General features: G+C 41.0%; 1 protein-coding gene across 1 annotated transcript; it reads right to left on the reverse strand.

The window, feature by feature from the left end:
• Positions 1–362: 362 nt before the first annotated feature.
• On the reverse strand, positions 363–67,879 carry LOC126263713 (uncharacterized). The gene is made up of 5 exons (XM_049960857.1): positions 67,872–67,879; positions 56,390–56,733; positions 14,692–14,759; positions 7,502–7,712; positions 363–2,864 (listed from the first exon to the last, which is right to left on the reverse strand). Exons 2-5 carry the CDS (start codon positions 56,708–56,710, stop codon positions 2,175–2,177), a joined length of 1,290 nt encoding a protein of 429 aa, XP_049816814.1. The 5' UTR covers positions 56,711–56,733; positions 67,872–67,879; the 3' UTR covers positions 363–2,174.
• Between the last annotated feature and the right edge of the window lie 76,300 nt (positions 67,880–144,179).

A 144,179-nucleotide genomic window follows, 5' to 3' on the forward strand; every position in this document is an offset into this window, starting at 1 on the left:
CCAGCCCCCTCACCACTAATTTCCTTCGTCCTCACTATCTCTCTCTTAGCTTCAACCAAACATGTCTTTCAGGCACAGATCTTCCTTTCCTGCTCCTTTGTTAACATATTCTTGCAAAATATTTTGCCCTTCTAAGAGAAGGCTTCACTGACCTCTCAAGTGTTCTCTTTACCACCCCCCCCCCCCCCCAATTTGAAATGATTTGCTATAAGTCTCACAATACATCCCACTACTTACCTCCTGCAGCATATCTCACAAGTTCCGGTCATTGTCAAATAAAATATCTACAGCAAATAAAAAAAGGTTTAAATCAGTGAAAATAAAAGAATATTCTGAGATGTATTATGTTTATTTCACCACAAAAGAATGTAACCTTCAATGTAAAAGTACAAGTTCAGTAATGTCAGAGTTACGTATGTAAACAAAATGTTAAAGTCACACCTAAGGAAACATTTAAAACACAAGATATTTTCTAAATATAATGCAGAAAAGCCGAATCTTCACTTGTGTGACAAGAAAAAAATATGCTAGTGTGGTCATTCACAGTAAAAGGTATATATAAAAATACACACAGACATGCACAGTTTGTTGCAAGTGAGCTCATTATGTAAATGAAAGTCAGACCTAGATATCAGACTATCAAAAATTCGCTCTACATATACACTTTCAATACAAAAACCACTAAATATAGGTACTGCAAAAGGTATTCAATATGTGAAACAGAGAAGAAAAGAACAAACATACAATCAAAACTTCTGTTTTGAAAAGCATTAAAACACACTTGTCACTCGGCCATCATCCTGTCAAATATGACAGTCTGATGGACAACTGTTGTTTGATGTCAAGCTTTTACTGAGTCATATTTGTGTATGAAATGATTTGCTGCATAGGGGATGCAAGAGTATAAGCTTATGAAGGAAAGACCTCAAATTTATAATAACAGAAGCATGTATGCATACAGATTTGTATGGATAATTTTATATTATCTTGGGTGTATTGTTTTATGTACATATTTGTACATCCCATTTCCCTTGTAATTACTTCACTTAAAATTTACATGTTCGTTTGGAAAATATCCATACAGTATTTATTGCTTATAGATGGATTGACAAATAATTTAAAAATATTAAAATAATGACAGCTAAAATTTGCTCAATAGAGATGTAAATGTAAAATTTTCATTTACAGCTTTGAATCATCTTATTCTCATATTTCTTCACATTATTATGAAATGCAATGTATGTAGAATTGGTTTCTACCTTATATAACAAAGTGCAGACAGCCTACAAATAACTGAATGATACAGCCATGTCATGCTACTCTTTTACAAAATGAGTCACTGCTTACTGCATGAGACCTCTGTTGTTTTGTGAATTAAGAATGTTGGGCTGTTACAGGAATAACTTCACACACATATTATGGAATTAAACTAATAACCATACAGCCAAAATTCTGAAATTATCAATGTGATTTATCATTTCAATGTAATGATGAGCCACCAGGTTAACATCAGAGTCAGTTAATGGTACTGTGTAATTGAGTCCTATGTACTTAGATGACAACAAAGGAACAATGTTACATCAAACTTATACTCTGTTGCCCTTCAGTCATGTCTCCCCCTCTCCTCCCTTCCCCCCACTTTTCATAAATATCATTCTGCTATCTCATTTGCTAAATGAATAACAACTATGTGCGCCACCAGATCCAAAAATTTTCAGAGCCATTTTAACATTTGATGTGTTCATTGACTAAACACATTTGTTGCATCTTTGAAGCTAAGATAACAGTTTTGATGTCTTGAGAATGTGACAAGTATTTTACTTGATAACTGCGACCCATATATGTTGCAATTTATTTACAATCTGTTTGGACTGAGGACAATTTTAAAGAATTTTTATTCATAAATAAAACAATATACTCCTGTGAAATTTGTCTATAAATTTCACTAATAACTACATGGTTCCATTTGACATCTGCTGACAATAGTGTAGGCGAACAATCACAACACACTGGGTGTAAACATAGTGAGCCTTGTTGATACATGGTACTGAATGATAAAGTCAGAAAAAATTATTTTCTTCTCCATGAGTTGTACTGCTGTCCAGGGCTCTGCTTTTGAAAACAGTAATCTGAAATTTTGAAAATTTAAAGGCTGAAACAGATTTCCTTGTGTATTAAATATGTCCATTTTCTATGGCATATTTTACGTTATCTGCTAGCCGCTTGATTGTTTGCTTATTTGTTAATGGAGGAAATTTCCAAATTTCATGCTGTGGAATAAATTCTTCTCCTTCCATTAAATTCAGTTTTGGCTTATCACGGTCATCCATTGTGCTCACTGCAACAGCATCCAGTGACATAATGAATCCAACACCAGAGAATTGTTTTACCTCAGCTTCAAATATCTTGTATGGGTAAACAACTTGTGGATCAGATCCCAGATCTTGAATCATGTCAGACAGGCTTTGGTGATAAGTTTTAAGCAGATCTGAAATATTTGACTCCCTAAATTCCTTGGATGTGCTTGAATACAGAAAGAATGAGAGATCACATACTGGATTTGCCAAGCGTGACATCTGAAAATCAATTAGACGAGTATCTTTTATGTGTTGCTCATCAGAACCATCATAAAGGAATAAAAAATTTGGACCCCATGTATCTCCATTCAGAATAACAGAGTGAGGCTTGTCAGGCTTAACAAAATCGATGGCTTTATTGTAAACTGCACTTTCACAGAATTCTCTCATCTTTTGTTCATATACACTGTCAGGATATTCTAAGGAAACTGCCTGCATAGAATAATTCAGTATATTTTTCATCATTCCTCGATACCATTCTCGCAGTGCTTCACTGTACCATACTTCCTGTAATAAAGGATTGCTATTAGGTAGTGCTAACTTACTAATATAACATTTAAGACTAATGACAAAGATAACATGACAGATATCAAAATATAAAATTTGCCCCAAGGATGGTCCCTGAGATAAAGTTTGTGTGACAAATTAAATGCAAATTGTGTTCAAATGTAGACCATACTGTGTAATGGGTATACGGATTAATATTTTAGGTTGGCTTCATAAATCAGGACCTGAGTCCCTATTCACACATCAAATAAATATACAAAAATGTTACAGTGCGCTGAAGATTCGTGAGCTCTTCTCAGGAGCACATACTTGTGTAAGATCTTGCACTCTCTTGGAGAAGAAGTTTGTTTGCATTTTTGTGATGTCAGAAATGTCGAATCATTTCTTCAGTTTTCTGAGGGTAGCACAATACACTTCAGAGTTGATGGTTTCACTATGAGGGAGGACATCAAACAGAATAACCCCCTTCAGAGTTTAAAATCTTGAACATGGTAGCAGTGTGGAAATCATACAGCTAACCAGCTGCATGCCAGAAGTTTATTCAAACCTTTACCAAAGTTTTGACAGATATAAACCTGTATTCCTCTGAAGAACTACAAGTAGTAACACCTAAAAATAGGATAGATTATGATCAGTACATGGAAGACATATGTGTATCAAGAAGAGACACAAAAATTACATACAGTGGAAATATAAAATTAACTTTCATGTTGTATGAGAGAAGAAACAAAGCCATAAGACTTAGTCAGCAGTAAAATGATTTGTACAAATGGTGTGGCATAGTCATAAGGCTTAGTCAATGGTAAAATGATCCATGTAAAATCTAAGGCAGACACGCACCATACACACAAACAGACTACTAACACGCCAGAAGGGACAAGCCTGCAGGAAACTTACAACCAGGTGGCACTCATATAAGAAGCAGTGCCAACAACAAAAGACAGCTGACATGTTAACAAAATTGCATTAAAATAACATTAAAGAGAGTAGTAACACAACAAAAATTATGTAACAGTATATAAATCTAAGCAAAAGTTGAACAAGGCTATGATGCACATTAAAACAGGACAGTGACAGATTGCATCTTTGAGAAAAATAACACCACGAAACAGCATGGAGAACCTGATTCAGGTGCTGTGTTTATTTAAGAACAAGCCAAAAGCCATTGAAAACGTTTCTGTTTTTAAGCTATAACTAATCATTACAAATAACGTCCCTATAATTGAAATTGTCCTTAAAAATGTGAAATTACTCCAGCACATCCAATCTGAAACCCTTGTTTTCTCTCCCAGTTTAATAGGGGAGAGTAGACATTGAATGAGATGCTTGGCATAAATAAAGCCATGAACTTGCTGTGTCCTTTACCCAATAAATGTTATTTGAATCTAGTTGTGACTGATCTTCCTGTCTGCCCTGTGTAGAAATACGGACAATCATTAGACCTTATTTTATTGATGGCAGTATGCGGGAAGGGTTTATCATTATGCTTTAAGGAACGATTTAAATTTTTTTCCCAGACCATTATTAGTTGAAAACAAAACTTTACAGCCATATTTATTAGTAAGAAGGCAGCTTATCTTATACAAAATATTTCCCTGAAAAGGCATGGAAAAGAAATTCACATTCTTTTTACCTTCTTTTTCCAGTTTGTAATCTCCTAGAATATAACAAATTTTTAGTGTTTTTATGATCCAAAATTTGGCTACTAATGATGGTTTGTAGCCTTTATTATTGACTATAGTTTTAATGAAATTTAAGTCTTCCCAAAAATTTTCCAGGTAACATTATTCCAGTTCATTTGGCTCACCAAAAGCACACAAGTTAGCATTTTTCCATTCTAATATTCATCATGCTTTGGTTACTCAATTACCCTGAGAAAATTTTTGGGAAGAGATAAATTTGCTTAAAAGTAGCCAGTAATAATGGTTACGAATCATCATTAGTAGAACCAATTTTGGACAGTAAAACCACTAAAAATGTTCCACTCTAGGAGATCAAAAACTGGAAAATGAATGTGAAGAGGAAGGGAATTTCCTTTCCATGCCATTTCTAGGAATTATTTCATATAACCTAAGCTGCCTTCTTGCTAAGAAATATGGCTGTAAAGTTACCTTTTCAACTAACAGCAATCTCGGAAAAAATTTAATTCATGCCTTAAAGTGTAATGATGAACCATTTTCTCATTTGGCCCCTATAAAATAAGGCATAATGATTGTCCCTGTTTCTATATAGGGCAGACAAGAATATCAGTCAAAGTTAGACTTGAGGGAATATGGAATAGTTGTAGGTAAACAACTAGAATTCTCTCAGATACAGATTTATTCACACTTAGCTTCTACACAGATACAAGTCCGGAGGCTAACTGCCGTTAGCGTCCAACATCCTGCCCAAAGCCTCCTCCTCAAAGATAGCACACTTACACACAGAACACATATCGATACTTATGGCGCTCTACGCCACATAGACACCCCTCTCCCCCCCCCCCCCCCCACGCACAGTATTGAGTACGTCCCTGTCAATGGGGGTGAGAAGTTAGGAAGGTAACGCACAGTTCTTCTGCATCAGGCGGAAGCGGTCGACTGGTAGGAGACTGGGGGGTGAAACCCGGTACGTCGACGGTGAAGTCAGCAAGCGACGCCGGCGGCTGAAGACGATGTCCCATCCTGGAGTGGAGGTGTAGCACTTCGTCAGCCGGCAGGCGGAGAATCACCTTGCCAGAAGGCCTAACAAAGGCATGCAAATTGCCACATGCAGCACTTCTGCTCAATTTAAAGCTGCGCACCACACAAGATTCTGCACTTAGAGGTGTAGAGCGCCATAGACTCAAATAAAATTTATTGGATAAAGGAAGCAGTTATGTTCATGACTCCACTTATGCCAAACATATAGTTGTCGATTTGTGTGTATGATGTGCATCTGCCTTACATTTTACACAGATCATTTTACTGTTGACTATGCCTTACAGATTCATTTCTCTTTCCGCATAATGTGCAACATGTACACTTATCTTATATTTCCACTGTACATAATTTTTTATGATTCTTTTTGCTGCACACATGACTTCCATGTACTGGTTGTAATATAATCTATTTCTAGGTGTTACTACTTGTAGTTCTTCTAAGGAAGACAGGTTTATACCTGTAGTTAAAGGTTTGAATAAAATTTTGGCATCCAACTGATTGACTGTATGATTCCCATTGTATCCCTTCAGGGTCCCAGAAGACCATCGCCATGACTTTAGCAGCTGAGAGTGCTGCTTTGAACTTGTTCTTCCGATGAGAGATAGTGTGGTGCCACTTGATGGATTGGTGTTTTGCACCTCAAATTCCAACATTTCAGGAGTCACAGCTGCATGTGGCTGGCTGACGTGTGGGAGATTGGACAGGTTTGTGTGACTTCGTTGCAACTATGACAGATGTCTCGTCCAACAACTCACCACGCTCTTGTTCCCCACCAGGTTTTCATGGACATTCTGCAAGTGCCTATTATTATTTGCAATGCTCTGGTTTTCTGCCAAAAGAAACTCAATGTCACCTCTAAGAAACTCAATGTCACCTCTCTGCTAAGGATGCATCTCTACTATAGATGGCAATTTGAAGGATACATACAGCAATGCCACCTATTGGAAATATGTGAAACAATAGAAAGTAAAGCAGGAATATTCCACAATGTTCCACAACAGATTCCACATTTTTTCAACCAAAACTGGCCAAGAAATAAGAGTTGCAATACTTATTGAATGCCTCTTAACATCACCAGAATTTGGAGAGTGGCCTTCTTTAGCTACAATGTTGATTCATTTGTCTTTTTCAGCAACCATTCTCAAGAAGATGGGTGATAATAAAATTACACTGACAACAACATGCAACTGAGATGTGTTTGCTGGGCAAACCATCAAAGGATATACCTATCTGCATGAGGCACCTGTAGACTTGAAACAAGCACATAAAAGTTATACTAACTCTTTAACTTCTGGAACAGACTCAGCTAAAAATAACTATCTGATGCGTAAGAATGTGGGTTACTATGAAGACAAAAGAAAAATTGTGTGATAAATAATAATTGTACAAGCTTTCAAAGTTGTACTTGATGTATATTTATAAAATTTGCATTGTATAATCTCTGTAGGAAGTGCAATGTGTATCTGATTTTTATAAGAAAAGAAATCTTGTAAATGTGCTGAATCTAAGCAACATAAAGAAAGAGTGAATACCCATTTCCTTTTTATCATTTGACTCAGTACTACTTTTATACAGTGCAACTTAGCTTTTTTCTCCCTTTAAGCAAAGCTTCCATCTTCCACTGGAAAATCTATAATTTGGAACTTATGTCAAAAGGAATATAACAATGCTGATGTGTAGTTGCTACTACCAGTGGTGTCTCCTGACACAGCTTCCTGACCACACCCAGTGAAGTGGTATCATTGAAAGGCGCGTGTGTGTGTGTGTGTGTGTGTGTGTGTGTGTGTGTGTGTGTTTAGTTCTGATGACATTCTTTGTTTATAAGCTAACGAGTTTTTCAGTCTTTTCATTTGAGAGTGTCCTCTACTCAGTGCCACCTCCACTTGATGAGTGTTGTCTGTCCTCTTTATGTATTAATTCAGATGTACGATACTAGTGTTCTAAGGTATACGTTACCTGCAAATTGCCTGCAGCAGCTCTGAATTCTTCCAGTTCCTGGTCTTTCATAGCAAATGAAAGACCATGGAACCTAGCTATGCATTTTAGAACTTCTGCACAATGTGCAAAGTTATATGTTTGTTGTCCTTTGGCTGCCTGGAAACCAAGCACACTCAAGTCTTCCAAAATAATGAAGTCATGGTCACCATCTGTAAATGCTTTAAAGCATCTGTGAAATTGGAATATGGTATCAGAGAAGTCAGAAAGTAATTTTAAGGCATTAAACCCATGAGCAATTGAATCAGATTTAACTGATGTGTTGGAGAGCACTCTTACCACCAGACAAATAGAATAGTTCAAGGTATCATGCAACTGGAATTTTAGTGAGACAATCAAATGCAATATGGGAAGGACCCATGATAGAGAGTGCATATGATCGGCACCACTCAATTGTAACTAAGCAACTTAGTTCACGATGATCTCTCCACGTCTAAAGTAATGCAGACACTGCGCTATTCATGTGAAATCTTTTCAAGAGTGTGTCGTAATTTGCAAAAAATTGCTGCTGCCTGAGTCAGCTCTCATGAGCAATAATGTGTTATTGACAGAGAATGGCCATTGACTGTCAAGCACGGTACCCATACATAGACATGCTACAGAAGAGCATATGATTTGCTGATTCACTGCTGGACAACACAAAGTGTACCTTAGTGTACAAGTGTGCACATCACAGAACTAAGTGGTTAGCATAAATCTAGGAATACAGACTCTGGATGCTTGAAGAATGGGAAAAGGGTGCTCTGACTCATGATCCATGGTACGAGCCAACAGCAGTGACACCCATAATTACAATACTCAAGCCAAAAGTGACTATCATAGGATACGAACTAACAAGAAAGCTAAAAACCACAGTCCATATGTAACTGGGAGACAATTCTATTATGAGTTGCCAAAAAATATAAAGCAACTCCAAGGCAATCTTTTCAAGGGCAAGTTGAAAAATTTGTTAATAGAAAGATGTTTATACTCACTAAAAGAATTCTGAGCTGCAGTACTGTTAGTTTATTCTTTTACATACTGCAGTATATTAGTGGTGGTATTGTTATAATTGGCTAATTGATGTATATAATCATTATATGTATGGAGTGATATATAATGTGCTAATGTGTTTATAACATTATTGCATGGATTGATATACAATGTGCTACTTGATGTATATATCCATTCTTGGACTGACATGATATTGATTTAATTGTACAAAAAATGACGATGTCCAAGACTGTAAAGTTAACATGGACAAATAAACATTATTATTATATGAATGTTAAAAACAATGTGACAGGAAGCGTTACCTTGCCAACAGGGAACCATTCAAGCAAATGGAGGTATTCCCCTGTGGGAGGTGTTTACCACAAGATGAAATGGGGCCTCTTATACAGCTGCCACCATGTCTCAGTAGCAAATAATACCGGAATGTACTGCTGTATTATGTGCATTCATTTGTTCAGCCACAGCACTTGTAACTTCATACAGACAATGCACCATCCCATTTATCATCTTCTGTGTCAGAATGGTTAGAGGAATACTCTAAAAGCATGAGGATGCTTGTGTGCTCCCTCCTCCAGGTCGTCCGCAGCTCGTGGTCGTGCGATAGCGTTCTCGCTTCCCGTGCCCGGGTTCGATTCCCGGTGGGGTCAGGGATTTTCTCTGCCTCGTGATGACTGGGTGTTGTGTGATGTCCTTAGGTTAGTCAGGTTTAAGTAGTTCTAAGTTCTAGGGGACTGATGACCATAGCTGTGAAGTCCCATAGTGCTCAGAGCCTCCTCCAGGTCATCTGACATCACTCTTATCAAGCACATCTGTGACATGAGTGAAAGGTGTTTGTCTCGGCTCCAGCCTCATTGCACCTCAAAGCTCTTGATTTGTGGATAGCAGTTGAAGTAGGCATATATTAAGATGGCTTTCCCTCTCTTGTGGAGTTCATGCCATAGTGTCTCACCAGTGTCATCTGGATGAGAGGGTTAACAGTTAACACTAATAGGTAGGTTTGTGTACTTCAACTGCTCATGAGTGTGTATTACAACAGAAAAATAAATTTTAAAATTTGTTTTCTTATAATATTTTATTAGGTTTTAAGATACTACGTGTACAACTCTGGCAGTTCTTTAGATGACAAAACTTCCACTAAAGATAATGATACGTCTGTAAATTATGCTTTCAAAGTTACAGTCATACTTGCATTTGTAACATACCAGAAAGGAATAACACCATTTGATATAATTCTTTTCTTTAGATAACTTTTTTCTTTTCTGTATTATACTGGTAGTACATTTACCATATATCTGGTAAAGTATCAAAATTCATAGCTAGATGAAATTTCAGTATAATTCATTAGTTTATTGGAGTTCTGCTAATGCCAAATGTATAATTAGTTTTTCAGCAATGTCTTTTTGTAACAGAAATCTGTAGTTTGCTATGTCACTGCCATTAATTTCAAGAATGTGCTCCTTATAAAGCAATTTGTATTTACAGACTGCACTAAATATTCAAACACTTGTCTACAAAGTATAGCAACTAGAAAATAGGTCCAGAAATTGGAACTTACTAGCTATATGGTTAAGATCTCTATGCCAGAGTCAATGCCTAGTAATACTGTAGTTCTAGCAACATCTCCATGAGATAATCCATAATCATCTATTTTTATGTTAATATCTCAGTGTAAAAATTCGTGTTTTGGATTCATATGATTTTGATGTCAGAGTTACTAATATCTGTAGATCTGAATGTTATAGTGAAACAGCGGAAAATCCAGGATGGAAAAATGACAAATCTTCATAAAAACTGATAACAATAAATAGTTCACAGTGTGAGTCACATTGACATGAAGAAGTTATGTGGATGACTACAGCTGGACTATTCAAATAAGTTCATAAAATATTTACACTGACTGACTGTTACATTCAATATTATGAGAAGGAAAGTAGCTACTCACCATATAGCGGAGATGATGAGTCGCAGATAGGCACAACAAAAAGACTCTCACAATTATATCTTTCATCCATTATGGCCTTCGTCAACAATAGACATATATATGCACATGCCTGCACACTCTTGCAAACGTGGCTCACACACACGACTGCAGTCTCAGGCAACCGAAACTACACTCAGTTTTGGTTGCCTAAGACTGCAGTCATGTATGTGAGTTGCATTTGCGTGAGTGTGTGTGCATGTGTGTATGTATGTCTACTGTTGACAAAGGCCTTAATGGCCAAAAGCCATAATTGTGAGAGTCTTTTTGTTGTGCCTATCTGTGACTCAGCATCTCCACTATATGGTGAATAGCTACTTTCCTTCTCATAATATATATTATTTGAACAGTCCAGCTGTAGCCATCCACATAACTTCTTCAAATCATGTGACTCACACTGCAAACTATTTATTTTTATCAGTTTTATGAAGATTTGTCATTTGTATAAACACAAGTGACGACTATCCAAGGAAATGTGTACTAAAGGAATTACTGCGAAAGCAAAGAGAGCTTCACTCCGAGTTTAAACGCAGCCAAAACCTCTCAGACAAACAGAAGCTAAACGGTGTCAAAGTTAGCGTAAGGAGGGCTATGCGTGAAGCGTTCAGTGAATTCGAAAGTAAAATTCTATGTACCGACTTGATGGAAAATCTTAGGAAGTTCTGGTCTTACGTTAAATCAGTAAGTGGCTCGAAACAGCATATCCAGACACTCCAGGATGATGATGGCATTGAAACAGAGGATGACACACGTAAAGCTGAAATACTAAACACCTTTTTCCAAAGCTGTTTCACAGAGGAAGACCGCACTGCAGTTCCTTCTCTAAATCCTCGCACAAACGAAAAAATGGCTGACATCGAAATGAGTGTCCAAGGAATAGAAAAGCAACTGGAATCACTCAACAGAGGAAAGTCCACTGGACCTGACGGGATACCAATTTGATTCTACACAGAGTACGCGAAAGAACATGCCCCCCCTCCTAACAGCCGTGTACCGCAAGTCTCTAGAGGAACGGAAGGTTCCAAATGATTGGAAAAGAGCACAGGTAGTCCCAGTCTTCAAGAAGGGTTGTCGAGCAGATGCGCAAAACTATAGACCTATATCTCTGATGTCGATCTGTTGTAGAATTTTAGAACATGTTTTTTGCTCGAGTATCATGTCATTTTTGGAAACCCAGAATATACTCTGTAGGAATCAACATGGATTCCGGAAACAGCGATCGTGTGAGACCCAACTCGCTTTATTTGTTCATGAGACCCAGAAAATATTAGATACAGGCTCCCAGGTAGATGCTATTTTCCTTGACTTCCGGAAGGCCTTCGATAGAGTTCCGCACTGTCGCCTGATAAACAAAGTAAGATCCTACGGAATATCAGACCAACTGTGTGGCTGGATTGAAGAATTTTTAGCAAACAGAACACAGCATGTTGTTATCAATGGAGAGACGTCTACAGACATTAAAGTAACCTCTGACGTGCCACAGGGGAGTGTTATGGGACCATTGCTTTTCACAATATATATAAACAACCTAGTAGATAGTGTCGGAAGTTCCATGCGGCTTTTCACGGATGATGCTGTAGTATACAGAGAAGTTGCAGCATTAGAAAATTGTAGCGAAATGCAGGAAGATCTGCAGCAGATAGGCACTTGGTACAGGGAGTGGCAACTGACCCTTAACATAGACAAATGTAATGTATTGCAAATACATAGAAAGAAGGATCCTTTATTGTATGATTATATGATAGCGGAACAGACACTGGTAGCAGTTACTTCTGTAAAATATCTGGGAGTATGCGTGCAGAACGATTTGAAGTGGAATGATCATATAAAATTAATTGTTGGTAAGGCGGGTACCAGGTTGAGATTCATTGGGAGAGTCCTTAGAAAATGTAGCCCATCAACAAAGGAGGTGGCTTACAAAACACTCGTTCGACCTATACTTGAGTATTGCTCATCAGTGTGGGATCCGTACCAGATCGGGTTGACGGAGGAGATAGAGAAGATCCAAAGAAGAGCAGCGCATTTAATCACAGGGTTATTTGGTAACCGTGATAGCGTTATGGAGATATTTAGCAAACTCAAGTGGCAGACTCTGCAAGAGAGGCGCTCTGCATCACAGTGTAGCTTGCTGTCCAGGTTTCGAAAGGGTGCGTTTCTGGATGAGGTGTCGAATATATTGCTTCCCCCTACTTATACCTCCCAAGGAGATCACGAATGTAAAATTAGAGAGATTCGAGCGTGCACGGAGGCTTTCAGACAGTCGTTCTTCCCGCGAACCATACGCGACTGGAACAGAAAAGGGAGGTAATGACAGTGGCACGTAAAGTGCACTCCGCCACACACCATTGTGTTGCTTGCGGAGTATAAATGTAGATGTAGATGTACCATGGTTTAGAGTTCAAGTGTAGTTGATAAACTGGTTTATGTGAACTACAAAAACAGTTGATAGAATAAGCTGATCATCATCAATATGTGTTTTGACTACTAAATGTGAAGTAATCTGAAGTTTAAATCAGTTTAAACCAGTTTTAGAGAATGAGACAGTGAAATGTCAGTGTTATCAAAGAACAGCAGCAATATAAATGGGCCAGTAACTTCACACATTGAGAGGTGATCTGAAACGTCAGGCTTTCAGAACCAAAGGTTCTAAGGAACATTAGATACAAAAAAAATCCGTTTTGGTGAATATATACTGGAAAAGGTTCATTATCGAAAATCAAAGTCCAGAGATGTGTAAATTGTGCCTAAGAAACAGATAAAGCATGAAAAGAGTTTGGTAAATGAACTTGGGTTTCCTATTTAAAGTGCAAAAATTAGTTGCACACAACCATTTGGATGTTATGCTGGACACGAGCACTCATAACTTTCTTTTGGGAAACTCCAGTCATAGAAAGCATTGTGTGGTCTACTAAGAAGGGAGGTAGTGATATGTGTGCCACTTTTTCACACGATTTCTCTTCATGAACTCATCAGCCATCTTAGATAAGATGAAACATTGCACCAATATTTTCCAGAGGAGTTATTTAGTGAATATTTCCATCATTTTCGAAGAAATAGATCACAATGTCCTTTACTATTTGTATTTGCCACTTGACTTCAGGATTGTACCAATAAACACAAATTTTGTTACCACAGAGACTCTCAAAAGAGAAATGGGTCCCTACTAATTCTGTTATATCCCTTTTATTTACTTGCATAAGTAGAAATAGTACATAGCAGTTTAGTCATAGTTAACTGTTAATACAGCATAGAGGAATACTTTCTCATACCTAATTTTTTTAAAATTAATTTATACAAGAGATATTCGGAAAGTAAGGTCTGATTGCCACAAAATGGAAACCACTGTGAAAATCAAAACTATTCTATTTACAACAGTTAGCTACAACCTCCAGCTGCTTATCTACATAGTTGCAACTCCAACTTAGACATTTGTTACAGTGTAATACCAACTTTGCAATACACTCGTCATACATGGCACCCATAAGTGCTTTCTGTCAGGTCTCTATGCTGGTTTACAGCATGTTTATTGTGCCAAGATGTTGTCTTGAACTGCTGGTTCATGTTAGCAGAGATGAAACTCAGGGGGAGCCACTTATGGGCTATATTGTGGGTGATAAAACACTTCCCTCATGGCCAACCCACATTCCCACCTACATACAGTCCCTGTCCATTTCCTCCTTGCTCACTATTCTGAGATTCCTGCAGGAGGTTGGACATACTTGCGCATCTGCTGTGAAGAAGGTGGATACAATGTCCATCTAGATAAATCAATTATATGAATGTGCCTGAAAGAAATGCATTACAGTTATTTTATGTGGGCTGCATAGCTTCAGGTGGAATTTCTCATCAGGCCCTTGTACTTGTCAGGAGACACTATTTTCTAATCATTTTTATGAGCTTACTGTGCACTGAAAAAAAAAAAAAAAAACATGTCACACGATTGATGGGCATACCAGAGACACTGCCCGACAAATCTGTGCAAAGCTTCATATGATTTTCACTGTGGTTTTCATTTTGGGACCAATTGTAACTTACTTTCTGAACAGCCTCGATATTTTGGCTCATTTCACACACCCCAACATCCTCATTCCTGATGGGACACATGGAACTCAGTCGTTGAATGGTTTTCCTTGACAATGTTCACTCCTGTTCACTAAAAATCAAGTGTCTTGAAACTAACCTTGGAATTTGTGTAAAGGGATTTTTTGGCTTTTTCTTCTTCTGGAATGCCATCAACTTCTCAAGTACCTGAAAAGTAAGATGAAAGATACTGAGAGTGTTGCTGCAGATCAAGAGAAATTATATTTGTATGGTCTTATTTTCAAAAGCTTCAACCTTATATATCTGCAAACTGTATAACATAGTTACAAGGGTGTATGATGATTCATAACTAAAACTGAACATACGAGAGTACTGAGAAGCACCAGCTTTTTCTCACTTAATATTTCTCTTTCCTGATCTAACTGGTTCAATTTCTTTCTTTTTCACCTACCCGTGGTCTAGGGGTAGCGTCTTTGATTCATAATCAAAACGTCTTCGGTCCTGGGTTCGATCCCCGCCACTGCCTAAATTTTGATAAATAATCAGCATTGGCGGCCGAAGACTTCCGGAATAAGAAGTCAGCCTCATTCTGCCAACGGCCTTGTCAAAGAGGGCGGAGGAGCGGACAGAGGTTCAGGGCACTCTCTTGTCCTAGGGGTGGGAAATTGCCCCTAAAGGTGGAAGAATCAGCAATGATCAATGACATGAGGATGCAGAAGGCAATGGAAACCACTGCATTAAAGACATGTAATGTGTATCCACAGGACATGTGGCCTGTAATTGAAGAAGTGTCATGATCTCTCCATTGGCAAAAGATTCCGGAGTAGTCCCCCATTCGGATCTCCGGGAGGGGACTGCCAAGGGGGAGGTTTGTTGTTGTTGTTGTTGTTGTTGTGGTCTTCAGTCCTGAGACTGGTTTGATGCAGCTCTCCATGCTACTCTATCCTGTGCAAGCTTCTTCATCTCCCAGTACCTACTGCAACCTACATCCTTCTGAATCTGCTTAGTGTACTCATCTCTTGGTCTCCCTCTACGATTTTTACCCTCCACACTGCCCTCCAATGCTAAATTTGTGATCCCTTGATGCCTCAAAACATGTCCTACCAACCGATCCCTTCTTCTAGTCAAGTTGTGCCACAAACTTCTCTTCTCCCCAATCCTATTCAATACCTCCTCATTAGTTATGTGATCTACCCACCTTATCTTCAGCATTCTTCTGTAGCACCACATTTCGAAAGCTTCTATTCGCTTCTTGTCCAAACTAGTTATCGCCCATGTTTCACTTCCATACATGGCTACACTCCATACAAATACTTTCAGAAACGCCTTCCTGACACTTAAATATATACTTGATGTTAACAAATTTCTCTTCTTCAGAAATGATTTCCTTGCCATTGCCAGTCTACATTTCATATCCTCTCTACTTCGACCATCATCAGTTATTTTACTCCCTAAATAGCAAAACTCCTTCACTACTTTAAGTGTCTCATTTCCTAATCTAATCCCCTCAGCATCACCCGATTTAATTTGACTACATTCCATTATCCTCGTTTTGCTTTTGTTGATGTTCATCTTATATCCTCCTTTCAAGACACTGTCCATTCCGTTCAACTGCTCTTCCAAGTCCTTTGCTGTCCCTGACAGAATACAATGTCATCGGCGAACCTCAAAGTTTTTATTTCTTCTCCATGGATTTTAATACCTACTCTGAATTTTTCTTTTGTTCCCTTTACTGCTTGCTCAATATACAGATTGAATAACATCGGGGAGAGACTACAACCCTGTCTCACTCCTTTCCCAACCACTGCTTCCCTTTCAGGCCCCTCGACTCTTATAACTGCCATCTGGTTTCTGTACAAATTGTAAATAGCCTTTCGCTCCCTGTATTTTACCCCTGTCAACTTCAGAATTTGAAAGAGAGTATTCCAGATAACGTTGTCAAAAGCTTTCTCTAAGTCTACAAATGCTAGAAACGTAGGTTTGCCTTTCCTTAATCTTTCTTCTAAGATAAGTCGTAAGGTCAGTATTGCCTCACGTGTTCCAGTATTTCTACGGAATCCAAACTGATCTTCTCCGAGGTCGGCTTCTACTAGTTTTTCCATTCGTCTGTAAAGAATTCGTGTTAGTATTTTGCAGCTGTGGCTTATTAAACTGATAGTTCGGTAATTTTCACATCTGTCAACACCTGCTTCCTTTGGGTTTGGAATTATTATATTCTTCTTGAAGTCTGAGGGTATTTCGCCTGTTTCATACATCGTGTTCACCAGATGGTAGAGTTTTGTCAGGACTGGCTCTCCCAAGGCCATCAGTAGTTGTAATGGAATGTTGTCTACTCCTGGGGCCTTGTTTCGACTCAGGTCTTTCAGTGCTCTGTCAAACTTCTCACGCAGTATCATATCTCCCATTTCATCTTCATCTACGTCGTCTTCCACTTCCATAATATTGTCCTCAAGTACGTCGCCCTTGTATAGACCATCTGTATACTCCTTCCACCTTTCTGCTTTCCCTTCTTTGCTTAGAACTGGGTTTCCACTAAAGCTCTTGATATTCATGCAAGTAGTTCTCCTTTCTCCAAAGGTCTCTTTAATTTTCATGTACGCAGTATCTATCTTACCCCTAGTGAGATAAGCCTCTACATCCTTACATTTGTCCTCTAGCCATCCCTGCTTAGCCATTTTGCACTTCCTGTCGATCTCATTTTTGAGACATTTGTATTCCTTTTTGCCTGCTTCATTTACTGCATTTTTATATTTTCTCCTTTCATCAATTAAATTCAGTATTTCTTCTGTTGCCCAAGGATTTCTACTAGCCCTCATCTTTTTACCTACTAGGTCCTCTGCTGCCTTCACTACTTCATCTCTCAAAGCTACCCTTTCTTCTTCTACTGTATTTCTTTCCCCCATTCCTGTCAATTGTTCCCTTATGCTCTCCCTGAAACTCTGTATAACCTCTGGTTCTTTCAGTTTATCCAGGTCCCATCTCCTTAAATTCCCACCTTTTTGCAGTTTCTTCAGTTTCAATCTGCAGTTCATAACCAATAGATTGTGGTCAGAATCCACATCTGCCCCTGGAAATGTCTTACAATTTAAAACCTGGTTCCTAAATCTCTGTCTTACCATTATATAATCTATCTGATACCTTTTAGTATCTCCGGGATTCTTCCAGGTATACAACCTTCTTTTATGATTCTTGAACCAAGTGTTAGCTATGATTAAGTTATGCTCTGTGCAAAATTCTACAAGGCGGCTTCCTCTTTCATTTCTTCCCTCCAATCCATATGCACCTACTATGTTTCCTTCTCTCCCTTTTCCTACTGACGAATTCCAGTCACCCATGACTATTAAATTTTCGTCTCCCTTCACTACCTGAATAATTTCTTTTATCTCGTCATACATTTCATCAATTTCTTCATCATCTGCAGAGCTTGTTGGCATATAAACTTGTACTACTGTAGTAGGCATGGGCTTTGTGTCTATCTTGGCCACAATAATGCGTTCACTATGCTGTTTGTAGTAGCTAACCCGCACTCCTATTTTTTTTATTCATTATTAAACCTACTCCTGCATTACCCCTATTTGACTTTGTATTTATAACCCTGTTATCACCTGACCAAAAGTCTTGTTCCTCCTGCCACCGAACTTCACTAATTCCCACTATATCTAACTTTAACCTATCCATTTCCCTTTTTAAATTTTCTAACCTACCTGCCCGATTAAGGGATCTGACATTCCACGCTCCGATCCGTAGAACGCCAGTTTTCTTTCTCCTGATAACGACGTCCTCTTGAGTAGTCCCCGCCCGGAGATCCGAATGGGGGACTATTTTACCTCTGGAATATTTTACCCAAGAGGACGCCATCATCATTTAATCATACAGTAAAGCTGCATGTCCTCGGGAAAAATTACGGCTGTAGTTTCCCCTTGCTTTCAGCCGTTCGCAGTACCAGCACAGCAAGGCCGTTTTGGTTAATGTTACAAGGCCAGATCAGTCAATCATCCAGACTGTTGACCCTGCAACTACTGAAAAGGCTGCTGCCCCTCTTCAGGAACCACATGTTTGTCTGGCCTCTCAACAGATACCCCTCCGTTGTGGTTGCACCTACGGTACGGCCATCTGTATCGCTGAGGCACGCAAGCCTCCCCACCAACGGCATGGTCCATGATTCATGGAGGTAGTTGGGTGCATAGGTCCTGAGAAATCAGTACCCAGAACAACCACCTCTGGTTCATGGGGGGGTTACCATGAGAAAAAGATTGAATAATCAATGAAAGGATAACGTTCTACAAGTCGGGGCGTGGAATGTCAGAAGCTAGAACGTGGTAGGGAAACTAGAAAATCTGAAAAGGGAAATGCAAAGGCTCAATCTAGATATAGTGGGGGTCAGTGAAGTGAAGTGGAAGGAAGACAAGGATTTCTGGTCAGATGAGTATCGGGTAATGTCAACAGCAGCAGAAAATGGTATAACAGGTGTAGGATTTGTTACGAATAGGAAGGTAGGGCAGAGGGTGTGTTACTGTGAACAGTTCAGTGACCGGGTTGTTCTAATCAGAATCGACAGCAGACCAACACCGACAACGATAGTTCAGGTATACATGCCGACGTCGCAAGCTGAAGATGAAGAGATAGAGAAAGTATATGAGGATATTGAAAGGGTAATGCAGTATGTAAAGGGGGACGAAAATCTAATAGTCATGGGCGGCTGGAATGCAGTTGTAGGGGAAGGAGTAGAAGAAAAGGTTACAGGAGAATATGGGATTGGGACAAGGAATGAAAGAGGAGAAAGACTAATTTAGTTCTGCAACAAGTTTCAGCTAGTAATAGCGAATCCCCTGTTGAAGAATCACAAGAGGAGGAGGTATACTTGGAAAAGGCCGGGAGATACGGGAAGATTTCAATTAGATTACATCATGGTCAGACAGAGATTCCGAAATCAGATACTGGACTGTAAGGTGTACCCAGGAGCAGATATAGACTCAGATCACAATACAGTAGTGATGAAGAGTAGGCTGAAGTTTAAGACATTAGTCAGGAAGAATCAATACGCAAAGAAGTGGGATATGGAAGTACTAAGGAATGACGAGATACGTTTGAAGTTCTCTAACGCTATTGATACAGCAGTAAGGTATAGCGCAGTAGGCAGTACAGTTGAAGAGGAATGGACATCTCTAAAAAGGGCCATCACAGAAGTTGGGAAGGAAAACATAGGTACAAAGAAGGTAGCTGCGAAGAAACCATGGGTAACAGAAGAAATACTTCAGTTGATTGATGAAAGGAGGAAGTACAAACATGTTCTGGGAAAATCAGGAATACAGAAATACAGGTCGCTGAGGAATGAAATAAATAGGAAGTGCAGAGAAGCTAAGACGAAATGGCTGCAGGAAAAATGTGAAGACATCGAAAAGGATATGATTGTCGGAAGGACAGACTCAGCATAGAGGAAAATCAAAACAACCTTTGGTGACATTAAAAGCAACGGTGGTAACATTAAGAGTGCAACGAGAATTCCACTGTTAAATGCAGAGGAGAGAGCAGATAGGTGGAAAGAATACATTGAAAGCCTCTATGAGGGTGAAGATTTGTCTGATGTGATAGAAGAAGAAACAGGGGTCGATTTAGAAGAGATAGGGGATCCAGTATTAGACTCGGAATTTAAAAGAGCTTTGGGGGACTTACGGTCAAATAAGGCAGAAGGGATAGATAACATTCCATCAGAATTTCTAAAATCTTTGGGGGAAGTGGCAACAAAATGACTATTCACCTTGGTGTGTAGAATATATGAGTCTGGTGACATACCATCTGACATTCGGAAAAGCATCATCCACACAATTCCGAAGACGGCAAGAGCTGACAAGTGCGATAATTATCGCACAATCAGCTTAACAGCTCATGCATCGAAGCTGCTTACAAGAATAATATACAGAAGAATGGAAAAGAAAATTGAGAATGCGCTAGGTGACGATCAGTTTGGCTGTAGGAAAAGTAAAGGGACGAGAGAGGCAATTCTGACGTTACGGCTAATAATGGAAGCAAGGCTAAAGAAAAATTGAGACACTTTCATGGGATTTGTCGACCTGGAAAAAGCGTTCGACAATATAAAATGGTGCAAGCTGTTCGAGATTCTGAAAAAAGTAGCGGTAAGCTGTAGGGAGAGACGGGTCATATACAATATGTACAACAACCAAGAGGGAATAATAAGAGTGGACGATCAAGAACGAAGTGCTCGTATTAAGAAGGGTGTAAGACAAGGCTGTAGCCTTTCGCCCCTACTCTTCAATCTGTACATCGAGGAAGCAATGATGGAAATAAAACAAAGGTTCAGGAGTGGAATTAAAATACAAGGTGAAAGGATATCAATGATACGATTCACTGATGACATTGCTATCCTGAGTGAAAGTGAAGAAGAATTAAATGATCTGCTGAATGGAATAAAACAGTCTAATGAGTACACAGTATGGTTTGAGAGTAAATCGGAGAAAGACGAAGGTAATGAGAAGTAGTAGAAATGAGAACAGCGAGAAACTTAACATCAGGATTGATGGTCACGAGGTCAATGAAGTTAAGGAATTCTGCTACCTAGGCAGTAAAATAACCAATGACGGACGGAGCAAGGAGGACATCAAAAGCAGACTCGCTATGGCAAAAAAGGCATTTCTGGCCAAGAGAAGTCTACTAATATCAAATACCAGCCTTAATTTGAGGAAGAAATTTCTGAGGATGTACGTCTGGAGTACAGCATTGTATGGTAGTGAAACATGGACTGTGGGAAAACCGGAACAGAAGAGAATCGAAGCATTTGAGATGTGGTGCTATAGACGAATGTTGAAAATTAGGTGGACTGATAAGGTGAGGAATGAGGAGGTTCTATGCAGAATCGGAGAGGAAAGGAATATGTGGAAAACACTGATAAGGAGAAGGGACAGGATGATAGGACATCTGCTAAGACATGAGGGAATGACTTCCATGGTACTAGAGGGAGCTGTAGAGGGCAAAAACTGTAGAGGAAGACAGAGATTGGAATACGTCAAGCAAATAATTGAGGACGTAGGTTGCAAGTGCTACTCTGAGATGAAGAGGTTAGCACAGGAAAGGAATTCGTGGCGGGCCACATCAAACCAGTCAGTAGACTGTCATTTTTCTCCCACCTTCAGAAAAGGAATCTCTAGATGTGAAAGCCAGATTTTTAGTAAATGTGAGGATCATGTTATATTTTCTATGCAACTTGACTGGCAGAAGTATATTACTTTACTTCTCATTACTCATAATACCTGTTAAAATATCATTTGGTAAGAGCAAGAAATAATAGAAATTATTCTTTTAACAATATTTTGTACAACCAAAAAGCCACAGAAAATAGTGTGTAGTATGGCATGCATATGTGGGAGATACAACTGTTCTTCCCAAGTAACATAGTCATACATATTTCACTTGCCTGTGAATAATCAAAAGCTCATGGGACAGGGGGAGAAGTAGAGAAGGGGAAAGGACTACCGTATGTAGGTGCACTGGTGGGACAGAATCATCATCATCATTTAAGACTGATTATGCCTTTCAGCATTCAGTCTGGAGCATAGTCCCCCTTATAAAATTCCTCCATGATCCCCTATTCAGTGCTAGCATTGGTGCCTCATCTGATGTTAAGCCTATTACTTCAAAATCATTCTTAACCGAATCCAGGTACCTTCTCCTTGGTCTGCCCAAACTCCTCCTACCCTCTACTGCTGAACCCATGAGTCTCTTGGGTAACCTTGCTTCTCCCATGCATGTAAAATGACCCCAACATGTAAACCAGTTCGCCCTGACTGCTACATTATAGAGTTCATTCCCAGTTTTTCTTTGATTTCCTCATTGTGGACACCCTCCTGCCATTGTTCCCATCTACTAGTACCTGCAATCATCCTAGCTACTTTCATATCCGTGACCTCAACCTTGTTGATAAGGTAACCTGAATCCACCCAGGGACAGAAGGCATGTTTAATACTGGAGTGGGAGTAGTGGGAGTAGAGACGGAGATAGGGACGTGGAGGACAGGGACTAGCGAAAGATGAGGCCAGCGGGATTATGGAGATGAAGGATATGTTGTAAGGAGAATTCCCACATGTACAATTCAGAAAAGCTGGTGTCAGTGGGAAGAATCTATGTGGCTGAGGCAGTGAAGCATTAAAGAGAAGCACATCATGCTGGGTGTCATGTTCAGCAACTAAGTGGTCCACCTGTCTGCTGGTCATTGTTTGGCAATAGCCTTTCAAGTGGACAGACAGTTTGTTAGTTGTTATGTCCATAAAAAACTGCAGCTTAGTGGTTGCAGTCAAGTTTGTAGATCACATGGCTGGTTCCACAAGTGAAACTGTGACAGGACTGAAGTAGATGGTAGTGGAAGGATGTATGGGGCATGTCTCGCATCAAGGTCGGTTGCAGGTATATGAGCCATGAGGCAAGGAGCTGAGGATAGGGGTGGAGTGGGGATGGACAAGAATATTGCATAGATTGTTGGAATATCAGTGTGGGAGATGTTGCGAGGACAGTGAGTAGTATATTTATCATTTCAGGACACAATGTGAGATAGTTGTAACCCTGATGAAGACTGTTCCCATTGCTTTATTTTAAATATTACAAGTTTTTGTGATTACTCTCCTAAAATTAGTTCACAATTTGTTTTGTAGTTGGTGACTGAAATTCATAAGTTTGGAAATTCTGTTGAATGCAGGGTTTATAGAAGACATTTTAAAAGAATTGCTTCAGTTCACTTTTTCTAGCTGGCCAAATTATTCCATTAATTATTACATCTTTCAGTAGCTTGCTTCACTTCCTGTCAAAGTTCATACATTCAAGTACTGGCTGTTTGCAGTTGATTGCCTCCAGTGCATGTGTACATGACGTCATTGGTCATTCTGAATTGATAATAATAAGCATTCAGTTTTCCATATCCCAATGCTGTGAAGTTAGGAGAGAGAGGTAATTTAATCACCAGTCATTGGTACACTGTTAGAAAATATTCTTTTGTAATGATTACTGTTGTAGTCTGCAGTCATTCTTTCTCTCTTTCTTCAGGAATTGATTTTCATAACATTTGAACTACAGACCTATATCATTGACGTTGGTTTGTAGTAGGGTTTTGGAGCATATACTGTATTCAAACATTATGAATCACCTCGAAGGGAATGATCTATTGATACGTAATCAGCATGGTTTCAGAAAAAATTGTTCTTGTGCAACGCAGCTAGCTCTTTATTCGCACGAAGTAATAGCCACTATCAACAGGGGATCTCAAGTTGATTCCATATTTCTAGATTTCCGGAAAGCTTTTGACACCGTTCCTCACAAGCGACTTCTATGGGGTATCGTCTCAGTTGTGCGACTGGATTCATGATTTCCTGTCAGGAAGGTCGCAGTTCATAGTAATAGACGGCAAATCATCGAGTAAAACTGAAGTGATATCAGGTGTTCCCCAGGGAAGCACCCTGGGACCTCTGCTGTTCCTGATCTATATAAATGACCTGGGTGACAATCTGAGCAGTTCTCTTAGGTTGTTCGTAGATGATGCTGTAATTTACCGTCTAGTAAGGTCATCCGAAGACCAGTATCAGTTGCAAAGCGATTTAGAAAAGATTGCTGTATGGTGTGGCAGGTGGCAGTTGACGCTAAGTAACGAAAAGTGTGAGGTGATCCACATGAGTTCCAAAAGAAATCCGTTGGAATTCGATTACTCAATAAATAGTACAATTCTCAAGGCTGTCAATTCAACTAAGTACCTGGGAGTTAAAAATTACGAACAACTTCAGTTGGAAAGACCACATAGATAATATTGTGGGGAGGCGAGCCAAAGGTTGTGTTTCATTGGCAGGACACTTAGAAGATGCAACAAGTCCACTAAAGAGACAGCTTACACTACACTCGTTCGTCCTCTGTTAGAATATTGCTGCGCGGTGTGGAATCCTTACCAGGTGGGATTGACGGAGGACATCGAAAGGGTGCAAAAAAGGGCAGCTCGTTTTGTATTATCACGTAATAGGGGAGAGAGTGTGGCAGATATGATACGCGAATTGGGATGGAAGTCATTACAGCAAAGACATTTTTTTCACGGCGAGATCTATTTACAAAATTTCAGTCACCAACTTTCTCTTCCGAATTCAAAAATATTTTGTTGAGCCCAACCTACGTAGGTAGGAATGATCATCAAAATAAAATAAGAGAAATCAGAGCTCGAACAGAAAGGTTTAGGTGTTCGTTTTTCCCTCGCGCTGTTCGGGAGTGGAATGGTACAGAGATAGTAAGATTGTGGTTCGATGAACCCTCTGCCAAGCACTTAAATGTGAATTGCAGAGTAGTCATGTAGATATAGATTTGAAAGTTTTAGAACATAACTATAGCTAACTTCCTCTCGTCCATCTTTGTTCAGCTTGTCTACAAATTCATTTCTACAGATATTGTTTTTTATAAAGTACGCTGGCTATTTTTATGAAAATTACTATTCCTGTGCCTGCTCATTCTGTAGTTCTATACTCATCAGTGAATGCTTCTCTCATACATTGCCTCATTACTACTTTATTGGATAATGACAATATCAGTCAGATGAGGCCAGTTTTTATAATGAACGTCATAGTCTAAAGTTTAATTACTATTTCCAGCTTACATTGCATTGTACTGATTCAGTATTTCCTAATTTTAACATAAGCAAACAACAGTAACAGAAGAAATTGTTGCACACTACTTAAGGGAATGATACGTAATTAGTTCATCATGCGAAGTATTATAAAACCTGGCACGCCTGTAAAAGGAGCTATTAAAATATGGCAAATTGATTAAGAATTTCTAAGTGAATGATACATCAATAATTACTGGAGGCTCAAATGACACTGATAAGCAATTGAAACAGTTTCAAAGGAACAAGACAGATTCTCTGTAATGCATACTGAAACTGGCATGAACATAATAATTCATGCAGTACCTGTTAGACATGACACCCAAGGCCAGACTAGAAAAATAAAGACTGTGTATTACTTCATGATAGGAAAAAATCAATATTACTAGAAATGTGAATTTTGATCATCTAAACAGGCAAGGAAAGATGCACAACTGAAATAGGCTTGTCTCTTTCATACTTCTGATGAAAGTAAAAATGCCAACAACAGTACCAGTAATAAAATACACAAATGGACAAATAAGTGACTATCCTGAAATGAAAGGAACAAACTGATAACAATGGACTACTATGTGAGCAGAAACATGCATAAGGGAAGAAACAGCAACATGCCTGGCAAGCTGAATTTTAAACCTAAAAATACAGTAACAAGGCAGTTATTAAAAGATAGATTGGTAAAAAAGGTCACTAATAAAGTGCCACAACAAAGTAAGAGTACAGGTCTACAAATAACAATGGAAGGGTGAGGGAACAAGAACAAGAAAGAAAAAGCAAATACCCTCCTGGAAATTGAAATAAGAACACCGTGAATTCATTGTCCCAGGAAGGGGAAACTTTATTGACACATTCCTGGGGTCAGATACATCACATGATCACACTGACAGAACCACAGGCACATAGACACAGGCAACAGAGCATGCACAATGTCGGCACTAGTACAGTGTATATCCACCTTTCGCAGCAATGCAGGCTGCTATTCTCCCATGGAGACGATCGTAGAGATGCTGGATGTAGTCCTGTGGAATGGCTTGCCATGCCATTTCCACCTGGCGCCTCAGTTGGACCAGCGTTCGTGCTGGACGTGCAGACCGCGTGAGACGACGCTTCATCCAGTCCCAAACATGCTCAATGGGGGACAGATCCGGAGATCTTGCTGGCCAGGGTAGTTGACTTACACCTTCTAGAGCACGTTGGGTGGCACGGGATACATGCGGACGTGCATTGTCCTGTTGGAACAGCACGTTCCCTTGCCGGTCTAGGAATGGTAGAACGATGGGTTCGATGACGGTTTGGATGTACCGTGCACTATTCAGTGTCCCCTCGACGATCACCAGTGGTGTACGGCCAGTGTAGGAGATCGCTCCCCACACCATGATGCCGGGTGTTGGCCCTGTGTGCCTCGGTCGTATGCAGTCCTGATTGTGGCGCTCACCTGCACGGCGCCAAACACGCATACGACCATCATTGGCACTAAGGCAGAAGCGACTCTCATCGCTGAAGACGACACGTCTCCATTCGTCCCTCCATTCACGCCTGTCGCGACACCACTGGAGGCGGGCTGCACGATGTTGGGGCGTGAGCGGAAGACGGCCTAACGGTGTGCGGGACCGTAGCCCAGCTTCATGGAGACGGTTGCGAATGGTCCTCGCCGATACCCCAGGAGCAACAGTGTCCCTAATTTGCTGGGAAGTGGCGGTGCGGTCCCCTACGGCACTGCGTAGGATCCTACGGTCTTGGCGTGCATCCGTGCGTCGCTGCGGTCCGATCCCAGGTCGACGGGCACGTGCACCTTCCGCCGACCACTGGCGACAACATCGATGTACTGTGGAGACCTCACGCCCCACGTGTTGAGCAATTCGGCGGTACGTCCACCCGGCCTCCCGCATGCCCACTATACGCCCTCACTCAAAGTCCGTCAACTGCACATACGGTTCACGTCCACGTTGTCGCGGCATGCTACCAGTGATAAAGACTGCGATGGAGCTCCGTATGCCACGGCAAACTGGCTGACACTGACGGCGGCGGTGCACAAATGCTGCGCAGCTAGCGCCATTCGACGGCCAACACCGCGGTTCCTGGTGTGTCCGCTGTGCCGTGCATGTGATCATTGCTTGTACAGCCCTCTCACAGTGTCCGGAGCAAGTATGGTGGGTCTGACACACGGGTGTCAATGTGTTCTTTTTTCCATTTCCAGGAGTGTATAAACAAACTGAATTTAAAATAATAGTATGCTATGCTGCAAATGTGACACAAAACTACTAAGATGTGAGTGGGCCCAATCTAAAAGTTTATCACCATAATGTACAATCCCTGCATAATAAGACCGATGAAACTAATATACTGCTAACACATGAGCTACATGATATCCCAGTAACATGCAATTCTGAGCCCTAGTGTAAACCTAAATTAATTTGACATACAAAAATAACAAACAGGATGGTGTAGTGAATTACACAAAGGAAAATCTACATTTTACTGCCATACCCAACTGAACTTGAAAGAATGCCAAAAAGAACTATGAGACTGCAGCTATAAAAATTACTAAGTAGAACTTGACAGTATAATTACAGTACAGAAGGTTCTGGCAGAATGTAAATACCTTAGGAGTAAAGTGCTCCCCCCCCCCCCCTCCTGTGTACCTTCATTGTGCTGGTTCCATGGAATTGCAATTTGGCAGGTGGACTGTGGTGCGGGATTGTGTTGGATGGTGTCAGTGGAGGGAGAAAGAGGTGGGAAGCAGGAGAAGGGATTGGGGACATGTAGCTAGAGGCTCAGAGGAAGGCAGAGGATGTCACCTCCTGAACGTTGACCTCCACTTCTCTGATGGCTCGATTCATAATCCTGTTCGTATTGGCCCACTAACCACCAATACTACCTGGATTCTGACAGCTGTTACCCCTTGTAAACCAAGAAAAGTGCTCCCGCACAGCCCAGCCACCAGTTGACAGCATATCTGCAGTGATGAGAATTCCCTTGCTCAGTATGCTGAAGGTCTCACGAAGACATCACAGACAGACACTATCCTGCGTCACAACCTCAAATACCCCTAATCCTCCCATCTCCTCCAAGAATCATCTGCAAAGGAGCACTCCCCTCTTCAGGCAATACCATTCTGGGGTGGAGCAACAGAATCACGTACTTCTCCAGAGTTTTGATTTTCTATCATCATGTCTGGAACCGAGGAACATCCTACCCACAATTCTACCAACCCCTCCTAAAGTGGTACTTCATTGCCCTCCCAACCTGTACATCATCCTGGTCCATCCCTATGCCATTCCCACACCCACCTCCTTGCAACAGGGCCATATCCCTGTGGAAGACCTTCATGCATGTCCTGCTTAGTTCACTTATCCAGCACATCCCACTCCAGACCCATCAAAGGCTTATCCTATCCCATCAGAGGCAGGGCCAGCAGTGAAAGCAGCCACATCAGTTATCAGCTCTGCTGCAATTTCTGCACAGTACTTTATGAGAGCATGAGCACCAACCTGCTGTCCACCAGAATGAATGGCTATCCCCTGCTGTGGCCAAGAACAGTGTCAACTATGTGGCACAATCATGACAACATGCTGCTGAGCACAACATGCTTCAGCTCAATGGCTGCTTTACAACCTGTGCCATGTAGATCTTTCCCTCCAGCACCACCTCTTCTGAACTTTCCATTGTTTGATTTTGTCCATCATTTTTCTTCAATCCCACAACTCTGTGATGATTTCCTTTGTTGCTATTCTCTACAGCATTAATCTTCTCAGTGCTTTTTCTTTGTCTTCTTTCCTGTTTTTTTTTTTTCACCACTTTTCAAACTGCACACACTTCCAGTTCCTTATATTCTTGATAATCCAGCCTGGAATTCTTTATAGTGTTGATATTCTTATGCATTTGAGAGTTATTGCTGCAACACATTTTTTGTTCCTCTAATCCTCCTAACCTAAATCTCTGCTAAACCAGCATTTCCATTCTCTCTACCTAATAGTTCCCCTCCTCTCTACTGCCGACTCCTCCGAATACACCCCTACATGTCATCCACATACCACACCACACAAACTCCAGTGTCCGTGTTAAATCTGTTTATTTGCCACTCTCCCCAAATAGAATCTTTCAATCCAGTTCACCAACCAAATTGTAATCCTGGCATTGTGTGTCTAACTGGCATAATGTTGGTGTACAGGTGTGTGTGTGTGTGTGTGTGTGTGTTTGTGTGTGTGTGCGCACAAAATCCATTTGAACTAAAACAACACCACTCACGAAGAAGCAGAAGCACTGAGTCCTTGATAGGCGCACACAAAATAAACAAAACTTGCTAGCTTCTGGATTAATCCTTTCTTGAACTCAAATAACACATGGTGAGAAGAAGGAGAAAGAGGGAAGAGGCAGGGAGAGGGAAAGGCCATGGGTGGCTAGTAGTTTGGAGGCAGCCAGTTTGCCAGCTAGGAATGTGGGAGGGAGAGGTGGCAGGTAAACATGTTAGGCACCTGATGCACAGTTGTTAGAGCCTTGCAGAGTGGTGCACACTGATGGTGACATGGGAGTGGGGTGATATGACAGAAGAATGGGAAACTGTTGGGTGGACAGTGGGGAGACAGTAGGCTACTGGGCATTGAGGCCAGGATGGTTGGGGGAGCAAAGGGTGTGTTGCAAGGATAACTCCCATCTGCATAGTTCAGAGAAGATTGTGGTGAAGGGAAGAATGTTGATGGCCAGATAGTGAAGCAGCCATTGAGGTTGAGTATGTTATGCTCAGTTAAATGTTGTGTCGCTGGGTGGTCAACTTTGTTCTTGGCAACAGTTTGGTGGTGGCCATTCATCCTGATGGACAGGTGGTGTGTAGTCATATCAACATTAAAAGTTGTCCAGTGTTTGCAGCAGAGTTGGTATATGACTTGGCTGCTTTCACAGATGGCCCAGCCTCTGGAGGGGTAGAATAATCCTGTGACACCTCTCCAGGGGACACCACCTTGACGAAGCACTATCTCCTGAGGGTGGAGATGCTTGCGTATCCCTGTGAAGCTGAGGGCTATGCCAAAGGCAGAGGACCTACTGCCTCAGCTGATGGATCAGATTAAGAGTGTCCCACTACGTCCCATCTTCCCTATCCACTCCTACTCCTTACTCAATTCTCTGTCCCAAGCCAAGGTGTGATGCGATCCATGTTGAGGGTGCGTGTCACATGGGAGGATGTGTCACAAACAGAGCCTCAGGGATACTGGGCGACCTCCCTGAATAAGTAGCCTTACACGGTGCAGGGTATTCGTGGTGTGGACCGTGTAGATCCCCAAATCTTGTGGGATCAATATGGACACGACTTAAGAAAATAAATTAAAACAAGCTGAGGGGCAAACTGAGACCTCAGACACCCAAACATCGGGGTCAGGACTGATGGAAGGCATTCCCACTAATGAATCAGGGTATAGACCTGAGCCAGAAGTGGGTACTGTAACCGAGAAGTTGCACCAGATCAAGATTAAAGCCTTGTCGGGGGTCCAGAGGAGGAAACTACTTTGGGAACAGAGAAAATGGGAAGGAAAGAAAGGCTTCCTAAAGACAAGTGGAGGGAATTAAAGGGGCTTGAACCCTAAGAAAAAACTGTCTCAGGTTGAAGGGGATACACAGACCCCCACAATGAAGAAGATAGGCAACAAGAGGATAGGGGAGGAATCTGACTTCTTCCTCCATGGATAAGTGAGCCCAGAAAAAATCAAGGCAAGAAATAGGGAAACACACCTATAGTACTGCAGTCTTGGATTTTAAGAAGGCAGTTATCCAGGAAGGCTATCCAATGGTAGCCATCACCTCACAGCAAGAGGAACTCGTACAATGGCCCTCTTTGAAAAGACTGGGAGGGGGACACTGGTCCAGGACCCAACTTCAGGAGGGTCTATCTAGATCGTGGTGCCCTCATTTTTGTCTGTGAGGGGGTGCACATGATGGAATGGCTTAAGGACAAGGTGACCATGATATCCCTGTGGGAAGATGCAAAGCTGCTGGTCAAGATGACAGTGGAGCTTCTTAAGAGCACAAAGGTATCAATATGGGTACCAGAGATCCTTAAGGATGTCTCCCCTAAGACTCTGTTCGAGAAAATAGGGGCCCAGAACCCAAAAGTCTCAACAGAAGCTGGAGAGTGATCAACCAGAAGGTCGTACCGGAAGGATGAACCCTGGTGGTGGAGGTCGGAGAGAAGTCCCTGAAGGCAATGCAAGAGCAAGGCCTGAAATTGTTTTTAGGGTTCTCGCAGGTCACTCTCAGGGTTATCAAAGACCTCAAAGGCAATGATGGTAGCAAGACAGAGACTGGAGGTGCTGCAGATTAATCTTCAGCACAGTAAAGGGGCCTCTGCTGCCCTGAGCCACTGCCTGGGGAGGCAGGATGTGGACGTGACCCTTATACAAGAACCCTACTTATATAAAGAGAGTGTAAACGGCTTCAGTGGCACTGGAGGTGAGCTGATTTATGCTAGAAATCTAAGGAACTCCAGAACATGCATCTATGTAAGAAATGGAGTTTCTTTGATGGAAATGATGGATTTCTGCTCCAGGGACTTAGTGACCATTAGAATGTAACAATGTGAGGAAGGTATCATGAGGGAAATTGTTTTGGCCTCAGCATACGTTCCTTATGAAGAGACCTCTCCTCCTCTTCTTCCTCGTTTGGAGGTGAGGAGACTGGTACAAGCTTGCCATTGGCAAGGTGACCACCTGTTGATGGGATGTGATGCCAATGTCCACAACCTAGTATGGGGCAGCAAGGACACCAACACACCTTCTTGAATTTCTTTTAGCTAACAACTTGTAGGTCCTGAATAGGGGCAATGAACCTACATTCAGGAATAGCACAAGGAAAGAAGTAATTGACATAACCTTTGGTTCCATGATGATGATGGTCAGCTATGTCAAACAATGGCATGTGGCATTAGAACCACCCTCATTGGGCCACATGTATATTAAATTCAAGGTTGAAACGGGAATCAGACAGACCATGACCTATAGGAATCCCAGGAAAACAGACTGGGAGACATATAGGAGCAACCTTGAGTTAGGCTTATTGGAAATTAAAACCTCGATAATGAATCCAGTAGAGTTTGAGGAAGTAGCAGAGGCTGTTACCTGTGCCATAGTGACCTCATATCAGGACAGCTGCACAATCACCAAGAAGTGCACAAATAGGCATGTGCCTTGGTAGAATAATAACTTGGAAAAGCAAAGAAAACATGTATGAAGACTGTTTAACCTTACAAGATGTAAAGGACAATTGGCAAAATATCATGAGGCCCTTGTCAACTGCAACCTTGCAATCAGACAAGCAAAGGAGGCGTCCTGGAAGGCATTCTGTGAGGAGGTGGACAGCATGTCTGCTCAAGCCACACTTTACGGAATCCTCACTAGAGTACCAACCAATCCTGGAGGTACATTGAGGAAGAAGGATGGGGAATATACAAAGACAGCACATGAGATGCTGGAATTGCTCCTCAAAACTCACTTTCCTCAATATGCTCTGCTGGACAACACAGACCAGAATGAGATCCTGGAGAGACAATGGTTCTCAGCCACTCGAAGAGAGGACTGGGATTCGGCCAAGGAGTGTGTGGACTTCATTAAATTCAATGGATGGTGGGAACATTCCAACTGTTCAAGTCACCTGGCCCAGATGGAATCTTTCCAGCTCTCCTGCAACAGGCCGGAGAGAATCTCATAAGAGTCTTACGCAGGTTATTCAGGGTTAGCCTGGCTGTAGGAATCATTCCCAATGCTTGGAGGGCAGTGAAGGTTGTCTTCATTCCAAAGCCAGGGAGAATCGGTCACACCAAGGCCAAGGATATGAGAACAATCAGTCTGTTCTCCTTCATTCTCAAAACATTGGAAAAACTGGTTAATGTATATGTTGGGGGCAGGCGGCTAATTAGGGCCACCCTACATTCAGACCAACACACATATCAACCAGGTAAGTCATGTGAGACAGCTCTCCATCAACTTGTTGGGAGGGTGGAGAAAGTACTTCATTTCCAAGAAATAGCCCTCTGCATCTTCCTGGATACAGAGGGGGCCTTCAGTAACACGACCTTCGATTCCAAGGTAAGGGCAGCAGAGGTGCATGACCTATGGACCACTACGAGGTGTGGCTAGAAAAAAACCGGACTAGTACTGGTGAAACAATAAAACGAATGCAATAAGGCTGAAAGTCGCGTGGCCTGTCACGTGACTCTCGCTCCGCCTACTGCTCGAGTTTCATCTGCCTCCTGCACTCAGTCTGCCCGTGGCGTCTGTTTTAAGTAGTTGACGTTTTGTCTGTGCGTCGGAAAATGTTGAGTGTACAGAAAGAACAGCGTGTTAACATCAAATTTTGTTTCAAACTAGGAAAATCTGCAAGTGAAACGTTTGTAATGTTACAAGTGTACGGCGATGATTGTTTATCGCGAACACAAGTGTTTGAGTGGTTTAAACGATTTAAAGATGGCCGCGAAGACACCAGTGATGACACTCGCACTGGCAGACCATTGTCAGCAAAAACTGATGCAAACATTGAAAAAACCGGTAAACTTGTTCGACAAGATCGCCGTTTAACAATCAGAGCAGTGTCTGAGTTAACAGGAGTTGACAAGGAAAGTGTTAGGCAGATTCTTCATGAAAGTTTCAACATGAACAAAGTGTGTTCAAAAATGGTTCCAAAGTGTCTCACAATTGAACAGAAGGAACGCCGAAGAATGATTTGTTCTGACATCCTGGAAAACATTGAAAGTGATCCCACCTTTTTACAAAATGTTATTACTTGCGATGAATCGTGATTTTTTACTTACGATCCCGAAACTAAATGCCAATCGATGCATTGGAAAACTCCTGGTTCTCCACGACAAAAAAAAGCACGAATGTCAAAATCCAAATTCAAGGCAATGATGATTGTTTTTTTTTGACATGAAAGGGATTGTGCACATTTATTGGGTACCAGAGGGACAAACAGTGAATCAGCATTACTACATTAGCGTCCTGGCTACCCTACGTGAGCGAGTACGGAGAAAATGGAACGATTTGTGGAGAAAAAAAGTCATGGATCCTTCACCAAGACAATGCCCCAGCTCACAGTGCGTTGTCAGTGAAGACGTTTTTGGCAAAACACAACATTCCCATCTTAGATCATCCATCCTACTCACCTGATTTGGCTCCCTGTGACTTTTTTCTTTTCCCTAAAGTCAAGTCAGCTTTGATAAGGAACTAGATTTGAGACTGTTGAAGCAGTAAAAGAAAAAGCGACGGAAGTAATGTATGGACTTACCGAAAATGATCTGCAGCATTGCTATGAACAGTGGAAAATTCGTATGGAGCGGTGTAGAGACCGAGGAGGAGAGTACATTGACGGAGATAACATGAAATTGTAAATAATTGTAAATAAATGTTTTTTCCAGCATCAGTCCGGTTTTTTTCTAGCCACACCTCGTATATGTAGGTGGACCAGGGCCATTCTTAGTGGAAGGAAGGTAGAGGCTACAATGATGAATCAAAAGATGCTAACTAATGCCGCTAGAGGTTGCCCACAAGGAGGAGTTCTGTCCCCTTTATTGTGGAATCTAGTGGTGAACAAATTAATGAGGAACTGAATTCCAGACAATGCTTCTGCCAAGGACTGTGTCATAGTAATACTTGACAAATTTACTGACACAGTTAGAAATATGGCAGAAGGAGGATTGGACACTGTGCAAGACTGGTGCATTAAACAGGATCTAAGGGTTAATCCTAAGAAGACTGTTGTGGTGCCATTTATGAAGAGGCATATCCAACACTCAAGTTGGAATCTAAAGCTCTTCGATGAAACTCTACCAGTGAAGAGGATAGTGAAGTATCTAGAGGTAGCCTTAGATGAGAAACTAACAAGGACCCTTCACATTAAGAGCATCTGCTCCATGGTGAAAAGTACTCTAGCGAGTACCAGAAGGGTTTGTGGTAAAAACTGGGGCCTAAGCCCGAGAGGTATGCACTGGATATACACCACGGTGGTTAGACCTAGGATCTCCTACAGGGCCGTAGTGTGGTGGAAGAAGGTAGAACAGCAAATTGTAGCTAAGGAGCTTGCTAAGGTGCAGAGACTGGCCTGCTTAGCCATAACAGGAGGAATTAGCAGCACACCAACTGCTGGAATGGGAGTCATGCTGAACATGCCTCCACTCAGGGGGTGCTGCTCCACTACACCTTTGGTCAAGATGGAGGCAGCAGCTGGGGTATACAGACTTAAACCTGGTAAAAACTGGATCTCATCGGAATATCCAGAATCACACAGTAAGATAGTGAGTGAAGTAAATACAGGAATGTCTGGAGAAATGCCGGCCGACTATATAATAACTCCCAACTGCTTCAACAAGCCTTAAAATATAATAACTGGAAGCAGGGAGCAATGGGAATTCATGCTCAGTTATCAAGATCCCCTTATAACCACTCAAATCACCTAACACTTTCACTAGTCCATTTTCTGCACCATTTCCTGTTTCCCCAACACCGTCTCTACCCTAACAGACACTTGCTCCATCTATCTGCACCAGTTCAGAAAAGTATCCCTTTCCCTTTATTTGACTATAACCCAGACCCACATCCTGTTCATTAAATGCTGCCCAAGACTAGAATTCCTTCCCCCCTCCACCAATAGCCTAACCATAAAAATCTCCTTCTTTGGATCCCACACTCCTTTCATAACAACCATCAACTTTTTAGATTTTGCCAGTTCCTGCCCTTCACAAATGTGGTACTGTAGAAATAATTTTCCATGGTACAGGCACTCCAGCACCACCTCTGCTCCCTCCGCAAGATATTGTTAGTGTGCAGTCCTTACCACATACACCACATCTCCAAAACTGAAACCCTTGCACTCCAAAACCTGGAGGAGCATCCTAGACATCACCTCCCTAAATAATTGTCCAACTTGTTGACAACCTACTGCTGCCTTGGGGCACTGCTATCCATCAACACCCAGCCTACTCACAGTGAACCCCCTTGTCATCCACTCATAGCATCCAGACCTTGCCTAGATAACCTTTTCAATTTACCATATGCTCCTAAAACTCTCTCTCAATGCTCCACAAAATTCAGAATCCAAGCAAACCCAAAAAACTGTTGTTAACCTTTACACCAAAACCCTGAGTCCCTAGAAGCTTCAGTTCTATCCAAAGGAATCACTTTCAGCTTCACACCCAAGTTTAATCATGTTGGACCTGTCAAAGACCTAGTCTCCTTCGCCCAATCCCAACAGGGGAAACACTGCTTTGCCACCAGCCCTTCCAATCAAAGTCTGCCTAATCCCAACACTGAACCTTGTCTCTCCCAGTTCACATCACAGTCCAATTTCACCCTCCCCTGCCCCCCCCCCCCCCCACCTTTCCCATCCACCCGCCCCTTGTCATCTTCCACGAATTCCTTACCTCCAACTTGACATCACCATCCTTCCCTGGGACCATTCCTAAGGACACTAAACTTTTAGCAAAAGAAAGGACAGCCATACACATGCTAAAAACATATTCTGACATAATCACCCTCCCTCCAGACAAGTCTCCACCACTGTCATGAAGAGTCACAGTGGCTATTGACAGAAGGCCTGCCAGCTGTATACGTCCTCCACCTACAAGCTCTGCCATAGTGATCCCATCCCAGAACTATAACATAATCCCCAGTAATTCTTGAGAACATTTCTCATGGAGAAATTGTTTATGTTCACTTTCAAGTCCATCTCCATCCTCACCCTGATGTCACCCCATACACCCATCTTCTCCATCCCCCAAAATCGAGAAACCTAACAATCTTGGACGATCCGTTATAGCTGGTTATTGTACTCTGGCTGAAAGAATTCCCACCCTTGTTGACCAACATCTCCAAGCAACTGCCCAAAACCTAACCCCACACATCAAAGATACTTACCAATTTCTTCATAGACGCTGCACCTCCTGGATACCTACTAATCAATGTTGATGTCACCTTCCTTTACGGAACATCCCTTATACCCATGACCTACTAGCTACTATTGAACACTACCTCTCCTGACGTCATTCAGTCTCCAGAACCACCATCACAAAATCACTGTCTTTTTTCCTTTGCTACACCTCATCCTCCTCAATCCAGTGTACCACCTTCCTGGACATCACCCTCCACCTTTCTGATAGTGCCACCCACGTCGCTGTCCACATTAAATCCACTAACCACCAACAGTACCTGGATCTTGACGGCTTCCATCCCTTCTGCAGCACAAAGTCCCTCCCATACAACCTAGGTATCTCTGGATGACATATCTGTAGTGATGAGAACTCTGTTGCCCAGTATCCTGAAAGTCTGATGAAGGCCTTCACATTATACCAGAATTTTCCTGCAACATGAATACCCAATCTAATAAATGTAAAATAAGCACATGTAGTAGGTCAATGTACAGGAGCACAGCCACATAGGATGAAGTAACAAAAGGGTCCAAAAGCTCCAACTCTGCAGTCACTGATGGTGTCCCTCCCGCATTCTTAAAGAAGGGTGCTGTAAGCCTAGGTGTACTACTTACACACTTAGTGCTTGCTCTCTTCAAGAAGGTATGTTCGCTGATGTACTGAAAGTACCTTATCTAATTACAATATATAAAAGAGGTGGAAGAGATATTGTAAATAACTACAGGCCTATCACAATGCCCTCTTGTATTAAAATATATATATATATTAAAGAAAGTTATGTATGACAAACTTATGGAATTTGTAAATAAAAACAAAATCCTAAGTAATGAACAACATGCATTCAGAAATAAGAGGTTAATAATAACTGCCATTTATTAGTGAATTTATTGTATACCAAGCCTAACAGGCACAACAGCAATCAACAGGACTATTTATTGACATATCCAAAACTTTTAACATGGTGGAACATACTATTCTGCTGTCAAAGGTTGGAAAGTATGGTATTGAAGTTCAATGCAGCAGCTGGATAAGTTCCTTCTTGAGCAATAATAAACTAGCAGTGAGCTTCAAGCACACTAATGCCAACCTTAAACTATTTATGAACATTTATCAGAACACAGTCTAATTAAAAATGATGTACTTCAAGGGTCAGTAATGGGATCACTTCTGTCCCTTTTGTGCATTAATTATCCAAGCTTAAATCTGAATGCTCATAGAATGATCATATTTGCAGATGACACCATAATTCTATCAAAAGAGGGAAGTAAGGAAGAATTACAGCAATCAGTTAACACTGTCACAAAACAACATAGTAACTGGGCATAGGGTAATAAACTTTTAATAAATAGTAAGAGACTATTACATTAAACGTTCACAATTCTCTGAACAAGGACATGTACATCCCACTTCTATCATTGATAAACTGGTTGGTAACAGTACAGAAGCCAAATTGTTAGAATTATTGTGACATAGCAATCTGAAATGGAATAAGCATATACACTATCTTATAATGCTTAATTGAGCAAGACCTGTTACCCTCTCTGCTCATAAAAATCCTGCTGTAGTGAGAAAACAGTAAAGAGTGCATTATATGCCTTGTATTTTCACCTTGAATAGAGGGTCACATTTTGGAGAAAATCTAAAGCAACTATCAGCACATTCAAACTGCAAAAATGGGCTATTACAATCATGACTGAACACAAAGTTACAGACATACAGAAAGGACTGTTTAAGATCTCTGGCATCCCTCCTTTAACATCTCTACATTACATAATAAATGAAATAATTATGGATAAATAAATAACTCAATCTGTGATACTCATGATAACTTTACCACACAAAACAAAAACTTACATATGATAAAAACCAACAAATTCCTGTGCCAAAATGGTACTTACCACATGGGAGTCAAATTTTACAACAAACTTACTGAAAACATAACAGCAAATACTGCAGTTAAAATCTGTGGGAAATCTTTAAAGTCATTTTTATAGCATCACCACTTTTACTCTGTTGAAAAATAATTAAATTTATGAAGTATATCTAAAAACAAAGATGATGTGACTTACCAAACGAAAGCGCTGGCAGGTCGATAGACACACAAACAAACACAAACATACACACAAAATTCAAGCTTTCGCAACAAACTGTTGCCTCATCAGGAAAGAGGGAAGGAGAGGGAAAGACGAAAGGATGTGGGTTTTAAGGGAGAGGGTAAGGAGTCATTCCAATCCTGGGAGCGGAAAGACTTACCTTGGGGGAAAAAAGGACGGGTATACACTCGCACACACACACATATCCATCCACACATATACAGACACAAGCAGACATATTTAAAGACAAAGAGTTTGGGCAGAGATGTCAGTCGAGGCGGAAGTGCAGAGGCAAAGATGTTGATGAATGACAGGTGAGGTATGAGTGACGGCAACTTGAAATTAGCGGAGATTGAGGCCTGGTGTGTAACGGGAAGAGAGGATATATTGAAGAGCAAGTTCCCATCTCCGGAGTTCGGATAGGTTGGTGTTGGTGGGAAGTATCCAGATAACCCGGACGGTGTAACACTGTGCCAAGATGTGCTGGCCATGCACCAAGGCATGTTTAGCCACAGGGTGATCCTCATTACCAACAAACACTGTCTGCCTGTGTCCATTCATGCGAATGGACAGTTTGTTGCTGGTCATTCCCACATAGAATGCATCACAGTGTAGGCAGGTCAGTTGGTAAATCACGTGAGTGCTTTCACACGTGGCTCTGCCTTTGATTGTGTACACCTTCCGGGTTACAGGACTGGAGTAGGTGGTGGTGGGATGGTGCATGGGACAGGTTTTACACCGGAGGCAGTTACAAGGATAGGAGCCAAAGGGTAGGGAAGGTGGTTTGGGGATTTCATAGGGATGAACTAACAGGTTACGAAGGTTAGGTGGACGGCGGAAAGACACTCTTGGTGGAGTGGGGAGGATTTCATGAAGGATGGATCTCATTTCAGGGCAAGATTTGAGGAAGTCGTATCCCTGCTGGAGAGCCACAGTCAGAGTCTGGTCCAGTCCCGGAAAGTATCCTGTCACAAGTGGGGCACTTTTGTGGTTGTGGAAGGTTCTGGGTTTAAGGGGATGAGGAAGTGGCTCTGGTTATTTGCTTCTGTACCAGGTCGGGAGGGTAGTTACGAGATGCGAAAGCTGTTGTCAGGTTGTTGGTGTAATGGTTCAGGGATTCCGGACTGGAGCAGATTTGTTTGCCACGAAGACCTAGGCTGTAGGGAAGGGACCGTTTGATGTGGAATGGGTGGCAGCTGTCATAATGCAGGTACTGTTGCTTGTTGGTGGGTTTGATGTGGATGGACGTGTGAAGCTGGCCATTGGACAGATGGAGGTCAATGTCAAGGAAAGTGGCGTGGGATTTGGAGTAGGACCAGGTGAATCTGATGGAACCAAAGGAGTTGAGGTTGGAGAGGAAATTCTGGAGTTCTTCTTCACTGTGAGTCCAGATCATGAAGATGTCATCAATAAATCTGTACCAAACTTTGGGTTGGCAGGCCTGGGTAACCAAGAAGGCTTCCTCTAGGCGACCCATGAATAGGTTGGCGTACGAGGGGGCCATCCTGGTACCCATGGCTGTTCCCTTTAATTGTTGGTATGTCTGGCCTTCAAAAGTGAAGAAGTTGTGGGTCAGGATGAAGCTGGCTAAGGTAATGAGGAAAGAGGTTTTAGGTAGGGTGGCAGGTGATCGGCGTGAAAGGAAATGCTCCATCACAGCGAGGCCCTGGACGTGCGGAATATTTGTGTATAAGGAAGTGGCATCAATGGTTACAAGGATGGTTTCCGAGGGTAACAGATTGGGTAAGGATTCCAGGCGTTCGAGAAAGTGGTTGGTATCTTGTGTCTATCGACCTGCCAGCGCTTTCGTTTGGTAAGTCGCATCATCTTTGTTTTTAGATATATTTTTCCCACGTGGAATGTTTCCCTCTATTATATTAATATCATAAATTTATGAAGTACATGATATGTATGAGAGTATTATTTGTAATTTTAGATATGTATGCATGGAAATTAATTTCATTTCTATACATATACATTGGCTTGCCCAATGTCTTATGCATAAGCTCCTTTTGTAGGCACAAAAAAAAAAGACTATAAAATTGGTGTTACACCCAGTAGAACACACAGTGCCTCATTTGATACTGTTTTGTAACCTCTGCTAATCTTGATGTTAATTAATCATTCTTCTTGTTTACAGTTATGGCAGTTGTACTTTCTCATTAGATAATTAATACACACTGGAGATGCATTTAATAAGCTGGGCAATATGGCTCCTCCATAGATAATTCTTGGAACCTGAGAGCAATCTCCTCAGTTATGTTTGTTTTGACAACAAGTGTTTCAGTTCTGCATGTTGGTTCTTGACATGATGGATGTGGCTGTTAAAGCTGATCTTATCCTCAATAATTATCTCAAGATATTTTAGTTGGTCAATTTGCTCCAATTCTTTATTGTTCAATAAGATGTTTACTTTTGCTTTATCCCTTTTACTCCTAATTTCTGCTCAGTGAAACAAATTTTGTTATTATTGGCTTATTCTTTTTTCCTTTTTTTTGCATTTGAAACACTTTCTGCTGCTTCCTTTCATTAGTGTAGTGGTAGCACCTGATGTTACAATGGAAACTGTGTAGTTGACACATTACCATCAACTGTCATGGTGCCACTACTCAAATAGTGCTGGTAATCAGGAGCACTCTCCAATAGGACCACACCACAGTCTGCCATATAAACTGGCCCAGGTTGTGACTGAGTCAGTTGTGATGTTGAATGCAAGGCATATGTGCTACTGGTTTGACTTGGGTGCTGTTATCACGCCCTCTGTTTACCATGGGTGGAAATTTGATATGGTGTGCACTGGGCTTTGCTTTGAAATAGACTTAAGTTAGCTTGTATTGTTTCTGAGGAGCCCCCTGTATATATCCCTGCTGGTAAATAAACTGGGGCCAATCCCACTATATCATGTGTAACTTGAATTTACAAATCCTGATATTTCCAAATCTTCAGTAAATGTGATCGTTTGTCTTTATGTTGTGTAATTTATGTTTAGGGGCTGTATAATATGTTCATGATCTTAGCTGACAACAGGAACTTTGGTTACTTTCATCTCAATCTTGACAATGCTGACAGACAAAAAAAAAAAAAAAAAAAAAAAAAAAAATTCAGTTTTTGTGTGAAAGTAGCTTTTAACTAAAATGTACAACAAAATTTCTGCAGAGTAGAATACTTTACTAGGTCATCAACTAGCATCAAAGGCTCCTTATGCATCCAGAATACACACTGCCCATGCACCAGACTATCATCAACAAATTTATTTGCCTCTGTCTAGCAAACCCATACTGGCTGTTCTATAATAGCTTCACTGAGGAATGAAAGTACATTAACTTGAAGTTTTTTCAGCACTTTTGCCTTTGTATACAGGGCACTTGGGCGATATCGTACTGTTCTTCTTTCCTGGATCTACTACTGATATTATTTTGATTTATTCCAGTGTTTCGGAAAATATTCATGTTTTAAGCAAGTGTTGTAACTTTCTGTGACATACTTTGGGAGAAAATTGAATGCTTGAAGAGTGTTTTTCCGTTTATTTGTTGTCACCAAAGCTCCTATTAGGATTTATTCTTTTTAGTATTTCAAGAATTTCTTGTTCCATAAATTGTCTGTGTTTATTTGTTTCTGTCACTCTCTGTGTCCTTCATTCTACTTGTTTGTGGTGATGTTTCATCTGTTTCTTCAACTATTGGTACAAAATAATCTTATGTGTGATTGTGTAGGTGTAGTGTTATCTGGTTTCTTCAGAGTTGTTGCCATAGTTGTAACCCCAATTTTTCTTTATGCTAGACAATAGGCTAGTTTTCAAAGGATAATTTTTGGCGTTAGGATACAATATTCATCCCACAACTAATTTTGCGTTATGTATAGCTTTTCAATGAGGTATAGTGTTTTTTGGTGTGCCATAAGTTCCTCGTCCTTTTTATTCTTTGAAAAAGTTACTTCAATGCATTATCCTTTCATTAAATCTCCAATATAGATTTAATTTGTTTTGTGTGTGCCACTCAGAAATAGAGTTGGTTTTGGAAGTTTTACTGCAGTGTAAGATTGTTTATTTATTTATTTTCTACTTCTGTTTCTCTTTCAACTACCTGTCTATTTACCTTGCATTCATTGAGATATTCATGCCGGCCGGAGTGGCCGAGCGGTTCTAGGCGCTTCAGTCTGGAACCGCGCGACCGCTACGGTCACAGGTTCGAATCCTGCCTCGGGCATGGATGTGTGTGATGTCCTTAGGTAAGTTAGGTTTAAGTAGTTCTTAGTTCTAGTGGACTGATGACCTCAGCTGTTAAGTCAGATAGTGCTCAGAGCCATAGAGCCATTGAGATATATGTTTTCATATACAGGTATTTTCAGGCAAGCTAATCTACTGTATATCCAAATTCACTGTGCATTTGGGTGACTGTGTGGTTGTGTGTACTTTTGCTAAAAAAGGAGATAGTGCTCGAACATTAGCATGAATGCCGTTTTCTGTTACATGTTTCTGTGGTCCTTCAGAGAAAATGAGACAAAAAGTCATGAAAATTTATAGATCTATCAGTCTCTTTTGCACAATATTTACAGTAGTCATCACAAATTCATAAAAATTAAGACTAGAATCTCACCAGGAAAAGGAACATGCTGGCTTCAAAATTGAATGTAAGACAATTGGCCATTTTTGAGGTGTGAACAAAATTATAAAATAACACAGTGATTATGAATGACCACCCACACCTTACCACTTTGACCACCAAACCAATCATCGTTGATCCTGCAGACTTTACCCTTCTCCAGCAAGAAGTGGGAACACATAATGCATCCAGGAACATTGTTGAACATGGTCATTATGGTGGTCTATGTGTTATGTTGTGGGAAGCATAATGTTGCATGGCCATACTGTCTTTCAAGATATGCATTCAGCCCTGACTTTATTTTTATGGATGTTAATGCACAACCACAATGAAAAGCACTGGTACTGGAGCTCTTACAACATAATGATATTCACTAAGTGACTTCAGTGTTATTAGTGGGAGGTCTTCAAGATGGTGGCTAGTGTTGATATACATAGTGTTCATGCGAAAAAAAAGTGAAAATTACAGTGATAAAAACAGCGTGTGTGCAAATTGTAGTGATGAAATCAGAAAGTTAAATGATTGTGTAAGCAGTCTGCAACTAACCATTAATATCCTGATGAGCAAACTAAAAAAACTTACATCTAAAAAGTGTGAACCAACAGCAAACTTGCCTCACAGTAACATTGAAATTCCAGGAAAAGTGAAAAACAAAGTGCCACATTCTCAACGAAGCTTATTAAATGAAGCTAATATTGTGTTCACAAGCAGATTCAGTGTGCAATCAAATGTGCAAGATAAGAAACATTGGGCAAGTGATAAAATTCATTTGCGAGCTGAATGTGAAACACAAATACGTGGAGTGATACATCCGAAAGAATGATTAATAATTCATTTACTGTTATGAAAGAAAAAGAGTCTGAGAGACCTGAACACTTGTGTGACTTAAATATCAATTGTTTCTCCAGTGCTGATACTAAATGTTTTGGCTATAATGCTGGTGACCCATCTAAGCATGCAAAGAAACCTGAACAAAAAAAGTAGTTATGGCAGGTAGGCATGGTCATGAATTTGCTCACATTCTGAATGGTCAGTCCAGTGTACAAACAATCACTTACATAAAACCAGGTGCTTCTATGTCAGAAGTTCGCAAGCATGTGCGATCCACAGACATTGCTGACTTATCCTCTGAAGACTTTGTTGTGCTATTTGGTGGGTCAAATGGCGTGTACATAAATGAAACTCACAAAGCAAAACAAGAACTAAAAAGGTACTTAGGACAGTTGATACAAACAAATGTTTTAGTGCTGAACACCCCATATTGGTATAACTTACCGTCTTGGTCATGCATAAATAAAGAAATAATCAATGCCAGCCAACAAATTTCATTCCTTTGCAGACATTTCAGAAATGTACAACTTGTAAATGTTAACAATATTGGGTGCAAATTCCACACATTATGTGGATTGCACATTAACAACATGGGGAAAAAACTGCTTGTTGAAAAAAATTAAAGAAATTATCAACAAGAGGCATCAAACACTCAAAAGTAAAATCATTCTGGATAGCCCCCCTCAATATTCAAAGGAAACAACACCAGCAAGATCTCTGTCACCAACATCAACAACAAAAGAAGAAACAAGGTGCCTCCAATATTCAGTCACAGTTACAACAATGAATGCAGTAACAGCTACACTAATTGTAGACCCAGCACTAACACCAGCAGTAATATCATCAACTGGAGCAGCTGAACAACTAACAGGGGAGCCAGGTACAGAAGAAAATTCTGCAGCAGATGATAATAGAAGAATAAGTGCAGTAGGTAAAAGAAAAGCAGTACTTCCAGTACACCTGAATGATTTTTTACTGACAAGATAAAGGTAAGTGATCAGTTAAATATGCCAAAGTATAAAAAATCTTTTAATTTCATGCTGATTCATCAAAATGTCCAATCATTGCAAAACAAATTAAGTGAACTTGAAATTTTATTTACTGATGAGTTAAAAAACATTTCTGTAATGTGTATAACTGAACACTGGCTGCCTAAAGATGCAATGTCAGTCACAAAACTAGCAGACTTCAATCTTTCATCATCATTTTCTAGAATTACACCTAGTCATGGAGGGTAACATATATTTGTTAAAACTGGTATTGATTATTGTAACATAAAACCCATTGAACTGTTAGCTAAAGAGAAAGTTTTTGAAGTATCTGCAGTCAAACTCTCTGCATTGAAATTAATAATCATCTGTGTATATAGGAGCCTTGATGGGAACTTAAATGATTTCTGTCATCAACTAGAAGCAGCTTTAAATACTATAAAAAATTTCAACAAAACAGTGATCATACGTGGAGATTTTAATATTGATTTTCAAGAAATCTCAAAAGACCAGGAAAGCTTAACTGGAAACATATAACATATAATCCACCACAGATTCTCCTTCAAGGGTTACTCAAACAACAAGCTCAACAATTGATCAGATATTAATAAACACAAACGTATATCACAAATTCGGTGCCAGAAATCTTAATACTAGCTTAAGTGATCACTATGCACAGTTTATTGTTTTACACCATCCAAGAGAAACAAATGAGAAAGAGGAACTCATGAAAGAAACACGAAAATTCAGTAATAAAGAAACAAATGTTTTTATACAGAGACTAAGTGAAGGAACCTGGTATGAAGTGTATACTTGTGAAAATACCAACAAAAAGTCTGAAAAATTCATGGAAATCTTCATATCATACTTTGAAGCTGCATTTACACTATAAAAAAAAAGTCAACTTAACTTCAGAAAGAGCAAATGGATTACAACAGGTATTAGAACCTCTTGTGCAGAGAAGGGAAAAATACACAATATAGCAAAGACACAGAACATACCTTGTGAATTTCATTTATACTTGAAGAATTACAAGAGGATCCTCAAAAATGTTGTAAGGAAAGCTAAAACAATGGCAAATGAGAGATACATTGGAAATTCAAAAAACAAATCTAAAGCTATAGGGGAAGTTATAAAAATCAAACAGCAAGTGAAACCAAACAATATAAAAACATAAACTTATGAAGGGCAAATGATTTCTTGCCTAACAAAAATTGCAGATCCTTCAACAAATATTTTGCAAACATAAATGAACAGTTGGTGAGTGCACTGGAAGAACACAGCAAAATATCACCTCCATCATTAAATAGAATGAGAAATGTGTCTGCATCATTGTTCCTTTCACCACAAATACTTAAGAAATTTTATCAGTTATAAAAACCTTGAAAAAAGGGTACTCATGTGGAATTTGCAGAATACCAGATGCAATTATTTAAAACTGCTGTTGTGCCTTAGCTGATCCTTTGACACTCTTGTGCAACAGCTTAGTGGCATCAGAAACCTTCCCTTCATGCTTAAAACAAGCAGATCTGAAACTGCTGCTCAAAAAAGGAAATCCAGAAGATGTTTCAAATTATAGACCAATAGCCCTACAGCCTGTATTTTCAAAAATTTTAGAAAAAAATGTTTATAAGAGATTGTCTGATTTCCTAAATAAACATAAAATTCTCTCTCCCTCAAAGCATAGTTTTACGAAAGGCTATTCAACTGAGAGTGAAATATCTGAATATCTTAACGAAATCTATGCTAAACTGGATACGAGGGAGTTTGTGACTCGCATATGTCTTGAGTTATCCAAAGCTTTCGACATCATTGACCATAATGCCCTACTACAGAAGCTTAACCAATTAGGAATTAGAGGTATATCCAATGAGTGGCTCAAGACATACCTATGTGGTCGCTAACAGGTGGTTGAAGTGAAATATACTTACCATAACAAAATCAATTACTGCTATTCAGGATGTGAAAATGTGAAATACGGTGCCCCTCAAGGATCAGTATTAGGACCCATTCTGTTTCTCCTCTATGTCAATGATCTTATGTACAACAGATATTGCCAAACTACCCTTCAGTTTGAAGACAATACAAGCTTTCTTATTAGTGGGAAAATAGAAGAAAAACTAAAAGACTCTCTGCTATCCAAACAATGAACCATGTAGAACAATGGTTCAGCTATAACAAGCTCATTATAAACAATGAAAAGACAGTAGCACTGAACTTCTACAATCTAAAAGGAAGGTACGACACAAACATACAAATAATACTGAGGGACAGAGTTCTTGAAAGTGTTGACAGCACAAAATTTCTGGAACACTGCCTCAGAACAACACAAAATGGGAGGTACACATTGAATATTTGCAAAGAAAACTGAGCAAAACCTACTACATATACGGGTCTTAAAAAGATGTTGTAGCAAAGCCAGCCTGTTAAATGTACACTACTCCTATGTGCATTCTGTAATTAAATATGGCATAATCCTCTGGAGCAATGCAACAATAAATATTAAACTTTTCAGGATGTGAAAGAGAATATAAAGAATTATTGAAAGGTTAACAATAGGAAATTATGCAGACCCATATTTAAAAAAAATGTCAGTTCTTCCTCTTCCTTGCATTTATATCTATGAAACGTCAGTTTTCATAAAACAATATATTCATAGAAACCCAGATATCTTATTGAAAATGAAGATAAACATAGATACAATACAAGAAAAAAATCTGATCTTAATATCAAACAGGTGAGAACATCATTGTGCCAAAAAGGCACTCTACATATTGGGATAAAAATTTACAATAATCTGCCAAACCATATTAAATCAATAAGTAAACTCAGTAGTATTAAGGCTGAACTAAAGGCATATTTAACTGATCATTGCCCTTACAATCTGACAGAGTACCTAGAGACCAAACAACAAAAATAAATATGCATTAAGAATATTCTACTTTGTATGTTGTCTCTAATGTTTGTTGTATATACGATTCTTTGCTAAATTATTTAAATATCTAGTCCTTAGGAATGAAACATGAACTGTACTTTATCTTGTAAAGACTTAACCATGTCCAATATCCTTGTATATATTCTATACATGTAGGATTAGAAGGACTAAATAAATAAATAAATAAATAAATAGATTATTGTCTTTGAATAAAAGTGTCAGTTTTGTTTGTCCCATTGCATATTTCTTTCGGTTACTTCATGTACTATACTGAAGCTGTCCATTCTTTGTTTCATCAAGCTATGTTAATTTGCAGTGAAACATCATGTGAAAGTTATTTTCATCCTTAAGTTTTGCCCCCTGTGTGTTATTGTCAGTAGCCCTAGGGGAAATTTTCATTTCCTTAATCCAAGAAAACGAAGGATGTGAGTTAATGGGTTATACCTGAACTGCTTTCATTTGCTGACAATATTTTACTATTTGCCTCTAGTACAGATAAATTTCAACAACTAAATGAAGAACTTAATACAGTCAGTGTGAAAGTAGGCCAGAAAATCAAATATAATAAGATTAAAATACTATACAATCAACGAGTTTTAGAGACATCAATGGTGATTGTGCATTTATTGGTGTAAAGAGAATGATAATATCTAGTGTGGTTACAATAGAACCTGACAACAGATATTTCAGAAAGTTAGTTTGAAAGCAAGGACAGCTCCATCACAGATTTAAGTGAAACAGAAGTCTAGCTACAAATAAAAGCTGAACTAAGCCAAAATGAACACAAGGAGAGCAACGCAAGAGGCGTTCAATGAATCTGATAGCAACATTTTGCCTACTGATCTGGTTAAAAAAATCCCAAGAAATTCTGGTCTTATGTAAAGTCAGTGGACCAAAAGCATCTGTTTATTAATTACTTGAATACAATGTATTAATGTTTTACAATAATATTTATTAGTTTGTTAAGGACTCAGACCTAAGAACTGAAAGCCGCTTCATTATGAACTAATAAATATTACTGTGGAACATTAATATGTTGTATTCAAGTTATCAATAATTTTATGTTACTCCATGAGACAATGGAATATTCCATAAATAATATCTATTTAGTTTGTTCAATGACCATAAAGGCACCAAACCAGAAAATGACAAAGAGAATTCAGTATTCAGGAACTGTTTCACTGTGGCAGATCTCAACAGAGTTCTACTTTTCAATCACTGCATGGACGCCAGAATGGCAGATATCAAGATACATGATCATCATAGAACAGAAAATCAACTAAAATCACTCATTAGAGGAAAGGCATCTGAACCAGATGAGATACCTCTGAGATTTTACAGATTTTATGCCAAAGAACATGCTTCCCTTGTAGCAGTACATTATCGTAGGTCACTGGAAGAACAAAGCATTCAGACATCTGGAAAAAAAGTACAGGTCACTTCTGTTTTCAAGAACAGTAATCAAACTCACGAACATAATTATAGGCCAGTATCACTGACGTCTGTCTGTTGTAGAATTATGGAATGTGTTCTATGTTCATGCATTATGACATTTCTGAAAAATGAAAATCTGCTGTATAAAAAGGAACGTGGATTGATTTCTTCAAGGTGTTGGAAACAGTTCCACACTGTTATTCAGTGATAATTATGCAGGCATACTGATATCAGACCACATACTTTCTATGATACAGACATCAAAATGTTATTCTTAATGGGACAAAACTGACTGAAGAAAAGGTATTTACCGGAATACTCCAAGGGAGAGATGTAGGGCCATTACTGTTTACAGTATTCAGTTTATTCACCATTGACCACTTACAGTGGAATAGGTCTGAACAGTAAATATACAATTAACAATAACTTTACAGTAAAGTTTTTACAATTTAATTCCTTTTCTTTTAGGAATATTCTTATATACTAATGTCAATGCTTATTTCAAAATATTCTGTTATCTTATAAAATGGGTGTTTGAGAAGCCAGTCATAAACCTTACGTTTGAAAATAATATTGGTCAGTGACCGAGCAGATGCTGGAAGTTTATTGAAGAGTTTTAAACTCATTATTTTGTGTGAGTTTGCAGTCTTTGTGAGTCTGTGTCTTGGTATGTCAAAGTCCAGTTTGCCTCTGGTGTTGTGGGGATGTATGTTCTCTCTGGTCTCGAACTCATTTAAGTTGCTTTTGACATAAAGCAGTGCTGTGTAGATGTATAGATTCACCGCAGTTAATATCATGTGCTTGATAAAGAGGGGACGGCAGTGTTCCTTGGGCTTAGCTTTGCTTATTATTCTGATTACTTTTTTTTTGAATTTTCAGAATTTCACTGACAAAGCAAGAATGTCCCCATAACAATATGCCGTAGGAAATGTGTGACTGAAAGAGGCCAAAATATACCACCTTTAGATACTCATCAGTGACTACATCTGTCAGTCTCCAGATGAGATAACACACTCTTGCTATTCTCTTGCAGATATGGCTAATGTGTTCCTCCCAGTTTAATTTTGAGTCAATGTGGAATCCTAACAATTTTATTGATTTGCTTTCAACAGCTGTAGTTAAACCCAGTATTAGTTCTTGTGTTTTATCAGGATTACACAGGAGTTCATTAGAAGAAAACCAATCCATTACTAGTTCTAGTTTTTCCTGTGTTGCCTGATGAAGTTCTGTTGTGTCATGGTGTGTATTGAGCAACGTTGTATCATCTGCATAACACACAACTGAATTTGCTCCTACATGGTAAGGTAAGTCATTAATTGCAATGATAAACAGAAAAGGACCTAGGACCGAGCCCTGAGGCACTCCAGTCTGAACTTCCTTCAGTGAGGAGCATCTATTTTTAATTGATACATACTGTCTCCTGTTACTTAAGTATGATTCGATTACATCCAAAGATGGTTTGTGTATGCCATAAAATTCCAGTTTTGCAAGTAGGGTGTTAGATGGTATGCAGTCGAAGGCTTTGCTAAGATCGCACAGTACGACTGATACTAGATCCTTATTTTCGAATGCAGTTAACACCTGGTTAACAACTTCAGTGACAGCAGTAGTGGTGTTTTTACCATGCTGATATGCAAACTGTCTGTTGGAGAGGAGATCATGCTTATCAAAATAGTTATTTAGTTGACTGTACATTACATATTCAAAAACTTTAGAGAAAATTGGAACAATAGAAACTGATCGATAGTTTTGGGGCAGATGCTTATCTCCCTTTTTAAAGGCTGGTATTACTTTAGCAGTTTTGAGTGCATCTGGGAAAACTCCAGATTCTAAACACATATTAAAAATCAAAGAAAGAGGTTGACAGATAAGGTGTATTATTTTTTTCATTACATAGAAAACCAATAACAGTCCATACTTTTGGAGTTGGTGAACCTTGCCACAGCTTTTACAATATCCTCTGGGGTGACAACATTCCAGTGGAAAGTATACATACTATGGGGCACGGCACCAAGATGATCTAGTGCACAAGTGCCATTTTGCTTGATTTTGTTTTTCAGCTCACTCACTGAGGTTAGGAAGTAATTATTTACTTCTTCTGGGACCAGCATTGCATCTTGTGTATGGGTTTGTGAATTATATTGGTTGATGATATCCCATGCTGCTTTACATTTGTTGGGAGCACTTTCAATGTAATGTTCACATGCTTGTTTTTTGGCCAAGGACAGTTTGTCTTTGTAGATTTTTTTACATTTTAGATAGGCTCTATAAGAAGTATTATCTAGCTCAGGTCCTTGTTTACAAGAATTTTTATATATTCTGTACAGTCTGAGCATCTCCTCCCTAGTGAGAGCTAGCTCATCTGTATACCATTTTAGCTGTTTGTTTTTCTGTTTATGCTTAGGGCTACTTTTGATTAATGGTGAGCAGGAGTACCATAACTCTATGAGTATTTCCAGGAATTTGTTAAACACCATTTCACCAGCACCCTTTCCAGGTTGTGTGTTGTATACAAAGTCCCAGTTAACATAAGATATTCTGTCAATAAATAAATTAATATATTCATCTTTCTGCCCTCTTACCCATGTGGCATTAGACTTGATTCTGACTGATTTGTCTGATTTAGGCAACACTATATATAACAGATCTAGCTGATAACACTGGAAGTTTCATGACGCTTTTTGCAGATGATGCTGTTTTCTACAGAAAGATGGTAATGCCAGAAGACTGTAGTGGAATTTAGAAAGACCTGGAAAGGATCTGTGATTGGTGCTGGGACTGTCAGTTGACCCTGAACATAATCGATCCAGCTGATAATGCTGGAAGTTTCGTAATGCTTTTTACAGACAACGCTGTTGTCTACACAAAGATGGTAATGCCAGAAGACTATAGTGGAATTTAGAAAGATCTGGAAAGGATCTGTGATTGGTGCTGGGACTGTCAGCTGATCCTGAATGTATATAAATGTAATGTAATACTCAGAAATATGCAAAGAGATCCATTACTGTTTGATTATGTATCAGCAAAAATTCCATGGAAATAGTGACAACTTTAAAACAGCTAGAAGTAATCTTCTGATGTGACAAAGTGGAACAACCACATAAAGTTATCTGTAGGAAAAGCAGATACCAGGCTGAGATTAATGGAAGAATCTAATGGAAATATAATTAATCTACATCTAATTGACTGTTCTGCAATTCACACTGTAGTGCTTGGCCAAAGTATGGGAAAAATGAACACTTAAATATTTTCATGCAATTCTGATTTCTCTTATTTTATTATGATGAACATTTCTCCCCTTTAGGTGGTATCAGAAAAATATTTTTGCATTAGAAGGAGAAGTTGGTGACTGGAATTGCATGAAAATTAGTGATTACCACCCCAACTTGTATATCATATCCATAACATCTCTCCTCTATTTGTGATAATATGAAATGAGCTGCCCTTCTTTGAACTCTTTAAGTGTCCTTCGTCAGTCCTATCTGGTAAGGGTATCCGTACCACATAGCGATACTCCGAAAGAGGACAGAGATGCATAGAATAGACAGTATTGTTAGTAAATCTGTTGCACCATCTAAGTGTTTTACAATAAAATGCAGTCTTTAATTCACCTTCAACACAACATTTTTATGTAAGTGTTCCAATTTAAGTTGTTTGTAATTGTAATCCCAAGGGATTTTGTTGAAATGACAGCCTTTAGATTTGTGTGACCTACTGTGCAACAGAAATTTAACAATTTCCTTTAATACTCATGTGGATGATCTAACACTTTCCGTGAAAAGTATTAGGTCATCCATATGAGTATTAAAGGAGTTTAGAGTCAACTGCAACTTGTCGCAACATACAGATATCTTGTCTAAATCATTTTGCAATTGGTTTTGATCTTCTGATGCCTTTACTAGACAGTGAACTACACCATCATCTACACAGAATCTAAGAGGGCCGCTCAAATTGTCTTCTAAATTCCTTATATAGATTAGGAACAGCAGAGGGCCTATAACACTTTCTTGGTTTAGATTACGAACAGCAGAGGGTCTATAACAGTCCCTTGGGGAATGCCAGTAATTACTTCTGTTTTACTTGAAGACTTTCCATCAGTTACTACAAACTGTGACCTTTCTGACAGGAAATCACAAACTCAATCACACAACTGAGACAGTACTAGATACACCTGCTATCTGATTAGAAGCTACTTGAGCGGAACTGCGTCAAAAGTCTTCTGGAAATCTATAAATGTAGAATCGATAGGAGATCCCCTGTCAATAGCATTCATTAATTTAGATGAATAAAGAACCAGTTTTTGACAAGAATGATATTTTCTGAATCCGTGCTTACTAAGTGTCAATAGACTGTTTCCTTCACGATGCACAAACGAAATGGCTTACAAACTACTTGTTTGACCGATTCTTGTGTAGTTCTCATCTCTGGGACCCTTACCTAGTGAGATTAACAGAAGAGATAGAGAAACTAGAGTTAATAGTGGCATGTTTTGTCACAGGATTGTTTATTTGGTGTGAGATCATTACAGAGATGCTCAACAAACTCTATCGGCAGTCTCTACAGGATACATGTTGTGCAGGGTTACAGCTGAAATTCTAAGTGCATACATATGAAGAAGAGTTGGGCAAAATATTACTTCGTCCCCCATATATCTCACAAAATGATGATGACCAGAACATCCACGAAATTAGAGCACATACAGAAGTTTATAGAGAGTCATTCCTCACACACATCATTTGCGAACAGAAAAGAGAAGGGGAAAATAGTAGTAACACCAGAGATACTCTCCACCGCACACTGTAACTTGGCTTATGGAGTGTAGATGCAGATGTATAAAACAGTAAAAACTGACAGTATAGTTATAAGACCAACTAATGAGTTTTTGTATTATGAAACTTGAACGCAATGGCTGGATGGACGCCACAAGAAACAAGCAGACAGTGAAAGACATATTTTTATTGTAAAAACAATTCAAAAACTGATAGTTGCTCAGCTAGCAATGGAGAAACACTTAGTGGAAATTATTAGGAGGCACAAGGAAACAAACAAATGTATCAGAGAACAGAATAGAATGGAAGACATAATTATGACTGCAGTAAAAATGAAATGTATTTGGATAGTACATGTAGCCAGACATTGGATATCAGATGTTCCTATGAATCCAGCAGTTGATGATGAATAGCTGATGATGATGACGATCTTCCTGGAATTTCTGCTGCCACATGCCTTCCACTTTTCTTCCCCTTGAAAGTAATTTACTCTGGCTTCATTTGTTTGGTACACATAACATGTTAAAGAAAGTCTGGAACACCAACAGAAAATATTCACACCTTAACTGTTTCAAAGAGATGTGATTTCATGGGAGGGTATGGCGAATTTTTCAAATATGTTACTAGGAAGATTATATTGTGTGACCATATCCTGCTGTTGTGTCCAAAAGAGTGCAGAACAACACTATAAACATGATTTTGACTATGTGAAGTTACAAACAACACATTCAATCTAACTGTCCTTTTGTTGTATTATGATTTTGACTATTTGATCCACTCATCTGTATCGTCATTGTCTTTCATGGTGGATGTAAGTGGTGTGACCTTATTATTATACAGCATACACAAGACCAGTGTCATGGCCATCTGATACTTGGACAATGAAAAACTGACTTTTTCATTTTCAAATCTATTTGTTTTCACTCATTAGTCAAATAAATGGTAGCTCTTCTGTACAGAGCCACTACCTACTGAACCAATTACCTGACTTGGTATTTCTTTCTCTTCCTTTAATGTGCAATTAAATATGTGGTATTTAGGACTGTTTTCCACAAAATTGATGTGTTCAGTTTCAGTTTTGAAATTCTCATCATCGTGGTCTCCATCAGCTATTTGCTTTATGAAAATCAAGATCTTTGTTAAGCAGCAAGCAATGTAGTTGATAAAACAATTTCTTGTTTAGCTAAATAAATATGACAGTAGTGTAGCATCTTCTTGTTATTCAACACTATACAGAATAAAAATAAAACTTTGTATGAAAAAAAATACTATTAAGAAACAATAAACTTACATGAGGAATGTATTGTGACCACGTCGTGTCTACAGTAATATTTTGGATTTGAAATGTGATTTCATACTCTTTTTGTCACACAAATATTACCCTATCTTCTCAGTCATGTATCTAAGCCTTAACTGTCAGAATCATTAACAGCACAGCTCAATAGGCTGATAATACAACAATATGCATACTGTTTCTGGTAAGTTGACACTCTGTTTGTGAGTGAATACTTAGATCAATTACCAGTGTATTTATCAAGTATACAATTCTTTTCTTCAAATTATACTCGATAATTTTTGCTGTTATTTGGACACAATGATAAAAGTAAATAACAATCTGAATGTTTATGCTTTCTGGGTTTTTCTTACCTCTTTGTAGAAGTGTACTTCATTTCTGTAGAATTCTGCCAATCTAAAAGATTTTTTGTGGCAAATATTTGATGGCAGAGCTTTGATAACAACTGCTACAATATGTGCTTTTGAGCCATTACCTGACGTGCCTTCAATTCGTATTCGTCTAATGTCACTCATGTAGCACTCTCCCTGATCACCTAATGGAGACAATGTGTAACTCCTAAGTGCTACATCTGACTGCCCACTCACATCTTTCAATATATCAGTAAGAATGTGTTCTTGGAACATGGGTGAAATTTTCAGTAACTCTGCTTCTGTCCCGATGACTTCACACATTGTTTTGTGTTTAACTGCAGCACCTGTAATTAAGAGCATCTTCAGGTAACATCATGCCGGCAATACATTTAATATTTGTGCATATTTCTGAATTGTGCTATTTTGTATTTCAGATTTCTAATGTTTACTGTCAACCTAAAATTAATAGTATCTGATTAAAAATACCTGTTTTGAATATTTTCTTGCTCTACTTCCAAACATGACAATTTCTCTAGACACCTGCTGGATTTAACAATATTTTGATGTAATTTCACCAGTAACAATTTCAACTTTCAATGATTTCAATAATATAAAACAATCTAAACTGGTCAGTTCACATCAATGATCCATGTAAAAGACTGAATTCAGCAGCATTTGCCATTCGCTCAATTTCATCTGTTTGTGATTTGGAAAAATTTAAAGCTGCATACCTAGGATATTTCCATTCACCTATGACATATGGCATCATATTTTGGGGTAACCAGTCATGAGCAAACAAAGCCTTTATTGCACAGAAAAGTCACCAGAATTATGACTAGAGTGCACCCCAGATGCTCTCACAGAAACTTATTCAAACAGCTCGGGATCCTCACCATGCCATCTCAGTACATTTTTTCACCAATGTGCTTTGTGAACCATGATCATACAATTTACAAAACAAACAGTGAATATCATGATCATGATACGAGAAGTAAACATGATCTTCATAAAGATATAAAAAGTCTCAGCGTGGTACAAAAAGGAGTACATTATTCAAGTATAAAAGTGTACAATAAACTACTATTTTATGTTAAATCAGCCATTGGGAATAGACTAAATTCACAAAACAGCTGAAACTTTGTCTTTTGAATAGTTCTTTCTATTATTTACAGGAATTTTTTGATAGTGTGTAACAAAACAACTGAAACTTTGTCCTTTGAATAGTTCTTTCTATTATTTACAGGAATTTTTTGATAGTGTGTAACAATTTGTACAATGTGTTTAATTTTGAGCATTCCTATAAGATAGTAACTGTTCTCGAAAGAACAGATACCATTGATGACCGTGCAGCTTCTCTAGAATAAATAATAATCATTTATTCCTATAAGAACTGACTACGTAGCACTGGTATATCAACTGATGACAGAATGCTTTTTATATGTATTAGAATGTAAGACTTGTCATTTGTTTGTGTAATCATTATTACTACTATAATCTGGGTTGTTCTTTCAACACTTGAACCTCATGTATCTGTTTATATATGACTTAGTTTGTAAGCCTTAAGACCATTTAAATTGGTTATTCTGTAATAATCTGACACATTCTACATCCTAGTGATACACTTGCATCAAGGATCTATGGAACACAAAAGTAAATAAATAAATAAAAATAAATAGATGTTCTGATGCATTAAGGGATCACCAATTTAGTACTGGAGGGCAGCGTGGAGGGTAAAAATCATAGAGGGAGACCAAGAGATGAGTACACTAAGCAGATTCAGAAGGATGTAGGTTGCAGTAGGTACTGGGAGACGATGAAGCTTGCACAGGGTAGAGTAGCATGGAGAGTTGCATCAAACCAGTCTCAGGACTGAAGACCACAACAACAACAAATAGATGTCAGCTACTTAGCCATAATGTAAACATAAAGTCATGCTGAACTTTTAATTATTAGTGTAGTCCAACTAGAAAAATATTCTGAATGGATATCTATCAATTCTATGGAACATAATAAGTGTTCTTTGTCTCCCTTGGGGCATGAAAGGTCATCAAAGTCATTGACTAAGTTACATAAAGAAATTACCATTTTTAACTTCTATCAAGGAAAAACAGGCATAAACAAACAATCTCTAATTACACATCCATTTCCTCCCTCGAGTCAGTTCATTATTTGTGTAATGTAGCGCACAATTTAATGATCATCCGCATTTCTGGGAAAAGCTTGATAAATGTCTCAGTTTTGCTTCCATGCTGAGTTCTCTACACAAATGACACTGTGAAAGACGTGGAGTGCAATGTGAATTATTTAAAAAATAGTGTAGCAGAGCAGAACACCGGTATATGGCTTATAATATAGAAAACAGAGTGGTGATCAACTGCTGGGAAACCCAGTGCACACAGTTTCTAATACAGTACCGATATGAAAGCAACATTTTACCATCACAGGATGAAGAAATAATGTATATTTTAATTAATATGACTTCAGGTAGTTGGAAGGTTTATTTGGGACATTCACATTCAGAGATGGTTGAACCTAGCTTCACCACCAACACTACATTTACTGTAAGTTAACACTATTTTTGATTTAGTGACTATAATCTCAAAAAGTTTTGACAACCTAGTAATTTTTGCCGCAGGATTTTCTGTTAACTCAATAGAGATCTCATTTTGTGTATTAATTGCTTTGTTTCTTAAAGGGATTTAGTAACTTTTTAGCTCAACAAAGTGAAAGATAATCAGCGGGCTTAGTTTAAAGTTATTTCTTTCCTGTTCTGTAAAAAACTGCACCAGCCACAATGCATCTCTGCTTTGAATGCTGTTTTCAAATGTAGGATGAGTTAGTTGATGTTCATAAGCAGCTGGAAATCAAATTAACTACTCTCAAATGATTGGCAGCAGCTGCCACTAAAGGTATATGAAAAACTGTCCTTTCCTGTGAATCCTGTCTCCTCTACAGGAAGTACTGGATCTGTCACAGCTCATCCATTTGATTTCAAAGTGGCATGTCAGTGGTAGGTAAAGCCATCCTGTACTCATATAGACATGGATTAATCAACTGATTTGAGGTACTGTCTTCCAGTGAAACTGAGCCAGTGGAACCCAATTTACCCATTGGGAAACCAGCTTTGTCCTGTGTAAAGAGGAGGCAAATGCTAAGGGTACAGATATATTAATCATTGGCACTTCAAACATATGGAAAATAATGATATCCCTTAGGGAGACAGCAGTAAGGAACACCAGGTGCACTTAATGTGTATGCTTTGGGGCCTCATTCAACATGGTGAAGAGGCTTTTCCATTGAGGGAACAGAGTGCAACAAACTGCAAATTGTGGCACATGTTAGAACAAACAATACCTGTTCTCTGGGCTTTCAGGTCATGCCTGGATCATGCCAGCAACTGGCAGAGAAGGTTGAGAAGAGTAGCCTTGCACACAGAGTTCCAGCTAACCTCATAATTTGCAGTTTTGTCCACAGAACTGATCATGGCCCCCTGACTCTGAGACAAGTAGCAGGATGGAATTAGAGCCTTCGCATGTTCTATGACAAGCTAGGCTGTGGCTTCCTGGACTTGCACCACAGTGTTGAGAGCTGTAGGACCCCCATAAACGGATCAAGTGTGCACTACACACCTGAGGCTGCTACCCAGATAGCTGAATGTGTGTTGGGTGAACATAATCAGTTATTAGTGTGGATGACTCTTCTTCCAGTCCAGATAATGACAGCTGTAAGAGACCCGGAATAAAGATCCAAAGGAATAACCCCCCCTCCCCCCCACACACACACCAGCAAGAGTATTAAAATCCTAGTAATTACCTGTCAAAGCATTCACAACAAAACATCAGCATTTGAAGTGCTCCTGAAAACAGTGATTTATTTATTTATTTTATTTATTTATTTATTTATCTCTTGTTCTGGTGATCCATGTTGTGACAGTATCACAGGATATGGAACGTGTCAATTTTACAAGCTTTTGGCCAGAATTTATGGTAATACATAAAACAAAACAAAAACAGTAAACAGTAACGTAGGTCCCACTACAAAAAAAAAAAAAAAAAAAAAAAAAAAAAAAATACATTTTAGAAATAGATAGAGATTACAAAACAAAAAACAGTAAACAGTAACTTAGGTCCCACTACAAAAATACATTTTAGAGAGAGATAAAGATTACAAAATAATAAGTGTTACAGAGAAATAAATATTGCAAAATATATGTTTACAATAAAAATACTAGACAGAGAAATCTAGGTAAAACCTGAAGTTGATAGCAGTAAGAATTTTGGGGAAAATGTAACTGTATATCAAAAGGACAGACTAATGCGAAATGGAGATGACGTATTTATTGCAATAGACAAGAAACACAAGTCCTCCAAGACTGAAATTGAAGTTACATGCGAGATTGTTTGGACACAGCTCAGTATTAGTGATGGGCATAAAATTCTAATAGGATACTTCTATTGGCCACCAAACTTGCCTCCTGATGTAACTGAAAACTTAGAGAAAACCTCACTTCACTTATACATAAGTTCCTCAATTGTACCATAATAATCTGTGGAGACTTTATCATCCAAAAAGTAATTTGGAAAATTAAAGTTTTGTTAGTGGCAGACATGAGAAGACATGGTGTGAAACATTATTAAACACCTTGTCTGAAAACTACTAAGAACAGAAAGTTCGGAACCCCACTCATGATGATAATAATAATAATAATAACAATAATTTTAATAATAATAATAATAATTTGAAATATATTAGATCTATTGGCAACAAATAGATCTAATCTCTTTGAGGATCCCACATTGTATCAGTGGTACCAGTGACCATGAGGCATTTGTGGCAAAAAGATTATCAAAGGACAAACAGGAACTAAAACAAGTATGAAGATGGCTATAACAGAGGGATGCTAAATGAAATTCATTTGGCTGTCAAGAGAATAATGCATGAACCACCAATGACTACCATAGCAGAATTCTGTCGAATGATCTTTCATAAAAACCCAAAGAAATTCTGGTTGCATGTAAGGACTGATAGTGGCAACAAAGTTAGCATCCAACCTCTCACAGATGAGGTAGGAATTGTTTTTGAAGACAGAAAAGCAAACACATAAATGCTCAACTCCATTTTTGAATGTTCCTTTACACAAGAAAACCAAGAGAAGCGCCCTAATTTAATCCTTGTACCACTGAAAAGATGAGTGAAATAAGTGTTAGGGTCAGTGTCTTTGAGAAAATCTGAAATCGTTAAAACTGAAATAAGCTCCAGGGCTCAATGGAATCCTTGTCAGATTTATACGGAATTTGTGGCTGAGTTAGCCCCTCTTTTAACTATAATCTATCGTAAATCCCTTGAACAAAAGCCCAAGCCCAGAAGCTCAAAGAAAGCACAGTTCACACACATTTACAGGTGGGGTAATAGGAGTGTTTCACAAAACTACTGTCCAGTATCCTTGACATTGGTTTGTTGTAGAATCTTAGAACATATTCTGAGCTCAAACATAGTGAGACATCTCAAACAGAATGATCTCCTCCATGAAAGCCAGTATGGATTTCATTGATCATGTGAAACACAGCTTGCACTTTTCTCATATGACATACAGTACTGCAATCTTCGGATCAAGGCAGTTAGGTAGAAACAGTATTTTTTGATTTTTGAAAAGCATTTCACTCAGTACCACATCTATGCTTATTATTAAAATTGTAGTCATATGGAGTATCAGGTGAATTTTATGACTGGATTGAGGATTTTTTTGGTAGGGAGAATGCAGCAAATTACCTTGGGTGGAGAGTCATTAACAGAAGTTGAAGTAATTTTGGGTGTGCCCCTGGGCAGGTTATATTAGTGATGTCATGGACAATATTTACAGTAACCTCAGACTTTTTGCAAATGATGCACTAATCTTGAATGAAGTACTGTCTGAAAGAATCTGTATAAATAATCAGTAAGATCTTGATAAGATTTCAAAGTGGTGCAAAAATTGGCAACTTACTTTAAATGTTCAGAAATGTAAAACTGTGCACTTCATAAATGAAAAAAAAAGTAATATCCTATGACTATAATGTTAATGAGTCTGAGTTAGTTGGAATCAATTACTTTACACAAATACCTGGGAGTAAAACTATGTAGGGATATGACATAGAATGAACTCACAGGTTTAGTCATGAGTATAGGAGATGGTTGACTTGATTTTATTGGTAGAATACTGGAGAAATTCAATCAGTCTACAAAAGAGATTGCTTACAAATCACTTGTGCAACTCATCCTAGATGAGTGCTCAAGTGTGAGGAACCTGTTCAAAACAGGAGTAAAAGTGGATATTGAATGTATATTATTTTGCAGTTCATTGCACAGAAATCAGTCTTAGTAAATGTCAACAGAAGTCTTCTAGAGTTGATAGCCAGACTATATTTAATATGGCCTTCATTGTCTGTACAATGATGAGGAATATAGTGAGGGATGGGTCATTCACTAATTTTCCACAAGATCTCAAAAAAAAAAAGTGAGATCTGGTAATTCAGGGGATCATTCAAAATTACAAATATCTCGGCTGTTTCTTTTTCTTCTCCTTCTTCTTCAAAGAACTGCATAGGGTGTGTAAAATGAATAGGCACAGTGTTGTCTTGAAAAATTCCATTAGTACTTGGAGGAAAGTGCATCATTAGACTCGTCCAGTGTACAACTGACCAGATATTCATTTATGTGCTAATGAACTATTTAACCAAGACACAGGACGGAGGCTTTGTGGACCACTTAACACAAAAACTTACTCTTTGCTAAAAAAATCAACTCGAGAAACTGCTTAATAAACACCAGTAGGTGCTGAGAATATAAATAACTTTCACCACGGCTTGAGCAGAGAAAACTGGGAAGAAATATATAGATGTTCAAATATTGATTACAAATTTAACAGCTTCATCAGCAACTTTAGTTATTACTTTGATCTCTGTTTCCCCTTATAAAGAAGAAAATACAAAAAGGAAATGTAAAAATAATTTTATTGCCACTGGAATACAAATATCTGCAAAACAAAAAAAGCTTACTTCAAAACATGTCAAAACAGAACACACATGCAGAGTTTGACATGTATTTCAAAATCTATAAGAAAATCCACAGTAGGATCATAAAACAGGCTTAAACAATAGCAAATGACAGAAACATAAAAACTCTGAAAATAAAATTAAAGGTATGTGGAATTTTGTAAGAAGGGAGACAGCAGTAGAACATCCAGAATTTCAAAAAATTAACTTCTCAAAAACCTAGACCCTAGAAAAATTGCAAATCAATTTCATTCATACTTCACACAGGTAGCAGGATAACTCATTCAACAAAACTCACAGTGTGCAGTAGAGAATCAGTTCAGATGTATTTCAAATCAAAAAACTCTCTTCCTACATGTGACTAGTGTGAAAGAAATGCCAGATACCATTAAGGAACTCAAATCAAACCACCCCTTTGGTATAGACATTATAACTGACTATTATAAAGAAATATGCTCCCTTCATAGTCAAGCCTCTAGTCAACATTTGCAACTGTTCACTCACAGATGGTGCATAAAAAACCCTGGAAAGTAAAGCCTCTCTATAAAGAAGTGATTAAAACAGATGTCTCCACCTACATGCCTATATCACTCCTATGTGGGTTTCCCAAAATAATGGAGAAAATTTGCTATTAGAGATAAATAACCTTTAAAGAAAACATAGCTATGTCTCAATTCTCAGCGTGGTTTTTGTAAATCAATATCTACTGAGACTACCATCTTTGCATTCCTGAATGAAGCTTTAAATGTAATTGACAATAAAGAGCACATTTCTGAAATTTTTTTAGGCATTTCAAATGCATCTGATGTCATAAGTCACAACATCTTGCTTACGAATGTGGAGTATGTAGGTGTTAGGGGCAGCTAACGACTGGTCACAACGTTAGCTGCAGAATAGAGAACAAATAGTTGAACTTCCATTCCAAGAAGGGAAAACCTTGAAGACTTGTCACTCAGAAAAACTGTGTATTAAGTGCAGTGTACCACAAGGCTCCATTCTAGGACCAATTTTGTTTTTGCTCTGTGTAAATAACCTGAAACCAACTAGCCTCCATTACAAATATATTTAATTTCCTTATTACACAAAAGTGTTAGTCAAAGAAATGACTGAAAAAGTTGTAGAATGAAATTAAAATACGCACTTAATATGTTGCAAACTGGTTTCCTGCAAACAATCTGATAATAAATATCCAAGAAACAGTTACTATGAATCTAGACACCATACAGAATAACTCTCTGCTAGTGCCTAAAGTTATTCACTAGAAACTTGGAAAATGTAAATGCTACAGAGTTTCTTGGATTATGGATCCAGGAGGATCTGAGATAGATCCAACACATAAAATATGTAACTAAAAGACTGAACATCATCTGCTAGTGCATGACAATTCTTTTAAGTTTCAAATTGAAGCACAAAATAAAAAAAATGTGTAGTTTGCCAGAGCAGAATCTCTACTGTGATGTAGCATAATCCTCAGGGGAATCTCAATTGCTAGCAAAAGTTGTTTCACAGCCCAAAAGAGAGAGAGGTTTGTATGTGTCGTGGAAATTGCAGCTCTAGAAACTTGTGCAAGCCTTTATTCACAAAACTTCAAGTCCTTACATTGGTTGTTAGTATATTTTGTGAGTAAAATTTTTTTATTAGGAAATTTTTGATGATAATAACCAGCTGTTAGCTAAAAACCAAGGTATTCACTCAGTAACACAAGAAGAAACCAAGATGTACATTTCCAAAATTCAAATAAACACTGAAACAAAATGGACCACTGAATCAGGAAACGCGCTGTACCATAAACCACCTTGTGACATCAAAATGATCAGCATTTCAAACAGTTGTTCATACCTAACTACTGCAGGAGTGTTATTATGATGTAGCTGAGTATCTACCAGATTAAAACCTGAATGTGTACATTATTATTGTAATAAACAGTGATAGTGGAAAATTTGTATAGATTGTGTTAAGAATGAAACAGTGGAACAGAATGTAAAATTTGAAGATCTGTACACAACTATGTATTTTGTCAGTAAATGCTCTTACAGTATAAATAAAGATTTGTTGGCAGAAAGAAGCAGAATATTATATAACATATTTTCATCACAATGTTGTATAAATTGTAAATATCTTTTAATTTTTAAATTTTTGTCTTTTACACAAAAAGCTGCAGCCTATAAACGATGGTCACAAAGATACTGCAACAACTCTAAACATCTTCTTAACTTGATTAATTGTCGTAAATTCATAAGCAGTGTATGACAAGGTTGTGTATGTTTGTGATTTTTGAGTGAAAATGATGATGATATAAACTATGATCACATAATGGGATAAATATCGTATTGCTTTTTTGTGTTCTTATGAAAAATATCCATGCATGTATCTTTTCTATTATTTAATCACAATCTGAACTGATGAAACTAAGTTAAGTGTGTGTGTGTAATTTGCTTACAGCTTTTTGTATGTAGACTCCTGTATATTTGTCACAGATACACAGTTTATAATCATCACACTAATTTATATTGTCTCATCTCATCTTTTCAGAATACTGACAGTTTGTATGTATGTACAAACATGATGAAGAGGATCAATGAAATAATACAATACAATACAGACAACAGATGGCCCACTGATAAATAAGATGAAACTATATACACGAAAATACAAAGGTTCATATTCCAAATATCCCCACTCTGAGGTCAAGGGATGGATGAGGGGTCTTTGAAGTCTAAGATTTATATAAAGATTACCAAAAGTTTTCATTGGAACTACTGCTGAAGTAAAACTCACGATCTATCTATCACATGTAAAATGATGAACCAAAATGTATAAGCCTATACATAATTTAAACAAACATTTATTACTTAAATTTATGGCAATCATTTTTCCTCTAACATGTGAGGCTAAAAATGCTGCTTTTACAGCAGTGACCCATCCACAGGGTAACATTAGGACAATTTCAGCATATTTCTTTCTGTGGCTATTGCAGACATGTATTTGTACTACTCACACCTATGCCAAGGAAATGTGTCTTAAAGTGTGCCCAAAAGTTCATTTGGCATTTCATCTAGAACTCGCGGCCCAGAGTAATAAATATATAAAAGCTGTTCAAAGCATCCCCCAACTTCCAGCAGCCTATATTGCAAAATATGTTTATATTTTTTCTACCTAGTTCCAAGGTTGTAAATGTAGTGTTTATAGTAAAATGGTATTTTTATAGCTTAATATCGAACAACCATACACCAGCTCTTCAGCCTTCACTTGATGCACTAGACATAAATACGCTCAGTCAGTCTTCATCAAATTGATAAATTGTATCTCTCTCGCTGTGCCCAAACACTTATTACCTTCTGATCGATTAGACCAATTGGTAATTGCTTAAAAATTCCTCATAAAAACCACTGGCACATATGGATTTCCATTTATGTTGAAACCATTTCACCTGATAACCAAAAATGATAAACACAAGACAAAATTTAAATGTCCATCTGACTGAAACAGAATGTTCAAGCTGACTTACATCATAGATTAAGTACACAAAAGCTCCTAATATGTTAAGCCTGGATATTCCCCAGAAAGGTCAATCGATTCTGGGCCCAAGGTTTGTTCAGTTGGTCTAATGTTTCATCTTCAATTTTTTTTTCTTTTTTGCCATTATGCGAAACCGACAGTGTCAACTGTACTAATGTTGTTATATTAGCAGCAGTAGTAGTAATAGCAGCAGCAGCAGCAGCACAGTAGTAATAGTAGTTGATGCTGTTGTTGTAGCGGCTTTATTCATCTGTAGTTCTCTTCTACTAGAATATCAGACATGTCTTGATATAACAATTTAAGAAAAAGAAAAATAAAGCAATTCATATATCCAGGCTCTTACAAACCTACAGGTCTAGTATCCGAAGGATGGGACAGACAGTTAGCAGTGGCCTTATAGTAGGACCCATTCTGGCATTTGACAGAAATTGTTTAGGAATCACGATGGTTGGATGAAGACTTGGGCCTCTATTCTCCCAAATATAAATCCGCTCTGTTTAAAACGGTGCTACTGTATTGTGTTTACCCCTAGTGTAAAATACTGTTCTACAAATAAGTTATTTAATAAAGAAATGGGCTAATGCTACACTACTCATTGATTTCTCATTCCCAGCCACTGCAAACACTATACACACATGGTTTTATAATAGTACACACACTATCAGTTGATTCAGGACCATTAGTAGTTGCCAAAAGTGAGTTAAATTATATTGACTCCCTGAATCTGGACCACAACAGCGTGGTGTAATATGGCTAATAAGTACTGGTAGCCAAAGGAAATGAAAATGTACAGCATACTTCGAGAAGACATATATAAAATGACTGAATATAATCAATGTGATGTGCTATATGGCTTCTTGACAAACTAAACGACACCCGTACAATACTTGGAACGGAAGAATAAAAGATGTTAGTTTCAAATTACGATCTACTTGTCAGAACAAAGAATCCTGTTTTTCCCTGAATTCCGTCCGAATGCAGGTACTAGTGTATCTTCTCAGCAAATTCTTTCCAAACACTGACAGCTCTCTCTCTCTCTCTCTCTCTCTGTGTGTGTCCTCGTTCACCGGTACTTAAGCATTTATGGTTTCTTAGCTGGTAAATCATATCGACGTTTAAGTTTTATAATTTTACGTACGGTATGTTGTAATTTATAAATGACATTACAGAACTGTAATTCATTTAATTACATTGCATTGAGGTACACGAACATGTTCGGTTCACTTCTCAGCCTTCTTTTGTTTGGGACTGTTTAATATTATTTACGACTCGTAGGCCTAATGTTGTTGCATCGTGGTTCGGAGTGCAAATAAAATTGTTATCTGTAGATCTCTTCATATATGGCTTGAAGTCAAAGGTAGGAGAACGCAAGACCATACCATCTGTCTGGCTGATGTCAGCTTGAATTAATGTAATCAGTGTTAATGTAGTAGAGTGAAGGGAAAGTAGTCGTCCGCTTGCGATGTCTTCGCGACATTCCGCCGTCTTGAGGAAAAAAGCATTCATTTCTGCAACGCTGTTTATCGCTAGCTTTTCCACATGTCTTCCCGTTGTTCACGGGTATTAAAATTACGCTAATGACACTTCAAGCTGAGACTGAAAGAATACTTCAACATAATTTTTCTCATGGAAAGACGGATGCAACTGCCAGTCAAATACTATAATTAATGAAAGAAGTGTCACTGTAATGTCTTTCACAACGAGAGACTGGCTGGGCGATTGATGAGATTTATTTAGTCAACGGTCAACGTTAACCTCATTTACTCACGAAAGCCGAGGGCGCAGGTGAACCATGAACAGTTTGCCAACTTCTGTGCTACTGATGTCTCTGAAGAGATAGGCTCTATCTAACTTGATAACTTTCCATAAGATATTACGGGAATAATGCATCAAAAGACTACACAATAATACGGCGATCTCAATAACTTAGAACCAGCTTTGATCATCACGATGCTAGCTGTGGAGTGCCAGTATTCGGCAACGATGGGACAAGTTTGCGGAAATGACATGTCTCGGCGGCAAAAGTTAATAACAGCTTCGGCCTCCTTCGGATGCTCTCGGGTGCACTCGGCTGAGCGGCAGTTGGCGGAGCGCTCAAATTACCGGCTGGCACAATGCACTCGGCAGTCCAGTCCTGGCTTCCATCAAGTTGTCACTGATTTTATACTTTTTTCGCAGTTTTTGGTATATTTGAACAGTTTTAAGCAGAGATGTCAATTCTGTGAAATAATGTGTTTGTAAAGCAAATAAAAAATCCAAAATATAGGTACCTGTTTTTATTTTGCATTTGAAATACTTTTCTTCAAAATGCATTACCTGTTTTATTTGAAATACTTAAAACATAAATATTTTGTATTTGTAAAGTGCAAAACGCTTTCTTCGGAATTTTTATTTCATGCTTCGCAGTTTTCGTTCGTTTAACGAGCCATCTGCTTAAACAATAATAGTTCTACGATGGACAAGGGGGTGTAATAAGACCAAAAGTATATCTGTCAAGTGGTTACAATCAAGACCCTAATTTTTAGAAAAGGCAGTAAGCCTTGGGTACCTATTATATGTTTACCATTATTGTTACTTTAATGGAAAACGTGCCTGAAATCATCTGATAATGCCTAGTGATCTCAAAAGGAAGTGAAGAATGGAGTGAGATCAATATCGCATCTTTGTGAGATCACGAGTTTATCATGGGCAACACTACAGAGTTCATTCAATGTGACAGTGACAGCTATACCTGTGTAAACAATGTCTACTACAGAACACCAAGATATAAAAGTGCAAGGCCCATGTTACGATACGGAATCAGAGACCGATAGTATCGCTCCCAGTGGCTGGCAGTAGTTTGAATACTGAAAAATATGGTACGATTATCTGTATTCTTGCTTTGCGAAATGCAAGTACTCGATGATAACATTTTTCATTTATATTTAATGTGTGTTCTGGCAGTAAAGTTTATTTATTAATTGTAAAACCCAATTTGGAGTTTCGTCAATGTCGCTGTTACCAAGTGGAAATTATGCTCTTGATTAAACCACTTCTTAAGTGTATTGCACTCTTTCAACTGTATTGTAAATATGTTGATAGTATTGTGCTTAATCTTTGCTTTCATTCGTAATATTGGGTGGAGAAACTAGTTCAATATATATATATATGAAACAGAAGCCGGTATTCTGTGGATTGATTTCTGTTTGTTTCGGCTTACGATTCCACGCGCGAATTGCTCGATTTAAGTGCATTGTAAGTATATAGCCTGTATTCTGCGTTATTTTTATTCCCATCCGTTTTTCATACTCTCGCATTTTATGAAGGATACAGAATGTTTCATTGACTTCTGATAAAATGTGCTTATTATCGTACTGTATCTGTTAATAACATGTGAAAGCATTTGTATTAACTACTGTCACATTTTCAGCATTTGCAAGAAAGAATGCTGTAGACATTAAAACTCAAAGCATACTCATCTACGTCTACATCCACGCTCTGCAAGCCAATGTGGAATGCATGGCACTCAGTGATAAGAATCAATACAAAGCAGAATTACATACTCATTATGTTACAAAATGTAATAAAGCTGAATACCAGTAATGTCAAAACTTATTAACATGTAGTTCTCGGTTAAATGTGAGAATACGGCAAACGGATGCAAAAAAAGAATAAAGCAAGCAACGAAAAAGCAGCTTCTGTTTTATATGAAACAAGAACAAATGTGGAATCATTTATGAGACCGGGCATTACGGATGCGAGCGGAGCGCAGCCAGAATACGAGCAACATACAACGCAATTGAAAGAGTGCAATACACACAAGAAGTCGTAAGTAGAAACACAATGTGTTAAACCAACTCCCGTTAACTACAAGTGGCCTGGCAGCGAACCAAGATCTTGTTACCGGAAGTCCTTCTAAGAGTTTCATCCTCGTGATGTCTACATCTACGCAGTACTTGAAAAACTGTTTCTCCTTTTGGATTAGTATTGATAGTTTTTACCAGACGTTGATAGTTTCGATATTATTGTTGTACTATCGATGTTTATTCATCACTACGTTGTAAGTGCAGACATTGGATTTCCAGGTCAATAAAACATGAAACAAGAAATGCGTTTGCATGCCAAAATTACAATTACTATGTACCTTAGAATTCGCTAAAACATCTTCCCATGAAATAATGCGTCATACCTACCAGTGAACCACAAGTCTGATGGTCAGTAGCTAAGCATGAGATGAACTGACCACAAGCACAACATGTGTCACTGTAGTGCATAGATTCTATAAGTGAAAGTCAAATACGTAATTTAAAAATAACCATGATTCGAAATACATACACATAAATTTTTTTCTGAAATGTTTATAAAATATTTTTGAATACCGCTAAGAAACCCTATACAATGTATTTGCAATACTTGCATTACCTCATTAAAAAACTGCAAGTACCATTTTTTGACAGTATCGCTTAGAAAGTGACAAGCATAATTTCAAAAGAAATATAAAAAAAATTAAATTTATTGTAAGAAACAGAATGTACATTAGTTGCTAAAAATTTTTTAGTAAATTATTAAATTCAAAATACAGTGGTGCTCAACCTAAAATTAGCTCAACCAATCTAAAAATTAGGCCATTATGGTGAACGCATCATATTTAGTGCATCAGAAAATTAGGTGATGTGGTAGCCTACATCATGGCCATGAATACTACGTAGGATACCAACGGAAAACCGTCAGGAACAATATTACAGTCTGCATCACAGACTGGGCGCACGGACGTCTGCAGCGGTTTTCAAAAATATTTTATAAACATTTCAGAAGAAAATTATATTTATGTATTTGAAATCATGGTTGTTTTTAAATTGCGTATTTGACTTTCGCTTATAGAAGTTATGTACTGCAGCGACATCTGAGGTGCTTGTGGTCAGTTCATCTCATGCATTAACCATTTTCAGTTAGTCTTGTGGCGCCCAGGTAGGTATGACATGTTATGTTGTGGGAAGGATGTTTTGGCGAATTTTGATGTACATAGTAATTGTAATTTTTACATGTGAACACATCGCTTATTTCATGTTTTATGTATCTGAAAATTGAATGGAAAGATTTTATGTGTAGATGGCACAAGATGTTTGGTATAACCTTTATGAAGGGATGTTGCATTCTTTGTACAAGTTTGTAGCACGTCTTGTTATTTTATGACAGATCTGAAAATGGTAACTTAGTTTTACTGATACAGTTTGTCTACAATAAAGTTTTTTTTATAGCGATCTCGGCTGAGAAGTTCTTCTTCTCCTAAGTAATGACTACAGATTGCCCCTACGAACGCAACACGAGTAAATTAAAGCCTTAATTTAATATTACAATCTTTGCTGCAAATAAGTACCGCTTTTGAAGCACTATCATGCACTTTCGTTCATAATATACGAGGTGCGACAATAAAGTAATGAGACTGATGTGAAAAGAAATGTTGCTTACCGTTTTAGTCAAGTTTAGTGTTGTCTCCTTCAAAGTAGTTGCCGGCCGAAGTGGCCGTGCGGTTAAAGGCGCTGCAGCCTGGAACCGCGAGACCGCTACGGTCGCAGGTTCGAATCCTGCCTCGGGCATGGATGTGTGTGATGTCCTTAGGTTAGTTAGGTTTAAGTAGTTCTAAGTTCTAGGGGACTGATAACCACAGCAGTTGAGTCCCATAGTGCTCAGAACCATTTGAACCATTTTTCAAAGTAGTTCCCTTCTGATTGCACACACTTTTTCCAGCACTTCTGCCATTGATGGTAACATTTCTGGCATTCCTCTTCTGCAATATCCACCAAGACATCACAGCTTTTTGGACATATTGTGTTGTTTGAAAATAGTGTCCCTTGACCGCCGTTTTGATTTTTTGAAATAGAAAAAAGTCGCAATGAGCGATATCTGGTGAATAAGGTGGCTGTGGTAGTACTGAAATTTGTTTTGAGGTTAAAAATTGCTGTACTGACAGAGCAGTATGGGATGGCGCATCACCGTGATGCAGAATTCAATCATCAGCAATGTTGGCATGGACACGAGAAACTCTTTAATGAAGTCTTTCTAAAATTTCTTTGTAGTAATATTGGTTAACTGTTTGTCCAGGAGGCACCCACTCTTTATGAACAATTCCCTTGGAATCATAGAAGAACACAAGCATGCATTTCACTTTTGACTGACGTGAGCTTTTTTTGGCCTGGGTGATCCCTTTGAGTACCATTGCCGGCTTTGGCGTTTTGTCTCTGGATCGTACTGAAAAAACCAACTTTCATCGCCAGTAATAACATGGCTCGACAATTCTGGATTGATTTCCGTTTGCTCTAACAGATCGGCTACCACATTTTTCCGTGTTTCTCGCTGTTGTGGTGTGAGATTTTTGGGGACCATTTATGCACAAATCTTTCTCATACCAAGATCTTCAGTTATTGTTAGACGGACCGTTTCTCGATCGATGTTCAGTTCTTCTGCAATCATTTTCACAGATAATCTTCGATCAGATCGTAAGAATTCACGCACCCTGGCCAAGTTGACATCCATCCGTGAGGTTGATGGTCGTCCACGCCTGCAGGGTTGCCTCATCTTGCAAAGAAAATCAGTCTCATTACTTTATTGTCGCACAGCTCATATATCACAGTTGACGATCACTGCGGGGCGCATGCACTAAGTTGGCAGTATGTAAGTAAAAATAATTCCTCACACGTCCCTTCACTAAGTGTGCGATTTGCACTTTTACCACAGGCAGTATGTCTTAGTAGGTTATGCAGTATATATATTTACACATTATATGGCAAGTGTAGTACACACTTTTTCTAGTATATAAAGCCCTTCAATTACCTATATACAGGGTGAGTAAAAAAAAAATGGTTCAAATGGCTCTGAGCACTATGGGACTCAACTGCTGTGGTCATAAGTCCCCTAGAACTTAGAACTACTTAAACCTAACTAACCTAACGACATCACACACATCCATGCCCGGGGCAGGATTCGAACCTGCGACCGTAGTGGTCGTGCGGTTCCAGACTGTAGCGCCTTTAACCGCTCGGCCACTCCGGCCGGCCAGGGTGAGTCACCTAACGTTACCGCTGGATATATTTCGTAAACCACATCAAATACTGACGAACCGATTCCATAGACCGAACGTGAGGAGAGGGGCTAGTGTAATTGTTTAATACAACTCATACAAAAATGCACGGAAATATGTTTTTTTAACACAAACCTACGTTTTTTAAAATGGAACCACGTTAGTTTTGTTAGCACATCTGAACATATAAACAAATACGTAATCAGTGGCGTTTGTTGCATTGTAAAATGTTTATTACATCCGGAGATATTGCAACCTAAAGTTGACGCTTGAAACCCCCGACGTTCAGTTGCGTGTTGTAACGAACACGGGCCACGGTCGGCGAGCAGCATCTGCAGGGACATGTTTACGATGTCGACCGTGTTTACGAGTGTGGCTGTAGTGCACTGTTGTGGTTTGGTCTAGCTGTCGCAGTGTCCACATGTAGCGCTTGCTGCTGTTGTTATTCTGCATTCATCTCCGCACGCAGACCAACTGTAGTACACCGTGTTATCAGACGTCTGTGATAGTGTAGTGTTGTAGGAACTGTGACCATGGTGTATTCGAACTCTGAAAAGGCGGAGATGATACTCATCTATGGCGAGTGTCGACGAAATGCAGCTGAAGCCTGCAGGGTGTATGCAGAACGGTAACCGGACAGAGAGCATCCAACGTGCCGCACATTGCAAAACATCTACCGCCAACTGTATGCAACAGGTATGGTCGTAGCACGCAAAAGGGTCCGTAACAGGCTCGTCACAGGAGAAGCGGGTGCAGTTGGTGTGTTAGCTGCTGTTGTCATGAACCCACACATGAGTACACGGGACATTGCGAGAGCCGGTGGACTGAGTCAAAGTAGTGTCATGCGCATACTGCATCGTCACCGCTTTCACCCGTTTCATGTGTCGCTACATCAGCAATTACATGGTGATGACTTTAATCATCGAGTGCAATTCTGTCAATGGGCATTAACAGAGAATGCGTTGTAGTTCTACCTGTTTACCGATGAAGCGGGTTTCACAAACCACGGGACAGTGAATCTACGGAACATGCATTACTGGTCCGTGGACAATCCTCGCTGGCTCAGACAGGTAGAGCGACAGCGACCGTGGACTGTAAATGCATGGTGCGGAATCATTGGCGACCACCTCAGTGGTCCTCACTTCATTGCAGGGGCCCAAACAGCTGCAACATACATCGCGTTTCTACAGAATGATCTGCCAACGTTGCTCGTAAATGTCCCACTGGAAACGCGTCGACGTATGTGGTATCAGCATGATGGTGCACCTGCACATTCCGCAATTAACACTAGGCTGACCCTTGACAGGATGTTCGACGGGCGTTTCATAGGACGTGGAGGACGCATAAATTGGCCAGCCCGTTCTCCTGATCTTACACCTCTGGACTTCTTTCTGTGGGGTACGTTAAAGGAGAATGTGTGCCGTGATGTGCCTACAACGCCAGAGGATATGAAACAACATATTGTGGCAGCCTGCGGCGACATTACACCAGATGTACTGCGGCGTGTACGACATTCATTACGCCAGAGATTGCAATTGTGTGCAGCAAATGATGGCCACCACATTGAACATCTATTGCCCTATTGGCCTGACATGTCGGGACACACTCTATTCCACTCCGTAATTGAAAACGGAAACCACGTGTGTACGTGTACCTCACCCCTCATGGTAATGTACATGTGCGTCAGTGAAAAAGACCAATAAAAAGGTGTTAGCATGTGCTGTTCCAGTCTCTTCTGTACCTAAGGTCCATCACCGTTCCTTTTGGATCCCTACGTAATTCAGTGCTCTCCGATACACACGATCGAACAGCGGAGGAGTGGTACTCAAGCGTCAACTTTAGGTTACAATATCCCCGGATGTAATAAACATTTTACAATGCAACAAACGGCACTGATTACGTATTTGTTTATATGTTCAGATGTGCTAACAAAACTAACGGGGTTCCATTTAAAAAAAACGTAGGTTTGTGTTAAAAAACATACTTCCGTGCATTTTTTTATGGTTTGTGTTAACCAATTACACTAGCCCCTGTCCTCACGTTCGGTCTGTGGAATCGATTCGTCGGTATTTGATGTGGTTTACGAAATATATCCAGCGGTAATGTTAGGTGACTCACCCTGTATAATTTGTGATTATCTTCTTGATGCATCTTAAAAACACATCATTGATAAAGCTTATTTACAAATCATACTATAGTATACACTTGTCATTTTAACTTACAGAGTGCTGTTGAACAGACTAAACGAATTAGAGTGCTTGTCGGTTGATTTGTCAGGGGCACTATTGTATGAGACTTGAGCCATCTTGCTGTAAATTTTTCTGCATCGAAGCAATACAGTGAAGGACCATTTACTGAAGTAAAAAGTAGATTTGAAAGTGTCATAATTTGTAAATGGTTTCTCAGATCAAACAGTGTGAGACTCATGGCGCTAAATCTGTGTTCACATTCAGCTGTAGGTATAATTTCAACTGCGTTCAAAAGTTCTTCCACATAAGCGGGAATGTGTTGAGGATTTTCTTTATACATTCGAAAATCTTTGACTAGTGGCACACACATGCGTTCACTTATTTTAAAATGCACCTTCTTACATAAAAAGGAATTGACATGTCACCCTTAAAATACACGTTCATAGTCATCTGAAAGCAATGTGTCTAAATATAATACAGCTGCAAAGCGTTTTTTATATTGTCTACCAAAGCCTGAAAAATTTTTTCTGAAGTGTTTAAAATTTGTTATACTTGTCCCAAGATGTCTCTTTAATTATGACTCCTTTGAATGAACACTTTTCCTCTAACTCTTGTACTATCATCGCAATTCACATCAAGGCATTTCTTTTCAGTGTGTCAAGAGATTTATAGCCATGTCAATTTCTTGTTCTGCTTTCAGGACTGAAGAGTTTCTGTTTTGCATAAAGAATGATAATACTTTCAGAGTTTCTAGGGCCTCATAAAGCACCACTAATTCCATTATAAACAACCATTTCGAGAGATATTTTAGCATCCCTTCAAATTTAGATCTGCCATGAACTGATCGGGAACCGTCATGATTTAGTTTTTCAAAACGACGGACAAGAGAACTGTGATTTTCAAGAAGAACTCGAATAGCATGAAATGGCGAAGCAGCCCAACGTACGTGAAAAACAAAGCCTGTTTTCAGTAGCTGAGAGGTTAATTCTTGTGAAACACCCTGTAGTAGTCTCTGATTTTTGGGCCTTTGAGAAAACACAGAATATAAGGAATCTGAAAAAGTCACATCAGTCATATCTCACGGACAGCTAGTTCCATTTTGTGGTTCATACAATACAAGGCAATCAATTTCTTATGTAAATGAGTATGCAGCGTAGCGACTACGTCTCTGTAAGGTTCAAGCATTGCTGATGCACCATCTGTTGCAATACCTAAGGGATGTTATCTTAGTACGTCGTATTTAATGTTTTACTATTCAAGAGCTGCTAACAGTGTACTGAAAATACTTTCTCCTGTCCCACTTTCTAATCCGACAATGTCGAGAAAAATTGCAACTCCGTCAAAGGGCGAATGTACGTATATTATTAAACAGGTTTTATTGGAAATCATTGTACTTTCGTCCATCATGGCACTAGACCTTGTACCCGATTCTGTAAGGAAGTGAGCAAGATTGTTTTTTATTTTTTCCTCTGTAAACATATGATATTTCGGCATGCATGGTCAGAATGAAGCGTATTACCGACATTAAACTTTTGTAGTTCGATTACAGCGGGATATGATTTGAATGATAATTTCTCTTTAGCTACTACATAAGCATAACTGAGCAACATAGCAGTTGCGATTACTTTTTCTTGATGTTACCTTCTCCACAACTTTACACTTTCACTCATGGATTTTTCTAAACTTTGCTCTTCTTTGCCATTTCTACGCATTTCATCTGTGATACGGACTTTGCATGAACGTTGATTTTATCTTTTAGCTTTTTGGCATTATTAGCAGAAACACCAGCTAAAAACGGGTTATCGACAGGCTCACGTTCCATGCTTTCCACAATAAGTTCACGAACTTCTGGACACACTGTGTATACAGGGTGTTACAAAAAGGTACGGCCAAACTTTCGGGAAACATTCCTCACACAAAAATAAAGATGTTATGTGGACATGTGTCCGGAAACGCTTAATTTCTATGTTAGAGCTCATTTTAGTTTCGTCAGTATGTACTGTACTTCCTCGATTCACCGCCATGATTTCATACGGGATACTCTACCTGTGCTGCTAGAACATGTGCCTTTACAAGTACGACACAACATGTAGTTCATGCACGATGGAGCTCCTGCACATTTCAGTCGAAGTGTTCGTACGCTTCTCAACAACAGATTCGGCGACCGATGGATTGGTAGAGGCGGACCAATTCCATGGCCTCCACGCTCTCCTGACCTCAACCCTCTTGACTTTCATTTATGGGGGCATTTGAAAGCTCTTGTCTACGCAACCCCGGTACCAAATGTAGAGACTCTTCGTGCTCGTATTGTGGACGGCTGTGATACAATACGCCATTCTCCAGGGCTGCATCAGCGCATCAGGGATTCCATGCGACGGAGGGTGGATGCATGTATCCTCGCTAACGGAGCACATTTTGAACATTTCCTGTAACAAAGTGTTTGAAGTCACGCTGGTACGTTCTGTTGCTGTGTGTTTCCATTCCATGATTAATGTGATTTGAAGAGAAGTAATAAAATGAGCTCTAACATGGAAAGTAAGCTTTTGCGGACACATGTCCACATAACATATTTTCTTTCTTTGTGTGTGAGGAATGTTTCCTGAAAGTTTGGCCGTACCTTTTTGTAACACCCTGTATTACTAAATTTTGCCATTTGCAGACAACCACGACTTAGTCTTTTGATAGTTTTGAAAACACAATGAAGCATCACAATTTCCTACTATAATTTAAAGCCACTGTTACTCCAATTCCTACCTTTATTCGTCTCACAGTTTTCAGTCCATGAAGATTCGCTATCTGTCTCTCTGTTAGCAGCACCATTACCAGTTTGTTTTTACGAGGGTCAGTCAAAAAGTAATGCCTCCTATTTTTTTTTCTACGTTTAATTGTCAGGAAATTTAAATGCAATTACATAGGTTGAAAACCACAACATTGAGGATCATTTTGTCATTTTTCAATGTAATCTCCGCCCATCTCTACAGTTTTGGTCCATCTTTGAACAAGGGCATGTATCCCAGCACGGTAAAAATCACAGCTCTGCTTCCTAAGCCATTGACGCACGGATGTTTTGACGGCCTCCTCATCTTCAAAATGAATCCCACGATGAGCTTCTTTTAGTGGCCCGAACAGATGGAAGTCTGATGGTGCCAGGTCAGGGCTGTATGGGGGATGAGGCAAAACTTCCCATCCAATTTTGACAATCTCGTCAGAGGTGTGACGACTGGTGTGTGGTCTTGCATTGTCATGCAAAAGAAGAACATCTGCCATTGATTTTGTTGGGCGAACTCGCTGAAGACGTGCTTTAAGTTTTTTGAGGGTTGTGACGTATTGAACAGAATTTATTGTGCATCCCTGCTCCAAAAAATCAACCAGAATCACACCCTCTGTATCCCAGAAAACTGTTGCCATAACTTTCCCTGCCGATCGCACAGTTTTGAATTTTTTCTTCCTCGGCGAGCTTGTGTGACGCCACTCCATTGACTGCCTCTTTGATTCGGGTTCAAAAAAATGCACCCATGTTTCGTCCCCGGTCACAATTTTTTTCAGAAACTCATCTCCCTCCAAACGGAAGCGCTGCAAGTGTTGGGAGGCTATTGTTTTCCTTGCCTCTTTATTCTGATCGGTTAACATTCTTGGAACCCACCGTGCACAAACTTTTGAGTACCCCAATTGTTTAATAATCGTGATCACACTGCCTTTACTAAGAGAAATAATGCGACACACTTCATCTGCAGTCACCCGACGGTCACCACGAATGATGTCATCAACTTGCTGAATGTTGTGTGGAGTCACTGCACTCACCGGCCTGCCGCTCCGCTTTTCGTCAGTCAACGGTGTTTGCCCTTCAGCTTCCTTACAACGACGAACCCATCGTCTAACAGTGCTGACATCCACTGTCACAACACCATACACCTTCTTCAGTCTTTCATGAATGCGTATGGGCGTTTCACCTTCTGCATTCAAGAATTCAATCACACAACGCTGTCTCAAACGAACATCGATGTCGGCCATCTTACAAACTTCTGCTGTGCTGCCACCTGTTGACACAGAAAGTTACTACTGCAGTGGATTGCAGAAGAAGGTTTGAGGAATGGCGCCAAATTCAAATTTTTCACTTAACTTAATTTCTTTAAGTAGAAAAAAAATGGGAGGCATTACTTTTTGACCGACCCTCGTAACTCTTTTAGCACAACTTTTTTCTGATTGTAAATGTTCGCTCTCGTTTGCGGTAAAGCACTGCTCTAAGGACTGATGGAACTCTGCTGTGTTTGGCGTAACATGATGAAATTCAGTAAGTTCTTGGCCTGAACACCCTCATCTCACTAACAACGCTACTTGCCCAGCAAGGCCACAAGTAACGGACGCTGCAGCTTAGGGTGTGGGAGCAACAATGACAGCACGAGAATGACGGTTCAGTTTGAAATGTTTAAATACATAACGCCTTCTTCCAAAGTTACCGAGCAAACATGTTAATGCTAAAATAGTAGATGTATTGATACTTCCTGTACAGTATATGGTTCCATAAACTTAAATTTAAAGTGAAGTTTTATATAACCAATGAGCAGGAAATAAACATTCCTGGTCGGTATTGGTAATTTAAACCAGAGGATGGTATGGTTTGAGAGAAGGGAGGGGGGGGGGGGCAGCTTATCAACTTGTGATACGTCCGACCATGGCCACTTTCTCTAACGCGCAGCGAGCGGCCAAGCCGGACACCCTGGGGCGAGCCCCCGGGTGCAGTCGTTCTGCAAGGACACAGCGGGAAGCTGGGGTGGACGTCCTCGCCTCGCTCGAGGAGGACACGATGCGAAGGGCCCGTCTGACAACGAGAAGCGTGCAGAGAGCTGATGGACACCTGCAGCCATTAGGTCGGAACGCCAGGAATGCACGCGCGAAAGCATCTGAGTTCTTCTGGCGTGGCGGCAGTCACTTTACCTGCCTTAGAAAGCAGGGATGTGTCGACAATTCCAGCACCCCACGGGCACAGGGAGCAGCGTGCAAAAAGCGCGGGAAATGGCGCAGGGAGGCGTGTGAAAGAAGCCAGAGTTCATAAGAAGATGTTTTTTCTCGACAGTGAGGACATTCCTTGTAAATGATGGATGCCAACAGATTCTAAAAATGGCTCTGAGCACTATGGGACTTAACTTCTGAGGTCATCAGTCCCCTAGAACTTAGAACTACTTAAACCTAACTAACCTAAGGACATCACACACATCCATGCCCGAGGCAGGATTCGAACCTGCGACCGTAGCGGTCGCGCGGTTCCAGACTGGAGCGCCCAGAACCGCTCGGCCACCCCGGCCGGCTCAACAGATTCTGAGAAGGAGCCCAAACGTGAGTCTGTTCAGGGCTCACGCAGAGAGAGCGGTTATAAAGAAGTGTAGTTGATCTCCCAACAGCCTCGGAATGCAGGAAAATATCTTAAGAATGTGAAATCATGAGAAAGATGCCAATTTACGAGGCACACGCCAGTCCACGCCAGATAGAAAAATTCCGCCCTGCATGGAGAGGCGTGACGATGAAACAGCGATCTGTCGTTGGGCTACATTGAAAATTTCGTCCGTCAATGACAGCGCCGAAAGGAATAATGTTTCGAAGAGGAGTTGAGCCGAGAGATGGATGAGAAGCGAGAAGGGGGAAGTGGTGGAGACACTGCAGAAGCTGTAAGGTGCCAGGATTTTGGCGCTTACACATTAGCTTGTCAGCATCAGTATTAATAATAAAGGGACTGGCAAGGGCATCAGGTCATGACTTTATTGACTTATGATGAATATGAGGCACTCTCGGGTAGTATTCCCTGCATGGCTGCATTATTAAGTTACTAACTTAAAGCGTTGGTGAAAAAGAGTCGAAGTTGCGAATTGTAGAATGTAAGTCTGCAGCTGGCCGTAGGTAGCCGGGCCGCCGTGGCCGGCAGGTAGTGGTCACCGGAAACGCGGGACAATACGACGCCTTTGGGGGAAACCTGGCCTCCGGAGCCACCTGTGCTGGGCAGTACGTGGCGAAGGCGGAAATTTCGTTTGCCTAGGGGCGATATGACCGACACGATCATTGGGCAGAATCTCAAAAATGGCGTTGGAGGGATTCCGGCGATATTAGAGTGTTCGACATTGGGCGAAACTTAGTATTCTTCCGCCGCGTTTTCGTACGCGTGGAAGAAGGGAAAATTATGGAGAAAGAGGACTTTGCCTTCAGCCATCGAGCGGTACTGACTTGGAGACGGTGTCTTGGCCATCGTCTTCGAAGGGAGTGGACTTGGACGTCGGCGAGTTAGGACGCATCCCACGAGATCTAAGACGCGAATTGTTCCTCTGGGCAGAATAGTGCACAGCGGGATTTTTCTCGTATTCAAGTTACGGGTTTTGTCAAAAGAAAGTTGGCTCTGATTTGTGACTTGCAGGATTTGTGCTGTCCTGTGGGGTGGAAGTTTGAGAAGCAACTTTCAATTGCGATTACCTCAGACTGGGACTGCTGTGATTCGGAGACGGCACAGCCATCCGAATTATCGGTATCTTCAACATAGGGCCAGTTTGAGTGATTGCCTTCGCTATAGGTGTAGGATTACGCATTTCTTTTAGGTCTAAACGACGAGGTTCAGCGCGGGAGACAAACGGTCTGTATCGCAGCACTGCACCAACGCGCGTTCCATGCAGAGTTCTGCGCTTGGAGCTCTTTGTGTTCTCAGAAGCGAGAGTTTCACCAACGCTTAACCACTTCCAACAGCTTATCTAGTGTTCTTGATCTTGTAGTTATCCTTGTGAGGTGCCGGGTATTCAACAGTGTAGCTGCCGGTAATTGGGGAATGTAATTGCAAATTAGTTAATATATCATTCTCAGGAGTGTGTGGGTGGTAAAAAAAATCACGTTTTTGTAATTTTTGTCAATTATGGGAAATATCAAAATTAAATGCCAATATTACAGTCGAATTATCGACTTCATCGTAGCCAGCATTTAACCTGTCCCAGCAAGCTTTACATGTACCCTAGCCACTGGACAGCTTGCCGAGACGGGAAGGAAAGAAGGTTTGAGGTCTTCTATGTCAGCGACGGGCAAATAAGCTTACAAAGCGAGAGGACATAGGCGCTCGTCCACCGTCGCCATCATCCGCCTTCCGACGCCGCGATAGCACAGCTTCGGCGACGCAAACGACAACTGTCAGACAACGCTGAGGTTGTACGTGGGACCCGCCGCAACGCCGCAACTGCTGATGAGGGCAGCCGGCTAGCGCAGGACAACTCCGAAGTGACTCGCCGTACCTTCACAGCGCCTGCCGCCGGCAGCAGTATACGACGAACGATAACGAATAATGGTGAGACGACTCGTCCCCTCCTCCTCCCCCTTAATAACTGAATCGTGTCCATGCCCAGTCAAATCGGCCCTTAGATTTATAATTTGGTTTTGTTTTGCAAACAGCACAAAAAATACATTTCTTTAATGGTTTGATCATATATATGCAATCTTTTCATTCATACATGAACCCCTTAGTTACGAACCATTTGTGCTTGATTTAATTTCATTATTGATATCAAATAATAATTGTTGGCTCCTAATGTGGGGTAACTGCATCAGTCATCCGCTCTTCATTTCACGTCCGACAGCAGAGAGAAGAAACGCACAGTTCACTACATTTTCAGGTCGCCCAGCGTGGGGCGACCTGATTGCTAATTTTCATGGTATCTGATGTCAGAAAATAATTTCTCACGAGTTCACAACAAACCTGATGGAACTTTTGCCACACGTGAACTGTGATCCTTATTGAGCTCAAGCGCCGAAGTTCATTCGAAAGTTTCCGTTGCTGCCAATCCGTGTGATCTACATTGTTTGGTACAAAGTATAGTACATGAGCTGAGCGGCATGAAAACTAAGTTTACAGTGCTTGAAAATCTCTCGGGCATGCAGCTGGCGCCGGCCGAAGTGGCCGTGCGGTTAAAGGCGCTGCAGTCTGGAACCGCAAGACCGCTACGGTCGCAGGTTCGAATCCTGCCTCGGGCATGGATGTTTGTGATGTCCTTAGGTTAGTTAGGTTTAACTAGTTCTAAGTTCTAGGGGACTAATGACCTCAGCAGTTGAGTCCCATAGTGCTCAGAGCCATTTGAACCATTTTGCAGCTGGACTTATTGATAGTTGTAGAACGAATTTTCTACAGCATAGCGTGCCATCGTCATCAAGTTACTCTTACCGACTAACATCCTGGACTAGTCACCCAATGACTGACCCGTGAGATATGGCGGCCGCGGGGTGTTCTGGCGTAGCTCGAACTCGGGAATCGAGTGGGGATTTCTTTCTACAGCCTTCTTGTACACCCAGTCCCCAATAGTGGGATGTGTTCTGGAGAATTTTTTGTGTCTTTGTATTTCATTTTGTGGTTGATTTCAAGGGAATGTTCAGCAAATTGCTAATCTTGCGGGCTGCTGGAGGTCAGTGTGCGTTTTGTGTTCCGTGCACCTTTCTTCAATTGTGACAATGATTTGTACGACTCATTCTTTTCCACACTCGCATGGTATTTTATACAGTCCAGATTTCCAGATTTCCAGAGTCCCAGATCGTCCCTAAAAGGGATTTGGTCTTTGCTGGCGGGTGGTACTCACTTTTGGTATTTTGTCTTCGTAGAATTCTACCGACTTTTCCAGATACGTTGCCCGTGTGTGGAATGTAGGCTACCTTTTTCGGTTGGTCGTTATCGGGTGTTGGCGTTAATGTGGCCTTTCGCTTGAAGGCGTGTCGGATTAGGCTATCGCTATAGCTGTTTTTCTGGAATACGTCCTGAAGGGGTCCAGTTCAGGTCTTAATCCTTCTTCGCCGGAGATCACACGAGCGCTGTGGACCAGCGTGTTTAGCACTCCCTTCCTTTGTGATGGGTGATGACAGGTAGAGGCATGAAGACACATGAGTTTTCTTCCGACAGACGCTTTGTCCTAGCGTTCTGTCCAGTTTTCTCCATACCAGGACATCCAAGAATGGCAGAAGACTTTCTCCAGCTCTATGGTGATCTGAATTTGGTTGTTGACAGAATTCAGGAATTGCCATGATGCCATGTGACGAACGTATCGTCAACATATCTGTAAAAGACGATAGGTTTTAACGATGCTGAGTCGAGTGCCTTCTTCTCGAAGACTTCCATGTATATGTTGGCCATCACAGTTGATACTATCCATACACTCGACATCAGTCTTTTCTTAGTAATGTCCACCAAAAAGAAAATATGTGGACGTGAGGCCACCCATGGTGGCCGAGCGGTTCTAGGCGCTTCAGTCCGGAACCGCGCGACTGCTACGGTCGCAGGTTCGAATCCTGCCTCTGGCATGGATGTGTATGATGTCCTTAGGTTAGTTAGGTTTAAGTAGTTCTAAGTTCTAGCGGACTGATGACCTCCGATGTTAAGTCCCATAGTGCTCAGAGCCATTTGAACAATATTTTTTGTGGACGTGAGCACAAAATTGAAAAGTTTGGTGAACAAGGATCCAAATTTCATTTCAATAAGTTGAGAGCTACTGGAGTGAAACTTTGGTGAAAAGTGACACATTGTCGAAACAGAGCATGAAATCTGAGCTGGCCAATCTGAGATCTCGTAGACGTTCCACGAAATGAGACGAGTTCTTGATGTGGTGCTCACGTTTTCCAACCAAAGGATTGAAAACTAACGTCAAGTGTTTCACAGGATGGCTTGTCGGTGCTCCTATTACACTCAGTACTGGTCTCAGAGGTGTGCCCTCTTCGTGTACTTTTGGAAGCCCGTAGAGCGTAGGTGGTGCGGTAGCACATGGTCGATGTTTCTTCGCTGTCTCTTCTGTAAAAGTACTTCGGAGAACTTCATCTTGCGCTACATCCATCTGGTTGCATCCGCCGTCATCATCTTGTGAGCCGCGTCCTCTAGGAGTTTGTACATTGTATCTTTGTATTCTGCGACTGTTAGTAAGACTATTATGTTTCACTTATCCGATGGGAGGACGAAAATGTCTGGATCGTCACGCAGAGAACACAGCGCGGCTGTTTCCGGTCTGGAGAAGTTAATGAATACCTCGATCATCTAAATTCTCTCGATAACTATACTGCCAGCAGCAATTTAGAACTAAATTGTTCACTGTCCAGAGAAGGTTTAAAGCAATTTAAATCTACGACATAACTTGTAGAAAGACTATCTAAAGGCGATCAGCTGCCACATCTGAATTTTCTCGTTGTCTCTTCGAGGGCAGTAGTTTTCTTTAATCAAATTGTAGAGTGTACGGAGAAAGTTGAAAGACATTTTGTCCTATGACCAGTAGGAAGATTGTTTGAATATGGTTTATGTCTCATCTAAATTTACTCGTGCATACTGTAAAACCCATAGTGTTGTTACATCATATTCAGTGTGGTCCAGGTTCACCAACAGTGAAATGGGATTTCCCACTGAAAAGGTAATTCATATTCACCAGAAACCACTTGATGTTTTCCGTGCGTTTAACGAAGCCATTAGATTGTAATTTTTAAGCATTGAGTATGTAGAGTAACCAAAAAATGAGACAATTTAATTTATTCCTTGTTTTTAAAGCTAGAACAGTACTACGAAATGTGCCACGGCAAACTAACCCAAGAGAAAATGAGCAGCTCAGGATCATCAACGTTTTCCTCGACAGAAGGTTCAATACCAGAGACAGAGGTGGTAGCGGATGAAGTACATTCAGATGCTTTATATACCTTTTACTTCTGTTGGCATTGGCGTGAAGTGGGATGGTCTCACTTGGATCTCTATATTTAAGCACTTCACACCAGAAATTAACAGTGTCTGTGGTTTCGGACCATTTGACGAGTTAAATTTTTTTTATCGAAAATCAACTTTTGTCATTGTGCCTGGGTCAATATTACACGACTGAAGGAGGGGAATCAATGGCGCTTTAGCGACCTGAAGAGCTTGGGAAGAAGTGAAACTTTCCTTAGAATTTCAATATTGTCTCGAAGTCTTCGCATCAACTGAGTTATTGACAGACAAACTTTATGCATCTCTGATGTAGGGCGTGTTCTTGTTCTGGATGTAGTTGAGATTTTCTCAATTAATTAGTCTTTCTTTTTCGAATTCTTATTGTAGATATGGTTTGGGATCTAAGTGGTTTTCAAAATCTAAATTTAATTTTCTTTGCACAGGATTTGTGGGGAGTACAACTTCTTTCGTTAATGACTCTGTTAGCACTACGACGTCGTTAACAGCTCGCACGTATCCCCTGTGCAAGATTCAAAATGTTTATTGACCATCTACAGATCTGAAAGAATCAGCTTTAAAAATATTAAATATGCCAAACTGCATTCCTCAGAAACATCACATAAAATATTTGTACAGTGTAGCACTTATCTTCAATTCACGTTATTTCAAAGTGTGTCTTAAGCTCTAACGATTGGTCTGTAGTTCTTGTTATGCAGGCCCGTCTAATGTATGTGGAATTTTGAGGGGTTCTGCTCCTTCACTGAATGTCTAATAAATAACACCATACAACTGTTGGTGAGTTGAAGAATGCAAAAACTAGTTACAAGTTTTCCTTATTAAGAAGTTAAGATTTCTTGCAGCGTTTCACTAGCGGCAGAAGTAGCATGTTGAACTGAATGACATACACATTTTTACAAAATTTGAGGGACACAGTTGTTAATACATATCATTACATTCGCTTTGTCTGTGCTTACTCCCTACAGCTTCTTTGGATCTAATTTGAATTCTTGAAGTGTGTCTTTAATTGCTGTTACAATAGACTGTGCAGTACAAAGCTCGAGGTCGGCGAATTCCAAAAAATGTTGAAATGATGCCATTGGTTGCAGCATTGTAATATATCATTGCCATTCCTAAAAATTTGGTCACTCTAATGTCTGTTGATTCATCAATTAGAATGCTATAAATAGTCTTACTGATGTGTTGCACCAAATTTTCCACAAAATAAAGCCTAGTATTCTGTTGTATGGAACTGGAGACCTAGAAACGATGGAGAGGCTTCGTCCCCGCCGTAGCCTCAGTGGTTCACAACCCCACAACAGGCTACAGCAGTTCACTCACCCCACCGCCGCCCCACACCGAACACAAGATTTTTGTGCAACTATGTCAAACACTTTGGAATCTGTGTTCAAGATCTCCTAAAGCTCGTGAAACCTACTTGGAATCAACTAGAAAGTCCCCTACTTATCTATGTCCAACATGGTAGGATTCATACTACAATTCTGTTGAATATCTACTCACCCCCCATGAACCATGCACCTTACCGTTGGTGGGAAGGCTTGCATGCCTCAGCAACACAGGTAGCCATACCATAGGTGTAACCACAACGGAAGGGTATCTGCTGAGAGGCCAGAAAAACGCGTGATTCCTGAAGAGGGGCAGCAGCTTGTTGAGTAGTTACAGGGGCAACAGTCTGGATAACTGACTGATCTGGCCTTGTAACATTAACCAAAACGGCCTTGCTGTGCTGGTACTGCGAATGGCTGAATGCAAGAGGGAACTACAGGCGTAATTTTTCCTCAAGTTACGCAGCTATACTGTATGGTTAAATGATGATGACGTCCTCATGAGTAAAATATTCCGGAGGTAAAATAGTCCCCCATTCGGATCTCCGGGCGGGGAAACTCAGGAGGACGTCGTTATCAGGAGAAAGAAAACTGGAGCTCTACGGATCGGAGTTTGGAATGTCAGATCCCTTAATCGGGAAGGTAGGTTAGGAAATTTAAAAAGGGAAATGGATAGTTTTAAGTTAGATATAGTGGGAATTAGTGAAGTTTGGTGGCAGGAGGAACAAGATTTATGGTCAGGTGAATACAGGATCATAAATACAAAATCAAATAGGGGTAATGCAGGAGTAGGTTTGCCGGCCGCGGTGGTCTCGCGGTTCTAGGCGCGCAGTCCGGAACCGCGCGATTGCTACGGTCGCAGGTTCGAATCCTGCCTCGGGCATGGATGTGTGTGATGTCCTTAGGTTAGTTAGGTTTAAGTAGTTCTAAGTTCTAGGGGACTGATGACCACAGCTGTTAGGTTCCATAGTGCTCAGAGCCAGGAGTAGGTTTAATAATGAATAAAAAAATAGGAACGCAAATAAGCTACTATGAATAGCATAGTGAACGCATTATTGTAGACGAGATAGACACGAAGCACACGCCTATCACAGTAGTACAAGTTTATATGCCAACTACCTCCGCAGATGACGAAGAGGCTGAAGAAATGTATGGTGAGATGAAAGAAATTATTCAGATAGTGAAGGGAGACGAAAATTTAATAGTCATCGGGGACTGGAACTCGATAGTAGGAAAAGTAAGAGAAGGAAAAGGAGTAGGTGAATACGGACTGGGGGTAAGAAATGAAAGAGGAAGCCTCCTGGAAGAATTTTGCATAGAGCATAACTTAATCATAGCTAACACTTGGTTCAAGAATCATAAAAGAAGGTTGTATACATGGAAAAGACCTGGAGACACTGGAAGGTTTAAGATAGATTATATAATGGCAAGACAGAGATTTAGGAACCAAATTTTAAATAGTAAGACATTTCCAGGGGCAGATGTGGACTCTGACCACAATCTATCGGTTAAGAATTGTATATTAAACTGAAGGTACTGTAAAAAGGTGGGAATTTAAGAAGATGGGACCTTGATAAACTGAAAGAACCAGAGGTTGTAGAGAGTTTCAGAGAAAGCATTAGGGAACGATTGACAAGAACGGGGGAAAGAAATAAGAGTAGAAGAAGAATGGGTAGCTTTGAGAGATGAAATAGTGAAGGCAGCAGAGGATCAAGTAGGTAAAAGGACGAGGGCTACTAGAAATCCCTGGATAACGAGATATTGGATTTAACTGATGAAAGGAGAAAATATAAAAGTGCAGTAAATGACGCAGGAAAAAAGAACACAAACGTCTCTAAAATGAGATCGAAAGGAAGTGCAAAATGGCTAAGCAGGGATGGCTAGAGGACAAATGTAAGGATGTAGAGGCATGTACCACTAAGAGTAAGATAGATACTTCCTTCAGGAAAATTAAAGAGACCTTTTGAGAAAAGAGAACCACTTGTATGACTATCTTAAGCTCAAATGAAAAACCAGTTCTAAGCAAAGAAGGGAAAGCAGAAAGGGGGGAGTATATAGAGGGTCTATACAAGGGCGATATTATGGAAATGAAAGAGGATGTAGATAAAGATGAAATGGGAGATATGGTACTGCGTGACGAGTTTGACAGAGCACTGAAAGACCTAAGTCGAAACAAGGCCCCGGTAGTAGACAACATTCCATTAGAATTACTGATAGTCTTGGGAGAGTCAGCCCTAATAAAACTCTACCATCTGGTGAGCAAGATGTATGAGACAGGCGAAATACCGTCAGACTTCAAGAAAATATAATAATTCCAATTCCAAAGAAAGCAGGTGCTGACAGGTGCGAAAATTACCGAACTATCAGTTTAATAAATCACGGCTGCAAAATACTGACACGAATTCTTTACAGACGAATGGAAAAACTGGTAGAAGCCTACCTTGGGGAAGATCAGTTTGGATTCCGCAGAAATGTTGGAACACGTGAGGCAATACTGACCCTGCAACATATCTTAGAAGAAAGATAAGGTAAAGGTAAACATACTTTTTTAACATTTGTAGACTTAGAGAAAGCTTTTGACCATGTTGATTGGAATACTCTCTTTCAAATTCTGAAGGTTGCAGGGGTCAAATAAAGGGAGCGAAAGGCTATTTAAAATTTGTACAGAAAGTAGATGGCAGTTATAAGAGTCGAGGGGCACGAAAGGGAAGCGGTGGTTGGTAGGTAGTGAGACAGGGTTGCAGCTATCCCCAATGTTATTCAATCTGTATACTGAGTAAACAGTAAAGGAAACAAAAGAAAAATTCGGAGTAGGAATTAAAATCCATGGATAAGAAATAAAAAGTTTGAAATTTGTCGATGACATTGTAATTCTGTCAGAGACAGCGAAGGACCTGGAAGAGTAGGTGAATGGAATGGACAGTGTCTACAAACGAGGATATAAGATGAACATCAACAAAAGCAAAACGAGGATAATGGAACGTAGTCTAATTAAATCAGGTGATGCTGAGGGAATTAGATTAGGAAATGAGACACTTAAAGTAGTAAAGGAGTTTTGCTATCTGGGGAACCAAATAACTGATGATGGTTGACGTAGAGAGAATATAAAATATAGACTGGCAATAGCAAGGAAAGCGTTTCTAAAGAAGAGAAATTTGTTAACGTCGAGTATAGATTTAAGTGTCAGGAAGTCTTTTCTGAAAGTATTTGTATGGAGTGTAGCCATGTACCGAAGTGAAACATCGACGATAAATAGTGTAGACAAGAAGAGAATAGAAGCTTTCGAAGTGTGGTGCTACAGAAGAATGCTGAAGATTAGATGGATAGATCACGTAACTAAGAAGGGGGTACTGAATAGAATTGGAAGAAGAGGAATTTGTGGCACAACTTGACTAGAAGAAGGGATTGGTTGGTAGGACATGTTCTGAGGCACGAAGGGATTACAAATTTATACATTGCTTATAGAATATGAGATATGAGGTAAGAATACGTTACTGTCGGAAGTGATTGTGATGAAAAGTGAGAGCAGACGAGATACCACATAGATGGCTCACAGAAATGAAAATTACAAATAAATGGGTGTGAACTGTATTACAAAATAGAAATTCAAGAGTCAAAACGTCCAAAACGGAACGCACCTTCTAACAAAATAGAAATTCAAGAGTCAAAACGTCCAAAACGGAACGCACCTTCTAAAACGTTAAAAACATATGTTCTGACAGAGCATAGGGAAAACTGTGTGACTGTGAAACTGTTGCATTCGTTTTTCGCAGCTTATGTGACGAAGACTATTACGTTTTCATCATTTCATTGGGAGTGATAACTTTCACATCCACACGAACACCTAAATCGGACAAGGACGTATATCTCACTCACTCATCAGGCGTACAAGTTAGGTGCATCGATAAGAGATTCCTGTCATATAACATACGTAATGCTGTATGTGACACATTGTTTTCCGGTGGAACATTCAGTTGACTTGTCACCTTGTCATCAAACGTTTGCGGTTCCTATTCGAAAGCCACTTCCTTTCGGTCGCTAATAGAGTAGTTGGGCAGAATCAACTTCCGTTATAGGATTCCTCCTTACACCTCACTGTTGCAAACGGACGCTACACAACGACACAGACACAAATTTGAATACAGCAAAAACATAAAAAAAAGATTGGCATGAGGGAGTACTGAACACAACTGGCCCGCTTGGCAATCCAACGTCGTGACCCCCTTTTTTTTATCTCATTGTGTTCGTTATTGTTCGTGGCATTGTTCGGGGTAGACGTCCCATGACACCCGTTGAAGTTCGTTGTTGATCTAGTCACTCAATTTTTTTTATTACAAAGGGCAGCTAATCCTCTTCTTTCTTTTTTTTAACCTCATTTTGTTCGTTATAGGTCCTGGTATTTGTTCAGGGTGGATGTCTCATGATGCTTGTTCAAGTCCATCGTTGAACCATTCTCTCAGTTTTTTTTTATTACAAAGGGCAGCTATCCTTCTGTTCGAACACACTGAGCTACTGTGCCGTCTGTCCTCTGACCAAACACGCTGAGCAACTGGGTCGGCTTAACCACGACGCCATTGCTCTGTCATACTCCTCTATACTGCACTTCTTGTCCTTGAACCCTTCGCTGTTCCTATTTTACTTTTTTTTTTCACAGTTCAGTACATTTTCTTCCTGTTTTCATGCTTGATCTGTGTTCAGCTTTTGACGGGCTGTCGACTGTGCCCTCTTACCACTAAATCTGGGGGGGGGGGGGGGGGACGATGGGGAGCTCCCCACCGCAGGTCCTCACTTCTCCGTCCGAGCACCTGCGTGTACCAACTGCCGCTCGGCCGAGAGCTCCCGAGAAAACACAATGAAGGCCGAAGCTGTTCCTCACTTTACTGCCCTGACCCAAGTGCTGAAATGCTGGTGGGTGGCAATGGTTTTGTAAATTATCAGAGCAATCACAGCACATCAGTCTAGCATAGTTGGCAGTGAGTCACAGTAGAAGTGTAAGCATGTATTGAAGAAGTGACGATGGTTAGCACTTCAGGGAGCTAAGTGGCAAGGTCATCAGCACATTCGCATGAAAGAAATATAGAAGAGAGCGGTGAAAATCTATTAAAAAATAACAATAAATTTTTAAATCAACCAGTATCATCGAGAAAGAATTTAAAATACAACACTGACATTATGAGATTCCTAAATGACCAACTGTAAAATGCAGATAAAACACGGTGGCATAACGAAATAAGATCAAGGATAAAATGCCAGAACAGATACATGGAAAAGAGTCCAAATTTTTTTGGCAAAGTGACTACTTAGCAATGATTGTTGACCAAGCCACTCTGTGGTACATTAAACTCTGACCTGAAGGTGCAAAAGAAAGGCGTGTAGGAAGCATGTGACCACAATGTGTAAGTTAAACGATACTGCGCAGTAATAGTAGATAGGTCACTAAATGAAATGTCATCAGATAGTGAACAAATGACTTTGTTATAACGCTTTCCGGTTTTAGCCGTCGTCCAATATTCAGAAAATAAAGAATGAAGTGCCAGAATTTTTTTTTAAAGCTGTGACATGCCATAGGAAGAAGAACAAAGATTAGTTACAACAAAATGAACACATACGAAATACTTCACATTGTTCAGAAGAACTGTAAGTACATGTTGAGTACATAGCCGTCAGAGACAGACTGGTAGTGATCGTACGGTGACATCACCATGAAGTAAAAATTACCAATCGGGGTACTAGTTTGCTGAAAATGGCACCTCAACCTCAAACAGCAAAGCACAATATGTTATTCAAAATGATGGCAATTTAAATAATAATTTAATATACATGCATATTTAACTGAAGAGAATTAACGTACGTAAGTCACAGTGTGTATAGACAATTATAGAATCAAAGAGTTTTTTTTATTAATATACAAACATCAGGTGTAAAGAGTCACTCAGTATAACGATACTCTAAAAAGTGAGAGCTTTGTGATAGCTGTATAGGCATGTATGACTTAATGCAAATTGTATTGGGAGAGAACATAACCAGTGATGCTGGGAATTGTAGGAGAACATAATCATAAACCAACCATTAGCCTAGGGAAAATCGTGGCCTTTGGCTTATAACATTGTACATGTTTCTTATACAAACCATTTTTTCACAGAAGTATACCACATAATGTACTTTCAATTAAGCCGAGGAACTACAACACAAGATTGGAATTTACATAATGTTTTGTGTTGTACTACTTCTACAACACAGAAGCTGAAAGACGTAGTCACATGAAACACTACAATACAGCTGCAATACAAAGGAATCCGTATATACGATGTTCATGAACACAATCGAATCTACATGGCCAAAATATATGCAGTAATATATAAAAATTGCGTATTCTGAGGCAACATAAAAAAGTAAAAATCCAATTGACTGCTGCGAGTAACAGTTCTCCCAGTGATGTTGGCTTAGTGCATAACATTAAAGTATCAGGTGTGACATTTGCCTCTCGTTCAGTATCTCAAAACATATGTTGCATAGAGCTTACTGCAGACTGCCTTACAATGGAGCTATATTACCAATACACAGCAAAGTGTAAAACCCACTGTGTGGACGTGAGAATACTCTTATCTAACACAATGCAAACAGCAAGGATAAAGATAGGAAGATAGGGGCAAGAGTGTGTATAATTTACGTATCCAATACGGCACTCAAAATATCCAAGAACCTTTGGCAACTGGAATGCAGTTGTCCATTCAGTATTATAGACGAATTACGTGAGTGGTGCCCGTGGATCTCTAAGTCTTCTAGCATATCCAGTTCTCGCCCTTATGGTTCGACAAGGGGAATATTCAAACACCCATCAATGGAATGTGTAGACTGTGTGTCTTGCAGTAAATGACAGCCAACAGCCGTGCTGTTTTTGTGGCTGTGCTCCCTAAATCTGGTAGCACACCCTCTACCGGTCTGTCCCACTTAAATACCATTGCACGACTCGCATGTAGTCCTATATACCCATGACCTATGAAACTTTACTTGCCCAATCACAGACTTACGTAAAGATGTAGATTTATTGTTGCAACAGTGCATATTGAGTACATGGAATGATTTCATTCACAAATCAATAGCACAAGCGGTTCTGTTGTACCAGGTATTGACCCATACTGAAACTCTCATATTAGTGCGTGATGTAGCCCCCACAGGCGGCAATGCAAGCCCTGACTCTGGGATCCAGTCGATGGTCCAGATGGCGGATACAGTCCTGGGATATGCTATTCCACATCTGTTCGATCTGTTCACGTACTTCTGTAAGAGTTGTTGGTTGATGAATCGCATGTGTCACTTCTCGTCCCATCAGATCCCACATGTGCTCGATTGGAAACAATTCCGGAGATTGTGCTGGCCAGGGAAGTTGCTGTACTTCTTGCAGAGCACGTTGAATTTCATGATCAGTGTGTAGCCGAGCATTATCCTGTTGGAAAAACCCATCTCCACCCTGATGCAAGAACGACAAAAGAACGGGTCTCATATTGTTCTGCTCATAGTAAGTGCTGGTTAGAGTTCCCTCCAGAGACACCAAAGGTTAACGAGAGTTGTAGATTATCCCACCCCAGATCATAAGGAGTGGGGTGTGGTCAGTGTGTCTTGGACGAATGTACTCTATGAGACAGCAGTCAACAGGTCTACATCGTACGCGCGAACGACCGTCACTTGAGTGCAGGTGGAATCTGCTTTCATCAGTGAAGATCACAGTGCACCTTTCCATCTTCCAAGCCGTTCACGTCGATCCGTGGCTTGAGTGGAAGACAGGCCAAAGGTGTGCATATCTGTAGTCCCATGTGTGCACCCGTAGTCCCACTGCTAATAACCAGTTCGCAACAGTTCTTGTTGACATGTCTGGGCTCACAAGCCCTCTTATCTGTGCTGTGGTAACTGTACGATCTGTCACTACTGCCGTTACAATACGACGATCATGGCAGGCGTCTGTGCTGCGAGTACATCCTGTAGGCAGTGGGCGCGAGGACTTCTGACACCAAATCTGTAGGCGCCCCGGTGGTCCCGGTCGCCTACGGTGGACTGGAGGCCGAGTAGTGACCACTCCAGTTGTCAGGATTCTAGGAAATGACTGTGGACGCATCAGAAACGCCAAAGAAACATTATTAATTCATAACACCTTTATTCCTGCCGAGTACAATGTGGCCCACGTAACACAGGCTGGCTGAGCTTGGTGATGTCAATGACCTTCCCTGAGTCCTCGCTGACCCATAGCGATGACACCAGCTCCGGACTGCACCAGTCTTGCTTGTGCAGTGCCGCGTGCTGTGACGTAACGGAGGAATGTCCTTACTTCGTACTTAGGCCTCGCGTGGCTGATGGTTCCCGGCTGGCTGGCCGACTCGGCTGCAGACGGCAGGAGCTCCGGGTTGGAGTCCCGGCGCTGTCGGCACGAGAGGCGTTCTCGTAGTGCGGACTGTACTCTATCCCACCCGTCTGCTTCCCTGTTCCTCCTGGTGGCTCGTCCGCGGTGGACGGGTGGAACGGGTTGCAATCTCCCAGCGTCGTCGGCTCACCCGGTTGTGACGGCAGATGCACAGGGCCTAGGCCCTGCACGATCTCGATGACAGCTCACTGATGTGGTCCGCATTGGCGGCGAGCGAGTCTGCCGCGATGTCTGCTAATCCTGTGTTGATTGACAGCGGCAACAGAGAGGACTAGAGCTGGTACTGTCCCCTCACGTCTGCTGCTGGTTGTACTGCCCTTACTGCAACATCTCCTTAATAAAGATTAACATGTCGATCACCGAGCTGAGCGCTACACAGCGACCCAGTACACATTTAACTGTAAGTCTAACTGCGAGTGCCTTGTAACTATCAAAGCTGGGGTATTTAAAGGAAGCACGAGCGACGTCCTGACGTCATGCTCGTTTGTAATGAATGCATTCGTTCCACTTATACTGCTGAATCATCTGTCGTATTGGCCCTTTAGGTGTTCTTGCAACAGAGTTACGTGTTGTTACGACAGACTTTCGCGAAGTTGTGAAATGCAGTACAGCTGACGCTATACCTCTGTCTTGCACTCTACGAAAGTCTCCGTCTAACACAAACCCGCGTGCTAAGCAATTCTCTCTCGCCTGTTGTGTGTAACCAGGCCATTGCCCCTGTGTGACGACACATTCCATACATGTGCAATCCTCTTACCTCTTGGCTAACCTACTGCCTCTGGCTCTCGGCATAGGCAACGAAACTTTGACACTATTCCACGTTTCCAACTCTTTACTATTCCGCGACACTACAATCCAAAATATCGTCTACGGGGGGAAGAATGTTCACGTGACCACAGGTACCAGGATTGCTGCGCAACTGACGCAGCACGTGTTGCTTGTGCGGCAGTTCTCAGAAAGGACCGTCACGCCACTCGGAAGGCCACAATTGACCCCTTTCAAACTCTCTCAGTTGGCTGTAGGAAGCACGAGTGCGTCACTGTGGCGTGGTTGCCTGCTTGCTTCACACGTCTTGACCATATTGAGCCTTCTGGCTGTGAGCATTCCTTATTAAAGGGTAGATGGAGATGGCGCTCTGGTGGCTAGGCCACTATGCTATCTGTTGGCGGACGACGTTGAAACCATTATCAACACATCTACTATCCCCCGGGTGGCATATGCCATCTTCGGATCAAAATCGACGGCGTCTTTCCAGGTGTATTAATTTCTTTCCAGCAGAGTATTTTATTGACTACAAAGGAAGAAATGATGATTCTACACTACTGGCCATTAAAATTGTTACACCAAGAAGAAATGCAGATGATAAACGGGTATTCATTGGACAAATATATTATCCTAGAACTGAGATGTGATTACATTTTCACGCAATTGGGATGCATAGATCCTGAGAAATCAGTACCCAGAACAACCACCTCTGGCCGTAATGACGGCCTTGGACATTGAGTCAAACAGAGCTTGGATGGCGTGTACAGGTACAGCTGCCCATGCAGCTTCAACACGATACCACAGTTCATCAAGAGCAGTGACTGGCGCATTATGACGAGCCAGTTGCTCGACCACCATTGACCAGACGTTTTCAATTGGTGAGAGATCTGAAGAATGTGCTGGCCAGGGCAGCAGTCGAACATTTTCTGTATCCAGAAAGGCCCGTACAGGACGTGCAACATGCGGTCGTGTATTATCCTGCTGAAATGTAGTGTTTCGCAGGGATCGAATGAAGGGTAGAGCCAAGGGTCGTAACATTTCTGAAATGTAACGTCCACTGTTCAAAGCGCCGTAATGCGAACAAGAGGTAACCGAGAGGTGTAACCAATGGCACCCCATACCATCACGCCGGGTGATACGCCAGTATGACGATGACGAATACACGCTTCCAATGTGCATTTACCGCGATGTCGCCAAACACGGATGCGACCATCATGATGCTGTAAACAGAACCTGGATTCATCCGAAAAAATGACGTTTTGCCATTCGTGCACCCAGGTTCGTCGTTGAGTACACCACCGCAGGTTCTCCTGTCTGTGATGCTGCGTCAAGGGTAACCGCAGCCATGGTCTCCGAGCTGATAGTCCATGCTGCTGCAAACGTCATCGAACTGTTCGTGCAGATGGTTGTTGTCTTGCAAACGTCCCCCTCTGTTGACTCAGGGATCGAGACGTGGCTGCACGATCCGTTACAGCCATGCGGATAAGATGCCTGTCAAATGGCTCTGAGCACTATGGGACTTAACATCTTAGGTCATCAGTCCCCTAGAATTTAGAACTACTTAAACCTAACCTACCTAAAGACATCACACACATCCATGCCCGAGGCAGGATTCGAACCTGCGACCGTAGCAGTCCTGCGGTTCCGGACTAAGACGCCTGTCATCTCGACTGCTAGTGATACGAGGCCGTTGGGATCCAGCACGGCGTTCCGTATTACCCTCCTGAACCCACCAATTCCATATTCTGCTAACAGTCATTGGATCTCGACCAACGCGGGTAGCAATGTTGTGATACGATAAACCGCAATCGCTATGGGCTGCAATCTTACCTTTATCAAAGTCGGAAACGTGATGGTACGCATTTCTCCTCCTTACACGAGGCATCACAACAACGTTTCACCAGGCAACGCCGGTCAACTGCTGTTTGTGTATGAGAAATCGGTTGGAAACTTTCCTCATGTCACCACGTCGTAGGTGTCGCCACCGGCGCCACCCTTGTGTGAATGCTCTGAAAAGCTAATCATTTGCATATCACAGCATCTTCTTCCTGTCGGTTAAATTTCGCGTTTATAGCACGTCATCATCGTGGTGTAGAAATTTTAATGGCCAGTAGTGAAATAAAATAAGAGAAATCGGAGCTGATACGGAAAGATTTAAGTGTTTCGATGTGCCCTCTGCCAAGCACTTAAATGTAAATTGCGAAGTAGTGATCTGGAAACATTATGTAAAACTTTTATTACATGCATACTACAAATACATGTTACAAGCCGGTGCTTCGTAAATAGGGACCACATTGCAGGAAGATAACAGTGAAAATAAAATTAAGCAATTGCAGCCGTTTCTATTCGCTGTATTCATTTTGGAACGTGATGTAATACTGCGATGCGTGTAAGTGTTAGCTGTCTCAGATACGTACGCACGACCATAGCAACCACGGTTGAACTGAGCCGGTATACCAAAGTGCAGCGCAATGTGACTCGTCGAATGTGCAGCATGGCGCTGCTCTGCGAACAATGGACACAATGGGACTCAGGATTAGCACTCAGGTACGGCCGTCATCACTTAGGGCCGCTGCGGCTCCATCCAAGCGCCGCCCCCCTAACTCGCTCCGTTCCCTGCCGGGGCGGGGGCCACGGTCCGCAGCGCCGCTGATATGCGATTCGGTGCTCTTTGCAGATTGGTGGAGCACAAATGCGCTCTGACACAGCCAGAGCACCGTTCGACTGCGCGTACTCACGGGGAGAACACTGCAGGCGCCATAACTCGATTTCTAGGGAATTTCCCTAAGTGGGACACGTTCTCAGTTTATCCGTAGATACTCGCCCGCTTCTGAGAAAGAGACAGACCAAGTTTTCGAGGTATTTTCTACGTACTTCATGCCTCTCTTACCGTGCAATGCTGTCAGACGGAATGGTGGCTCAGTGAGGTTTTCACCCCATGTTCGAAATCCGGTTACTGTTTTTATTTTTATTGTTTTCATTTATCTAGCTACTTCTGTAGAAAGTTACTGCACAAATGTTTCTTATCAAATCAGAGGATTCAAGGGCGATATATTAACTGTAAAACTAGAACTAGATTTCACAGTAAGTATCATACAGTTATCACGTAATGTATGTGTGTTTTTATGGTGTGTTGAAGGGTTACAACCTTCTTACATTCTCATACACTACTGGCCATTAAAATTGCTACACCACGAAGATGACGTGCTATCGACAGGAAGAAGATGCTGTGATATCCAAATGAATAGCTTTTCAGAGCATTCACACAAGGTTGGCGCCGGTGGCGACACCTACAACGTGCTGACACGGGGAAAGTTTCCAACCGATTTCTCATACACAAACAGCAGATGACCGGCGTTGTCTGGTGAAACGTTGTTGTGATGCTTCGTGTAAGGAGGAGTAATGCGTACCACCACGTTTCCGACTTTGATGAAGGTCGGATTGTAGCCTATCGCGATTGTGGTTTATCGTATCGCGACATTGCTACTCGCGTTGGTCGAGATCCAATGACTGTTAGTAGAATATGGAATCCGTGGGTTCAGGAGGGTAATACGGAACGCCGTGTTGGATCCCAACGGCCTCGTATCACTAGCATTCGAGATGACAGGCATCTTATCCGCATGACTGTAACGGATCGTGCAGCCACGTCTCGATCCCTGAGTCAACAGATGGGGACGTTTGCAAGACAACAACCATCTGCATAAACAGTTCGATGACGTTTGCAGCAGCATGGACTATCAGCTCGGAGACCATGGCTGCGGTTACCCTTGACGATGCATCACAGACAGGAGCGCCTGCGATGGTGTAGTCAACGACGAACCTGGATGCACGAATGGCAAAACGTCATTTTTTCGGATGAATCCAGGTTCTGTTTACAGCGTCATGATGGTGTTATCCGTGTTTGGCGACATCGCGGTGAATGCACATTGGAAGCGTGTATTCGTTATCACCATACTGGCGTATCACCCGGCGTGATGGTATGGGGTGCCATTGGTTACACGTCTCGTCACCTCTTGTTCGCATTGACGGCACTTTCAACAGTGGACGCTACATTTCAGATGTGTTACGATCCGTGGCTCCACCCTTCATTCTGGAAAGTAGTGTATTCTGATATTTCATTCTCATATCAATGTTTATATTTTATTCATATGTTTATTCTTCAGGAAAATGTGGCGTGTTACCTAGGATAATAGCGATCATTCTTCCCACGCACTATTCGCGAGTGGCACGGGGTTGGAGGGATCAGATAGTGGTACCGAAAGTACCCTCCGCCACACACCATTAGGTGGCTTGCGGAGTATGAAGTAGATGTAGATCGTAGAAAAATTCGAACCATAGATATTCCGAATACCATGAGCATTAATGAAGGAGGGTTTGTAGCAGTGACATTTCTTCGTATGATTCTCAGTCGGGAAATAAACGTCTGTAACATTGCTCAATATTTCACGCATTGGCAATAATTTCGCGGCAAACCATGCATAACGGATCACTTTTCTGAAAGCTGGCGCTTGTTTATGAATTGATTATGAATCAAGAAACACTACAAGAGTTTCGTCGAAAACAGTTTCTAATAATTTTCTTATATTTTTATTCGTTTATCTGACATACAAATGATAGACGAATAAGGACAACGCTATATGAATATACATTGGAAGGCATTCGCGTATTAATTTTCTACAGACGTAGGTACATAAAAGAAAAACAAAACTGAAAGTAATAATCGGAATTCGAAACGGGTCGCAAACTTATGAAGCCGCGAGGCTAAGCGCTGTGCCACTATTCAGTCCAAGGGTATCGCGCAGTAAAAGGCACATTAAGTACCTCGAAAATACGTCGATAACTTGAGGCTTTGTTTTTTCAGAAACGGTCGAATATATCTCTTCCCGTGTTCTCCTCGTCAGCCAGATACGGTAAGTGTCGACTAATTATAATACAGAGTAATGGTAGTACTCGTAAATAACAGAAGACAGAGGAGAACATCAGCGCCTCTATTAGTACCATTCCACTGTCAGCAGGTTTGAAAATAAGGGTCGTTCTGAAACTATACAGGTGAAATACCCTTAGGCGTCAAGACAATTACAAATTAAAAATTTTCGGATGTTTTTCCTTTGCTTGCTCTTGTCAAATACCTCCAATTTCAAAGAAGGCAATTATGATAATTGAAGTTCCTTAAAAAACATATATCTCAGGCTAGAAACTGTAGCGGCAAATGGAGACTAGAATATTGCTAGCAAATAACTGAGAATGTAGGATGCAAGTGGCACTTTGTGATAAGAGGAGCAGGAGAAGAGTTGGTGGTGTGCTGTGTCAAACTATTTAGACTGATCCAAAACAATTTAATGGATCTGCTCCTCATAAAAAAGTAAGGACAAGTGCGAGTAGTAGGACCCACACTCTGTGGGCTCCGTACAAACTTAATTATGTACATAGATAATAATAATAATAATTTCGTGCAGCTCAATGGCCTGGTGGAAGGGACCTACGGTTTAACGTGGAATCCGGACTAGGCATTATTTCTGGCGATTCTTCCCATCGTTGAGACGTGAAGGCTAGGTTAGAACGAAGACTGAAAAATCTATGGTCTGACCAAGATTTGATCCCACAATCGCTCTGTTTCCAAACACGCACTTTACCTCTAGATCACTATACTACATATATGCATAGTCCATCTATAGGTTTCGCGAGCATCAAAATATTTGACACATATGGCCTTATCTTTTGATTATTTACACCGCCAAGGGACTGTAGACCTTGCTATTTGACATAACAGTCATCTTAATAACTCTGCCCGTTCCTGAGAAAAAGGGATCTTAACAGACAGGGAGACAGGCAGACGGTCAACAAATGGTAAAATAATGTTTGTGTGATATAATTACAAACTAAAAATTTTCGAATTTTTTTCTTTACTTGTGCTGTGAAACCTTGATTCTTGTCAAATTTCATGATTTTTAAATCAATGGGACGAAACCTATAGGTTTTGATGAATGAGTCTGCGAGTATCGATATATGTGAAGCTTACATTTTTCACACCGCAGAGGTACCTTTCTTTATTTCCGTAATTGCTTCTTCGATGTATGGATTGAACAGCAGGGACGAAAACCTACATCCTTGTCTTATACCTTCTTTAATCCGAGCACTTCGTTCTTGGTCGTCCTGTCTTATTATTCTCACTTGTCTCTTGTAGGTACTCTCTATAGCTTACCCCTGTTTGCTCAGAATTTCGAACATCTTGCACTATTTTCAATTGTCGAACTCTTTTTCCAGATCGACAAATCCTATGAACGTGTTTTGATTTTTCTTTAGCCTTGCTTCCATTATCAACTACGTCAGATTTGCATCTCTGGTGCCTTTACCTTTCCTAAACACAAACTGATCCTCATCTAACACATCCTAAATTTTCTTTTCCTTTCTTTAGTATATTATGCTTGTCAGCAACTTGGATGCATGAGCTGTTAAGCTGATTGTACGACAATTCTCGCACTTGTCAGCTCTTGTAGTCTTCGGAATTGTGTAGATGGTATTTCCCCGAAAGTCAGGTTGTCTGTCGCCAGACTCATACCTTCTACACATCATTGTGAGTATTAGTTTTGTTGCCACTTTCCCCAATCATTTTAGAAATGCTGTTGCAATGTTATCTATCCCTTCAGCCTTATTTGATCTTAAGTCAACCAAAGCTATCTCAAATTCTGATTGTAATACTAGATCCCCAATCTAAATCGACTCCTGTTTCTTCTTCTATCACATCCGACAAATCTTCCCCCTATTAGAGGCCTTCAATCTACTCTTTCCGCCTATCCGCTCTCTCCTCTGCATTTAACAGTGGAATTTCCGTTGTACTCTTAACTTTACGACCCTTGCTTTTAATTTCACCGAAGGTTATTTTGACTGATCTGTATGCTGAGTCAGCCCATGCGACAGTCATTTCTTTTTCAATTTCTTCACATTTTTTATGCAGGTATCTCGTCTTAGCTTTCCTGCACTTCCTATTTATTTCATTCCTCAGCGAGTTGTACGAGGTGCATTCAAGTTCTAAGGCCTCCGATTTTTTTTCTAATTAACTGGCGTTACTTCTCGACGTAATCGCCCTGCAGACGTACACATTTTTCACAATGCTGACGCCATGATTCCATGGCAGTGGCGAAGACTTCTTTAGGAGTCTGTTTTGACCACTGGAAAATCGCTGCGGCAATAGCAGCACGGCTGGTGAATGTGCGGCCACGGAGAGTGTCTTTCATTGTTGGAAAGAGCCAAAAGTCACTAGGAGCCAGGTCAGGTGAGTAGGGAGCATGAGGAATCACTTCAAAGTTGTTATCACGAAGAAACTGTTGCGTAACGTTAGCTCGATGTGCGGGTGCGTTGTCTTGGTGAAACAGCACATGCGCAGCCCTTCCCGGACGTTTTTGTTGCAGTGCAGGAAGGAATTTGTTCTTCAAAACATTTTCGTAGGATGCACCTGTTACCGTAGTGCCCTTTGGAACGCAATGGGTAAGGATTACGCCCTCGCTGTCCCAGAACATGGACACCATCATTTTTTCAGCACTGGCGGTTACCCGAAATTTTTTTGGTGGCGGTGAATCTGTGTGCTTCCATTGAGCTGACTGGCGCTTTGTTTCTGGATTGAAAAATGGCATCCACGTCTCATCCATTGTCAGAACCGACGAAAAGAAAGTCCCATTCATGCTGTCGTTGCGTGTCAACATTGCTTGGCAACATGCCACATGGGCAGCCGTGTGGTTGTCCGTCAGCATTCGTGGCACCCACCTGGATGACATTTTTCGCATTTTCAGGTCGTCATGCAGGATTGTGTGCACAGAACCCACAGAAATGCCAACTCTGGAGGCTATCTGTTCAACAGTCATTCGGCGATCCCCCAAAACAATTCTCTCCACTTTCTCGATCATGTCGTCAGACCGGCTTGTGCGAGCCCGAGGTTGTTTCGGTTTGTTGTCACACGATGTTCTGCCTTCATTAAACTGTCGCACCCACGAACGCACTTTCGACACATCCATAACTCCATCACCACGTCTCCTTCAACTGTCGATGAATTTCAATTGGTTTCACACCACGCAAATTCGGAAAACGAATGATTGCACGCTGTTCAAGTAAGGAAAACGTCGCCATTTTAAGTATTTAAAACAGTTCTCACTCTCGCCGCTGGCGGTAAAATTCCATCTGCCGTACGGTGCTGCCATCTCTGGGACGTATTGACAATGAACGCGGCCTCATTTTAAAACAATGCGCATGTTTCTATCTCTTTCCAGTCCGGAGAAAAAAAATCGGAGGCCGTAGAACTTGAATGCACCTCGTATTTGTATTCCTGAATTTCCCTGAACTCTTTTTTTTTGTACTTTCAGTTCAGAAGTAAAGAGTCCAGCAATCAGTTGATTCACAAACAGGAAGTATAGTGCAAACATTTTAATTTGGTTGATTTTAAATGAAGGCGCAGAGGGTGGCTGAAGCGGTTGTCACTAGGAAGGGGACTGATGCAGAGGAATCTTTTTTGTAACAAGTGCTTACCTTCAGTGTGCATAGTCAGCATTTAGTTAGCATTCTTTCCTGAGGAGATGTAGGTATCATTCGCAATGTACTGTAAATTGTTGCCTCATTCTTTAAATAAATGTTGTTAGAAATAAGCAGTACATATACTTTCCTGTTGACTCATTATTACTGGATTTAATAAACTACCTACAGAAACTAAATACAATTTATCTTTAGTCATTTTATCAATAAAATATTATAAGAATTCTTTTCTTCTAAACTTTTGTTAGGCGCCAATGTTGATGAAGGGGAGAGAGGGGATGGGCGTACCAGCTAATATCTGATTGCACTCATACATAATGACCTCAGAAAGGTTGGGAACTATTGCCCTGAGTCATCCTGTACCATTTTTCAATCACTCAACGACAAAACTTTCCCGTACACCATGGTGCTATCAGCAAACAGTAGTAGGTTGCTATTAACGCTATCCATCAGATCGTTTAGTAGACCACAACCCTGCCGCCGTTGCATACTGACCCACGCTGGTTGATGTTTCTCCTCGTGATATAAGTGCAGTTTGGGAAATTTTAGTAATCTGAATATCCAAATATATACTTCACGCTAATTTTGTTGCTTCCCCTCTTTACGGTGTTGCTATTTTAATGGTCAGCAGAGTGGATTCGCCCTAGAAGAGACAAGACTAGTGCAATAATAATGATTAAAGATCTTCGGATGGACTTCGTTAATGTATCAGCGTAAGAAGTAGACACACTGGGCTGTACACATCATGTAAGAGGTAGTAGCAGGAGGGGGAGTTGACATCAGGAACCAAAAAGTGTCATGTGTGGTCCATAACCGGAGATAGGCTGTATGGGCTACGTAAATGACAATATCTGACTCAACGCCTCATCTCACTGCCTCTAGTCAAAGTATTAATTATCTCTGCAAATGTATGGATCAGTATTTGTGACAATAATGATAATTTCGAGTGACTCAACGGCCTGGTGAAAATATTTCAATTGGACGCCATTTCGGCGACTTGGGTGTCCCAACCATACATCGGTTATCCTCCTAGGGAAAGAGTACTTGCAGTTTAACGTGGAATCCGAACCACGCGACCTTCCTGGCGAATCTTCACATTACTGAGAGCTGAAGACTAAGTTAAAGACAGACTGAAAATTTATGTGATCCGACGGAACTCCATCTTGCCACCTCTCGGTTTCCAGGCACGTTCTTTGCCACTAGATCACCAGATTCGACTAGTATTTGTGATAATAAATAGAATGTGTTGTATGTGTTGCACCAGATACGTCTGTAGACTTTGAGTTAATTATTATATATTGTCTAAATTTTGCACAAAAGTGTTACTGTTTGTATCAAATGACGAAAACTGTACTGAGAATACTGTCAGAGCTTTAAATTGAGTTTAAGTGAGAATTTTCGAGGCAAGTTTTAACCAAGTACAAGACTATATAAGTTTCATGAAAATTTAATTCTTTCAAGTTGAAAAGCCGTTTCCAAATACGAGGAAAATCTTGAAAATTGTGATAATTTTAGAAATCATTTAGAGAAATATTCTGAAATGTTTGATTAATGTCTGACTCCAGTGTGATTTCATTGGTATACATCAGTGTTATTACTGTGTTATTGCTGTTACACATCCATAGTAATCTTAGAAAGTACGTTACTAAAGTACTGATGTGCCAAGCAATACACATTATTATGAGGGTATGTTTTCATTAAAGGGTTTCATTACTGTTCAGTGTTGCTTACCAGAGTTTTCTCCGTGATGCAAAGCATAGACCTTTTTGGATTATTTCCGTTCACTGTTGTTTGAATAGAGTTTCTACAATTGTGATGAGAGATTGCAGTTATAGTAGACAATAGTCTTTTAGAAGTGTGTATCTCCCCTGTGAAAAAAGACTTTCCCATTACCATGCATTCATTTCGATACCTCACGATTAAGATCGGAGGAGGCTTTAGGAAGAAAGAAACTAGGGACTGGAATTTTGTCCTACGTAGATAAGGAGACTACGTGGTTATTAAAGTTCTGGTTTAGGCGAATTGTCAGTCGTTTGCAAGGTGTATGAGATTCGTTAGTATCTTTTAGGATTTACAGTGTACAAGTGGTTACAATTTTCATAGACTTCTTTCTGTGAATTTTTCTGTAGTTTTTCGGCCATGTTTGAAGAATTTGTTGCCATAGCAGACTGAAGGATGCTGGAAGTTACCGTATATAAATTAATCATATGAACGTATTTGAAATCTGGATCGGAAACGCCCTGAGTTTTGCTCTTTGTGTTATACAGTGAGCACATCGAAAAGGTGGTTGGCCAGCTAGAAAAATGACTTACCGGTATCACTGATGCAAGAACAAATAAATAATTATAAAATAAACTGAAAATAATGTCGTTGCTATAATATGCTACTAAAGTAGACGTAGTGCTTTCTTGGATTAACTGACTCATGTCGAAGGCAATCTTCGTTGATTGGGCATAACGATAAATGCTGGTTGCTCAAGATTGGTGGTCAAGTTTAACAACTGAGCTCAGGGGCGGATCCAGGGACCAGGGTTTGCTCCTGGGATGGAGTGGCTTAGGGGAGGGGCGGGGGAGCAGGCACAGCTTGTTATAGCCGCCTCCCGTCACCACCACTTTTAATGCCTACGACTTTTATAACAACAACAACATTGTATGTTGTTGTTGTTGTGGTCTTCAGTCCTGAGACTGGTTTGATGCAGCTCTCCATGCTACTCTATCCTGTGCAAGCTTCTTCATCTCCCAGTACCTACTGCAACCTACATCCTTCTGAATCTGCTTAGTGTATTGATCTCTTGGTCTCCCTCTACGATTTTTACCCTCCACGCTGCCCTCCAATGCTAAATTTGTGATCCCTTGATGCCTCAAAACATGTCCTACCAACCGATCCCTTCTTCTAGTCAAGTTGTGCCACAAACTTCTCTTCTCCCCAATCCTATTCAACACCTCCTCATTAGTTACGTGATCTACCCACCTTATCTTAAGCATTCTTCTGTAGCACCACATTTCGAAAGCTTCTATTCTCTTCTTGTCCAAACTGGTTATCGTCCATGTTTCACTTCCATACATGGCTACACTCCATACAAATACTTTCAGAAACGACTTCCTGACACTTAAATCTATATTTGATGTTAACAAATTTCTCTTCTTCAGAAACGATTTCCTTGCCATTGCCAGTCTACATTTTATATCCTCTCTACTTCGACCATCATCAGTTATTTTACTCCCTAAATAGCAAAACTCCTTTACTACTTTAAGTGTCTCATTTCCTAACCTAATTCCCTCAGCATCACCCGATTTAATTTGACTACATTCCATTATCCTCGTTTTGCTTTTGTTGATGTTCATCTTATATCCTCCTTTCAAGACACTGTCCATTCCGTTCAACTGCTCTTCCAAGTCCTTCGCTGTCTCTGACAGAATTACAATGTCATCGGCGAACCTCAAAGTTTTTACTTCTTCTCCATGAATTTTAATACCTACTCCGAATTTTTCTTTTGTTTCCTTCACTGCTTGCTCAATATACAGATTGAATAACATCGGGGAGAGGCTACAACCCTGTCTCACTCCTTTCCCAACCACTGCTTCCCTTTCATGCCCCTCGACTCTTATAACTGCCATCTGGTTTCTGTACAAATTGTAAATAGCCTTTCGCTCCCTGTATTTTACCCCTGCCACCTTCAGAATTTGAAAGAGAGTATTCCAGTTAACGTTGTCAAAAGCTTTCTCTAAGTCTACAAATGCTAGAAACGTAGGTTTGCCTTTTCTTAATCTTTCTTCTAAGCTAAGTCGTAAGGTCAGTATTGCCTCACGTGTTCCAACATTTCTAAGGAATCCAAACTGATCTTCCTCGAGGTCCGCTTCTACCAGTTTTTCCATTCGTCTGTAAAGAATTCGCGTTAGTATTTTGCAGCTGTGGCTTATTAAACTGATAGTTCGGTAATTTTCACATCTGTCAACACCTGCTTTCTTTGGTATTGGAATTATTATATTCTTCTTGAAGTCTGTGGGTATTTCGCCTGTCTCATACATCTTGCTCACCAGATGGTAGAGTTTTGTCATGACTGGCTCTCCCAAGGCCATCAGTAGTTCTAATGGAATGTTGTCTACTCCCGGGGCCTTGTTTCGACTCAGGTCTTTAAGTGCTCTGTCAAACTCTTCACGCAGTATCTTATCTCCCATTTCATCTTCATCTACATCCTCTTCCATTTCCATAATACTATCCTCAAGTACATCGTCCTTGTATAAACCCTCTATATACTCCTTCCACCTTTCTGCCTTCCCTTCTTTGCTTAGAACTGGGTTGCCATCTGAGCTCTTGATATTCATACAAGTGGTTCTCTTCTCTCCAAAGGTCTTTTTAATTTTCCTGTAGGCAGTATCTATCTTACCCCTAGTGAGACAAGCCTCTACATCCTTACATTTGTCCTCTAGCCATTGCTGCTTAGCCATTTTGCACTTTCTGTCGATCTCATTTTTGAGACGTTTGTATTCCCTTTTGCCTGCTTCATTTACTGCATTTTTATATTTTCTCCTTTCATCAATTAAATTCAATATTTCTTCTGTTACCCAAGGATTTCTATTAGCCCTCGTCTTTTTACCTACTTGATCCTCTGCTGCCTTCACTACTTCATCCCTCAGAGCTACCCATTCTTCTTCTACTGTATTTCTTTCCCCCATTCCTGTCAATTGTTCCCTTATGCTCTCCCTGAAACTCTCTACAACCTCTGGTTCTTTCAGTTTATCCAGGTCCCATCTCCTTAAATTCCCACCTTTTTGCAGTTTCTTCAGTTTCAATCTGCAGTTCATAACCAATAGATTGTGGTCAGAATCCACATCTGCCCCTGGAAATGTCTTACAATTTAAAACCTGGTTCCTAAATCTCTCTCTTACCATTATATAATCTATCTGATACCTATTAGTATCTCCAGGATTCTTCCAGGTATACAACCTTCTTTTATGATACTTGAACCAAGTGTTAGCTATGATTAAGTTATGCTCTGTGCAAAATTCTACAAGGCGGCTTCCTCTTTCATTTCTTCCCCCCAATCCATATTCACCTACTATGTTTCCTTCTCTCCCTTTTCCTACTGACGAATTCCAGTCACCCATGACTATTAAATTTTCGTCTCCCTTCACTACCTGAATAATTTCTTTTATCTCGTCATACATTTCATCAATTTCTTCATCATCTGCAGAGCTAGTTGGCATATAAACTTGTACTACTGTAGTAGGCATGGGCTTTGTGTCTATCTTGGCCACAATAATGCGTTCACTATGCTGTTTGTAGTAGCTAACCCGCACTCCTATTTTTTTATTCATTATTAAACCTACTCCTGCATTACCCCTATTTGATTTTATATTTATAACCCTGTATTCACCTGACCAAAAGTCTTGTTCCTCCTGCCACCGAACTTCACTAATTCCCACTATATCTAACTTTAACCTATCCATTTCCCTTTTTAAATTTTCTAACCTACCTGCCCGATTAAGGGATCTGACATTCCACGCTCCGATCCGTAGAATGCCAGTTTTCTTTCTCCTGATAACGACGTCCTCTTGAGTAGTCCCCGCCCGGAGATCCGAATGGGGGACTATTTTACCTCCGGAATATTTTACCCAAGAGGACGCCATCATCATTTAATCATACAGTAAAGCTGCATGTCCTCGGGAAAAATTACGGCTGTAGTTTCCCGTTGCTTTCAGCCGTTCGCAGTACCAGCACAGCAAGGCCGTTTTGGTTAATGTTACAAGGCCAGATCAGTCAATCATCCAGACTGTTGCCCCTGCAACTACTGAAAAGGCTGCTGCCCCTCTTCAGGAACCACATGTTTGTCTGGCCTCTCAATAGATACCCCTACGTTGTGGTTGCACCTACGGTACGGCCATCTGTATCGCTGAGGCACGCAAGCCTCCCCACCAACGGCAAGGTCCATGGTTCATGGGGGAAGACATTGTATGTAAGATTTTATCAAGACATTTTACATTGTATGTAAAATGTCTTAATAAAATAATAATAAATTGTTTAATCACATTCAAATATATAAAATGTTTTAATAAAACAATAATTTATTAACGTCAATGTTTTGTTCATCGCTTTAACATAACATGCAAGAAATGGTAATTCAGAAAACTGCAGCATCTGAAAAGCATATGTACGAAAATTTGTGATGTCATGCAGTTACGTTAAGAACTGTAACAGAAACAAACTCGCACAACTTTGACAACGTCAATATTTACAGAGTACAAAATCTGAGAGTGGATTAACCATTATCAATATTTCACCGTCCTTTTCGACAGTGCACATAGGTCTGTAAACTAGGCTATGTGAGCTTAGAAATGAGGGAAACACTCTTTTTTCTTGTGATTTCCGTCAACATTCCGGAAGTCAGTCTTTCTGTTTGTATCAGTGGAGGGTCTTTCTCTTTCGAAATTAGAATTGTATTAATACCTTCAGCTGCTGACGGGAGTTGATATATATCAACGCGGACAGGTGAAAATGTGTGCCCCGACAGGGTCTCGGACCCGGGATCTCCTGCTTACATGGCAGACGCTCTATCCATCTGAGCCACCGAGAGCACAGAGAATAGTGCGACTGCAGGGACTATCTCGCGCACGCCTCACGTGAGACCCACATTCTCATCTTGTATGTCCACACACTACATTCGTAGTGTCCCACCCCAACACACTCATTACTCGTGGAAGACATTCTTACCAAGTCCCGTAAGAGTTCGGGGAATATGTGTGCAACCGCACAGAAGAGGAAGGTCATGGCCGGTATTGCCAGAACTGTATACTTATATGGATATGCTGTCCGTTCTTTCGGACATGTCCGAAAGAGCGGACTCCATATCCATATGAGTATATCTTTCTCTTTCTGTCCTTCCTTACGCAACTTCCTGTGGTTTGCCGATTCTGTCTGTGAACTCAGGAACCGTGTCGGATTACTTGTTGACATCCAGTGCGGTCAGCCTTAAGTACATGCTCCTTGCCTTGCCCATCAACATCCAGAACTCATGAAGCAAATAGCTGAAAATTATACGTGTTAAAGGTATCTAGCAATTTCTAGAATTTCTTGACATTTTAGAAACTTAATTCTCATGTTTCTTTGTTCTCCATAGCTGTGAAATTTGGAAACTGACATAGTGATATGTAAAATTATAAAAATTGCTGCTAAATATTAAAATATTTTTTTGAGAGTAGTGGGGATGGGGGTGCGTTTATGACCACCACGAAAGACCCTCCTCTCCGCTGGAAACTGCCTTAGTTCCTAAGTTTTATTTTCTGTTGTTTTCTTAGCTTGTCAAATATCTTTGTGTGTTCTTCCGTAACACCACATTTGATTATTTCCTCATGTTTTATCAAAAGCTGGACTTGGTGTGCCAAACATAAAGACTTAGTTACACACGACATAATCTATCGAAATTCCTGGTGGGGGGGTAGGGGGGAGGGTGTAACACTGCGCTCGGGCGCACGATACTTTTTAAAGCCTGTACTATGGTAAGTTGACGGGCTTCAGCTTATAAGAAAGGATTTTTGTATAGATATTGACCGCGTGTACCTGAATGGAGGCAAATCAGACTTACACCCACTCAGTAATAACAATGACACGTCAAGCAAGTCCGAAGTGCAACTACACGTTAGGACGGACAAGAAACAACACAGAAGATGCTACCAATTTGTTAATAAAACGGTCGCCAGCCTAATTAGGCATTAACTGAGTTTCTTCCCTGTACAAGTGGATGTACGTTCAAGCATAACAACAAGTAGTAACACTGCATAATATGGTAAATTTTTGAACCAGAAAATCTACTGAACTGATAATTTCACTTTCTGAACCAATATGGATAAACCATAAATACATAACATTACACTGTAATGTTTACTACAAAACTTCGTACTGTCCATTGATCTGATTAAAATCGGGCATAGGTTACCCTAGAAATAGCACTTTCGAAACACACACACAATGTCAATTTTGATAAAGGTAAAACACTGATAAATTTTGGTTTTTTGTATTGTCTTTAACTTTGCTGGTCAAATCAGTTCAGTACACTTCAGAATTCAAATGAATAGAAAAAGGGGGGGGGGGGGGAGCCTTAAACTGTTATGATCACTGTATTGAAAATTTTGATTATTGAAATCATTAAGCACTCAAGATTTCCTGCTCATTTAACTACCATTATATCTGTCTCAAATTAATTAAACTTCATTACTAAACCAATTTCAAAATTATCTTCCAACTTTGTTAGATCTTTGTTATTTACTTATAGATTCATTAACGAAACAGTTCTTTAAACATCATTCTAACATAGCTAAGTCTGCAGGTAATTATTATTAACACAAGCTTTAAATCTTCATCTTGGGACACTCGGATTGCACAACATGTGGAAAGGACCCTGCCTAGGTTAGTTGTGAGGATAATTAAATGATAGGACAGTTCTGGTAAAAGTTAAGTTGTTATTGAACAGTATGGAACAAAAGTAACACTGGTCCACACGAATACAGTAGAATACAGTACTAAAAGTTTCAACCTGTTCGTATCGATGTGGCGGTAGGCGTGCGGCGAGATGGCGAGGCACAGGGCACACATACAATCACAGCTATGGCTCTTGATGTATCGGCACTTTATTTCTTCATAGCGTCGCAATACTTTTCCATTTAGTGCCTATGGAATTTTGCCATGCTGTATAGTCGTCGGAAACGGCACATCCGAGGCTCAACGAAATCACGTTTTCCTGGAGAGCCTCCTCGATCCAGAACGTGTTGCTCAGATCAATGCCCAACTCCGACTACCACTGCTGAGCCCTTCATGCCGTGCAGCGCCCGCGTGCATTTTCCCGCGCTCGCCTGCCATCCACCTTTACCGCTCCCCTACAGACAGGGTATTCACCCGAGGTTTTGCATTCTACATATCCTAATACATTGCCTACGTATGGACCAGACGCACAATTACAACTTTGACATCTTACAATAGTTTCAACGTTTCTTACATTTCAATTCTGTTATAATATTGCTTGAAATTTGACATAAACATTAATATTCACATCGAAATTTGTTTACAGTTTTCTTAACACACTGACATGAAAAGAAAAAGAAACGACATCAGAACATCGATTACACTAATTTATCAAAATTCAGAAGAAAAAATTATTATGTGTACAATAGTACAGCGTTGTTGTTGTTACAAGGGGTCTCTGGAAGAAGCAAGTTAGTTCAATTTCGTCCTAAAAACTATGAAACAAATGTTTATCCGACAAGCAGTGTAGAATGAAACGCGAAAAGGCGTGGATCGAACGACCCGTCAGTTGCGACAGTGTATCCTCTTAACTTTGCTGCGCTGCAGACTCGTGTCGGACGAGAGAACTCCCAGAGTACATGGGCCTAAGTTTCGAGAGTTAAGGTTGCCGGCAAGTTCCCGAGAAATGTGATTAGCTCCTGGGGGAGTGGTGTTACAGGATCTACTGGGAAATGCTGTAATCACTCGACAGGGGATAGAACTTTGTGCTAACTGACAGAATGCGATTTGTCAGTTCTTGAACGCTATTATACGCTGGGCAGTCGTTGCGCAAAGATCAGAAGCTGAGATAATGAAAGGTATTAAATGTGTGATACACTTAATGGCGCTCTTAACACATACGGTAATGTTTCGACAAAGCTTATATCTATACTCACTGTTCTTGTGTAACTGGCGAGTAGTTTGCTTGTCCTTACGTCACAGGACACAGCCAGTTGTACCCGTAAGTGTTTCGAAACGGTGTGCATTGACTGCTTGCAAAACTTAAGAGTGTGACAAGAAAGCTATGTTTCACCAGTTATCACGGCGCTTTCCGGTAAGTTGATGCTTCGATTCTCTTAGTGGGAATACTCAGTGGAAAATTGGAAACACTGAAAATGATTCAGGCATTGCGAAATTCATCAAGGTAAGGGCACTCTAGTTGCCAGCATATAAAATCTCTTGCTGTTTTATTAGGTTTATCTTCATCTTCATCAATATACTTGGGTTGTATGTAGCTATTTATATGAGAAGATTATACTGAAAAAGGACTATATTAGTGCTGCCATTACACAAAAATACGAAAAACTATTTGTATCTGCAAGCAAATTGTGCCGATTTATCGTATAGTTCGGCTTGATTAGTTACTTTCATGTGTGTCGTAACTTACTACTGTATTTATAATTTAACATGTAGATGTATTTATAATGGCGGAGCTGAAGTGTCTCATGCCAACAGGAGTAGCGCAATAATCCACTCGCTGTCAGCCAAGTGCAGTCTTTCCATTAAGCTCTGTCTAAAAGCTGTCAGTGTATGGACAGCAACCTTATTACTACGGCAATTATTTAACCTGTTGAGTTTTAAAAGTGAAACTGAGTGTCTGCTGTTACACTAAAGAGAAATCAGTATTATATAGTTATTTTTTACCAGATAAGCACCTTAAGGGAAAGCAGAAAGGTGGAAGGAGTATATAGAGGGTCCATACAAGGGCGATGTACTTGAGGACAATATTATGGAAATGGGAGAGGATGTAGATGAAGATGAACTGGGAGATACGATACTGCGTGAAGAGTTTGACAGAGCACTGAAAGACCTAAGTCGAAACAAGGCCCCGGGAGTAGACAACATTCCATTAGAACTACTGAATGCCTTGGGAGAGCCAGTCCTGACGAAACTCTACCATATGGTGAGCAAAATGTATAAGACAGGCGAAATACCCTCAGACTTCAAGAAGAATATAATAATTCCAATCCAAAAGAAAGCAGGTGTTGACAGATGTGAAAATTACCGAACTATCAGTTTAATAAGTCACAGCTGCGCGAATTCTTTACAGACGAATGGAAAAACTGGTAGAAGCCGACCTCGGGGAAGATCAGTTTGGATTCCGTAGAAATGTTGGAACACGTGAGGCAATACTGACCTTACGACTTATCTTAGAAAATAGATTAATGAAAGGCAAACCTACGTTTCTAGCATTTGTAGACTTAGAGATAGCTTTTGACAACGTTGACTGGAATACTCTCTTTCAAATTTTAAAGGTGGCAGGGGTGAAATACAGCGAGCGAAAGGCTACTTACAATTTGTACAGAAACCAGATGGCAGTTATAAGAGTCGAGGGGTATGAAACGGAAGCAGTGGTTGGGAAGGGAGTGAGACAGGGTTGTAGCCTCTCCCCGATGTTATTCAATCTATATATTGAGCAAGCTGTAAAGGAAACAAAAGAAAAATTCGGAGTAGGTATTAAAATCCATGGAGAAGAAATAAAAACTTTGAGGTTCGCCGATGACATTGTAATTCTGTCAGAGACTGCAAAGGACTTGGAAGAGCCGTTGAAAGGAATGGACCATGTCTTGAAAGAAGGATATAAGATGAACAACAACAAAAGCAAAACGAGGATAATGGAATGTAGTAGAATTAAGTCGGGTGATGCAGAAGGAATTAGATTAGGAAATGAGACAGTTAAAGTAGTAAAGGAGTTTTGCTATTTGGGGAGTATAATAACTGATGATGGTCGAAGCAGAGAGGATATAAAATGTAGACGGGCAATGGCAAGGAAAGCGTTTCTGAAGAAGAGAAATTTGTTAACATCGAGATTTAAGTGTCAGGAAGTCGTTTCTGAAAGTATTTGTATGGAGTGCAGCCACGTATAGAAGTGAAACATGGACGATAAATCGCTACGGTCGCAGGTTCGAATCCTGTCTCGGGAATGGTTGTTTGTGATGTCCTTAGGTTAGTTAGGTTTAAGTAGTCTAAGTTCTAGGGGACTGATGACCTCAGACGTTAAGTCCCATAGTGCTCAGAGCCATTTGAAGAACCACACCTGGCCGTAATAACCGCCTTGATATGGCTGGGCATTGAGTCAAACAGAGCTTGAATGGCGTGTACAGGTACAGCTGCCCATGGAGCTTCAACACGATACCACAGTTCATCAAGAGTAGTTAGTGGCGTATTGTGACGAGCCAGTTGCTCGGCCACCATTGACCAGACGTTTTCATTTTGTGAGAGATCTGGAGAATGTGCCTGAAATGTAGGGTTTCGCAGGTATCGAATGAAGGGTAGAGCCACTTGTCGTAACACATATGAAAGTGTGTGAAAGTGCCGTCAATGCGAACAAGAGGTGACGAGACGTGTAACCAATGGCACCCCATACCATCACGCCGGGTGATATGCCAGTATGGCGATGACGAATACACGCTTCCAATGTGCGTTCACAGCGATGTCGCCAAACAGGGATGCGACCATCATGATGGTGTAAACAGAACCTGGATTCATCCGAAAAAATGACGTTTTGCCATTCGCGCACCCAGGTTCGTCGTTGAGTACACCGTCGCAGGCGCTCCTGTCTGTGATGCAGTGTCAAGGGTAACCGCAGCCATGGTCTCCGAGCTGATAGTTCATGCTGCTGCAAAAGCCGTCGAACTGTTAGTGCAGACGGTTGTTGTCTTTCAAACGTCCCCATCTGTTGACTCAGGGTTCGAGACGTGGCTGCACGATGCGTTGCAGCCATGCGGATAAGATGCCTGTCATCTCGAATGCTAGTGATACGAGGGCGTTGGGATCCAGTACGGCGTTCCGTATTACCCTCCTGAACGCACCGATTCCATATTCTGCTAATAGTCATTGGATCTCGATCAACGCGAGCAGCAATGTCGCGATACGATAAACCGCAATCGCTATAGACTACAATCCGGCCTTTATCAAAGTCGGAAACGTGAATGTACGCATTTCTCCTTCTTACACGAGGCATCACAACATCGTTTCACCATGCAACGCCGGTCAACTGCTGTTTGTGTATGAGAAATCGGTTGGAAGCTTTCCTCATATCAGCACGTTGTAGGTGTCGCCACCGGTGCCAACCTTGTATGAATGTTCTGAAAAGCTAATCATTTGGATATCACAGCATCTTCTTCCTGTCGGCTAAATTTCGCGTCTATAGCATGTCATCTTCAAGGTGTAGCAATTTTAATGGCGAGTAGTGTAATTCGCCGCCTTAAGCAACGCTGCAGAATATGATGGCAGCGAGTTGGAAGCAGGTTCCCGGGAAGGTAGTGCGCCGAGTGGCACGCTAGTGAATCATGGTAGTGAGGAGAAGTACGCGAATCCTGACAGCGAATCTTACCTGGCAGTGAATACCTAGGTTAACCACAAGTTCTGGCGCGAAGCTCAGAATTTTCTTTATTAAACAGTAGTTATTATTAAAGTTCACTCTGACGTTAGCAAATAGTAGGAGGAGCCTACAGGTCATCGGAGCTTTATTTAATACCATAATATCGGTATGCCGTAAACCAGTTAATTCAGTAGACAAATGAAAATCGGTAAATTGCCGAAGATTTACGAAGAGCTACGTAGTTTAATGATGTCATCAAGAGTTTTTGCCGCATGCCAATCTCGCCAGTCGGCGATAGCATGTACTCGGAGCCTGTTCTACTCGGAGCCTGTTCTTACGTGATAGTCGATCTTACCATACTCTCGAATTTTATTAATTTTTTGAGAGGAATCGTTACAGAATATTGAATTATTACTGTTTTACTATGTTTGCTAATAAACAAATTTTGTGGTATCCTGGGACTTATTTCAGGTGAATCAGCCATCCGCATATCTACTTATACGAGTAATAACAGATAGCCTTCTTACATCTTCTGAAGAATCCGACGTGCTAGAATAACTGCTTCAAGTGACAACATCTACGAGAGACTCACAGAAAACAGATAGGATGAAATTCTACGCGTCGGTTCTTTAAGATAATAACGAAAGGATTGGCTTAACTAGCGCAGTTTCAGATGGTAAGTGCGCCTTCTTAGCTGAGTGGTAACGACTTTGTCTAACATTCAGCGGGCCCGTGTTCGATTCCCGGCATGATTGGAGATTTTCTCCCCTCGTGGACTAGGTGTTGTGTTGTCCTCATTGTCATCTCATCACCACGGACGCGCAAGCCGCCCAGTGCGATGCCACCTGCAATAAAGCTTGCAACCCGGCGACCGAACTTCCGCGGCCAACAATGCCACACGATCATTTCATTTCATTTCAGGTGGGAAGGCATGACCAGTTATACCGTATATCATCTATACCACTTTCCACGGAATCGTTGCTAAACGAAGACACTCTTACATCGGTTTAGTACGGCACTGGTATTTTACAACTTCCAAGATCCCAATATGGAAATAAATTAGCAATAGTAGCAAGTATATTACGTTCAGTTGCGTTAGGAGTACAGCATTTCTTTCCCTTCTGAAGAGGAGACACCACTTTAACATAGCAGGCGCGAAGGTTTGTATTCTCCTGTGTTCGGAAGGCCCATTCCGGCGACAGCGTAGCTACTCGTAGCGGCACCCGAGCCAGTCGTGCATCTCTAGAGGACTCGAAGCGTGTTTCACAACGCCCCCTGATCCTGCCATTTGTTTTGGAGACGTTCTGTTTATCAGTGCTGATATGCAGTTCGTGTAGGAGTATACCTCCGAACCAAGCCCCGGAATTTGCATTTCGCCGCGCGGGATTAGCCGAGCGGTCTGAGGCACTGCAGTCATGGACTGCAGGGCTGGTCCCGGCGGAGGTTCGAGTCCTCCCTCGGGCATGGGTGTGTGTATTTGTCCTTAGGATAAATTAGGTTAAGTAGTGTGTAAGCTTAGTGACTGATGACCTTAGCAGTTAAGTCCCATAATAAGATTTCACACACATTTGTACATTTGAGCGATTGTGACGTTGATCGTTTACTAGTAGTGATCAAAGTGCCCTTCGTGCCTTAAAAAAAAAGACAGTAGTAATATTTCTTGTAAAAACAAGATTAATCATTGCAAAGCTAAGGGCTCTGCAAGAGAAATAATTTTTGGTGACTGTATCGGCAAAGAGTTGATATCAATAATTTGAAGGCAAACAATCTACAAAGAGTTGATATCTGGGATTTAAAGGCAGCCATTTCCAAAGGATGTCATAAGCTCGTCACTTTTACCGCGACGGGTGGCACTTTATTTGGTAATCTGAAAGCGAAATTTCAGGATTGATTCCTCATGAGTGCGCATGCTCTGATATCCCTCCTTGATTCAAAGCGTCAGTCAACTGTCAAACTGCTCTCCAGTCCTTGTGATGCCAAGGAAAGTTGTTCAGTGCGCCGAATGTGACTGTCAACACAGACAGTGGGAAACTTTGGGCTGGTGTACTGAAGGATATCAACGTTTGGAACCTCGGCGGAGAGTGCTTGGGTGTTCAAATGAGCTACTATGGATGTATTATCGCCGCCTACATATAAGCTTTTCGAGGTGCGGTTCTCTCTGCGGAACAAAAAAGAAAAAAAAAAAAGAGTTCAAATGTGTGTGAAATCTTATGGGACTTAACTGCTAAGGTCATCAGTCCCTAGGCTTACACACTACTTAACCTAAATTATCCTAAGGACAAACACACACACCCATGCCCGAGAGAGGATTCGAACCTCCGCCGGGACCAGCCGCACAGTCCATGACTGCAGCGCCTTAGACCACTCAGTTAATCCCGCACGGCTCTGTGGAACCGCCAGTCTGCTTCTGACAGTTATGCGTGTAACATATCATTAGCTCACTTGATCAACTCAATGTATCTGGTATGTGTCACTTACGGTAATAAATATCTTTGTGACGCTCCGTAGCGTTGCTGTTGTTTTTGTTACACGTCTACGTATCCTGTTTCACAGGTATCTGATGGTGGTTTACCCTGAAACTTGTGACAATATCACTCATTCACCAGCTGATGACGTTGTACAAGTGGCCTATTCAAGCAGTGCTCTTCCAGTTATATGTGTAATACAGACGCATGCTTCCTGCAGGACTTCTTGTCGCGTCTCCATATCTGATTATATTGTTGTGCAAAGAGGTTTTCTGTAAGGCTTTAGACTGGTCCGTACCTTGTTTGGTATCTTCTTTTCGCTATTTTTCAAAGTTTCCTAGGGCGAAAAAGCCAGGGCATCCATCTACGAGTACACATCAAGGATGGTCGGAAACTTTACATCTCGCCATTCAGATCCAAGCGTCATCATGAGGACTTACTTGTGAACAATATTTTACTCACCGGCAATGCAGAATTATTAGCACATTCTCAAGACGACATTGAGAGGCTTTTGGTAAATCTGCTACTTCGTGCAAGGTCCGCTTTTTGTCGATACACGGACAGAAGACTATGGTTATAGGACAAGGGTACATGGATTTCCCTGCCATTAGACTGGATGCCCCATTTTTGAATATAGTCATCAAATTCTGCTACCTCAGCTCTCCAGTGAGAGATGGTCTCTCTCTGGATGACGAGATCAACCCGAAAATTGGCAAAGTGGACTACCCTTTGGGAAAGTTTCACACAATTTTATACGACAAATACACCTTACGATGGCAACAAAAACGTGTTGTACTTCCTCTTGGGAGTCGTGGGCTGAACGATAACGTAAGGTCAACACCATTCATCTGCGGTTCTCTCTGGATGACGAGATCAACCCGAAAATTGGCAAAGTGGACTACCCTTTGGGAAAGTTTCGCACAATTTTGTACGACAAATACACCTTACGATGGCAACAAAAACGTGTTGTACTTCCTCTTGGGAGTCGTGGGCTGAACGATAACGTAAGGTCAACACCATTCATCTGCGGTGCTTAAGAACGTTTTAGGCGTAAGATGGAGGACCAGTGTGACAAATGAGACGATCCTGAAAACTGCGAAGCTATTGAGTATTAATTAATTATTCAAAAACAGTCTTAATCGCATTTATTATTATTATACTACCAACCGGTTTCAACCCGAGATAGGGGTCATCTTCTGGGTGTTTACACTGTGAAATTACAGACATCCGTCAAAGAGACTCCATCATACAACAGCTGAAATTACGTAAATTTAAAATATGTTACCCATTGGTCGACTGCTGGTGGTGTCACTGCTGTCTACATAACGGCAGGAAACTATGCAGGACTAACTTTTTTTTCTTTATTGTTATTTTCAAACCTGCTTACAGGCAGGCCACCAGCAGCATACTACGCCGCTCTTGGGCCATAGAGAAACACAAAAGAGACAAATGAAGACAATTAGAGAAAAACATGGTGGACATATAAACGGAGACAAACACTTTTTAAAATACATGGAGCTGTTCACGGGCGTAGAGTCCAAGATAAAATTTGTTCAGACACTTGGACACATACATAGACGAAAATTGTCGCACGCGAACGTAGGTGCACAAAAACGAATAACACTGAACCACTTAAGCACAAACGACGGCACACACAGAAACACGAGGCGTTGATCTCCGGTGCGCGAATGTTCACTAAGCGTGTACGAGTCCGGGGACCTGCCAAGAGAGGAGGAGGGGCAGGACTAACCCTTCGTATGGGCTTAAATAGCGTGCTGAGATCACGTGAATAGACGGCAACACCCCCAGCGGCGATCAACGGCATTTAATACAGTTTATTATATGTAATTACTAGTCACCTTGGTTTAACATAAATTTAAGTGATAGTAAATAGCAGAAAACGGAACCAATTCATTTGAAAAGAGTTACAATTATAGTGTTAATTATAAAATAATAACAAATGTTCCGCAGTCAACTCGTAAAATTCGTAAAAGTGTATTACATTATGTGCCATAATATAAAGTAAAACAATTTGTAACACACAAAAACTGGTGTCGTCTTGTATTATAATATATATTATATTATAATGGAAAAAAGAACACATTGACACCGGTGTGTCAGACCCATCATACTTGCTCCGGACACTGCGAGAGGGCTGTACAAGCAATGATTACACGCACGGCACAGCGGACACACCAGGAACCGCGGTGTAGGCCGTCGAATGGCGCTAGCTGCGCAGCATTTGTACACCGCCGCCGTCAGTGTCAGCCAGTTTGCCGTGGCATACGGAGCTCCATCGCAGTCTTTAACACTGGTAGCATGCCGCGACAGCGTGGACGTGAACCGTATGTGCAGTTGACGGACTTTGAGCGAGGGCGTATAGTGGACATGCGGGAGGCCGGGTGGACGTACCGCCGAATTGCTCAACACGTGGGGCGTGAGGTCTCCACAGTACATCGATGTTGTCGCCAGTGGTCGGCGGAAGGTGCACGTGCGCGTCGACCTGGGACCGGACCGCAGCGACGCACGGATGCACGCCAAGACCGTAGGATCCTACGCAGTGCCGTAGGGGACCGCACCGCCACTTCCCAGCAAATTAGGGACACTGTTGCTCCTGGGGTATCGGCGAGGACCATTCGCAACCGTCTCCATGAAGCTGGACTACGGTCCCGCACACCGTTAGGCCGTCTTCCGCTCACGCCCCAACATCGTGCAGCCCGCCTCCAGTGGTGTCGCGACAGGCGTGAATGGAGGGACGAATGGAGACGTGTCGTCTTCAGCGATGAGAGTCGCTTCTGCCTTGGTGCCAATGATGGTCGTATGCGTGTTTGGCGCCGTGCAGGTGAGCGCCACAATCAGGACTGCATACGACAGAGGCACACAGGGCCAACACCCGGCATCATGGTGTGGGGAGCGATCTCCTACACTGGCCGTACACCACTGGTGATCGTCGAGGGGACACTGAATAGTGCACGGTACATCCAAACCGTCATCGAACCCATCGTTCTACCATTCCTAGACCGGCAAGGGAACTTGCTGTTCCAACAGGACAATGCACGTCCGCATGTATCCCGTGCCACCCAACGTGCTCTAGAAGGTGTAAGTCAACTACCCTGGCCAGCAAGATCTCCGGATCTGTCCCCCATTGAGCATGTTTGGGACTGGATGAAGCGTCGTCTCACGCGGTCTGCACGTCCAGCACGAACGCTGGTCCAACTGAGGCGCCAGGTGGAAATGGCATGGCAAGCCGTTCCACAGGACTACATCCAGCATCACTACGATCGTCTCCATGGGAGAATAGCAGCCTGCATTGCTGCGAAAGGTGGATATACACTGTACTAGTGCCGACATTGTGCATGCTCTGTTGCCTGTGTCTATGTGCCTGTGGTTCTGTCAGTGTGATCATGTGATGTATCTGACCCCAGGAATGTGTCAATAAAGTTTCCCCTTCCTGGGACAATGAATTCACGGTGTTCTTATTTCAATTTCCATCAGTGTATATCTATTCGTACATTTACGTAGAAAACATTTGAGTCAATTTACTAAAACGGCTAATATGGAAGGACTACAGAGCCCTCTACTCCTTGTGGAGAGGACGCCGTTGCCATGGATTATAAAAACGTGTATCAGGCGCCTTCTAGTCTGTGTAGCGAGGACGCCGTCGTCATGGTAGCAGCTGGTGTGTTCGTTCGTATGGTGTTATCTTTGCCCAGGCCACGGCGTTCGTTGCTATGGTAGCGGTATGTCATGGCTCTTCATCCACAGAGATGTTGTCACTTAATTGAGGATATGGAAATATCGACAATCAAGGGTAACCTAAAAAATCTAAGGATAGGATCAAAGTTTAGGACACGTTTGTAGTACCCATTAAAGGAATTAAAGTACTAAAATAATAAAAGGAAAAGTAGCATCATTGCGTACAAATAATATTTTCGAATAGCTCGAAAATTTTTTTATCGTGACTCTTTATTTGTTCATTCAGCATCGCTGCCGGATTCCGTTTATTATGTATAAAAATTTCCAGGCTCTCTAGAATAACCATCATAGGTCCTTTTTGGGTTATGTACAGTATCTTCAGATTTTCCTTTTTATTGATTTCTGCATGTTTTTCCATATCTAAATGCTGTCCGAAGAGTGATTTATTACGTGCTGTTCCAGTAGTATGGTCTTTAAATCTGTTATTAAAACTTCTCCCTGTTCGCCCGATGTAAATTTTGCTACAGTCTTTACAAGTCAATTTATAAATTCCTGATTTAGCAAGCATCCTGTTTTTACATCTCCTATACTATGTATAAGACTATTAGCTATGGTATATGTAGAGAAAGCAATCGTAACATCCGAATTCCTGAACAGTTTGTTTATCTTATCTGATATAGTCCCCATATACAGCATCTTCGCAAAAGTTCTCTTTTCGGGTATTTTCGCCTGTCTGACATGTATTTTCTGTTGTATCGTCTGTACTGTATTTGCGTTATACTCATTAGATATCGCAATTTGCTTTAATATGTTAATCTCCTTCTGTCTCTGTTCCGGTATTAGTGGTATTCTATTCAACCTGTGTATCACTGTGAAGAAGAAAGCTTTTTTATATCTATTTGGGTGGAGTGACTTTGCAGGGATAATGGTATCTGTCATGGTAGGTTTCCGATAGATGCCAAAGTTGTGGTGTCCATTATCGTTAAAAATAGTTAGGTCTAAATAATTTATGGATTTATGTTGTTCATGTTCAACCGTGAAAGTAAGTTTTCGGTGTATGCTGTTCAACATTTCCGTCAAATTATTTATCTCCTCTATTGTACCGTCAAATAATATTAGAATGTCATCAACATATCGCTTATAGTATATAACTTTCTGGCGTATGCACGGATGATCTTTCAAAAACATAACTTCTTTATTATTGACTGTTTTTTGAATAACTGTTTAATCATACTAATCGCTGCTTCATCCCCACAAACATTTTGTCCAAAAATCTATCGAGTATTACTTCCACTCTGAAGTAACGTCACCTGTGATGTCTAGGAGTTTTACGACGTATCGACCACACCGTCTTTCCCGATGCATGCTAAGCACTGCTCGGATGCCGTGTATTGCGATTTAAAGACTGTGCAAAGTGCGATATGAATACGTTTAATATTGGCTTTGACAAATGGCAGTAGCTCACCGAAAACAGCAGCAGATGGAGGGAGTCTAAGCAAACAGTTTCACGTGAAGATTTTCACTGGTAGGGTTAGAGAATTCATTTCACAAGCTTCGTAGGTCCGTAGCTCGTGGTGACACGGTAGCGTTCTCGCTTCTCAGGCACGGGGTCACGGGTTCCATTCCGGTACGGTCAGTGATTTTCACCTGCCCCGCGATGATTAGGTGTTGTTTTCATCATCATCATTCATCCCAATTACGGTCGGAGGAAGTCAAGAAGCATGGGACCTTCATTTCCATTTCTACATATTTGTCCCATACGAAATGCAGATAGTTTTCTCAGCACTCAAGTAAAATTACAATGGAAGTTTAAAGTTTGTTAACCTACTTAGAAAAAAAGGGAGCAGAGTGAATTTTTTTTGCGTTTTCACAGCGTAAAAAATGTTTGTTACGGCAACAATAAAACCCTGAATTTAAGCGACGGTAAAGCCTCGGATAAAAAAGTATCACCATTTCGGCTGGGACCACCATTTCAGATCCAAGCGACAACAGCAGCTCTGTGGACAAAACTGTTACATTCTCACTTATGCACGTAACATCCTAGTATTTAAATTAGACAGTGAACTACAGTTTTGGTTTCCTGGCTTCTAATGGAAATATAAAAGCGAATAAAACGGCGATTTTCTTGTCTGTCACTGAAATCTCCTCGAAGTCCTCCATGAATAAATTGGCCACCAGAGAGGATAAGGGACTACCCATGACGACTCCGTCCGTCTGTTCAGAAAATTCGTTGTTAAATAAAAAATATGTGGAGGTCAGAACATGTTTAAATAAAGCTGAAATCTCTTTGTCAAAACTTCTTTCAATAAGTTGTAGAGATTCTGGAAGGAGAACGTTTGTAAATAAAGCCACCACCTTCCTTGAACCTGCTGACTTGAATCCCACGGTATTCTGGAGGTATGTTGATGACACCTTTGTAGATGGTGAAGACAACTTGCAAGACTTCGTAAGACATCTGAACTCCCTCCACGATCAAATTAAGTTCCCGATGGAAATTGAAAAGGAGGGAAGCCTTCCATTCTTGGATGTTTTGGTTCGGCGCAGAGAGGATGGCACTTTGGGACATGAAATGTATAGGAAGCCGACGCACACCGATCTGTATCTACGTGCAAATAGCTGCCACCATCCTGCCCAGACAATGAGTGTTCTCCGAACTTTGACCCACAGAGCGCACATTATTTCTGACGAAAGCAGTCTGTAAGATGAACTTTCCCACTTACAAAGAGTGTTTGAAGACCATGGGTACTCTCCACAACAAATACAGAGGGCACAGAAAATGAAACCGAAAGAGGCCACAAAGAAAACAGAAGAAGATGAAGAAACCTTTAAATCGATGGCCTTCCTGCCATATGTGGGTAGCCTCTCATCAAAAATAGGACGGATTCTCGGCAGACACAAAGTAAAAGTGATTTTTCGTCCTCCACGCAAGACAGCTGCACTCGTGGGCTCCGTCAAAGATGATTTGCTGCTCCGAAAATCTAGAGTTTACAAAATTCCATGTGAATGTGGCCTTTCTTACATCGGACAAACAACTCGTACTGTCCAAGAAAGATGTACAGAACACCTGAGGTACACACGACTTTTACAACCTAACAAGTCGGCATTGGCAGAGCACTGTATTGATAATGGTCACAGTATGTTGTATGACAACGTCGAAATTTTGGCAACTACGTCATCCTTTTGGGACTCGATAGTGAAGGAGGCAATTGAAATTCGCTTGACGACGAATTTAATAAATAGAGATAGTGGTTTCAATCTTGATAAATCATGGAATCCGGCACTTGCTATAATAAACTCACAAAGACGTCGTCACCGTGCAGCTCACAATGATACATCGATATGCCAACACAGATCGGCTGCGGAGTCATAGATACAACTCGCGCATTATACACGTCTCTGCCGCCGACCAACGTCTCTGGCGCATTTGAATCTGTGGCCGCATGCGAGTCGCGCGGTACACGAGTATAAAGGGACGAGGCGAGCACTGGAGGGGCAGTCTTGCGGCTCACTCTGAAGATGGCTGAACGTTATACGGCCGGAATATTAGAAGAAGAAGGAGATTTCTTGCGGCTGCACACCCGAAACTTAGTGGAACATCCTCAATAATGTTCATGTCTGGAGCATTTGGTAGCCAGCGGAAGTGTTTAAACTCAGGAAAGAGTTCCTGAAGCCACTCTGTAGCAATTCCTGAACCGTTCCCTGCTGACATGCAGGGCCCATGGATTCATAAGGCGTCTCCCTGCCCGTGGACGTCCATCCGCTCCATACAATTTGAAAAAAGACACATCCGACCAAGCAACGCGTTTCCACTCATCAACAGTCCAATGTCGGTGTTGACAGGCCTAGGCCAGGTGTAAAGCTTTGTGTCAAGCAGTCATTAAAGGTACATGAGTGGAGGCCTTCGTCTCCGAAATTCCATTTCGATGATGTTTCTTTGAATGGTTCGCACGCTGACACTTGTTGATGGCCCAGCATTGAAATCTGCAGCCATTTGCGGAAGGGTTGCACTTCTGTCAGGTTGAACGATTCTCTTCAGTCGTCGTTGGTCCCTTTCTTGCAGGATCTTTTTCCGGCCGCAGCGGTGTCGGAGATTTGATGTTTTGCCGGATTCCCGATATTCACAGTACGCTTGTGAAAGGGTCGTACGGAAAAATAGGCACTTCAGCGCTACCTCGACGATGCTGTGTCCCACGGTTCGTGTGCCGTCGGCTATAGCACTACGTTCAAACTCACTTAAATCTTGATAACCTACCATTGTAGCAGCAGTAACAGATCTAACAACTGCGCCAGACACTTGTTATCTTAATAGGCGTTTCCGACTGCAGCGCCGTGTTCTGCCTGTTCACAGTTCTCTGTATTTGAATACGCATGTATGTACCAGTTTTTTGGCACTTCATTGTATTTGATCTCGACGTAATAGCATTATACGTGATGCTCTTTCAATTTGTTTGAGGTAGATATTTGGGAACTGCAGGCCATATTGAAAGACGGACGCATGCGTTTACACCTTAATGTCTGCCTGGTCACTGCTTCTTAAAATACCCTTACCGCATTTCTCATGCTTATACTTTTATTGCCACATTTTGCGTTGGCGTCAGTCTCTGCCTGACTTTTGTATATCCTCAAAAGAATATACACTCTTTTGCCAAAAATATATGTACAATTTTCTCTGTGACATTGGGAAAAGGTGGAGTACTGGGAGGGAGGTCCTGGCTGCTTTGCATGCACGGCACTCCAGGACTTGAAGCGACAACTTCGATTCCAGAATTTGTTTTTCGTTGAAAAAAACTTTTTATGCCATTTGAATAATGTTTAACGTTGTTTCCGATACGTTTTCCAAGTTGCCATCAGTTGTGTAATTTTGAAAAATTCGAAATTTGTGGTAAGTCCCTATGGGACCAAACTGCTGAGGTCACCGGTCCCTAGGCTCACACACTACTTAATCTAACTTAAACTAACTTGCGCTAATGTCAACACACACACCCATACCAGAGGGAGGACTCGAACCTCGTACGGGGGTAGCCGCGCGAACCGCGACAAGGCGTCTTAGACCTTAGGCTAACCCGCGCGGCTGTAATTTTGAGTTCGGCTAATCTGCGAACTCTTTCTCATTCTGACTGTTCAGTTGCTACAAGTGGTACACTATACACATAACGTAACATGTATTTCTGATTAACTTGTTTTACTGTTTTCCGGCTATATAATTCAGATACAGTTCCTCCTAGTCTGAAATCTCATCTACGTCGCTTACAGGCATGGCTGCATCGTTGTTGCTTCGTGACGTATCACAAGTACACCTGTGTTCCAGGTAGTCGATGAGGAACGAGCATTTTCTGTCAGATAATTGTCATGACGATTGGGACGAAAATACTGTGACGCAGAAAAATGCAGCAGAACTGTATTAAAATTGAGTGAATCTGGAACTGGATTATTTGCTTGAACCAAGCCAAAAGGTTTTTCCAGTACATCTTGTGAAAGCCTGCATTGCAAAATGAACAGTGGAAATCTTTTTTATTCAGAAGTAATTCTGATTGTTCATTGGTGTGGTTCTTGCCAGAACTACTACTGTTTTCAGGTACGTTCGTGGAGAAGTGCAGTACATCGTATTTGCCTTCAAGAGCTTTGCTGCAACAAGGTTGGCATTCGCCATGGTGTACACGTTGCAGGTTTTCTGTTCCTCCGGGTCATTGATTTTATGTATATAAAACATGTAGTTGGTACAGAAGAACTTTAAAGTATCTGTTGTCCTACTACATACTTAACTCCTGCTGAAACATTATGATTTAAAAATGTTTGATCAGGACCAACAATAATTTTATCGCAATGACGTGGTCTTATTACATTTTGTTAAATTTTTTCCCTTTGTTAAAATCACACAGCTTTACAGCAGGCTCAATGGATACATCTGGAAATGAAAGATTATTGCTGTCTTCAACAACTTGTTTGGGACCAAATGGGGGTAGCGCAGTGGTTAGCGCGCTGGAGTCTTATTCGGGGGGACGACAGCTCAAACCAGCGTCCAGCCATCCTGATCTAAGTTTTCAGTGATTTTCCTAAATCGCATGAGGCAAATGCTGGGATGGTTCCTTCGAAAGGTCACAGCCGCTTTCCTTCTCCATCCTTCCCTAATCCAAGCTTGTGCACCGTCTCTAATGACCTCATTGCCGATAGGACGTTAAACTCTAATCTTCTCCTCTAACTTGTTTGGGAAGAATAGTGTTGTTGGACATTGTTAAAATGGTTCTTCAGAATAAGAGAGACATCAGGCATAAAATAAAATTCCTTAACACCATCGATGTGATTCATCTCAAATTGACCAGATGTAAAATGAAGCCAATAAATGGAAATAAACATTAAAATGCGATATAATAGGGAATTTAACTGTATTATGAGTAAAGTAAACTTATGAAAACGGTTGTGTTAATGGAAGACAACAGGGAGGTAAAAGAAAAAATTCTCAGAATGTTTTTTTTTAATATATTCTAAAATAAACTTTATAGGCGAGTCCTATGATGTTACAATCCACGAAGAGCTGCAGTTCTTGTCTCACATACATATGCTGATCTACAGTATACATCCCGGCGGAGGTTCGAGTCGTCCCTCGGGCATGGGTGTGTGTGTTTGTCCTTAGGACAATTTAGGTTAAGTTGTGTGTAAGCTTAGGGACTGATGACCTTAGCAGTTAAGTCCCATAAGATTTCACACACACATTCTACAGTATACAGCACATCAATAAATATTATATCAATATGTTACATTACAGTTTACATAGTTTCTGGCTATTCACATCACAGTGTTGGCTTTAACGCTAACTAAACGATCATGGTGTCTTTCCATCTCCATTTCACTTTCAGAATGCGATCTTTCCGGTGGTTAGCAATACTGACATCTTTGTCTTTGTTTTCCTTCCGTACTGCATTGACATTTGGCTGGGTTCTTTGTCTACGCCTTCCGCTACTGATGAACATCTCGGCAGATGGAAGCATCGGAGGGCCTTGAAGGATACTGGACTCCAACTGTTATTGAGTTACCTCTTGTGTCTGATCGCAGACGTATTTTCCTCTACAGGCAATAAGTTTCCGCTTCCTGCTTGTTTGGTGTCACCAAGTCTTTCGTCGTGTTTGTTTTGCGTTTGGGGACGGGCACTCTTCTGTTTGCGCAGAAGCTCTGCTTTTCTTGTTTTGCTTATCGAAGATTCGTTCTTGCGGCTCTGCTCGTTTTGTTTTGGCGATCTGGTGCGGTGCGTGCGGCGACAAAATGACCCCTCTCGTCTGTTGTTGCTGAAGGGCTGCCTGCGTACTGGTGTGTGAGAAGTCCTGCACCGTTGCCTCAACTGTTCTACTGTCGTTTTTGAAGCGTTCGCTGCAGATACCGGATTCGAACTCTCTATCCGCGCAGTCCGTTCAGCCTCTTACTTTTTGCTGGCTACGCGTCACGTACAGGGTGTGGCTTTTGTACTTACGCTTTTGAAAGAAACTTAGGAAAATCTGCAGCTTGTAGTTTTGGTTTCTGTTATAATACCAAGCTGGAGCTTCACCCTTCAGTATCTATCACTAGGTTCTCCGTCACGAGTAGAGCTAACGTCAGTCCTGCGTTGCTTTAACAAATGTTTTCGAACGAAAACTCGTCTTGGGCATTTCTTTCTTTGATGGTCACTTTGATTACAGATAAAACGTGCTAGTACCTATTACGGAATTGCGAATCTGAACTGATTCCAGTTGTACTATTTTCGGTGACACGAAAATTTGTGCCAGACCAGTACTCGAACCCAGATTTCCCGCTTTACGTGAGCGGTCCCTTTAACCGCTTCGTTTATCCGAGTACACGTCTAGGACTGACCCAGACTTCCGTGTGTAACGTTTGGCCACATCTCCTGAGGCACACACACTCTATGCCATTCCTGCCCCGAGAGTGACTTTCGGTATGTTCGTCGTTTTAACTCGTCAAGGTATATAATACTTATTATAATTATAATAGTACAGTGTCTGTGTTGCAAATTCATGTGGAATAATGTTTCTTGAGACATGCATGCATGTTCCTTGATCAAATGTGTCTCAACAAGTCAGCTGCGAAACGAGCATGTAGACGTGTGGTTACGACAAACCCCTCTTCCGGGGTAATATATACACCGTGTGTCCAAGATTTCTGCTCGCAGGCCGTGCATGGGACGGAGTACCAAAGTGCTCAGCCTGGCTGGGACATTTTCCCCACTGCCACGCCACACAGTCTGAGCGCGTGGGGGGGGTGGGCTGGTGGGGGGAGGGGTGGGGGGTGGGGGTGGGGAAAGGGAGAAACTGCGTCTTATTTAAATGGCAGTACCTTCGCTCTGCATTCTAATTGGTTTTACGTTTAACATTTTTCAACAACATAGATCACAAAGAAGCAAATTTTCAGTATTATTTAATTATTTTTGGAACGCTTAAGACATAATTTTTACCTGGTACAAACTGTCAGCAAAGGGACAGCCGCAGATCATTTCGCATAGTTTTACACTCATGTTGCCACATATTTGTGGCTCATTTAGTTTCACACTCCAAAAAAGACCTTTCACACAAATACGTCAGTCAATGGATTACAGCATTTTGCAACCTCTTTACGGAGACTTGGAAACTCCGAGGAAAGAAATGTAGATGGCCTGGACAGTTAAACGCAAAAAAATTGGTCAATAAAACTGGAATGACTCTGCAGGTCAATCAGTTACACCTGCACACGCACAGGGGCTCTTTCAACTGAAATGGCAAACGGTCTCGAAAACAGCCCGGAAGCAGATGTAAGGTCGACAGCGTTCTAAAAATATTTATCAAACTATCGTTGTTTTTAATTCTTTCAAGATCACAATGAATTCTTCAAACCTGGAGTTTTCGTTGAAAGCTTAGGGACCACATTTGTCAGAATTTGTCCCTTCTACAACGCGATTTTCTTTTTAAATGCATCCTCATCAAATCAGAAAGAAGTTACCTTGTACTGTGGGCAATGTGCAGCCATGTCCACTTAATATGCGAGTTCTGCACTCCATTCCGGATGTTCTACTTTTCATCTGTGCACTCCTTTTCTCCTCCAGAAGTTCAACAATAGCTAGCTTTAAACCGAAAAACCGTTTCAGGCATGCTTTAATATGTGAAGTCTCCATAACTCTTCGTTCAGACCCACTGAAAAGTGTTGCAGCTCATAATAAAATAATACGTGCGACTTCGGAAATTTTACTATTTGTACCATAATTTTTTTTCACGTGTTCCAGGTCTGCAAATTTAGCGCAAACTGCTTTTTGATGTGGAGAGCGATGAACCCCGTCTGTAGATCGCTGTCATTTTTTACGCTTTCGTTGTGAACTAAATCTTTAAATTCTTTCTGCATGGTACTGCAATTTCGTTTCACAGAAAATATGCAGTACCTGTTGCTTAAGCGAACTGAGAATTCTCATGCATCTCCTGTCATTCCCATTCATTTTAAAGGGCTGCAATGACAGATCTCTAGGACTGCCTCTTTTCGTGCAGACAACCAGTGGACCTGTGACGGTCGTCATTTAAATTCTTTCTGCATGGTGCTGTAATTTCGTTTGACAGCAAATATGCAGTACCAGTCGCTAACGCGAATTGAGAATTCTGATCCTTCTCTCCTGTCATTCGCATTCATTTTAAAGGATTCCGACAACTGATCTCTGGGACTGCCTCTTTTTGTGCAGACAGCCACTGGACATGTGAACGTCGTTCATATCACGAACAAATAGCGAAGGTTAAACAGCACTGACAGTACGATTCTGGCGAACTCAGAGGGCTGTGCCAACCGAATAGAGCCGCACTGGAGTACTACACTACTGCCCATTAAAACTGATACACCACGAAAATGACGTGCTACAGACGCGAAATTTAACAGACAGGAAGAAGATGCTGTGATATGCAAAAGATTAGCTTTTCAGAGCATTCACACAAGGTTGGCGCCGATGGCGACACCTACAACGTGCTGACATGAGGAAAGCTTCCGACCGATTTCTCATACACAAACAGCAGTTGACCGGCGTTGCCTGGTGAAACGTTGTTGTGATGCCTCGTGTAAGGAGGAGAAATGCGTACCATCACGTTTCCGACTTTGATCAAGGTCGTATGTAGCCTATAGTGATTGCGGTTTATCGTATCGCAACATTGCTGCTCGCGTTGGTCGAGATCCAATGACTGTTAGCAGAATATGGAATCGGTGGGTTCAGAAGCGTAATACGGAACGCCGTGCTGAATCACAACGGCCTCGTATCACTAGCAGTCGAGATGACAGGCATCTTATCTGCATGGCTGTAACGGATCGTACAGCCACGTCTCGATCCCTGAGTCAACAGATGGGGACGTTTGCAAGACAACAACCATCTGCACGAACAGTTCGACGACGTTTGCAGGAGCTTGGACTATCAGTTCGGAGACCATGGCTGTGGTTACCCTTGACGCTTCATCACAGACAGGAGCGTCTGCGATGGTGTACTCAACGACGAACCTGGATGCACGAAAGGCAAAACGTCATTTTTTCGGATGAATCCAGGTTCTGTTTACAGTATCAATATGGTCGCAACCATGTTTGGTGATATCGCGGTGAACGCACATTGGAAGCGTGTATTCGTCATCACCCGGTGTGATGGTATGGGGTACCATTGGTTACACGTCTCGGTCACCTCTTGTTCGCATTGATGGCACTTGAACGGTGGACGTTACATTTCAGATGTGTTACGACAATTGGCTCTACCCTCCATTCGATCCCTGCGAAACCCTATATTTCAGCAGGATAATGCACGACCGCGTGTTGCAGGTCCTGTACGGGCCTTTCTGGATACAGAAAATGTTCGACTGCTGCCCTGGCCAGCAGATTCTCCAGATCTCTCATCAATTGAAAACACCTGGTCAATGGTGGCCGAGAAACTGGCTCGTCACAATACGTCAGTCACTACTCTTGATGAACTGTGGTATCTACATCTACATCTACATCCATACCCCGCAAGCCACCTGACGGTGTGTGGCGGAGGGTACCTTGAGTACCTCTATCGGTTCTCTCTTCTATTCCAGTCTCGTATTGTTCGTGCAAAGAAGGATTGTCGGTATGCTTCTGTTTGGGCTCTAATCTCTCTGATTTTATCCTCATGGTCTCTTCGCGGGATATACGTAGGATGGAGCAATATACTGCTTGACTCTTCGGTGAAGGTATGTTCTCGAAACTTCAACAAAAGCCCGTACCGAGGTACTGAGCGTCTCTCCTGCAGAGTCTTCCACTGGAGTTTATCTACCATCTCCGTAACGCTTTCGCGATTACTAAATGATCCTGTAACGAAGCGCGCTGCTCTCGGTTGGATCTTCTCTATCTCTTCTATCAACCCTATCTGGTACGGATCCCACATTGCTGAGCAGTATTCAAGCAGTGGGCGAACAAGCTGCTTCCTTAGGATTCTTCCAATGAATCTCAGTCTGGCATCTGCTTTACCGACGATTAACTTTATATGATCATTCCATTTTAAATCACTCCTAATGCGTACTCCCAGATATTTTATGGAATTAACTGCTTCCAGTTGTTGACCTTCTATTTTGTAGCTAAATGATAGACGATCTATCTTTCTATGTATTCGCAGCACATTACACTTGTCTACATTGAGATTCAATTACCATTCCCTGCACTATGCGTCAATTCGCTGCAGATCCTCCTGCATTTCAGTACAATTTTCCATTGTTACAACCTCTCGATATACCACAGCATCATCCGCAAAAAGCCTCAGTGAACTTGCGATGACATCCACAAGGTCATTTACGTATATTGTCAATAGCAACGGTCCTACGACACTCCCCTACGGCCCACCTGAAATCACTCTTACTTCGGAAGACTTATCTGCATTGAGAATGACATGCTGCGTTCTGTTATCAAGGAACTCTTCATTCCAATCACACAATTGGTCTGATAGTCCATATGCTCTTACTTTGTTCATTAAACGACTATGGGGAATTGTATCAAACGCCTTGCGGAAGTCAAGAAACACGGCATCTACCTGTGAACCCGTGTCTATGGCCCTCTGAGTCTCGTGGACGAATAGCGCGAGCTGGGTTTCACACGACCGTCTTTTTCGAAACCCATGCTGATTCCTACAGAGTAGATTTCTAGTCTCCAGAAAAGTCATTATACTCGAACATAATACGTGTTCCAAAATTCTACAACTGATCGACGTTAGAGATATAGGTCTATAGTTCTGCACATCTGTTCGACGTCCCTTCTTGAAAACGGGGATGACCTGTGCCCTTTTCCAATCCTTTGGAACGCTACACTCTTCTAGAAACGTACGGTACATCGCTGCAAGAAGGGGGGCAATTTCCTTCGCGTACTCTGTGTAAAATCGAAATGGTATCCTATCAGGTCCAGCGCCCTTTACTCTTTTGAGCGATTAAAATTGTTTCTCTATCCCTCTGTCGTCTATTTCTATATCTATCATTTTGTCATCTGTTCGACAATCTAGAGAAGGAACTACAGTGCAGTCTTCCTCTGTGAAAAAAGACATTTAGTATTTCGGCCTTTAGTTTGTCATCCTCTGTTTCAGTACCATTTTGGTCACAGAGTGTCTGGACATTTTGTTTTGATCCACCTACCGCTTTGACATAAGACCAAAATTTTTTAGGATTTTCTGCCACGTCAGTACATAGAACTTTACTTTCGATTCATTGAACGCCTCTCGCATAGCCCTCCTCACACTGCATTTCGCTTCGCGTAATTTTTGTTTGTCTGCAAGCCTTTGGCTATGTTTATGTTTGCTGTGAAGTTCCCCTTGCTTCCGAAGCAGTTTTCTAACTCGGTTCTTGTACCACGACGGCTCTTTTCCATCTCATACGATCTTGCTTGGCACATACTCATCTAACGCATATTGTACGATGGTTTTGAACTTTGTCCACTGATCCTCGACACTATCTGTACTTGAGACAAAACTTTTGTGTTGTGCCATCAGGTACTCTGAAATCTGCTTTTTGTCACTTTTGCTAAACAGAAAAATCTTCCTACCTTTCTTAATATCTCCATTTACGGCTGAAATCATCCATGCAGTAACCGCTTTATGATCGCTAATTCCCTGTTCTGCGTTAACTGTTTCAAATAGTTCGGGTCTGTTTGTCGCCAGGAGGTCTAATATGTTATCGTCACGAGTCGGTTCTCTGTTTAACTGCTCAAGATAGTTTTCAGGTAAAGCACTTTAAAAAATTTCACTGGATTCTTTGTCCCTGCCACCCGTTATGAACGTTTGATTCTCCCAGTCTATATCCGGCAAATTAAAATCTCCACCCAGAACTATAACATGGTGGGGAAATCTACTCGAAATATTTTCCAAATTATCCCTCAGGTGCTCAGCTGCATGGGCAGCTGTACCTGCCCACGCCATCCAATCTCTGTTTGACTCAATGCCCAGGCATATCAAGGCCGTTATTACGGCCAGAGGTGGTTGTTCTGGATACTGATTTCTCAGGATCTATGCACCCAACTACCCCCATGAACCATGGACCTTGCCGTTGGTGGGGAGGCTTGCGTGCCTCAGCGATACAGATGGCCGTACCGTAGGTGCAACCAAAACGGAGGGGTATCTGTTGAGAGGCCAGGCAAACGTGTGGTTCCTGAAGAGGGGCAGCAGCCTTTTCAGTAGTTGCAGGGACAACAGTCTGGATGATTGACTGATCTGGCCTTGCAACACGAACCAAAACGGTCTTGCTGTGCTGGTACTGCGAACGGCTGAAAGCAAGGGGACGACACTACAGCCGTAATTTTTCCCGAGGGCATGAAGCTTTACTGTATTGTTAAATGATGATGGCGTCCTCCTGGGTGAATATGGATTGGGGGTAAGAAATGAAAGAGGAAGCCACCTGGTAGAATTTTGCACAGAGCATAACTTAATCATAGCTAACACTTGGTTCAAGAATCATAAAAGAAGGTTGTATACATGGAAGAATCCTGGAGATACTAGAAGGTATCAGATAGATTATATAATGGTAAGACAGAGATTTAGGAACCAGGTTTTAAATTGTAAGACATTCCCAGGGGCAGATGTGGACTCTGACCACAATCTATTGGTTATGAATTGTAGATTAAAACTGAAGAAACTGCAAAGAGGTGGGAATTTAAGGAGATGACACCTGGATAAACTGAAAGAACCAGAGGTTGTAGAGAGTTTCAGGGAGAGCATTAGGGAACAATTGACAGGAATGGGGGAAAGAAATACAGTAGAAGAAGAATGGGTAGCTCTGAGGGATGAAGTAGTGAAGGCAGCAGAGGATCAAGTAGGTAAAAAGACGAGGCCTAGTAGAAATCCTTGGGTAACAGAAGAAATATTGAATTTAATTGATGAAAGGAGAAAATATAAAAATGCAGTAAATGAAGCAGGCAAAAAGGAATACAAACGTCTCAAAAATGAGATCGACAGGAAGTACAGAATGGCTAAGCGGGGATAGCTAGAGGACAAATATAAGCATGTAGAGTCTTATCTTACTAGGGGTAAGATAGGTACTGCCCACAGGAAAATTAAAGAGACCTTTGGAGAAAAGAGAACCACTTGTATGAATATCAAGAGCTCAGATGGAAACCCAATTCTAAGCAAAGAAGGGAAAGCAGAAAGGTGGAAGGAGTATATAGAGGGTCTAAACAAGGGCGCTGTACTTGAGGACAATATTATGGAAATGGAAGAGGATGTAGATGAAGATGAAATGGGAGATATGATACTGCGTGAAGAGTTTGACAGAGCACTGAAAGACATAAGTCGAAACGAGGCCCCAGGAGTAGACAACATTCCATCAGATCTACTGACGGCCTTGGGAGAGCCAGTCGTGACAAAACTCTACCATATGGTGAGCAAAATGTATGAGACAGGCGAAATACCCTCAGACTTCAAGAACAATATAATAATTCCAATCCCAAAGAAAGCGGGTGTTGACAGATTTGAAAATTACCGGACTATCAGTTTAATAAGTCACAGCTGCAAAATACTAAAGCGAATTCTTTACAGACGAATGGAAAAACTGGTAGAAGCGACTTCGGCGAAGATCAGTTTGGATTCCTCAGAAATGTTGGAACTTGTGAGGAAATAATGACCCTACGACTTATCTTAGAAGAAACATTAAGGTAAGGCAAACCTACATTTCTGGCATTTGTAGACTTAGAGAAAGCTTTTGACAATGTTGACTGGAATTCTCTCTTTCAAATTCTGAAGGTGGCAGGGGTAAAATACAGGGAGCGAAAAGCTATTTACAATTTGTACAGAAACCAGATGGCATTTATAAGAGTCGAGGGGCATGAAAGGGAAGCAGCGGTTGGGAAGGGAGTGAGACAGGGTTGTAGCCTGTCTCCGATGTTGTTCAATCTGTATATTGAGCAAGCAGTAAAGGAAACAAAAGAAAAATTCGGAGTAGGTATTAAACTCCATGGAGAAGAAATAAAAACGTTGAGGTTCACCGATGACATTCTAATTCTGTCAGAGACAGCATAGGACTTGGAAGAGCAGTTGAACGGAATGGACAGTGTCTTGAGAGGAGGATATAAGATGAACGTCAACAAAAGTAAAACGAGGATAATGGAATGTAGTCGAATTAAGTCGGGTGATGATGAGGGAATTAGATTAGGAAATGAGACAGTTAAAGTAGTAAAGGAGTTTTGCTATTTGGGGGGCAAAATAACTGATGATGGTCGAAGTAGAGAGGATATAAAATGTAGACTGGCAATGGCAAGGAAAGCGTTTCTGAAGAAGAGAAATTTGTTAACATCGGGTATAGATTTAAGTGTGAGGAAGTCGTTTCTGAAAGTATTTGTATGGAGTGTAGCCATGTATGGAAGTGAAACATGGGCGATAAATAGTTTGGACAAGAAGAGAATAGAAGCTTTCGAAATGTGTTGCTACAGAAGAATGCTGAAGATTAGATGTGTAGATCACATAACTAATGAGGAGGTATTGAATAGGACTGGGGAGAAGAGAAGTTTGTGGCACAACTTGACTAGAAGAAGGGATCGGTTGGTAGGACATGTTCTGAGGCATCAAGGGATCACAAAATTAGCATTGGAGGGCAGCGTGGAGGGTTAAAATCGTAGAGGGAGACCAAGAGATGAATACACTAATCAGATTCAGAAGGAGGTAGGTTGCAGTAAGTACTGGGAGATGAAGAAGCTTGCACAGGATAGAGTAGCATGGAGAGTTGCATCAAACCACAACAACAATGCACCCAAATTGCGTGAAAATGTAATCACAAGTCAGTTCTAGTATAACATATTTGTCCAATGAACAGCCGTTTATCATCTGCATTTCTTCTTGGTGAAGCAATTTTAATGGCCAGTAGTGTAAAGGAAATGTTATGCTGTTCCGGGTACATCCGAGGACGACCGAACAAAGCCGAGTGACAGGCCGGGCCTTGGCTCGCCTGCGGCCCGCACACGCTGCACGCGTCAAGCTTGGCTTGCAGTGACCGGCCCTGATATACATTGATCGACCGCGTGCGTGCCAAGTGGATTCTCACATACAGGTCCTGAATCACTAACGAATATGCCTGCATGACACTATACGAAATTTCCTTTAGGAAGTACAGACTAGTGAGAGATTAATTTACTGAAAAATGCTCTCCATCGAACAAATCAGTTCGAGTTATACTACTAACAGTTAAAACTGCAACACCAGAAACATAACAAGCAACAAAAATTAGCTTATTGTGTACACAAAAGATATGAGGACGTGCTGAAAAGTAATGCCCCGAATTTTTAATATGAAAACTGCCACCAGAGGGCTGCAAATTGTACTAACAGAGCAGTGTGTAACGTAGCTGTCGGTGCGTGCATTAGAAGAGCTTGTGCACGCAGAGAGCAACCTCTCTTTCAGCAGGAGAATGCCAGACTGCTTATGAGCGCAACGACATATAAAACAGTCTGACGCGATGGGTTCACTTTCATCGATCGTCCTCCATACAGTCCCGGCTTGGCCCAGTCCATCCGATTTTCATCTGTTTCCGAAACTTAAGGCACACCTTCGAGGACTTCACTTTGACAGTGATGAAGCATTGCAAGCACAGGTGATGTTGTGGCTCCGTCCACAAGCATTCTACAATGATAGTGTCAAGAAACTGAAGCCCCATTGTGAGAAATGTTTCTCCCCACATAGCTTTAAGAGTTTTCACATAAAAATTTGGAGGAATTACTTTTCAGCGTGCCCTCGTAATGCTAAGAAAATACGATCTGATTTGTAGGTGATATGAGGTGTACAGAGCACAGGTTGATGCACCTCTGGCAGCAACAACGACTACAGTTCGTCTGGGTATCGAGTCGAACTGAGCTTGGGTACAGGATAAGGCGTGTCTGTTATGCGTTTTAAACGTTGCTGTTATGTTGTGCCTGTGCGTGCAGATTCCATAACCTGTGGAAAGCAGTGGACCAAGATCCGTCTTGTGGTGCTCAATTGAGCCCCACTTGTATAGCCGGCCACGGTGGCTGAGCGGTTCTAGGCGCTTCAGTCCGGAACCGCGCGACTGCTACAGTCGCAGGTTCGAATCCTGCCTTGTGCATGGATGTGTGTGATATCCTTAGGTTGGTTAGGTTTAATTAGTTCTAAGTTCTAGGGGACTGATGACCTCAGCTGTTAAGTCCCATAGTGCTCAGAACCATTTCAACCCACTTGTATACAGGGATTGCAGGAAGTAAGTTACACTTGTCATTCCACTATAAGGCCACTGCGCAACAAAAGGGGCACGCCGTCAGAAGAGAGTACATGTTCCGGGTTTCCTGCAGACATAGCTGTGCTGCGGTACGAATAACAGGTGCATCACAGTGTGAGAGCGAAGTGACGCAGCAACTGGAAACATACTCCAAAGTCTGAAGTAGCCGGACAGTACGATTCTTGTTGACAAAACGTCTAAATTTCACGTAGGTTCACCGTGAAATTCTGTCTGTATGTGGCCCAAGTAAAATGTCTTGTCCAGCAGTAATACAGTGGTGTCAATAGTTTGACCAGGGCCGCACAGACGGGGGTGATGCTGATCAGAAAGGAAGATCATTCAAGTCGACCATGAGGAATAACGTCGACACAATCGAGGCAGTATATCTGGTGGTAAAGAGAGTTTCTGACGATGAGAACGTTACTGAGCACTTGTCGAATGGTTCTGTAACCATGAAGTGTATTTTTACTGTCGAGGAACTGAGTGATTTGTAGAACGATCCGACAATTGTTTATAGAGCCTTGGTGACTACGTTAAAAAATACTGTCTTGTACCAGTGTGTGAAGCAGCAGAAATGCGAACAGCGAGAAACTTAAGATCAGAATTGGTGATCACGAAGTTGATGAATTCTGCTAGCTACGCAGCAAAATAGCCAATGATGGGCGGAGCAAGGAGGACGAAGAAAGCAAACTAGCATTGGCAAAGTGGCCTTTCCTGGCCAAGAGAAGTCTGCTAGTATCAAACGAAAACCTTACTTTGGGGAAGAAATTTCTGAGAATGCACTTTTGGAGCACAGTATTGTATTCTAGTGAAACACGGACTGCGGGAAAACCTGAACAGAACAAAATCTAAGGATGGACTGGAAGAATCGAATGTGGTGCAATAGGGAATTGTTGATAATCAGATGGACTGTCAAGATAATCCATCAATCCGGAAATGTTTCATCATCCAGGAAATCATGCACTGTCAAAGCCCAGTGTGTGTGTGTGTGGGGGGGGGGGGGTGTCCCATCTTACTGCAAAATTATCCATGGTCTTCTAACTCTGGGGCTTCGATAGTGCGTGATTTCCTGGATGAAACATTTCCGGATCGGTGGACTGGAAGGAACGGTCCAAAACCTTGGCCACCCCGCTCTCCAGACATTACGCCCCTTGACTTTTTCTTCTGGGGCCATATCAAGGACAGAATCTTCGTCACACAGTTGCTGACGTCGACGAACTGAAGGCTAGGATACAAGCTGCTGTGGCTACTGTGACAGAACACATTTTACGAAACACCTGGCGAGAACTGGAATACCGCCTCGACATTCTCCGACCAACCAAAAGAGCACACGTTTATGT

The sequence above is a fragment of the Schistocerca nitens genome, chromosome 6, assembly GCF_023898315.1.
Source record: "Schistocerca nitens isolate TAMUIC-IGC-003100 chromosome 6, iqSchNite1.1, whole genome shotgun sequence".
In the NCBI taxonomy this organism is placed as follows: Eukaryota; Metazoa; Arthropoda; class Insecta; order Orthoptera; family Acrididae; genus Schistocerca; species Schistocerca nitens.

Excerpts from the sequence above, each read along its gene's own strand:
- LOC126263713 (XM_049960857.1), bottom strand. The coding sequence starts at position 56,710 with ATGTGTGAAGTCATCGGGACAGAAGCAGAGTTACTGAAAATTTCACCC. Across the intron at positions 14,760-56,389 it reads AAGTACACTTCTACAAAGAG|GTACTTGAGAAGTTGATGGC; the intron begins GTAAGAAAAACC and ends CTTACTTTTCAG. Across the intron at positions 7,713-14,691 it reads CCCTTTACACAAATTCCAAG|ATGCTTTAAAGCATTTACAG; the intron begins GTTAGTTTCAAG and ends CCAATTTCACAG.